A 144,179-nucleotide genomic window follows, 5' to 3' on the forward strand; every position below is an offset into this window, starting at 1 on the left:
CGTTGGAAGGAAACTTATGACCAACCTAGATAGCATATCAAAAGCAGAGACATTACTTTGCAACAAAGGTCCATCTAGTCAAGGTTATGGTTTTTCCAGTAGTCATGTATGCATGTGAGAGGGGCTGTGAAGAAAGCTTAGCTCCGAAGAATTGATGCTTTTGAACTGTGGTGCTGGAGAAGACTCTTGAGAGTCCCATGGACTGCAAGGAGATCCAACCAGTCCATTCTAAAGGAGATCAGTCATGGGTGTTCTTTGGAAGGATAATGCTAAAGCTGAAACTCCAGTACTTTGGCTACCTCATGGGAAGAGTTGACTCATTGGAAAAGACTGTGATGCTGGGAGGGATTGGGGGCAGGAGGAGAAGGGGACGACAGGATGAGATGGCTGGATGGCATCACCGACTCGATGGATATGAATTTGTGTGAACTCCGGGAGTTGGTGATGGACAGGGAGGCCTGGCGTGCTACAGTTCATGGATTCACAAAAGTCGGATATAACTGAGTGACTGAACTGAGTACATTTCCAAAGGAAGAATCTGATTAGTTTGTTAGATAAATGGACATATGAGTCTGACACTAATGGGAGATAACAAGACTATAACAATAAATCTGGCAATCATTGAAATATAGATTATTTTAAAACCTTGAGGGTAAATGACATTATGTGTTATGCAATTCATGGAGAAAAGGGCCCAAGGTGAAGATCAAATACCCTAGAGTTTTGAGACCCCTTTAAGAGAAGCCTTAGCAGTGGGGCTAGGGTACAAAGATAATCAGGATACTCTATTGTCACTAATTCCTGACAATGGAGTTTTTTGTTTAAGAAATTGGGAATGATGTTCAATCATATCCTGCTGAGAACAAAATTTAAGTGAATATATATGATTGACATTTTGCAAGATATAAAATGCTGGTATTTTTATGTTTAATTTTTTATTTTTTAATTAAATTTATTTATTTTAATTGGAGGCTAATTACTTTACAATATTGCATTGGTTTTGCCATACATCAACATGAATCTGCTTCAGGTATACACCTGTTTCCCAACCTGAACCTCCCTTCTTCCTCCCTCCGTGTACCATCACTGGTTCGTCTCAGTGCACCAGCCCCAAGCATCCAGTATCATGCATTGAACCTGGACTGGAGATTCGTTTCATATATGATATTATACATGTTTCAATGCCATTCTCCCAAATCATCCCAACCTCTCCCTCTCCCAGAGTCCAAAAGATTATTCTATACATCTGTGTCTCTTTTGCTGTCTCACATACAGGGTTAACATTACCATCTTTCTAAATTCCATATATATGCATTAGTATACTGTATTCGTGTTTTTCTTTCTGGCTTACTTCACTCTGTATAATAGGCTCTGATTTCATCCACCTCATTAGAACTGATTTAAATGTATTCTTTTTAATGGCTGAGTAATACTCCATTGTGTATATGCACCACAGCTTTCTTATCCATTCATCTGCTGATGGATATCTAGGTTGCTTCCATATCCTAGCTATTATAAACTGTGCTGCGATGAACATTGGGGTACACATGTCTCTTTCAATTCTGGTTTCCTTGGTGTGTATGCCAAGCAGTGGGATTGCTGGGTCATAAGGCAGTTCTATTTGCAGTTTTTTAAGGAATCTCCACACTGTTCTCCATAGTGGCTGTACTAGTTTGCATTCCCACCAATAGTGTAAGATGGTTCCCTTTTCTCCAAACCCTCTCCAGCATTTATTGCTTGTAGAGTTTTGGATCGCAGTCGTTCTGACTGGTGTGAAATGGTACCTCATTGTTTTAAAAAGGAGTCTTATTGGCATGTTAATGAAGAAAGCTATTGTTATGTAAACCTAAGAAAAAATAAAGATAAAAAAATGATAGTATTTACACACATTTGTTGTATTAACTGTACAGCCTTATGGAAAATAATGGACTTTAGATTAAGTTGCAGCACTTCAGGTTTTTTTAAAAGTAACAACTTAGTGATTAATGGAAAATAATTCTATTTATTCTGTTGATGAAAATATAGAAGTGGCAATGATTTATTACTTTTTTCTAATATTAATAAAATAGTGTTCAAATTTTTAAACATCAATCAAATCCCCATTTAAAAATCTAATTGTAATAAAGCTTATATTTGAGCCACTTAAATAGTATAAAACAGAAATATAATTTAGAAGACTTTTTAAAATATTTAATTTCATTTTCATAAATATTTATTGATTGATAATATGTTTGTCAAGACTCAGTAGTTCAGAAATATTATTAATATTTTAGCACAATCTTTTTTGTAATAAAAATATATGCATGTGAGTATCTTTGTTTGGAGACAGACAGACTTACACAGAATAGACAAAGAAGAGGAAATGAGCTTTGCAGAGGGATGAAAAATTTTAATAGCATAAATGTATCAGCTATATGAAGACATTGCTATTGAACTAAAATTTAAACAAGAAGATATTTTTATTTGTCCTTCCAGACTAACTTTCAAATGTGTTTTTGGACATGCTTTGTTATATCAAATGCCAGTTAGGAGTGTTGTAGACCATTTTATACACCATTTTTAGGAGGGATGAGCTTAAAGTACAAATGAATACTAAATATAAATGAATATAAGTATTTCTTAGATTAGTAAGAAAGATTAAATATTATCACATTCAACAGTTCAATGAAGGCACATGGAATTTTAAATATATAGTTTTTCAAATAGAATTATATGTTATAAAATTTGGTTTTGTATTACTCAAAAAGGTAGGCTTGTTGTTTGAAATTTCCTACTGCTAATTGGGTGTGAATCCAGATAAGTATATGCTCAGCAGTAGATTCTTAGAGTGAAGACTACTTAGAAAAGAAAATATTTCTCCTTGGTATTACTGAACACTTCTGTTAGCATAACATTTTGTATCACTATACTGAAAGATCCCCTTACTTCCAGGTACTAATAGTTGTGATAAATTAATGAAGAATAAAGAAAACTCCGTAACACCACACATTATCCCTCACTGAAATTTCATGATGACAGGATTAAATGAGCTTTTACACTGAGCCAGCGCTGAAGGAGAGAGGAAAGGGGAAAGTTATGTGAAATCCTTAAATTCACTAATAAAATTTTCTTTAAGCTTATGCATCAATGAAGAATTCAAACTTTATGTGAAAGGAAGGAGAATTCAATGTCTCCTTTCATGAAAACATCTGAACACAGAAACAGTTGGAGAAAACAAAGGATCAAAACAAAACTTTTCAAACTAAAAATATTGAGCTATATAGTTGAAAAATAGAATCCTCAAATTCCAGAGAACATAAATATTTAGCGTGTTATAATGAATAGAAAAATAATGATGCAAAATAAAACCAATGGTTACATTTACTTTATAAACATTGAATAGATAAGTAAAATATTAGAGATGTTTTCAGGAAAAATATTCAAAGTCTTTATACATTTTATATATGTCTCCAACAGTGTATTGAAAAGGATAAATCAAAATAAGAAATTAAAATCTGGACTTTACTATATTAATTATAGCTATCATTTGGTTAACTTTGCATAATCCCATTATATCTTTATAAGTATAATATTGTAAAGCCTTAGCCAGTTTTTAAAAGCAAGTTTTTGGCCCCCATTTAATAAAATGGAAAAAGACTGAAAACTGTTCGATAATGCCTTAAATATATTTTAGTCATTTCCACTTCAAGACATATTGTTTATCTTATCCCCAATCAAAATCTCTCATAGGCACACACTGACTTTTTAAAATTTATCAACTACTTGTTTGGAGTTTATATCTAAATTCAATACTGTCTGATTTAACTATGTAGACAAGATTTGCTTTTATTTCACAGAATATGCTGCATAAATAAAATCAATTCATTGTTTATTGAATGTTACAATGACAATGTTTTAAGTGCATAGTAAGTGCATTTGTTCTTGACTTTTAAAAATACATTAACAGGTCATAGTGAAGGTAAGACTCTCCTCAAGATGTGGCAAGTAGAATGTTCTCTTAGGTTTGGGAATTAGAATACTTTAATATTGAAGATTGTTTTTCTGTATATGTTACATTATGCTATATCAAATATATATTTTACATAGGAGAAATGTGATATCAAGTATATGACTAATGGGTACATTAAAAGAAAATGATAAGTACATTTTAAAAAATGTATTTTTCATTTAAATACTAGATATTTATATCTGTATGAAATATAGTTCAGTTATCAAAGTATGTTTCTGTTAAAGCTGGCCATATCAATCTATTTGCACAAAGTGCATTTTTCATTAAATTGAAAATAATAGCACATATTGTTTTAAAAGATGTGATTTATGTATAATATGTGAGTTATATAATTTATGTAACATAAAAATATTTATATAATTGGCCCCTTTTGACAGACATTTTCTGGACCAGATGAATAAATTCATAAATTATCCCCTTATTGCCATTAAACTTGTCATTTCTGCTCTCTTCTCCAAATGACAGAGGCACTGATATTTTATAAAAGCAAATTTATTCTTGTTGTTCTCTAGCTTAATTTCACTCACTCTATCCCTATTAAATTTAGAACGCATTTCAACATGCCTAGCAGACATAAGCTCTTGCTTCATCTTGACTTAATTTCATTGTACTCTCTGCTTCATTCATTAGTCTCTAGCTACCTCAGTCTCTTGTCTCTATGGGCCTTTATTGCTACAAGAATTTTGTATATCCTTTCTCTATAGTTTGAATACTCATTCACCTTTCCTTTACCTTGCAGGCATCAGATATAATATCACTTATTTCAAATTAGACTAGTGTTCTACTCTTCGGTGCTTCTATAGATTTATTTTCTTTGTTATAATTTGAACATATTTTTTTCAAAAAATATGTTTTATGTAAATGTCAGAATAGAAATGGTGGTTACCAGGACTTGGTGGGTGGGAGACCTGGCTATATGTTGTTTAAGAGCACAGAATTGCAACTAGTAGATAAATAAATGTAGTAATTATATACAACATTGCAGTATTATAAACTTCAAAGTTGCTAAGAGACTACACCTATATTGTTCACATCACAGAAAGGAAACAGTTATGTGAGATGATAGAGATATTAGCTAACCCTATGGTGGTAATTAGGCTTCCCTGGTAGCTCAGCTGGTGAAGAATCCAGCTGCAATGCAGGATGGTTCAATTCCTGGGTTGGGAAGATCCCCTGGAGAAGGGAGAGGCTACCCACTTCAGTATTCTCAGGCCTGCCTGGTGGCTCAGATGGTAAAGAATTCACCTTCAATGAGAGTGATCTGGGTTTAATTCCTGGGTTGGGAACATCTCCTGGAGGAGGACAACCCACTCCAGTATTCTTGCTTGGAGAATCCCATGGACAGAGGAGCCTGGTGGGCTACAGTCCCTAGGGTCACGAAGAGTTGGAAATGACTAAGCAACTAAGCACAGCACATGGTGGTAATCAAAGTGCAATATATAAATGTATCAAATCAGCATTTTGTAAATCTAAGCTTACACAATTTTCAATCTTATTTTTTTTTAATTTTTATTTTTACTTTATTTTGCTTTACAATACTGCATTGGTTTTGCCATACATTGACATGAATCAGCCATGGATGTACAAGAGTTCCCAATCTTATTTTTTAAAATCATGGTTTTCTTTGTTTTGTGTAGTCCTTTTATTTATATTATTATTTTTGGAATGCTCTAGCAGCTATTTCAATACTCAAAATGATAAAATGCAGTTCTCAAAGCCTGAAAAGCATGTGGGCAAGCATCAGTATAATTTTTTCTAGATTTCTCTCTCAAATACTGGTGCAAAGAATTACAGTGAGTATGTAATAAAAATAGCTTAAAATCCAATTAAAGATTTTCTCCATGATGAAGAAATTGATTAAATTGTATTTGCTTTTAAAACACTAAGATAAACTAAATTTTTATTTTTGGCATCTCTGTACAATGGGAAAAATTAGCACATGCAAAAAAGAGCATTATTTTCTAGGTCATTTTCTTTAATGATATAATTTATCAGGTAGTAAAACAGTACCTTGTAAGGAAAAGTAGAGTTGACATAGCAGTATTCTATAGGCATTACAGCCTTTGGAAAATTGTCTAATTTAAAAGTAAGATATTTTGGTTATGGTTGATTAAGCTATTTAAACTATCTTTCCTATTATATGCTGCCGTCTTTACATAATCTGAAACAAAATACATAAAACAAATATAAATTTTTATCTCCTGATATATTGTTGTGTATATTTTTATAGTTTAAAATGCACATTATTGTGGTTTTTAAGCTAATTCTACTCTGGATTGAAGATGAGTATTTTAAGAAGTTAGTTATTTCTAACTTTTGTAGTAGATTGATTCACATCACACACACACACACACGGCACTCCTTGGACTTATTGTTCTGATTACATTTTAGAATTAGATTTTATAATATATTTAATGTATATTTATTTGACTTATGGAGTGGATTATAAAGATTATAAAGGGTTTATACATAACCTTTTTTTACCTCATTGGCCCCACATTATTGTGAGTAATACAATGTTTATAGTTAGTATTTTCAATTCATGGATGGAAATTATGTTTCTGTGTTCATCAGTTCAAATAAACATGTTTGATAACCAGAATTGCCAGTTCCAAAAATCATATCTTCTTCATTCCAGTGACTTTATTAACATGGGGGAAAATCCTTAAGTCTATAGCAATAGATAAGATATGCCATATTCATTTTTGTGCACTCTTATTCAGAGGGTCTGTTGTTGTTGTGCCTTTCAATCACACAGTGCCTCCTGCTGTGCTTCCATCCTAATTAATATGGTCCATGGATCTGTAAATCTCTTAGGAATTTCCTAACCTCGAATACAACTTTAGGTCACTAAGAGAGAAATTTAAAAAACCTTAATGCAATTAATGTGGCTTTATTTTGCATTGTATGTTATGCTAAACTCTAATCTGGGTTCCCAAAGATTTGTAGTTGTTTATCTATATTTCGGGAGGCAAGCAAGGCAAAATGCCTTTCTGTGGGATGAGTCACTTCAAGGAGTATGACTAGAGACAGCATATTAGCATTGCTTGACAAAGCACCTTATTATTACAAGCACTGAAAGGGACAAGAAATTGTATTTGAGTGAAAGGGAAAGAGGAGGCAGAAGAGGAAAATCATCAGTGCAAACCATAACAACCAGAAAATTGGATGAAAAGAATGAAGTCAAAGTTGTAGGAGGAATACCAAATGCAAGCATAGCCTGCTGCTCTACTTATCAGCTGCATACAGGCCAAGCTCCTCTAGAAAATCCAATTTGTTTAGAGGAAGTGACCAAAAAGATAGAGCCAGGCAAATGATCCGATGTGCCCTGTAACAAAACATACCAGAGAAGCAGCTTTCCACAATTTGAACCATTTCCCACTAGGCTGTGTCATGAGAAACCACCCACTTCAAAAAGGCACAAAGAATCCTTAATTTGTTCAGAGTTATTATATATATATATATATATATATATATATATATATATATATATATTTATTCAAAATTTATGTAGTGGGAAAAAATATAGACCACTGAAACAGTGAATTCACATTCTTTTAAGTAGTAAAATTCTAAAACCTGTAGCATTCATTCTAAAGTATCTGAAAATATGTTCTTGATCATTTTAAGAAAGTAAAACCTAATTAAGGAAAATAAAAACAAAACAGTTTGGCAGCAATTACATCAGAAGAAGATTCAAAAGTGCAAGTAGACTATAGGGACCATCAGACACATACCAAGTCCCTTCAGTTGTGTTCAACTCTTTGTGACCCCAGCAACTATAACCTGCCAGGCTCCTCTGTCCATGGGATTCTCCAGGCAGGAATACTGGAGTGGGTTGCCATTCCCTTCTCCAGATCATCTTTCCCAGCCAGGGACAGAATGAAAGGTCTCATGTCTCTTGTATTGGCAGGCGGGTTTTTTACCACTAGCACCACCTGGGACACCCTTGGAATCATATGGACTGTAGGGTAGCATAATTCTGAAAGAAAAGTGCTATACTGATGGGAATGTGCTATAGCAACAATCCATAATGGAATTACCCAGGTTGAAGGACATGCAAGAAACTCGGTCCCTATCATCTTGAACATAAAAAATGAGGTACAACTAAACATGAAAAATCCAGGCTTAAAGAAATATAAGTTTGCATCAAGATAGTAATTAACATGGACTTCCCTGGTGTCTCAGATGGTAGAATATGCCTTCAATGTGGGAGACCGGGGTTTGATTCCTGGGTCAGAAAGATCTGCTGGAGAAGAGAATGGCTACACACTCCAGTATTCTTGGGGCTTCCCAGGTGGCTCAGCAGTAAAGAAGCAGCCTGTCAATACAGGAGAAATGGGTTCAAAACCTGGGTTGGGAAGATACCCTGGAGAAGGAAATGACAACCCAATCCAATATGTTGCCTGGGAAATCCCTTGGACAGAGGAGCCTAGTGGGCTCTAGTCCATGGGAACACAAAGAGTCAGCCGTGACTTAATGACTAAACAACAACAGTAGTTAACATAATACAGTAAGCTCCAAAATTGGTCATGGAATCATAGAATCACCAAATTGCCAAATTTCAAATTAAGTTTATCTAGAGATATGGTGCTGGGTTAGTATAACTCTTGGGATCTTGAAATAGACTGGTAAGTGTGTGTTGTATAAATTTTTTTATCTCTAATTTTGTTTGGAAACAAAGAATTTGTGTTGTGGAGTCACAGTTCAGTCTTTACATATTTACATGCAAACCAGAATGATTATCCTTTACCCCAGTTTCTTTCAATTCTAACTTTGTTCACACTTTCTGTATTTGGTTTATAACTACCTGAATATTGCTTCTATGGTTGTTGGTTGCCTATGTGCACAGTAGAAATTAATTGCATCACAGTTGTTTAAAAGTACTGCAGCATTAAGAATTTGTGAAAGTGTTTTCAGGTTTAATACTGTGAAAAATGATCTATTGGCTAAATCTATATTTAAGCCTTTGTTGTCTTTATGCTGAAATAGATCAATTTTTCAGATTGATGGAAAAATGCACTAACTATCCTCTAAGTATCATTTTCTAATGTGTACGAATTAATATTCTGACAATTTTCCTTTATAGCAATCATATATGGTTTTTATGGTTTCTTTCATCTATATTTTTACTTACAGTCTTATTTCACATGCGGGAACATGCAAAACCACTGAATTTCTTCCCATATAATCTTCCCAATCCAAGGATCAAACCCAGGTCTCCTGCATTGCAGATTTATTACTGTTTGAGCCACTAGGGAAGCTCTAATGGAAGTATAATTATTTATAATTTCTAGTGCAATACATTCCCAAAATACTTGAAGTGGTTAGATGGATAAAACACTTAGGTGTTAGTTTGTTGCTGTTGTTGTTGTTAAGTTGCCCATTTGTGCTTGACTGTGTGACCCCATGGACTGCAATATGCCAGGCCTCACAGTCCATCACCATCTCCCAGAGTTTGCCCAAGTTTATGTTCACTGCATCAGTGATGCCATCCAACCATCTCATCCTCTGACCCCCTCTTCTCCTTCTGCCCTTGGTCTTTCCCAGTATCAGGGACTTTCCCAATGAGTTAACTGTGAGCATCAGATGATCAAAATACTGAAGCTTCAGCTTCAGCATCAATCCTTCCAGTGAATATTCAGGGTTGATCTCTCTTAAGATTGACTGATTTGATCTCCTTGCTGTCCAAGGGACTGTAAGGAGTCTTCAGCACCACAGTGCGAAGGCATCAATTCTTTGGTGTTCTGCCTTCTTTATGGCCCAGTTCGCACAACTGTATGTGACCACTGGGAAGACCATACCTTGACTATACAGACCTATGTTGGCAGAATAATGTCTCTGCTTTTCAACACACTATCTAGGTTTGTCATCGCTTTCCTGCCAAGAAACAATCACCTGATTTCATGGCTTCGATCACTGTCTGCAGGTGTTAGTTTACATGGAGTCTTTTCAAGTTGTTTCAAAATATTTAGAAAAAATGATTTTATGTATATTATCTAACGTACTCTTATTTATTTGGTGCTATTCCATGATAATCACAGTTTGAAGGTCTGGAATGAATTTCTGAACAAGACAGACAGTTCTCTCCTCCTAGAATGCTGTCATCCTTCTTAAAAGAAGGGACAAAAAAATTAAGTAGCTGATCAAATACCCTATTGAAAGATTTCAGTTTGTGGTTCATATTCTGCATATAACATATGGAAAAATATGGTAAGACATAAATGACAAATGCAGGTTGCTCTGCAGTGGGAGAGGGCTCTTACAAGATCACACACATATCAAGGTATAAATAATAAAAAAAATAAAATATAGTCATAAAAATATAAGAGAGGGCATTTCAAGAAGAAATATCGGGTTGGCCAAAGAGTTCATTTGTGTTTTTCTGTAACCTCTTATCGAATGAACTTTTTGTCCAACCCAACAGTCAGCACATTTTGTGACCAATATGCCAAGTTCTCTCCAAATATCAAATCTACCTTTTTCCAAAGAATTCCTTACAAGGTATAAAGTGAAGTGGCTCAGTCATGTCCGACTCTTTTCGACCCCATGGACTGTAGCCTGCCAGGCTTCTCTGCCCATGGGATTTTTCAGGCCAGAATATTGGAGTGGGTTGCCATTTCCTTCTCCAGGGGATCTCCCCAACTCAGGGATAGAACCTAGGTCTCCTGAGCTGCAGGCAGGCTCTTTACCATCTGAGCCACCAGGGAAGCCCTTACAGGTATATTCCTGAGTGATATTTACATATCCACATTTCATTCTCTATCTCAATATGGGCCAAATATATGTAAACAGAAATGGTATGCAGTTGATACCTAGGAAAAGTCCTCATAAACAATCAGCTAGTGCCCTTGCCTTACATTTATCTCTTCCAGTTATCTTTATGACAAAAAGACAAGAGATATATGAAATTAAATTCTAACTACCAAGTTGTACCATGAAGTTGAGGGTCTATATCCAGGTGGAAGGAGTTGATCATTTTATCATGAGGACCATGAGAATTTCATGAAATACAAGGCATCTTGTCAGGTACAGCCTGGTCACCAACGGAGTATTGCAGGAAAAGAGAAGGGCCATGGTTATCTCAGGCTTTTTTTATCAGCAGATTCCTAGTTTATTGTTACATATAGGATTGTTCAAGTATAACAGAGAAAATAATTAAAATAATTTTGAAATGAAAAGAGTAAACTAAAAAATATATATTATTTGGAAAAATTACCAGACACTGTATTTCTGAATAAATCACAGACAATGCGTCATTGGACCTACTTTCCATGTGTCAACAGAGAACTCTTGCAGTTCAGAATAGATGGTACTCTCATTAAACCTTTTAAAATTACAGTTAATTTATAATATTACATTGGTTTCAGTTATACAACACAGTGGTTCAGTATTTTTATGGATCATACACCATTTGAAGTTATTTATAAACTATTGGCTATAATCCCACTGTTATACAATACATCCTTGTTTCTTAGTTTATATATAGGAGTAGGGATTTAAGAGGTAAATATTATTTTGTCCCCCATCCCTTCCCCACTGGTAACTATTAGTTTGTTCTCTGTATCTGTGAGTCTGCTTCTATTTTGTTATATTCATTTCTTTTACTTTTCAGATTCCACTTATAAGTGATAAAATGAAGTATTTGTCTTTGTCTTATTTCAATAATAAAACCCTCCATCCATATTGTTGCAAATGACAAGACTGAAATATTTTTATGGTTGAATAATATTCTATTGTCTATGTAGATCAACAATACTTTTTATTCATCTGTTGCTGGACACTTTAAGTTGCTTCTATTTCTTGGCTATTGTAAATAGTGCTGCAATAAACACTGGGGTGCATGAATCTTTTCAAATTAGTGTTTTTCATTTTCTCTTGATATACACCAAGAAGTTGAATTGCTGGAAAATATTATAGATCCATTTACATTCCCACCAACATTGTAAGAATGTTCCCTTTTCTTCATATCTTCATCAGTGTTTGCTGTCTGATCTCTTTGACAATAACCACTCTGACAGGTGGGAGGTGATAGTTCCTAAATTGGAGAGAGATGATCTATAAATAGAGTTTTATTAGATTTCAGAGTATAATTTTATGACTAGCTTGCAATGAAACTAGTCAGTTGTGGGAGTAGATGATAGTGATGACATAGTTAAGAGAGAAGGAACTGACATTTATTGATCACCGAAAATGTTATGAGAATATTCATATATTTTATGATGAATCAAACATTCTGATGTATATCTCATTTAACCCATGTGTAGCCAAAATAGTTTAAAACAATTTAAGCAAATTTCTGAAACTAAAAGATTAGGGTAACCTGAAAAGAAACTGGAACTGTTTCGCATGATTTATTATATACTACATATTGATTCCTGGGTCAGAAAATCCCCTGGAGGAGATCATGGCAATCCACTCCAGTCTTCTTGCCTGGAGACGCCCATGGACAAAGGAGGCTGGCGAGCTATACAATCCATGGAGTTGCAGAGTCAGATAGGACTGAAGTGACTGAGCACGCCAGCACACCTATCTATATAAGATTAACCACAAAATGGTAGTAACCCAGTTCTTTTTTGAGACAATCCAGCTGGTCTCAGTTTAAAAAAAAAAAAAATCACAGTAGTGAAGAATAATCACTAGTTAGAGGAAAAAAATCACTAGTTAGTCAAAGATATATGTGGATATTAAAGAATTATGCATATGTGCTTGGTCGTGGGTGACTTTTTGCAGCACCATGGAGTGTAGCCCACCAGGCTCCACTGTCCATGAGATTTTCCAGGCAAGAATAATGGAGTGGATTGCCTTTCTTCCTCCAGGGGATCTTCCCGACCCAGAGACTGAACTCACATCTCCTGCATTGGCATGTGAATTCCTGACCACTGAAAGAATTATAACATATAAAAAATTAAAATAAATTGCCTAACTGTGATACTAATCAACTACCATGAAAGAATATTCCAATGTGAAATATATATATTTTTAAATTTCAACAGCCCAAAATTTTATCTATAAAATTCAGAAGTAATATGTTTATTATTGTAAGATTAACATTAATTGTAAGATTAAATGAAATATTAAATATACATAAGATTCTGACAAATATTAAATATCAATCAATATTAACTTTATGCAAATAATAAATGATAGACACATACTATTTTAGTTTACTCAAATAATAAAGACATAATCATGAAATCAGAACAATTTTCCATTACTAAAATCACTAAGCTCATCATATATTTTATATTTATGCAAAAAATAAGTTCCATTACTTGTGGTTATGTTAAAAAATATTTACTGCAATGTTAAACACATGATCCAGCAACCCCAATTGGGCAAATATTCAGAAAAAAATATGATATATATCAAAGGATATATGCACCCCAACATTCATTGCAACACTGTTTATGATAGGCAAGACATGGAAGCAATCTAAATGCCTATCAATAGAGAAACGGATAAAGATGTTGTAGATATATACAATGAAATACTATTCAGCCATTAATAAAAGTGAAATAATGCCATCTGTAGCAATTTGGAGACAGGTGGGGAGGAGGAAAAAATTAGGAGTCTGGGATGGACATGTACACACTGCTGTATTTAAAATAGATTACCAACAAGGAAGGACTTGCTGCATAGCACAGGGGATTCTGCTCAATATTCTGTAATAAATAGAAAAAGAATTTTAAAAAAGAAGAGATACATGTATAACTGAATCATTTTGCTGTACACTTGAAACAAAACATTGCTAATCAACTATACTCCTATGTAAAATAAAATTTAAAATAATTAAAATATAAAATTTGATAACCTAAAAAAGGCAAAATGTGTGTAATAGATTGTATCTGATCTGGTTATACAAACAGGGTAAGATTTCTTTTGTTCTTTGTAATCTCTTTAGCAGATTACCTGTGATGCACTTTATAAGGGATAAAGCTGTTTTATGCTTTTTAAAAATTTATGGATAGGTGTACTGTCAGGATAGCAGTATATTTTTAATTATATTTCTCCAACAACTGAACTATGAGAACGGGATTAATTTGACAGTTTTTCAACTGAGTCGAAAACACAGTCGAGTCCACAGTTGAGGTTCTTGTGGTAGCACAAATATAAGGTAAAAGTCTTACTTCTGGCTCTCTTCTCTTTTAGTATGAAAGTGGAAGTGTTAGTCACTCAGCCACATCTGACTCTGGAGACTCTGTGGACTGCAGCCCATCAGGCTCTTCTGCCCATGGGATTCTACAGGCAAGAAGACTGGAGTGGGTTGCCATTTCCTTCTCCAGGGGATCTTCCCAACCCAGGGATTGAATCTGGGTCTCCCGCATTGTAGGCAGATTCTTTACCATCTGAGCCACCAGGAGGCCCTTTAGTATAGAACCAGACAAAACATCCTCTACAAGTTCAAAATAATATGATGGAGTAAGCATTGATAATACAAGTTCTTACATCTTGTAAAGATCACTGCTAGGTTTTTTTTTTTTTTTCTTTGATGGTATAAAAATATGGTAAGCCAGGAATGTATTCTGCAAGTCTTTTTCATAAGTGACTTATATCTCTCCATCATATTTGAAACAGGTTTACATATATGAATCCAATCTTGCAGTAAGCCAGAGGATGGTGCCTCAGATTTGGATAAATAAGGTATTTATAGGTAACCAGTCACAAGTAAATGGTTGTTATTTGTGGAGTGAGTATCATCTTAAGAGGAAAGTTAAAAAATAGCCAGAAGTAAATACTAAGAGAAACACTGAAGGGGAAAATGTGATCATTTATGTTACTTTCTTGCTCATAGAACCCTTTTTTTCTCTACTGTTCCCTCCCTCTTTCATCCTCCTGCATCTCTTAGTCCCTCCATTCCCCAAAATCAACTCCTGGGAAGAGGGAGACAATGATCTTTCAGATGTATGGCCCCTTCATGTGTACATTTCCATACCAAAAGAGACAGGTGCACCATATCTTTAGCTGGTAATGAACCACTTTCTCTGAGGACCCAAATTGTGAATCTCATGACCTCACTGGGATCTTTTCATGTATTACCCAGGATTTAACATTTATCATCCACATACCATGTGGCTAGGAAGCAGGAATCACAGAGATATGATTAGAGGATAACTGAGAGCTTGCGTAGGAGGCTGTGTCCCTACAATTTGACCAGTCATTGTGCTTGGCACTTGGAGAAGGCAAACAGAAATATTAGGTGGAAATACTAACCTGGGGGTGGGGGGGAAGCCTTAAATTCTACGTTTTTATCTCAATAGGAGGAAAATCAGCCCTTTTTATTCAGACTGCCAGTGGAGCTGATGCCAGTACCAAGCTACCCAGGCCTCCTACGTAATTCACCTGCCATCCACCTGCTGTTATCACTCATTTATTTTTTTCTTCTTCCCTGTGTTCTCTTGTCAACTATTCAAGCTTGCATGAGGAAAAAGAGAGTAAAATGGCAAAGATAGACTATTACTTAAAATCTTAGCAGCAGCTACTTAGTTTAGGGACAACATAGAGATAAGAAGAAATAAAATAAATTTTAAAATACAGTGTCAGCTTCTGAGCTTGAACTATTTATTCTCAATATAACCCTTTTCCTGCACATCCTTTGAAGGGAACTAAAGAAGAAAAAAACACTGTATTACCGCCAGATGCTGGGACAATGGAAAATGGATTGGAGAAAGAGACTTCAAGAAACACAGAAATGGCAGCAACAGGGATTCAGGAAATCCCAGAAGGACAAAATCTTCTTCTAGGGAATAACTAGCAAATGGCTTAACATTGGTGGATTGAAGGAAATCTCTGAGGCAGTGACTGGTGAAATATGTTTCAACATGTTTCCTTTATGCTATCTTACACCTTGCCATTCCTAGTACATACCTATGCTATTTATTCCATACACGTCTCTTACTTTTGATCTGATGATACATCAGTATCAGTTGTTGGTATTTTTAGTCAGCTTTTCACTTTTCTCTTTATTTTTTTTTCAGTATTTTTCATACAAATATTTCCGTTTAACTAAGGAACATAGTTTCCCCTCCCAATCACCTGTAAACTGATTTAGAAGACAACGGCTAGGCAAATTAGGCCTCAGTATTCTATATGCTGGATAGAGTAATTATGGAGACCCCTGGGGGAATAAAAGGCATCTTATCTGACTACTTTGTCGTTTGTGAAAGAAAAGGGGGTAAGGCAGTGGCATTCTCACAGTATGTTGGAAAAATACCCTCAATGGCAACAAATAAATGTATCAGTTTGGGCTCTGAAGATAATGATACTTGTTTAATTCGACATGTAAAACAAACATAGCTAACAAAACAACAAGCCACGGCCAAGTGTAAAACAATATCCTTTATCAGCACTCAATTACAATTAAAGCAGTTACACAAGAATTAGAAAAAGAGGGATAGGTAAAATGGGAAGTCACTCAATACGTCCATATGTTCAGTAAAGAGGAAGGTAAATTTGATCAAGGTGGTAACCCCTCTAGCAAACAAATTGCTGTTTAAGTAACCATATTGTAGTTCCTAACCCTGCAACTATTTTTATTTTGGTACCATCATCTACAAAACTTTTCTCTATAGTTGATCTACATTCTGCTTTTATCCTCTTATTCCTCTAGTGAATGACTATTGAAGTTTTGTTGATGTTTGCTTATAAATGAGTCCAGAATTTATGGCAAAGGTGTTTGCCAGATTCCAGGTTTCTTATTTTTTCTTGTTATTTACAGGAAAACTTGAGGAAAGCTGTCCCACCTGAGAGATTTATGAATTATTCACAATGTAGATGATTTGGTGGTACCCTTGGAAACTAAATAGCAATGCAAAACTGATACTTGGACTTGGCTAACTACCCTTGCCCCACAGGAGCAAAGGATGTCAGTAGACAAACTACAGTACTGCTGGAATGAAGTAAAGTATTTAGGGCATCTGTTGTCAGCTAAAGCCAACAAGTGCTACAATCTACAAGTCAGATATTCTGCAGTAGGTGTTTCTAAAAAGCCAAAGAAGTATGCAAACAAACCCCAAATAGACAATTTAGGGACAAGCAGGTATTATAGAGATTGGGTCCCAGCTTTAGTGAATGCTAGAAAACCACAACGGAGCAGTTACATGGCAATATTCTATTTGTCTGGGTTAGTTTCTAGAAGCTAAAGAGACTCTGAACCACTGAAGTGGGCTATAGTCTCTCTCTCAGTTTTAGAGATTCTAGATTTCGAGAAGCCTTTCCACTTGTTTTGTTATGAAGATAAAGTTGCTGCTAGTGAAATTATAACTTAAAACTTGTTAGCAGACTAGAGATAAATAACATATTTCTCCATTCGTCTGCAAGTGTGGGTACATGGAATGTCTGAACACCTCCAAGAAGATAAATGAAACCACACTTTTGAGTTACCATGGGCTACTGAGCTATTGTGGGTTACCTGACAGCTATCTTACAGGTACACAGGATCTAGCATTCAATGCACTATCAAGCTTATTATTATTGAGTGCTGTTTTCTACTTATGATATTTACTTAGGGAACATTCCCCAAATTCCCTAAATCTTACTTAAAAAAATCACATCCTGAGGAAATAGAAGATGATGATCATCACAGGGATAATAGAGGATATTAGACCCTGATTAGAATGTCTGATATTCCTGTTCCAAATACACATGTGATTATATGATGTTAGTATGAGAGAGTATTACACACATAAGTACATGTGTATGCATCTTTGGTCTAACGCAACAGGGGACATTTGGAAAAGTAGGGAATTCTTGATTTTGATGAGAACCAAAATGTCACTTGGAAAATTCAGGGTCAGTTTGTAGAGGTTTTACAACTAATTTCCTGCTTAGATATTAGTAATCTATTGTAGAGCTTAATAAAGGCAAAACAACAAAAAATTTTAAGGCAGTGATTTTTCTGACAAAGTTATAAGAAAAGAAAAACAACAACAACACACAGTTAAAACATGACAGACTCCAAACTCAGAAGACCCATTTTTAATAAGAAATTTTCAAAGAGTAGACACATGTATATCTATCACTTTGCTGTACACCTGAAACTAATACAACATTATTGCTCAACTTTACTCCAAAATGAAGTAAAAATTTGAAAAATCAAGTAGTCCTAACTCTCTGGAATTGGAAATGTAGATAGCTAATACAGTGTTGTCATCAACTCAAAAGTGATTTTTGAATTTGAATAAATCTTAATATCTTGTATAATTCTCTGCAATAAACCCTCAGTGTATGAAAAAAACAATTCTGAATGGCATAGAATAGTTTTATGAAAGTGCTGGAGGCAGAAGTTAAACTCAAAAGTATAAATGACAGAAAGTCTTATTGAAATTAAATCATTCATGTATATTGGAACTTGGTGATTTTTGTATTATGATTACCATTGTAAACTGCTCAAAAATTTTTCTAGGAAAAAAAATCTGAGCTGTGCCTGATGGAAAAAAAGAAAAAAAAGAAAGAAAGAAATGTTCATTCATTTTAAAAAGATACCACAAGGGAATTACCTGTATTTAGAAAAATAAAAGAAACTCAATGAGTAATGGAAATTATCTTATGAAGCAATTCCTATATCAGTCTTTATTTGCTTTGTTAAAATTGCTGTCACAATAAAGCCAGAGTAACTAGACTCTCCTGTACAAGATGAACTATGGAATGAAGATCATGACATTGTACAGGAGACAGGGATCAAGATCATCTCCATGGAAAAGAAATGCAAAAAAGCAAAATGGCTGTCTGGGGAGGCCTTCCAAAAAGCTGTGAAAAGAAGAGAGGAGAAAAGCAAAGGAGAAAAGGAAAGATATAAGCATCTGAATGCAGAGTTCCAAAGAATAGCAGAAAGAGATAAGAAAGCCTTCTTCAGGAATCAGTGCAAAGAAATAGAGGAAAAGAACAGAATGGGAAAGACTAGAGATCTCTTCAAGAAAATTAGAGATACCAAGGGAATATTTCATGCAAAGATGGGCTCGATAAAGGACAGAAATGGTATGGACCTAACAGAAGCAGAAGATATTAAGAAGAAGTGGCAAGAATAAATGGAAGAACTGTACAAAGAAGATCTTCACGACCCAGATAATCATGATGATGTGATCACTAATGTAGAGCCAGGCATCTTGGAAAGTGAAGTTAAGTTGGCCTTAGAAAGCATCACTAGGAACAAAGCTAGTGGAAGTGATGGAATTCCAGTTAAGCTGTTTCAAATCCTCAAAGATGATGCTGTGAAAGTGATGCACTCAATATGCCAGCAAATTTGGAAAACTCAGCAGTGGCCACTGGACTGGAAAAGGTCAGTTTTCATTCCAGTTCCAAAGAAAGGCAATGCCAAAGAATGCTCAAAGTATCGCACAATTGCACTCATCTCACATGTTAGTAAAGTCATGCTCAAACTTCTCCAGGCCAGGCTTCAGGAATACATGAACCGTAACCTCCCTGATGTTCAAGCTGGTTTTAGAAAAGGCAGAGGAACCAGAGATCAAATTGCCAACATTCACTGGATCATGGAAAAAACAAGGGAATTCCAGAAAAACATCTATTTCTGCTTTATTGACTATGCCAAAGCCTTTGATGTGTGGATCACAAATAAACTGTGGAAAATTCTGAGAGATGGGAATAACAGACCACCTAATCTGCCTCTTGAGAAATCTGTATGCAGGTGAGGAAGCAACAGTTAGAACTGGACATGGAACAACAGACTGGTTCCAAATAGGAAAAGGAGTCCATCAAGGCTGTATATTGTCACCCTGCTTATTTAACTTATATGCAGAGTACATCATGAGAAACGCTGGACTGGAAGAAACAGAAGCTGGAATCAAGATTGCCAGGAGAAATATCAATAACCTCAGATATGCAGATGACACCACCCTTATGGCAGAAAGTGAAGAGGAGCTAAAAAGCCTCTTGATGAAAGTGAAAGAGGAGAGCGAAAAAGTTGGCTTAAAGCTCAACATTCAGAAAATGAAGATCATGGCATCTGGTCCTATCACTTCATGGGAAATAGATGGGGAAACAGTAGAAACAGACTTTATTTTGGGGGGCTCCTAAAGCACTGTAGATGGTGACTGCAGCCATGAAATTAAAAGACACTTACTCCTTGGAAGAAAAGTTATGACCAACCTAGATAGCATATTCAAAAGCAGAGACATTACTTTGCCGACTAAGGTCCATCTAGTCAATGCTATGGTTTTTCCAGTAGTCATGTATGGATGTGAGAGTTGGACTGTGAAAAAGGCTTAGCGCCGAAGAATTGATGCTTTTGAACTGTGGTGTTGAAGACTCTTGAGAGTCCCTTGGACTGCAAGGAGATCCAACCAGTCCATTCTGAAGAATATCAACCCTGGAATTTCTTTGGAAAGACTGATGCTAAAGCTGAAACTCCATTACTTTGTCCACCTCATGTGAAGAGTTGACTCATTGGAAAGGACTCTGATTCTGGGAGGGATTGGGGGCAGGAGAAGAAGGGGACGACCGAGGATGAGATGGCTGGATGGCATCATGGACACGATGGACATGAGTCTGAGTGAACTCTGGGAGATGGTGATGGACAGGGAGGCCTGGCATGCTGTGATTCATGGGGTCACAAAGAGTCGGACACGACTGAGCGACTGAACTGAACTGAACTGAACTAGACTCTGGGTGTTTTCAGTCGTTTAGTCTTATCTGCCATTTTTGAGACCCTAAGGACTGTAGCCCGCCAGGCTTCTCTATCCATGGAATTTTCCAGGGAAGAATACTGGAGTTGGTTGCCATTTCCTATACCAAGGTATCTTCCCAACCCAGGTATTGAACCCAGATCTAGTGTTTCCTTCACTGGCAAGAGGATTCTTTACCACTGTGGCACCCAGGAAGCCCCTACCATAAAGACGAAATTATTCAAAACTTATTAAAGAGGAATACTTTTTTCAGAGTTCTTTATATGCCAATTCCAAGACACCTGCAGAAGATTCCTCATTAACTTTACAAGAAACCTGGCGGCAGTTTGTTTTTATAGAATCAACACCCGTGGGAGGTAAGAGATTTGGTCTAATTACATTATATACGATCCCTGAATTGCCTATTATCTTTTCCTTTTCAAAAGTTGATTATCAAACAGTAGTCCCAGCTCTCATAATACATAGAATTCCTTCTTCAAGGTATCAGAGCATAATGAATCAGAGAGGAATTAATTTTGTTTTCCCTGCTATGTAGAAGTTACATAAATGTTTGTTGGTACCTATTGGTTATTACATTTCTTTATCCTCAGGCCTTTGTATGAATAGAATGGATGAACCAAACTCTAAAGAAATCAAAACCCAACAAAATGATTCAATGATTTATTGGCTAAGCTTCTAGAATCTATTGGGTTAAAATGGTCTGGAGCTTTACTATTATACTAGCTTTTGTACAAAGTATAGAATTCCTGCAAGCAAGAATATACTTTTCCCTTTAAACTTATGCTTGACATGTCTACAAATTGAGTCTGAGTTGCTGCCCTGGGCCTGATTTAACTGAATGCTCCATAATTGTTTCCAATATTTAAAAAGGGCTTCTCCCTTCCCTGGAAACTACAGTCATAAGGACCTGGAGGATCAACATAGAGAAGTCTGTCATTTCTCTTGGGAGATTTCATCTACATAAAAGTGTTCCAGAGGAAAGATAGACTGTCCCCATGCTGAGAGGGATCCTTTCAAGTGTTACTTCTCATTCAGGAAGCTATTAATGTGAAATGAATACTTAGTAGGATTCATGTTTCCTATGTGAGCCAGCACCTCAGGAGGACTAAACTGTGGCTTCCACAAAACACCGGAAATCTAAGTTTTCCAGACTCACTGATACTGAACTCAATTGAACTGGTACTGAACTCAATTGAAAGGAGGTCTTCTAAAGAACTTACTACCAATATTTTACCTTACTATACTATTCTTATATTTTATTCTAATGCCCTATTCATAGTGAGAGTTGTTTCAGTGACTTAAAGGACCAAATTTACATTTAACTTGCTATACTACTTTTTTTCCTATACTTCCAATAATGCATACAGAGGGGAACAGCTACCCCTCTGAGGCTACCTCAGAAAAGACAGTGGCAATGAAGGTAATGGCAACCCACTCCAGTACTCTTGCCTGGAAAATCCCATAGACGGAGGAACCTGGTAGGCTGCAGTCCAAGGGGTCACTAAGAGTCGGACATGACTGGGTGACTCCAGTTTTACTTTTCACTTTCATGCATTGGAGAAGGAAATGGCAACCCACCCCAGTGTTTTTGCCTGGAGAATCCCAGGGACAGGAGAGCCTGGTGGGCTGCCATCTCTGGGATCGCACAGAGTCGGACACAACTGAAGCGACTTAACAGCAGCAGCAGCAGCAGAAAAGACAGAAAGATGTACAAAAGGAAAGCCTTTAACTAATAGACAGAAATCCGGCATTACAGACAGAGGTTACAAAAGACAGGTCTAATATTATTCAGTGAATGTTGGAAGGTAAACCCTTGTTGCTAAAATATAGACAGATAAACAAAGGTGAATGCCTATTATTCATGGAGACATAATTAACTTATCATAATAAGGCTATTGATTTTAACTTACGTGAAAAATGGCCCACTGTTTGTATTTGTTTTAATGAGTTAAAACAGTTAGAGCTATGTACATTACACTACAATTTCAATCTGAACACCTCAATGAGTGCCTCCTAATAAGACTTCACACCTGCCAACAGCCATGGGCATCGTTTTCTTTCACATCCAGGAAAAATTATCTGGAAAGACAGAATAATTACCACAGCACCTAGATTAGTGTGTAAGTGTAATGTTGCTTATGTGATTGATGAAAACAAGAAAAATGTACTGGCTTTACAAGAAAAACTCACAGAAAAGACAGACAGATGTAGAAAAGGAAAGCTTTTAACGAATAGAAATCCAGCACCTACAGACAAAGGGTGCAAAAGACAGGTCTAATATTATTCAGTTAATATTGGAAGGTAAATTCTTCCAATTTTAAAAATTTAAATATTTTATTTTATTTTTTATTAAATAAATATTTATTATTATAAATAAAATAAATAATATTAAATAGTTATTTTTAAAATATAAATTTATTTATTTTAATTGGAGGTCAATTACTTTACAATATTATATTGGTTTTGCCATACATTAACATGAATCTGCCACAGGTATACACGTGTTCCCCATCCTGAAGCCCCCTCCTTCCTCCCTCCCCGTACCATCCCTCTGGTAGTTATTTTTTAAATAAAATACTATTTTAAAATAAATTAAATATCAAGCTCAAGATTCAAGCAATAAAGATATAACAATTTGTGTAATTAATTTTATCCTGTTGTTAATCAAGAATCTGCCTTAATTATTCATTATTAGCATGATATATTTAAAGGTAATTCTCCAAGACAAACATTGATTTTTAGAAAATCCATCCCATTGTTATTCTGATAACTGCTTTGCTTTTTATTTTGATAGGGGCTTGCTAGATATTTAGACAGCTGGATTTTTCTGCAGCTACTCTGAGAAAGGTTGGACTAGAAGTACAGATAATGGAAAAGTCAAGATGTTACTAACGGTTATGAACAATAATAGGAGACAACATATAGGTAAACACACATCTAAAAATAATAAATTTTAGATTTTTCTGATGCAAAAGGGAGAGTGAACTAAACCTCTTTTTTAGCATTTTTTCTATTAAAAATATGTTTGTATGTTATTCCTCTGTATCTTTGAGATGTATACAATTTTTTCAAAAAGATAAATGAATTTCTTGCCAGTTTTGCATTCCAAGGGTGGTTTTCTTAAGAGTCTTGGAATATTAGCATCAAGGAGGTAGCGACCTGTAATCTATTCTCTGTGGGAGATTATCCAAGGCACTTGGCTCCAAGTTACATCTTCCACTTGTCATAAAAAGATACAAGAAGTGAATGCAGTAACAAAATTTCATCTTCTGAAAATGAAACCAATAAACAAGGGTAAGAATGCATTTTAGAACACCAACCATGCTTACAAGAATAAAATTCATAGTATAATATTTTCCTTCTTTACATATCCACCCTCATTTACTCATTACTGGACTCACTTCCACTACTTGATTTTTCATATAGCCATAAATACCAATAAAGTATGTACACCATGTTTTTCTGATCTTGGTAAGATACATCATCAGTGTTTGTATGTGAATAATCCTACTTTGAACATGGGAGAATTCCTATTTAAAAAATGAATTATCCATGTTTACACAGCTCTTACATTTTATAAACTATTGGTTGTTCATTGTTGTCAAACATCTTGGGAAAATTTAATTTTGGTGAGGTCCCCACCACTAGATGATTTCTCAAGACTCCAATTTTTTTTTTTTTATATATTTATTTTGTATTGCGGTATAGCCAATTTAAAATGTTATGATAGTTTTAGCTGAACAACAAAGCAACTCAGCTAGACATATACATGTATCCATTTCTCCTTCAGGCTCCTCTCCTCCCCCACCCCCCACCCCCCGCCCCCGCGCACCCAGGCTGCCACATAACATTGAGCAGAATTCTATGTGCTATACAATATGTCCTTGTTGATTATCCATTTTAAATATAGCAGTGTGTACGTGACCATCCCAAACTCTGTAACTATCCCTTCCCACCAGTCACCAGAAGTTTGCTTTCTAAGTCTGTGAGTCTCTTTCTTGGCTGTTGTAAACAGTGACACAATGAAGATTGGGCTGTATGTGTCCTTTTGGATCATGTTTTTCTCCGAACATTTGTCCAGGAATCGGATTGCAGGGTCACATGGTAGCTCTATATTTAATGTTTTGGGAGGAATGTCCATGCTGCTCTCAATGGTGGCTGCACTAATTTACATTCCCACTAACAGTGTAGGAAGATTCCCTTTTCTCCACACCTTCTCCAGCTTTTACGGCTTGTGGATTTTTTTGACCATAGTCATTCTGGCTGTTGTGAGGTGATATCTCATTGTAGTTTTGATTTGACTTTCTATAATAATTAGCAGTGTTGAACATCTTTCCATGTGCCCATTGGCTATCTGTATGTCTTCTCTGGGGGAATATGTGCTTTGATGCTGTTAAATGTCGTGAGCTATATGTAAATTTTGGAGATTAATCCTTTATTGGTCACATCATTTATAAATATTTTCTCCCAATCTTTGGGTTCTATTTATCATTTCCTTTGCTGTGCAAAAGCTTTTGAGTATGAGTAGGTCCCATTTGTTTATTTTTGTTTTTATTGCCGTTATTCTGGGAGATGGAACAAAAAAAGATGTTTTTATAATTTATGTCAGGGAGTATTCTGTCTGTTTTTCTCTAGGAGTTTTAGCGTCTCTGGTCTCACATTTAGGTCTTTAATCTATCTTAAGCTTATTTTTTTTATACGGAATTAAATAATGATCTATTTTCATCAAAACAGCAATGTTTAAAAATGTGGCTGCAAATGATTTAGGGTGCCTTCAGTAGTATTTTGTTTGCCCAATTCTTAATGAATTCCTGAAGTATCAGTTCAGTTCAGTTGCTAAATCATGTCTAACTCTTTGCGACCCCACAGACTGAAGCACATCAGGCTTCCCTATCCATCATCAACGGCTGGAACCTACTCAAACTCATGTCCACGACATCAGTGATTCCATCCAACCACCTCATCCTCTGCCATCCCCTTCTTCTTCTGCCTTCAATCTTTCCCCGCATCAGGGTCTTTTCCAATGAGTCAGCTCTTCGCATCAGGTGGTCAAAGTATTGGAGTTTCAGTTTCAGCATCAGTCTTTCCAATGAATATTCAGGACTATACTGAAATACAGCTTATAACAAAATATTAACGTACCAATGTTAATACAACAAACTATAGTTATTAAGAAAAAATAAATGTTTAATTTAGTTCCTGAACAGGTTTTCAAATTGCTATATATTTAAATTTTCTACATCTACTTCTAGATATCCCTAAGATAAAATATTTACAACTGTTGCATAGAGAAGTAACTACTGCTCTAATTGAGTCCATAACATGTAATGTGTACCTGTTCACGTTTTCTTTTGATAAAATTTACATGAATTTACATTCCAGAGTAGGAGAGTACATTTATCTTCACAGCCTCTACAGAATTTATTGTTCGTACTAATGAGAATGTACTGTATAGCAGAGGGGACTCTATTCAATACACTGTGGTGACCTAAATAGGAAGAAAATCCAAAAGTGAGGTTACACACACACACACACATACACACATAAGTGGTTCACTTTGTTGTACAGCAGATACACAATATTTTAAAGCAAATATACTGCAATGAAATTTTTTTAAGTATGCATTAAAACTTGGAAGAGAGTGTTTGCTATGACCAGTGCGTTCTCTTGGCAAAACTCTATTAGCCTTTGTCCTGTTTCATTCTGTACTCCAAGGCCAAATTTGCCTGTTCTCTAGGTGTTTCTTGACTTCCTACTTTTCCATTCCAATCACTTATAATGAAAAGGATATCTTTTGGGGGTGTTAGTTCTAGAAGGTCTTGTAGGTCGTCATAGAATTGTTCACCTTCAGCTTCTTCAGCATTACTGATTGGGGCATAGACTTGGATTACTGTGATACTGAATTGTTTGCATTGGAAACAAACAGAGATCATTCTGTCTTTTCTGAGATTGCATCCAAGTACTGCATTTCAGACTCTTTTGTTGACTATGATGGCTACTCCATTTTTTCTAAGGGATTCTTGCCCACAGTAATAAATATAATGGTCATCTGAGTAAATTCACCCATTCCAGTCCATTTTATTTTGCTGATTCCTAAAGTGTCAACATTCACTCTTGCCATCTCACTGTTTAACCACTTCTAATTTGCCTTGATTCATGGACCTAACATTCCAGGTTGCTATGCAATATTGCTCTTTGCACCATCAGAAATGCTTATATCACCAGTCACATCCACAACTAAATGTTGTTTTTGCTTCGCCTCTGTCTCTTAATTATTTTTGGAGCTATTTCTTCACTAATCTCCAGTAGCATGTTGGGCACCTACTGAAATGGGGAGTTCAACATTTAGTCTCCTATCTTTTTGCCTTTTCATACTGTTCATGGGATTCTCAAGCGAGAAAACTTGAAGTGGTTGGCCATTTCTTTCTCAAGTGGACCACATCTTGTCAGAACTCTCCAACATGACCCGCCATCTTGGGTGGCCCTACATGGCATGGCTTAGTTTCACTGAGTTAGACAAGGTTGTGGCCCATGTGATTAGATTGGTTAGTTTTCTATGATTGTGATTTTAGTCTGTCTGCCCTCTCAGTGCCTACAATCTTATTGGGGTTTCTCTGACCATTGACGAGTATCTCCTCTCAACCTTTCACTGATCCAGTGCTCCAGAGCCGCCGTTGCCATCACAGAAACACCCTTTTCCAACAACACAAGAGAAGACTCTACACATGGAGCTGTCCAGGTGGCCAACATTGATATCAGATTGATTATAGTCTTCTAAGCCAAAGATGGAGAAGCTCTATACAGTCAGCAAAAACGAGACTGGGAGCTGACTGTTGCTCAGATCATGAACTCCTTATTACCAAATTCAGACTTAAATTGAACAAAGTAGGGAAAACCATCAGACCATTCAGGTATGACCTAAATAAAATCCCTTCTGATTATACAGTGGACATGAGAAATAGATTAAGGACTAGATCTGATAGAGAGAGTGCCTGATGAACTATGGAATGAGGTTCGTGACATTGTACAGGAGACCATCACCAAGAAAAAGAAATGCAAAAAAGCAAAATGGCTGTCTGGGGAGGCCTTACAAATAGCTGTGAAAACAAGAGAAGTGCAAAACAAAGGAGAAAAGGAAAGATATAAGCATCTGAATGCAGAGTACCAAAGAATAGCAAGGAGAGAAAAGAACGCATTCCTCAGTGATCAGTGCAAAGAAATAGAGGGGGGAAAAAAAAAACACAATGGGAAAGACTAGACATTTCCTCAAGAAAATTAGAGATACCAAGGGAACATTTTATGAAAAGATGGAGTCAGTAAAGGACAGAAATTGTATGGACCTAACAGAAGCAGAAGATATTAAGAAGTTGCAAGAATACACAGAACTATACAAAAAAGATATTCACAACCCAAAGAGTCACGATGGTGTGATCACTCACCTAGAGCCAGACATTCTGGAATGTGAAGTCAAGTAGGCCTAAGAAAGCATCACTACAAACAAACCTAGTGGAGGTGATGGGATTCCAGTTGAGCTATTTCAAATCCTAAAAGATGATGCTGTGAAAGTGCTGCACTCAATATGCCAGCAAATTTGAAAAACTCAGCAGTGGCCACAGGACTGGAAAATGTCAGTTTTCATTCCAATCCCTAAGAAAGGCAATGTCAAAGAATGCACAAACTACCACACAATTGCACTCATTTCACATGCTAGTAAAGTAATGCTCAAAATTCTCCAAGCCAAGCTTCAATAATATGTGAACTCTGAACTTCCAAATGGTCAAGCTGGTTTTAGAAAAGGCAGAGGAACCAGAGATCAAATTGCCAACATCCCTTGGATCATCGAAAAAGAAAGAGAGTTCTAGAAAAACATCTATTTCTGCTTTATTGACTATGTCAAAGCCTTTGACTGTGTGGATCACAATAAACTGTGGAAATTCTGAGAGAGCTGGGAATACCAGACCACCTGACCTGCCTCTTGAGAATCCTATATGCAGGTCAGGAAGTAACAGTTAAAACTGGACATGGAATGAAACAACAGGACTGGTTTCAAATAGGAAAAGGAGTACGTCAAGGCTGTATATTGTCACCCTGCTTATTTAATTATATGCAAGGTCCTTCATGAGAAACACTGGGCTGGATTAAGCAAAGGCTGGAATCAAGATTTCTGGTAGAAAGATCAATAACCTCAGATATGCAGATGACACTGAAAGAAAGTGAAAGTGAAGTGGCTCAGTTGTGTCCAACTCCTTGCGACTCCATGGATGGTAGCCTACCAGTCTCCACAACCCATGGGACTTTCCAGGCAAAAACACTGAAGAGGGCTGCCATTTCCTTCTCCAGGGGATCTTCCCAACCCAGAGATCGAACCCAGTCTCCTGCATTACAGACAGACACTTTGCCATCTGAGCCATGACACTACCCTTATGCAGAAAGTGAAGAAGAATTAAAGAGCCTCTTGATGAAAATGAAAGAGGAGAGTGAAAAAATTGGCTTAAAGCTCAAGATTCAGAGAACTCAGATCACTGCATCTGATCCCATCACATCATGGGAAATAGATGGGGAAACAGTGGACACAGTGGCTGAATTTATTTTTGCAGGGCTCAAAAATCACTGCAGATTGTGATTGCAGCCATGAAATTAAAACACACTTACTTCTTGGAAGGAAAGTTATGACCAACCTCGGCAGCATATAAAAAGAAGAGACATTACTTTGCCAACATAGGTCCGTCTAGTCAAATCTATGGTTTTTTCCATAGACATGTATGGATGTGAGAGTTGGACTCTAAAGAAAGTTGAGCTCCAAAGAATTGATGTTTTTGAATTGTGGTGTTGGAGAAGATTCTTGAGAGTCACTTGGACTGCAAGGAGATACAACCAGTTCATTCTAAGGGAGATCAGTTTTGAGTGTTCACTGGAAGGACTGAATCTGAAGCTGAAACTCCCATACTTTGGCCACCTGATGGGAAGAACTGAATCATTTTGAAAGACCCTGATGCAGGGAAATATTGAAGGTAGGATGAGAAAGGGATGATAGAGGATGAGATGGTTAGATGGAATCACTGACATAATGGACATGAGCTTGAGTAAACTCTGGGAGTTGGTAATGGACAGTGAGGCCTGGCGTGCTACTCTCCATGGGGTCACAAAGAGGCAAACATGACTGAGGAACTGAACTGAACTGAGACCTTGGAAGATCTTATTTTTTTTAATGCCACTGAATAGTGGCATAAATGGAAAATAATTGTCCATGAATTAGAGTATAAAAAATGTAATGGATCTGATAAAGTAAGAGGAGAGAGGAAGCAACTATTGGGCTCTGCAAGAATGACTGGTTCATAGTATGTTAAGTCAGTTCAGAGTATAGTCAGTTCTTAGTCAGTTCATAGTTCAGACTAGTTCATAGTATAGTCAGTCAGTTCAACTTTCTTTGTATGTCCAACACACATCCATATATGACCACTGGAAAACCATAGCCTTGACTAGATGGATCTTTGCTGGCAAAGTAATGACTCTGCTTTTTAATATGCTGTCTACGTTGGTCATAACTTTCCTTTCAAGGAGTTCAGTTCAGTCGCTCAGTTGTCCGACTGTTTGCAACCCCATGAATTGCGACATGCCAGGTCTCCCTGTCCATCACCATCTCCCGGAGTTCACTCAGACTCACGTCCATCGAGTCCATGATGCCATCCAGCCATCTCATCCTCGGTTGTCCCCTTCTCCTCCTGCCCCCAGTCTCTCCCAGCATCAGAGTCTTTTCCAATGAGTCAACTCTTCTCATGAGGTGGCCAAAGTACTGGAGTTGCAGCTTTAGCATCAGTCCTTCCAAAGAAATCCAAGGGCTGGTCTCCTTCAGAATGGACTGGTTGGATCTCCTTGCAGTCCAAGGGACTCTCAAGAGTCTTCTCCAACACCACAGTTCAAAAGCATCAATTCTTTGGTGCTTAGCCTTCTTCACAGTCCAACTCTCACATCCATACATGACCACAGGAAAAACCATAGCCTTGACTAGACGGACCTTAGTCGGCAAAGTAATGTCTCTGCTTTTGAATATGCTGTCTAGTTTGGTCATAACTTTTCTTCCAAGGAATAAGCGTCTTTTAATTTTGTGGCTGCAGTCACTTTCTGTGGTGATTTTGGAGCCCCAAAAATAAAGTCTGACACTGTTTCCACTGTTTCCCCATCTATTTCCCATGAAGTGATGGGACCAGATGGCCTGATCTTCGTTTTCTGAATGTTGAGCTTTAAGTCAACTTTTTCACTCTCCTCTTTCACTTTCATTAAGAGGCTTTTGAGTTCCTTTTCACTTTCTGCCATAAGAGTGGTGTCATCTGCATATCTGAGGTTATTGATATTTCTCCCGGCAATCTTGATTCCAGCTTGTGTTTCTTCCAGCTCAGTGTTTCTCATGATGTACTCTGCATATAAGTTAAATAAGCAGGGTGACAATACACAGCCTTGACACACTCCTTTTCATATTTGGAAACAGTCTGTTTTTCCATGTCCAATTCTAACTTTTGCTTCCTGACCTGCATCCAGATTTCTCAAGAGGCAGGTTAGGTGGTCTGGTATTCCCAGCTCTCTCAGAATTTTCCACAGTTTATTGTGATCCACACAGTTAAAGGCTATGGAATAGTCAATAAAGCAGAAATAGATGTTTTTCTGGAATACTCTTGCTTTTTCCATGATCCAGCAGATGTTGGCAATTTGATCTCTGGTTCCTCTGCCTTTTCTAAAACCAGCTTGAACATCAGGAAGTTCACAGTTCACATATTGTTGAAGCCTGGCTTGGAGAAATTTGAGCTTACTTTACTAGCGTGTGAAATGAGTCCAATTGTGTGGTAGTTTGAGCATTCTTTGACATTGCCTTTTTTTTGGATTGAAATGAAAACTGACCTTTCCCAGTCCTGTGGCTACTGATGAGTTTTCCAAATTTGCTGGCATATTGACTGCAGCACTTTCACAGCATCATCTTTCAGGATTTGAAATAGCACAACTGGAATCCCATCACCTCCACTAGCTTTGTTCATAGTGATGCTTTCTAAGGTCCACTTGACTTCACATTCCAGGATGTCTGGCTCTAGATGAGTGGTCACACCATCGTGATTATCTGGGTCATGAAGATCTTTTTTGTACAGTTCTTCTAAGTATTCTTGTCACCTCTTCTTAATATCTTCTGCTCTGTTAGGTCCAGACCATTTCTGTCCTTTATCGAGCCCATCTTTGCATGAAATGTTCCCTTGGTATCTCTAATTTTCTTGAAGAGATCTCTAGTCTTTCCCATTCTGTTGTTTTCCTCTATTTCTTTGCATTGATCATTGAGGAAGGCTTTCTTATCTGTTCTTGCTATTCTTTGGAACTCTGCATTCAGATGCTTGTATCTTTCCTTTTCTCCTTTGCTTTTCACTCCTCTTCTTTTCACCGCTATTTGTAAGGCCTCCCCAGACAGCCATTTTGCTTTTATGCATTTCTTTTCCATGGGGATGGTCTTGACCCCTGTCTCCTGTACAATGTCATGAACCTCATTCCATAGTTCATCAGGCACTCTATCTATCAGATCTAGACCCTTAAATCTATTTCTCACTTCTAATCTATAATCATAAGGGATTTGATTTAGGTCATACCTGAATGGTCTAGCAGTTTTCCCTACTTTCTTCAATTTAAGTCTGAATTTGGCAATAAGGATTTCATGATCTGAGCCACAGTCAGCTCCCAGTCTTATTTTTGCTGACTGTATACAGCTTCTCCATCTTTGGCTGCAAAGAATATAATCAATCTGATTTCGGTGTTGACCATCTGGTGATGTCCATGTAGAGAGTCTTCTCTTGTGTTGTTGGAAGAGTGTTTGCTGTGCCCAGTGCATTTTCTTGGCAAAACTCTATTAGTCTTTTCCCTGCTTCATTCCACATACCAAGGCCAAATTTGCCTGTTACTCCAGGTGTTTCTTGACTTCCTACTTTTGCATTCCAGTCCCCTATAATGAAAAGGACATCTTTTTTGGGTGTTAGTTCTAAAAGGTCTTGTAGGTCTTCATAAAACCGTTCAACTTCAGCTTCTTCAGCATTACTGTTTGGGGCATAGACTTGGATTACGGTGATATTTAATGGTTTGCCTTGGAAATGAAGAGAGATCATTCTGTCGTTCTTGAGATTGCATCCAAGTACTGCATTTTGGACTCTTTTTCTGACCATGATGACTACTCCATTTCTTCTGAGGGATTCCTGCCCACGTTAATAGACATAATGGTCATCTGAGTTAAATTCACCCATTCCAACCATTTTATTTCACTGATTCCTAGAATGTCGACGTTCACTCTTGCCATCTCTTGTTAGACCACTTCCAATTTGCCTTGATTCATGGACCTGACATTCCAGGTTTCTACGCAATATTGCTCTTTACAGCATCAGACTTTCTTTCTATTACCCGTCTTTTAATTTCATGGCTGCAATCACAATCTTCAGTGATTTTAGAGCCCCCCAAAATAAAGTCTGACACTGTTTCCACTGTTTCCCCATCTATTTTCATGAAGCGATGGGAACGAATGCCATGATCTTAGTTTTCTGAATGTTGAACTTTAAGCCAACATTTTCGTTCTCTTCTTTCATTTTCCTCAAGGGGCTCTTTAGTTCTTCTTCATTTTCTGCCATAAGGGTGGTGTCATCTGTATTTCTGAGGTTATTGATATTTCTCCCTGCAATCTTGATTCCAGCTTGTGCTTCATCCAGCCCAGCATTTCTCATGATGTTCTGCATATAAGTTAAATAAGCAGGGCTACAATATACAGCCTTGATGTACTCATTTTCCTATTTGGAACCAGTCTGTTGTTTCATGTCCAGTTCTAACTGTTGCTTCCTGACCTGCATACAGATTTCTCAAGAGGCAGATCAGGTAGTCTTGTATTCCTATCTCTCTCAGAATTTTCAACAGTTTATTGTGATCCACACAGTCAAAAACTTTGGCATAGTATAGGTAGAGAAACTTTCATTTCATCAGCATCTTTCAGAATTACTATGCAGTCTAGGAGTTTTGTGTATTGCCATTTTTCAAAGTGTTATATATGAGTGTCTTGAGATAATATAGTTGAAAGTAGTTCATTGGTAATTTCAGATAACTTGATTTACATATAATTTATGTAATGACATTTTCATATGCTAAATTTTGATGAATCAAAAAACTGACTTCCTCTCAAAACAATAATGTTTCATTTCCTTAATTCATTAAGTCAAAACAATAAATTGTTTTAACATGATGATATTCTTTGTCAAGGAATAGATTTTCTATTTTGAACTAACTAGAAAGAGTCAATGTAGAGGGGAGATAAAGAGTACATATATTACAATAAGATACTCAGTTATACAGATATATAATGTCAATTTGAAAAAAAAAAGAGAACATGTGACATTTTCACTACAGATAAGATTTTACTTTTCATTGAAACATTTTACATAGTTTCACATTTTATTCAAATCTCAGCATAACCTGAATAAAGATGGACAGTATATTATTTTAAAGGTATACCTAATTCTAGACAGGAAAAAAAAATGATGTATTTAGTAACACATGCCAACTATCAAGTTTACAGTACTGTTTTCTTAGATATGAGCATCTGGAGATTTTTCATGACAAATAGGCCCAGCCTGTTTTAGAGAATTTTATGAACCTCACCCCATCAGTTGCTATAACACCATACATTCCAGAATATGAACAGATAATTCCTTCAATGGAGCTTTGAGTTTCACTTTCACATAATCACCTAATTTGTAATTCCACCTACATCTGTCAAGACATTTCAATGGGCTTTCCTTGTGGCTCAGCTGGTAAAGAATCTGCCTGCAATGTAGGAGACCTGGGTTCAATCCCTGGGTTGGGAAGATTCCCCTGGAGAAGGGAAAGGCTACTCACTCCAGTATTCTTGCCTGGAGAATTCCACGGACTGTATAGTTCATGGATGGCAAAGAATGGGACACAACAGAGCAACCTTCATTTTCACTTTTTTTTTTTTTAAATTTTATTTTTACTTTATTTTACTTTACAATACTGTATTGGTTTTGCCATACATTGACATGAATCCACCACGGGTGTACATGCGTTCCCAAACATGAACCCCCCTCTAACCTCCCTCCCCATAACATCCCTCTGGGTCATCCCCGTGAACCAGCCGCAAGCATGCTGTATCCTGCATCGGACATAGACTGGCGATTCGATTCTTACATGATAGTATACATATTTCAATGCCATTCTCCCAAGTCATCCCACCCTCTCCCTCTCCCTCTGAGTCCAAAAGTCCGCTATACACATCTGTGTCTCTTTTGCTGTCTTGCGTACAGGGTCATCATTGCCATCTTTCTAAATTCCATATATATGTGTTAGCATACAGTATTCGTGTTTTTCTTTCTGGCTTGCTTCCCTCTGTATAATTGGCTCCAGTTTCAATTTTCAATATTTCAGTGACTTTCTATGATGTGATGAAGAACTGGAATGGTAGAAAGCAAATAATCCATTGCTTGGTGGTAGAAACATAGTGAATGATATGGCTAGGAGTAAAGTGGACAGAAATTTTTGTCACAAAATTAGGAAAGGCTGCAGAGCTATGTCTAGATTTCTCTGAGGCCACAGATATAGGAAAAATACATTCTCTCTCACAGTCAGTGAGCACTGAGAGAAGATAATCAAAGATATGACCTTTAGGAATGCATTCAACGGCCAAGCATTCTCTACAGTTAGAAACAATTTTAAATATATATATAGTTAGGGAATCAGACTTCCTCGTCATAGAAGAGAAGAAACAAAAGAGAGTGCAGTATGCCAAGATCTCCCTGGAGAAAACTCTCAGCCAACAGAAGAGTATTATTAGAGATTGGGTGTTCAAATGCACCTTTGACATTGCTTTCTGTAAAGAGACTTCTTTAACTTCTGTACAGGTATTTCTCTTTGGGTCATCTATCCTTTTTTATATATTCATTATTTGGAAAAATTTAGAAAACACATAGGAATAAATTGCTTGTTAATCCTCCACTCAATGTCAATTGCTGCTAATATATATACATATACCTTCACACTAATATATATTTACACACCTTTTTAATTGATATGTATTTACAGGTTATATACATTTTATTCATAATGTTATTATTCTACATACTTAATACAGATTGAATACTGTGCCATTCAGCATTATTTTTTAAATGACTTTCATGGTTATATGATATCTTATAAAATTTGTTATATAATCTGTTATAAGTTTTCTTATTGAACTTGGGGACCATTTCTAATATTTACTATTAAATACAGTTGTACAAGAAACACATTTTTAAAATGTCAATATGCATTTAAAAATCAGTGATCTTGGGAAAATTTGTAACTGCATTTTAAATTGTGTCTATATATATCCAGAAAATATATCAAATGTATCAAAATTATATACCATAATTTTGTATATCTTTCAAAAATATACAGAAATACATTATGTGTATATATTTCAAATTTTCAGAAATATAATACCAAATAGTCAACAAGCTAGTTGAGTGATTGTTCTGTACCTATTTCAAAGCAAAACATAGGTAATTTAGAAGTTTTTCTCCAATTCCTACTAAGGCAATTTTCTCCTAAAGCTATCAGTACTTTCGGATTTTTTTTAAGCTATCAATAATTTATACTGGCAAGCTGTAGCATTTTTATTACTAAAACTTTGACGTATATAAACCAGGAAGGGATACATATAAAGACTGATTGTTGCAGGTGAAGTTCTCATCAGCATGCAGTGAGGTGGGTATTAGCATGTTGAAGGTTGAATAGGGAATGCTTTGGTATCAAGCACTGTGGGGCTGAGGAGACGATAGGAAAGGAAGCTAAATTTCCTTTAAAGAAAATTAGGATTTAGACATCAAAGTAGTCACAACAAAGCCCTAACTAACCCTGTGGGAGCTTTGAAGCTAGAAAAGCCATCAATCTGTTCCTGAGTTGGAGCAGGAATGTTGAGCTATTAAATTAGCTAGGGCTAACATAACAGTTAGAACTGGACATGGAACAACAGACTGGTTACAAATAGGAAAAGAAGTGTGTCAAGGCTGTATATTGTCACCCTGCTTATTTAATTACATGCAAAGTCCTTCATGAGAAATGCTGGGCTGCATGAAGCACAAGCTGGAATCAAGATTGCCAGGAGAAATATCAATAACCTCAGATACGCAGATGACAACACCCTTATTGCAGAAAGTGAAGAGGAACTAAAGAGCCTCTTGATGAAAGTGAAAGAGGAGAGTGAATATCTTGGCTTAAAGCTCAACATTCAGAAAATGAAGATCATGGCATCTGGTCCCATCACTTCCTGGCAAATAGATGGGGAAACAGTATAAACAGTGTCAGAGTTTATTTTTTGGGGCTCCAAAATTACTGCAGATGGTGAATGCAGCCATGTAATTAAAAGACACTTACTCCTTGGAAGGAAAGTTATGACCAACCTAGACAGCATGTTGAAAAGCAGAGACATTACTTTGCCAACAAAGGTCGATCTAGTCAAGGCTATGGTTTTTCCAGTGGTCATGTATGGATGTGCGAGTTGGACTGGGAAGAAAGCTGAGCACTAAAGAATTGATGCTTTTGAACTGTGGTGTTGGAGAAGACTCTTGAGAGTCCCTTGGACTGCAAGGAGATCCAACCAGTCCATTCTGGTTGATTAGCCCTGGGTGTTCATTAGAAGGACTGATGCTAAAACTGAAACTCCAATACTTTGGCCACCTCATGCAAAGAGTTGACTCATTGGAAAAGACTCTGATGCTGGAAGGGATTGGGGGCAGGAGGAGAAGGGGATGACAGAGGATGAGATGGCTGGATGGCATCACCAACTCAATGGACATGAGTTTGAGTGAACTCTGGGAGTTGATGATGGACAGGGAGGCCCAATGTGCTGTGAGTCATGGGGTGGCAAAGAGTCGGACACGACTGAGCGAGTGAACTGTACTGAACTGAACCTAACAAAAATCAAAAACTGAGCGGCCTAACAAAAGAAATTTGTTCTCTCATAGATCTGTTGGCTCAAAAACCTATATCAATTTAGTGGAAGTTTTGATTTCTCCTGAGGCCTCGCTGGCTCAGATTACTACCTCACTCACCTCATGTGGCCTTTCCTCTGTGCATGTTTATTCCTGACATTTCTCACTTCTTCTGAAGGTACTAATTCTATTGGATTAGGTGGATGTTTGTGATCATGTACACTCAATCATGTCCAACTCTCTGCCACCCCATGGACTGTAGCCTAACAGTCTCCTCTGTCCATGGAATTCTTCAGGCAAAAAATACTGGAGTGGGTTGCCATGCTTTTCTCCAGGGGATCTTCCCTGGACCCAAGGATAGAAATGTCATCTCAACCCAAATTATGAAGAAGATACAAAATGACCAAAAAAAAAAGAAGCAAAAATAGAGTGCTTGGAACAAAAGCAAGGTACTACACATGCACCTTGCAGACAGCATCGATAAGAGGTTTGGTAAGCCAACCCTAAGCCACCCCTCCAACCCAATCTCTGAGCCCAACTCTACCCTCACCCTCAATAAAAACAAGCACACTCACTCCCACAGGAGAAAGGGAACCTGTTCCTTATTTTTACTCACTTGTGCTATAGCACAAGTTTTATAAAAACCTTGCCTGAATTTCTTGTCTGATCACTTATCAATTTCTGTTGATTAAGGAGTTCAAGAACCCTGGTCAGTAATGCTTGCAAAATCACTTCCTTCTCCAGAATGAAAAATATCAATAACCTCAGATATGCACATGACACCACCCTTATGGCAGAAAGTGAAGAGGAACTAAAAAGCCTCTTGATGAAAGTGAAAGCGGAGAGTGAAAAAGTTGGCTTAAAGCTCAACATTCAGAAAACGAAGATCATGGCATCCAGTTCCATCACTTCATGGGAAATAGATGGGGAAACAGTGGAAACAGTGTCAGACTTTATTTCTTGGGCTCCAAAATAACTGCAGATGGTGACTGCAGCCATTAAATTAAAAGACGCTTATTCCTTGGAAGAAAAGTTATGACCAAACTAGACAGCATATTCAAAAGCAGAGACATTACTTTGCCGACTAAGGTCCCTCTAGTCAAGGCTTTAGTTTTTCCTGTGGTAATATATGGATGTGAGAGTTGGACTGTGAAGAAGGCCGAGCGCTGAAGAATTGATGCTTTTGAACTGTGGTGTTGGAGAAGACTCTTGAGAGTCCCTTGGACTGCAAGGAGATCCAACCAGTCCATTCTGAAGGAGATCAGCCCTAAGATTTCTTTGGAATGACTGATGCTAAAGCTGAAACTCCAGTACTTTGGCCACCTCATGTGAAGTGTTGACTCATTGGAAAAAACTCTGATGCTAGGAGGGATTGGGGGCAGGAGGAGAAGGGGACAACCGAGGATGAGATGGCTGGATGGCATCATGGACTCGATGGACGTGAGTCTGAGTGAACTCCGGGAGTTGGTGATGGACAGGGAGGCCTGGCGTGCTGCGATTCCTAGGGTTGCAAAGAGTCGGACACGACTGAACGACTGAACTGAACTAAATCATGCTACTACATAAAGTCATTAGAAATTTCCTGGGACATACTAAGTATTCAATACTTTCTCTTCTACACCATTATCATTGAATATAGAAAGGTGAAATAAATTATTAGGACAATCACCAAATTCATTAACCATGACTTTACTCACTTTGAAGGACATACTTCATTGGGTTTCGCAGATGGGCTTCCAGGCAAAGCCTTCATTGAACACACTTTTTTATAATTGCCTGAGAATATTAGTTATCAAACTGCTTTTATCTAAAAAACTGAATTATTTAAAATATAACCTATTAAAAGGACCTAAGGACTATCACTACAAATAGCATAATGGTTTGCAATTTAAAAATTGCTGTCATTTAGATTTACCACATATACTAATGGTAGATTGGCCAAGGCCAAAAGATATTATAAAAATGCAAATCAAGTTTATGTATTAATGGAGATTTTATATACTCAGGAAAATACTATTAGTATTAGAATTGAAGAAATAATTAACTAGAATCTCTAGAGTTTCAGGAATAAAATGAGATTTAAGGGTCAAATTGACTTTAGTTTCCTCCTGAGAAAATTTTACATATTTTGACTTTATAGAGTGTAAATATCAAACTCAGAATTTATAGAAAAACAATATTAAGGCTACTATTACAAAATGTTAAATTATGAAAGCACTAAATTGGGTCATTCATGTGAACAGAGGAAGCATTATTATGTAAATATTTTGTGAGGTTATAAACTTAAAATTTGTATCTTATCCATAATGAAAAAATTATACATTGTAATATTTAAAATATAAAATTTATTTTGTGAATGTAAAATTATTTGCATATATAACAATATGATTTTTAAAATTTTGAAAACAATTTTGTAAACAAAAAGGAGCATAAAATGAATGAATCAAATACAAAGATTAGTTTAGTTCATATATATTAAAATTAAAACACTATATATTTCGAGATTCCTAACATATCTCTGCTATTTTAAACTATTTGAAATACTTATTGAGTATATTAGTACATTCAAATAAATATCATTGAGTTTGTGATTTGGATAATATGAGATGTACATTCACCATAATAAGGTGGATAAACTTAAATTCAATGTCAAGTATATTAGAAATAGTGCATTAGGTGTTTGAATGGAGAAAGTTATAAAAGTTAATTCCAAGATGCAATGAAGAATAAAGACTCTTATTCTGCTAAACATCAGGATTACTAGAATGTTCAATCATCCTTCATCCAACAAGTATTTGTTGAACTGTTATATGTGCCAATCATGTAGTTATATGAGTGGAGCAGTGGCTGCACTTCGCTGGAGCAGCCGTGAAGAGATACCCCATGCCCAAAGTAAGAGAAACCCAAGTAAGATGGTAGGTGTTGCAAGAGGGCATCAGAGGGCAGACACACTGAAACCATACTCACAGAAAGCTAGGCAATCTAATCACACTAGGACTACAGCCTTGTCTAACTCAATGAAACTAAGCCACGCCCGTGGGGCAACCCAAGACAGGCGGGTCATGCTGGAGGGGTCTGATAGAATGTGCTCCACTGAAGAAGGGAATGGCAAACTACTTCAGTATTCTTGTCTTGAGAACTCCATGAACAGTATGAAAAGGCAAAATGATAGGATACTGAAAGAGGAACTCCACAGGTCAGTAAGTGCCCAATATGCTACTGGAGATGAGTGCAGAAATAACTCCAGAAAGAATGAAGGGATGAGCCAAAGAAAAAACAATACCCAGCTGTGGATGTGACTGGTGATAGAAGTAAGGTCCGATACTGTAAAGAGCAATATTGCATAGAAACCTGGAATGTCAGGTCTATGAATCAAGGCAAATTGGAAGTGGTCAAACAAGAGATGGTAAGAGGAATGTTGACATTCTAGGAATAAGCCGACTAAAATGGACTGGAATGGGTGAATTTAACTCAGATGACCATTATATCTACTACTGTGGGTAGGAATCCCTTAGAAGAAATGGAGTAGCCATCATGGTCAACAAAACATTCCAAAATGCAGTACTTGGATGCAATCTCAAAAATGACTGAATGATCTCTGTTCATCTCCAAGGCAAACCATTCAATATCATGATAATCCAAGTCTATGCCCCATCAGTAACGCTGAAGAAGCTGAAGTTGAACGGTTCTATGAAGAACTACAAGACCTTTAAGAACTAACACCCAAAAAAGATGTCCTTTTCATTATAGGGGACTGGAATGCAAAAGTAGGAAGTCAAGAAACACCTGGAGTAACAGGCAAATTTGGCCTTGGTATTCGGAATGAAGCAGGGAAAAGACTAATAGAGTTTTGCCAAGAAAATGCACTGGTCATAGCAAACATCCTCTTCCAACAATACAAAAGACTGTACACATGAACATCACCTGATGGTCAACACCGAAATCAGATTGATTATATTCTTTGCAGCCAAAGATGGAGAAGCTCTATACAGTCAGCAAAAACAAGACTGGGAGCTGACTATGCCTCAGATCATGAAATCCTACTACCAATTCAGACTTAAATTGAAGAAAGTAGGGAAAACCACTAGACCATTCAGGTATGCCCTAAATCAAATCCCTTATGATTATACAGTGGAAGTGAGAAATAGATTTAAGGGCCTAGATCTGATAGCTAGAGTGCCTGATAAACTATGGTTGAGGTTAATGACATTGTACAGGAGACAGGGATCAAGAATATCCCCATGGAAAAGAAATGCATAAAAGCAAATGGCTGTCTGGGGAGGCCTTACAAATAGCTGTGAAAACAAGAGAAGCAAAAACAAAAGGAGAAAAGGAAAGATATAAGCATCTGAATGCAGAGTTCCAAAGAACAGCAAGAAGAGATAAGAAAGCCTTCTTCAGCAATCAGTGCAAAGAAATAGAGGAAAAGAACAGAATGGGAAAGACTAGAGATCTCTTCAAGAAAATTAGAGATACCAAGGGAATATTTCACACAAAGATGGGCTTGATAAATGACAGAAATTTTGTGGACCTAACAGAAGCAGAAGATATTAAGAAGAGGTGGCAAGAATACACAGACGAACTGTACAAAAAAGATCTTCATGACCCAGATAATGACGATGGTGTGATCACTCATCTAGAGCCAGACATCCTCAAATGTGAAGTCAAGTGGACCTTAGAAAGCATCACTATGAACAAAGCTAGTGGAGGTCAAATCCTGAAAGATGATGCTGTGAAAGTGCTGCACTCAATATGCCAGCAAATTTGGAAAACTCAGCAGTGGCCACAGGACTGAAAGAGGTCAATTTCATACCAATCATAAAGAAAGGCAATGCCAAAAAATGCTCAAACTACCGCACAATTGCACTCATCTCACATGCTAGTAAAGGAATGATCAAAATTCTCCAAGCCAGGCTTCAGCAATACATGAACCGTGAACTTCCTTATGTTCAAGCTGGTTTTAGAAAAGGCAGAGGAACCAGAGATCACATTACCAACATCCACTCGGTCATGGAAAAAGCAAGGTAGTTCCAGAAAAAACATCTATTTTTGCTTTATTGACTATGCCAAAGCCTTTGACTGTGTGGATCACAATAAACTATGGAAAATTCTGAGAGAGATAGGAATACAAGACTACCTGATCTGCCTCTTGAGAAATCTGTATGCAGGTCAGGAAGCATCAGTTAGAACTGGACATGGAACAACAGACTGGTTCCAAATAGGAAAAGGAGTCCGTCAAGGCTGTATATTGTCACCCTGCTTATTTAACTTATATGCAGAGTACATCATGAGAATCACTGGACTGGAAGAAACACAAGCTGGAATCAAGATTGCTGGGAGAAATATTAATAACCTCAGATATGCAGATGACACCATCCTTATGGCAAAAAGTGAAGAGGAATTGAAAAGCCTCTTGATGAATGTGAAAGAGGAGAGTGAATATCTTGGCTTAAAGCTCAACATTCAGAAAACGAAGATCATGGCATCCAGTCCCATCACTTCATGGAAAATAGATGGGGAAACAGTGGAAACAGTGTTAGACTTTATTTTTGGAGCTTCAAAATCACTGCAGATAATGACTGCAGCCATGAAATTAAAAGATGCTTACTCCTTGGTAGAAAAGTTATGATCAACCTAGACAGCATATTCAAAAGTAGAGACATTACTCTACTGAATAAGTTCCGTCTAGTCAAGGCTATGTTTTTTCCAGTAGCCATGTATGGATGTGAGAGTTGGACTGTGAAGAAGGCTGAGGGCTGAAAAATTGATGTTTTTGAACTGTGGTGTTGGAGAAGACTCTTGAGAGTCCCTTGGACTGCAAAGAAATCCAACCAGTCCATTCTGAAGGAGATCAACCCTGGGATTTCTTTGGAAGGACTGATGCTAAAGCTGAAGCTCCAGTACTTTGGCCACCTCATGCAAAGAGTTGACTCTTTGGAAATGACTCTGATGCTAGGAGGGATTGGGGGCAGGAGGAATAGGGGACGACAAAGGATGATGGCTGATGGCATCACTGACTTGATGGACATGAATCTGAGTGAACTCCGGGAGTTGGTGATGGACAGGAAGGCCTGGCATGCTGCAATTCATGGGGTCGCAAAGAGTCAGACACGACTGAGCGACTAAATTGAACTGATTAACCACTACCCCACTATCCTCCCACTAGTGCTCTTCTCCAACATGCTGAGCTTTATAGCAGAACCCCTAAACTCCCTACAATTAAAGGCTCAAATTCAAGTAGAACTAGTGGTCACCTGGACACTACTTCAATTTTGATTCCAATCTACAGTAAATAGGCAGTAATAGTATTATATGGTTTCCAACATTCTGGGTACTATTGCAGGATTTATATTCAATCAACTACATTTCCCAGAATTCTCTTCACTGTAGAGAAGGGAACAGAGATAGCTTGAAATGTTGAAGATGGAGGAGAAACAGTAGCTATGTTTCTCTTTTAATCCCAAAATGTCAGTGCAGAGTATGAGAATTTACAGCTGGTCACATTATTGTCTCTTCTGCCATTGATGCGAGGCAGCAACCAGGCTGTTCTACCTCCTGATGGATTTCTTAAATCATCCAATACTGGGGCCAGGTGTATGTTTTGCTTCATGATAAAGGGCATTATCTTTTCCTGTGGAATATCTCTATCTAGGTGACACCCAGGTATTGAGAGACTAAGGAGGGTTTAGACGTAATGCTCAAAATTCTCCAAGCGAGGCTACGGCAATATGTGAACCATGAACTTCCAGATTTTCAAACTGGTTTTACAAAAGACAGAGGAACCAGAGATCAAATAGCCAACATTTTCTGGATCAAGGAAAAAGCAAAAGAGTTCCAGAAAAACATCTATTTCTGCTTTATTGACTATGCCAAAGCCTTTGACTGTGTTGATCACAATAAACTGTGGAAAATTCTGAGAGAGATGGGAATACCAGACCACCTGACGTGCCTCTTGAGAAACCTAAATGCAGGTCAGGAAGCATCAGTTAGAACTGGACATGGAACAACAGACTGTTTCCAAATAGGAAAAGGAGTCCGTCAAGGCTGTATATTGTCACCCTGCTTATTTAACTTATATGCAGAGTACATCATGAGAAACACTGGACTGGAAGAAACACAAGCTGGAATCAAGATTGCTGGGAGAAATATCAATAACCTCACATATGCAGATGATACCACCCTTATGGGAGAAAGTGAAGAGCAACTGAAAAGCCTCTTGATGAAAGTGAAAGAGGAGAGTGAAAAAGTAGGCTTAAAGCTCAACATTCGGAAAATGCAGATCATGGCATCTAGTTCCATCACTTCATGGGAAATAGATGGGGAAACAGGGGAAACAGTGTCAGACTTTATTTTTTGGGGCTCCAAAATCACTGCAGATGGTGACTGCAGCCATGAAATTAAAAGACGCTTACTCTTTGAAAGAAAAGTTATGATCAACCTAGATAGCATGTTGAAAAGCAGAGACATTACTTTGCCAACAAAGGTCCGTCTAGTCAAGGCTATGGTTTTTCCTGTGGTCATGTATGGATGTGAGAGTTGGACTGTGAAGAAAGCTGAGCGCCATAGAATTGATGCTGTGTGGTTGGAAAAGAGTCTTGAGAGTCCCTTGGAGTGCAAGGAGAGCCAACCAGTCCATTCTGAAGCAGATCAGCCCTGGGATTTCTTTGGAAGGAATGATGCTGAAGCTAAAACTCCAGTACTTTGACCACGTCATGGGAAGTGTTGACTCATTGGAAAAGATTCTGATTCTGGGATGGATTGGGGACAGGAGGAGAAGGGGACGGCAGAGGATGAGATGGCTGGATAGCATCACTGACTCGATGGACATGAGTCTGAGTGAACTCTGGATGTTGGTGATGGACAAGGAAGCCTGGCTTGCTGCAATTCTTGGGGTCACAAAGAGTCAGACACGACTGAGAGACTGAATTGAACTGAACTGTGGGTTCCAGCAAATCCTCAGATATTCAAGAATTTCCTTGCTTCCCCTAGTTTGTGCCTATATTTCTTTCCTGATGGCCCTACTGATTTCCGGGTGTAATTGCAGATGGAAAAAAAAAAAAAAAATCAGCCTTACCTAGATTTTTAATGATCCACAATAATGTCGCAGGGATTAGATAGTACCTCAAATGGTAAAAAGTCTGCCTGCAATGCAGGAGACCGGAGTTCAATCCCTGGGTTGGGAAGATCCTTGGAGAAGGAAATGGCAATCCATTCCAGTACTCTTGCCTGAAAAACCCCGTGGATGGAGACTGGCAGATTACAGTCCATGATGTCACAAAAAGTCAGACATGACTGAGTGACTTCACTTTCAATGATGCCTCTAACAAATGCTTTTATATATATTCTTTAATGGCAATCCACTCCAGTACTCTTGCCTGGAAAATCCCATGGAGAGAGGAGCTTGGTAGGCTACAGTCCATGGGGTTGCAAAGAGTCGGACAAGACTGAGCAACTTCACTCTTCACTCAAGTTCTGCTTCTCTTGTTTTCAGATATAAAATTTAGTACAGCAAATGTTTCTAGTGGAATAAAACATTAAAATGGGTAATTTGAATTGTGTACAGTTTATCCAGTGATCTTATATGATTGCAGATACTATGACAGTATTTCCAATGGTAAAGACAGTGTTCATACATCATATTTTGTGGTAAAACATGGAAACTCACAAAACAATAACTTAAAACATCGCTTGTAATCAAGGGATTAGACAATAAAAGGTATTAGGTAACAAATTATTTGGTACCATAAGAAATGTTGTCAAAATAAACAGTATAATAAGGTTAGGTGTTTGTTTTAAAATATACTGGAGAATTTAGGGATTAAAAGAGGAACTCATAATATTAACTGCCAATCCCAAGCTTTTGCTTCTTTGAATATCCTAAACTCTTATAGCTTCACGGTTAAAATTGCTGAAAATAAAGCCCTACATTTAATCCTGCTAGGGATCAAGTTATACCACAAAATAAATTCCAAAATATTCAAGGTCCATTATTTTGAAGTAGGGAATCAATTTTGTAGGAGTGGAATTTTGAAAATTGGGATGCACCTATAGTTAAATCCCATTGAACTTAAACTTCTAAATTGTTCTGATCCTCCTTCAACTATGAAAATATCTCTTGACACCTTCTACAGGGAGGTTAATCTTCCCTTGCCTCAAAATCTATAGCTTCCTCTGAAATAATTGCTTTATTAGACACTGATGAACTTCAGGATTTATCCCCTTAGTTTCATATTGTTTTTATAAACAAACTGTAACAATTTATGCTGAGTACTAGGAGAGAATTTGTTTCCTTATCTTTTTCACCTTCTAGTGTGTGTGTGTACTTAGTCGTTCAGTTGAGTCCAACTCTTAGTGACCCCACCGATGTAGTCTGCCAGGCTCCTCTGTCTATGGGGATTCTCCAAACAAGAATATTAGAGTGGGTTGCCATGTCCTCCACCAGGGGATCTTTCCAACCCAGAGATTGAACCCAAGTCTCTGACATTGCAGATGGATTTTTACCAACTAAGGCACCAGGAAAGATCAAGAATACTAGAATGGATAGACTATTCCTTCTCCAGGGATCTTTCTGACCCAGGAGTCAAATTGGGGTCTTCTGCATTGCAGGCAGATTCTTTACCAGCTGAGTTACCAGGGAAGCCTGCCTTCTAGAGGGCTCTCATATTTATTGGCTTGGAGATTCTTTTTCCATTTTCAGAGACAGCAGTGTGGCATCTTCCAAACTCTTACTCCATTTTCATCATCACCACGTTTCCTTATCTGATTTTGGCCCTTCTATCTTACTCTTAGATTCACCCAGATAACCCAGAATAAAATTTCATCTTGTTTCTTAACTTAGTCATAACTTACAAAGTTGCTTTTGCCATAAACAGGTGACATATTCCCAGGTTGCAAGGATAAAGACGGGAACATTTTAGTGCATCTATTGTTTGGTTTATTATGTCTCCCACTTTCTGTTGTCTGCATCTATCATTAGACTCAGGTTAAAAATAAGTGAGTGTGTGTGTGACAAAGTATGACCCATAAGATGTGATACATAGCAAATAGTAACAGAAACTTGGGAACACACAGGGATGCAATTTTAAACTGAGGAAAACTGTGGAAAGGACATTAGCTGGATTAGGTTGAGTTTATTGCAATGAGCTCACTAAACAGATTTACAAGAGGCTACAACAATGTTATCCAATTCAGAATTGAGGATTTTAATAGGTGTAAGAATTTATAAAAACTTAGTTTGAGATAATTTCTACATAATATTATTTCTCTTCTCCTGTTTGTTATCACATCCATAATAGTTTAAGATTAGTTAACCATGTATTTCAGTATTAAGTTAGAGGATATTAAAGGAGGAATTCCACAGCTTGAAGAGGAAAAACTCAAGATGGTAAAAATACTTCCCATTCAATTTGGAAATGATTGGTATGTTCTCAGGTATAAGAGTAGATATTTCATTGATGAAAACTTGATTTTGTGAATATGTTTACTTGCAATATATATTAAATCTGATTAAAAGTAGTATGTGTGAATACTAACCTGATATTTATTTGTAGTGGGTTCATATGGTATCAGCCTAATTAAACTAGAATTCTATTTTTTTATTGTTTAAAATTATTGTGGGCCATAAGATGCTTTGTGAGACTTGAAAGACAGAAATGAGGGAAATAGTCATTTTTTAAAACTTAGAGGGATTATTTGCATTTTAAAAGAGGACTAAAATGATTATTAATACAAGGAATAAAGAAATAAAGTGTTCACTTAAAAAGACAGCATAAGAGCTAAGAGGTAAGTGTCCAACAGTGGAAGCAGAGACTAAGGAAACATGTTATCCTGTGCTAGCAGTGATGGCATTTTCCTTAGATTTAGAAGAGCAAAATTATACAGCACCTTGAAAAAAGAATGAGTAAAACATTGTTACTTATAGATAATACAAGAAATACAGCAATTATAGAACTGAACGTATTCAATCTCTGCTTGATTTTAGATTTTGTTGGAGTTTTCTCAAGTGCAAATATAAATGTACAGTAACAGAGTCAATCACAATTTTGAACTTCACACATTGTAATCTATTTATTTCCCATTTGCTGAGAGGGTTAAATCTTTAGGATTCAGAAACATGGAATCAGAATCCCTAAGAATTCTAGAGCCATGAGTCATTTAAAAAATATTTTTAATATTTTTGTACATTTTACTCACCAGTATAGACGTATCTAAAAATTAAAGCCTAAGAAATACAAGTTTAGCACTGCTTACAATAGAGAAGGAAATGGCAACCCACTCCAGTGTTCTTGCCTGGAGAATCTCAGGGATGGCGGAGCCTGGTGGGCTGCTGTCTATGGGGTCGGACAGAGTCGGACACGACTGAAGCGATTTAGCTGCAGCAGCAGCAGCAGCACAATGGATTGCAGCCCGTGTTAAACAAGGATGAACTGAGAAATTCCAGCAAATGTTATCAGGTAATGTTTAAGTAAACATAACCTTCAAGTTTCCTTGTAAAATACCAAGGTTAGGGCATAATTTGCTCCAAAAGTGTGTTACTTTTTTTGTTATTACCAATCATAGGGTTTGTATAACATGTACTTTGTGTATAAACAATATATTCTTTATACAATGGCTCACTTTTCACAAAGACAGGGCCACAAACATTACAAACATTCACTTTTAACATTGTGATGACAGGGAACAGGGCTTGCTGACTAGATCATGACCACTTCCTGTCCTGTCTGGTCCTTGACGGAGACTCAGAAATGTTCAACTTATCCCTTGATGGAACAGCAGCCTGTTCTGACCTTGCTTTTGATTTGATGTCAGTGGATCCCTTTGTACCAGTAACATACATTGACTACTAAAAACCTAATTCATATGGCTGAAAGTTACTAACCAATTTTTATCAGATTATGTGAGTGAAATTCGCTCAGTCATATCAAACTCTTCGAGACCCTGTGAACTATACAGTCCATGGAATTCTCTAGGCCAGGATACTGGAGTGGGTAGCCTTTCCCTTCTCCAGGATATCTTCCCAACCAAGGGATCGAACCCAGGTCTATTACAAGGCAGAGTCTTTACCAACTGAGCCACAAGGGAAGCCCTCCACAGACTATAAGAGTCAGAAAAACAAAACAAGCAAACAGACATAAAACTTCCTAAGACTGTCAAGAAAATTCTTACCTGGAAACTATTCCAACTAGATTTCCTAAGGTTTTTACATCAGTTCCCCAGGATCAAGGTAGATAAGCTATGTCACTCTTGTCTATATCCAAGAACCAGAAAACTTTTAAACTCTTATCTTTCATTTGACTTCCCTGATGTATGTAGGCATTCTACCTTTCCTCTTTCTACCCCACCCTACCTTGTGGTTTCCTTGTCTATTAAGCAAAGTATTAAAAACAAACAAACAGCTTACCTAAATGTTCTGCTGTATAACCTATTTTTCTTGTGGATGATATTTTATAATACTCTCAGCTCGATTTCTTATTTAAACTAAAGCCAATTGTACTTTATCTTTTCAGAAGATAAAGGTATGAATATATGTATATTGAGATCTTTATGAACATATTGACTTTTATGAAAGTTAATTTGATCTTTCTAGAAAATACAGTGCTTTGGCACAAATATCAGCTGAAAAAAATAGACATAAAGTGATTTTATACATAATAAATGAATTGTATATCTCATATGAGAAGTATAAAAGGAAATAACACACAGAAAAAGTCTCTCTTTCTGGAGAAAGAAGGTTAAAGAGATCATTCTGTGGATTTTAAGAAGTAAAATATATTAGGTTGGTGCAAAAATTGTGGTTTTGCATTTTTAATATTGCCATCTGATATTAGAATACATTCTTAAATAAATATGGTTATGTTATACATCATCTTAATGCAAATTTCTTGCTTTATAATTTTTTACTAATGACTTATTATTTTCTATTTGTATACATATGTATATGTATATGTATATGTATATATATATATGACTACAGAAATGATGTTAGACAAACAGAAAATCTAAGTGATTTTTCTGAGCTCAAAATGGGTTGTAAAGCAGCAGAGAAATCTCACAACATTAACAATGCACTTGGCCCAGGAACTGCTAATGAATGTACAGTGCAGTGGTGATTCAAGTGTTTTGCAAAAGAGATGAGAACCTTGAAGATGAAAAGTGCAGTGGCCAATCATCTGAAGTTGACAATGACCAACTGAGAGCCATCATCAAATCTGATTCTCTTACAACTACTAGTTGCCAAAGAACTCAACGTTGACCATCTTACAGTCATTTGGCCTTTGAAGTAAATTGGAAAGATGAAAGAGCTCAACAAGTGGGGACCTCAGGAGCTGATTTTAAAAAAATCGTCATTTTGAATTGTCATCTTCTTTTTTGCTATGCAACAACAGTGAACCATGTCTTGATCAGATTGGGATGTGCAATGAAAAGTGGACTTTATCCAATAACCAGTCATGACCAGCTCAATGGCTGGACTGAGAAGAAGTTCCAAAGCATTTCCTAAAGCCAAACTTACACCAAGGAAGATCATGGTCACTGTTTGGTGGTCTGCTGTCCATCTGATCCACTACAGCTGTCTGAATCCTGGTTTACATTTGAGAAGTATGCTCAGCAAGTCAATGAGATGCACCAAAAGCTATAAGGCCTGTGGCTAGCATTGGTGGACAGATGGGCCCAATACTTCTCCATGATGATGACCAGCCACATAATGCACAATCAATGCTTCAAAACTTGAACAAATTGGGTTATGAAATTTTGCCTCATCTGCAATCTTCACATGACCTCTTGCCAACTGACTACTACTTCATCAAGCATCTTGACAATTTTTTTTTTCAGGGAAAACTCTTCCACAACCAGCAGGAGGCAGAAAGTGCTTTCCAAGAGTTCGTTAAATGCTGACACATGGATTTTTACACTTCAGGAATAAACAAACTTATTTCTTGTTGGCAAAACTTTGTTGATTGTAATGGTTCCTATTTTGATTCATAAAGATGTGTCTGAGTCTAGTTACAATGATTTAAAATTCACAGCCTAATGGTAGAGGTAGGGTATAAAATACATTCAATTTTATGTATGTTGTTTTGAGAGGTTGTGACATCCAAGTAGTCATGTCTTACCTTAGCCAAGAAATGTTGAGTCAAATTTAAAAAGGAGACCTGCTTTATTTAGAGAAATAAAGGCACATTTATGATAAGGAAAATTTCTCAGGTATTTAGTGAATGCAAATAACTGATGAGAGTAAAGGAAATACAAAAAAGTAACAGTGATAGAGAAATTAAAGATGTTATTAACATGGAGGATGGCAAAAGATAAACTGTGATGATTAATGAGCATCATTGAACATTGAAAACAAGTTTAAAGAAGTGAGACCTGGGGAAGGAAATTATATTTGTACTTGAAGATAGCACAGATGATATTATGGTGGTGCTTTAGTCACTAAGTTGTGTCTGACTCTTGCAATCCCATGGACTATAGCCTGCCAGGCTCCTCTATCCATGGAATAGTATAGGGTAATACTACATGATGAGTTAAAAAATATACCCAGTTTACTAAGATAAGAGCACAACTGTGCTTTGAGGATATTCACTATAGAGGAACAAAGTGAACCCCAAATGCCTACTAAACATTTTGGATATATTAATCAATAATTCTTGTGTACCAACCAGAAGGAAATAGATATTATATTTGGTAAATGGTCATACCATTTATTTCTCTACAATAAAAAGTAAATTGTTAATATTAGCAAAGAAAAAATACATCCAATTAGGTCCATCAGGTATTTCTAAATGTACTGACCTAGGAATCACCTGAATATTCTGTTCTTAAATTTTTTTTCAGTAAAAAAAGCCTTTCTATTAAGAACCCATAAATGCTTAACAAATACATACCAATTCCTTTAAAGAAAAAAAATCATAAAATATACTTCTCAAATCCATCTATCATTGCCTTTATTTTTTTCCTATTTTACTCAATCCCAGGGAGGCAAAGAATCTCACCAGATGCTTTTATTTTCTTCTATTGCAAAAATTGCTGCAAAGAAATAAAGAATATGAGAACTGCTTTGATTCTCAAAATCTGCAAAAGGCTGAAAAATAAGGAAAAGCTATTTTTCAGTTTTCTTTCCCCTAAGAATAATCACTGAAACTACAGTTTTAGTATAAAAGTTGTTACTTCTAATGCTAAAATAATATTTATTTATTTGATTTTTGTGACATGTATTCATAAAATAATCTGGAACTGGACAAAGAGCGATAAATCAACTGGAGCAATTTTTCCATGAATGATGCTTGAATCAACAAAGATTGAGACCTCTGAACACCTCCATGACTCACAGCTGCAGGATGCTACACTTATTCAGGAAGTTCAGTCATGCATGCACCAAGCACTGCTTGCTCAGCAGGAAAGAAGCCCTCTTAGAACTATGGACTCAGCAGAATCCCTGGATATAAGTTCCATAACAGCCTCAAAATGCTATAAACACTCCTTTCTTGTCTCCATATATAGCAGTTTTCACTCTACATTTACATTGACATTTGTATCATAAGTATAAATATATGTTATGTATATAAATGTAATATATGTATGTACACACATATATGTATGTAATCCATGATGATAAAACACTGGAGAAGCAGAAACTTTTCTCCAATTGAATATGTCATGTGCCAAGTATTCATTAAATCACCTTGCTGCTGTTCTATAATTGAATTTATAAGCCACTTCATTAACACATATTTATATTGAACACTAAAAACTGAACTCCGTGCTAAATGCTCTAAGATTTGAAGAATAAGTGTACACTGTTTTAACACTGTAGGTGCTCAAAACTTTTAGAGCATTTGGACAAGAAAATGAATAATTAATATCTAGCAGCAGAATGTGGTTCCACAGTATTATAAAGATTTTTGATTAAAGTATACATGTGAATTTAAACCAGGCACCCACCACTACCATTAGAATATTATAGTTCCTCTTTCAAATTTTAACTCTTCTGAATGCTATACTAATTCTTATTTGTCCAGAAAATAAAATCATTTTCTATTACTTTCTAATAATAAAGTATTGGGAAATAAACCTGGAAAATAATGAAAAAAAATTCTAAGCCTCAGATTGTTTTCTCTAAATAAGATTTTAATATACAAAACTTTGACTTTCAAAAATATAATTGCTTAATTAGGTCCTATTTAATTTTGGTTTAATTTCCATTACTCTAGGAGGTTAGATATTGGAGAAGAAAAGGGCAAGCCACTCCAGTATTCTTGGCTGGAGAATCCCAGGGACAGGGGAGCCTGATGGCTGCTGTCTATGGGGTCGCACAGAGTTGGACATGACTGAAGCGACTTAGCAGGAGGTTAGATAAAGCAGATTTTGCTGCAATTTATGTCAGAGTGTTCTGCTTATGTTTTCCTCTAAAAGTTTTATAGTTTCTGGACTTGCATCTAGGTTATTAATCCATTTTGAGTTTTCTTTTGAGTATGCTGTTAGGAAGTGTTCTAATTCAACAAATAAATAAAGTTGTGGTGCCTATATACAGTGGAATATTACTCAGCCATTTTGCATCAGTTATAGTGAGGCAGATGAAACTAGAGTCTGTGATACAAGAGTGAAGTAAGTCAGAGAAAGGAAAACACATATCCTATTAAAATATATATATATGGAATCTAAAAAAAATAATGGTACTGATGAACCTATTTGTAGGGCAGGAATAAAGAATCAGATGTAGAGACCAGAATTGTGGACACTGGAGGAAGGAGAGGGTGGGACAAATTGAGAGTAGCATTGACATACATACACTACTACGTGTAAAACTGGACTTCCCTGGTAGCTCAAATGGTAAAGCATCTGCCTACAATGCAGGAGACCCGGGTTCGATCCCTGGGTCGGGAAGATCCCCTGGAGAAGGAAATGGCAACCCACTCCAGCATTCTTGCCTGGAGAATTCCATGGACTGAGGAGCCTGATAGGCTACAGTCCATGGGGTTGCGAAGAGTCGGACATGACTGAGCGATTTCACTTCACTTTTATGTGCAATATTGATAGGTAGTGGGAAGCTGCTGTATAGCCCAGGGAGCTCAGCCTGGTGCTCTGTGACTACCTAGAAGGGTGGTAAGGGGAAAGAGGGAAGTGGTTCAAGAGGGAAGAAATATTGAAGGAGCAAGATACTATATTCACTGCCTAAAAAATGGGAAGAAAGAAATGTGAACTAAACTTGACTACCAATTTAATGCTTCTATAAAAACCTCAAGTCTTCTAGGTACAAAGTAAGGGAATGAGACAATTGAAAATTATAATTCATGTGTAGCAATTGAAACTCTCATTTATCATTGTGTGTTAGTCAGTTGTGGCAGACTCTTTGCAACCCCATGGACTGTAGCCCACCAGGCTTCCCTGTCCATGAGATTTTCCTGGCAAGGATATCAGAGTCTGTTGCCATTTCCTTCTCCAGGGGATCTTCCTGACCCAGGGATTGAACCTGGGTCTCCTGCACTGCAGGCAGATTCTTTACCAATTGAGCTACAAGGAAAACCCACCATTCATTATTGGTAGGAATGCAAAATGTTACCAACACCTTAAAAGTTTGGCAGTTTCACAAAACTAGATATACCAATCCAGAAATTGTGCTCCCTGCTGTTTGCCCAAATGTGCTTAAAGTTTATGTCTACACAAAAGCCTATAAATGAATGTTTATAACAGCTTTATAAATAATTACCAAAACTTAGAAGAAATCAACATATCCTTTAGTAGGTGAATGGAGAAATTTTCTTACATCCAGAATATAAAATATTACCCAGCATTAAAAAGAAATGAACTATCAAGCTGTGGAAAGACATAGAGGTACTTTAGACACATACTACTAAGTAAAGCAAGCCAATCTAAGGATAGACACTACTTGATTCCAACTATATAATGCTGCAAAAAAGGAAAGACTGCAGAGATAGTTAAAAGATTTTCTCTCATTGCTTTTCTAAGGAGTATAAAGTGGAATGTGGTGGTTTGGAGAAATTTACATTTCTCTAATGACTGGTGATACACATCTTTTTCTTTGCTACAGGCCATATATATGTCATAGTCAGAGAAATTTTTAGTCAAATACTTTGACTATTTTTGATTTTTATTGTTGCTGCTATTGAATTTTAGGAGTTCTTTACATATTCCTGATATGAACCCTTCATTGAATATGATTTGCAAACATTTTCTACTACTTCGTTTGCTGCCCTTTCACTATTAATAGTGTTATCAGTTCAGTTCAGAGTGCTATAAGAGGCAAAAATATTTTTAATTTTTATGTAGTTCAACATATCTAATTGAAGAAGCGTGTTGGAGAAGACTCTTGAGAGTCCCTTGGACTGCAAGGAGATCCAACCAATCCATTTTGAAGGAGATCACCCCTGGGATTTCTTTGGAAGGAATGATGCTAAAGCTGCAACTCCAGTACTTTGGCCATCTCATGTGAAGAATTGACTTATTGGAAAAGACTCTGATGCTGGGAGGGATTGGGGGCAGGAGGAGAAGGGGACGACAGAGGATGAGATGGCTGGATGACATCACTGACTCGATGGACGTGAGTCTGAATGAACTCCGGGAGTTGGTGATGGACAGGGAGGCCTGGCGTGCTGTGATTCATGGGGTCGCAAAGAGTCGGACACATCTGAGTGACTGAACTGAATTGAAACACTGTTCTTTCCACTTTCAGTGGCTACCTGGCTGCTGGTTTTCAAAGCCATTAGAGTAGTTAGTCTTGAAGAAAAGAAACAGGGCAAACAAACTCATCACACAAAACACTGTTAATATTGGAATTACTTTGTTTTCAGAGTAAAGATTTTCTGCTTTATGAAAGACTTCAGCTGATTTCCAGAGTTCTGGACTAGCTGACTGTTTTTGCCAGTTTTTCCTGTCATTGTTACAGAATTTTCAGATATCTTCACCATTTTCACAGACATCACTCTCAGCATGTATACTAGTGATGTTATTTGTCAAAAAATTGAGAAATAAGAACTCATGGGAAAGATTGGAGTAAAATAACATTAATTTACAGGCTGAAAATGTCATCACCTTCTAAAACACAGCCTGAAACTTAAAGAGCATGTTGAAAAATTACTACTATTCTAATGTTCTTTAAATTCAGCTTTACATAGTATTTCAAAACATTCTCCAATATTTTTGATAAATTATTAGGCTTAAAATAGGGTTGAGCCTATTTATGAAAGCATGAAATTTATCTATACTTAAATGAGATACAGTAATTATCCTATTTATTCTAGCCCTAGTTTCTTTTTTAAAAAAAGTTTATTTACTTTTTAATTGAAAGGTAATTACTTTACAGATTTTTTTTTTGTTTTCTGTCAAACTCAGTTGAATCAGCCATAGGTATATGTATGTCCCCTCCCTCTTGAACCTCCCTCCCCATTCCACCCATCTAGTTTGATACAGAGCCCCTGTTTGAGTTTCTGAGTCATTTAGCAGATTCCCTTCAGCTATCTATTTTACATATGGTAATGTAAGTTTCCATGTTACTCTCTCCATACATCTCACCCTCTCCTCCCCTCTTCTCTGTGTCAATAAGTCTGTTCTCTTCATTTGTTTCTCCATTGCTGCCTTGCAAATAAATTCATCACTACCATCCTTCTAGATTCCATATATATGCATTAGTATACAATATTTATCTTTCTCTTTCTGACTTACTTCACTCTGTATAAGAGGCTCTAGGTTCATCGACCTCATTGGAACAGACTCAAATGTGTTCCTTTTTATGGCTGAATAATATTCCATTGTGTATGTGTATCACAGCTTTTTTTTTTTTCAGATTTTATTTATTTATTTTTTACTTTACAATATTGTATTGGTTTTGCCATACATCAACATGAACCTGCCATTCATCTGTTGATGGACATCTAGGTTGCTTCCATGTTCTAGCTATTGTAAATAGTGCTGCAGTGAACATTGAGGGTACATTGTTTTCTTCAACTTTGGTTTTCTCAGGGTATGTGCCCAGGAGTGGGATTGCTGAGTCATATATTCACTTTATTCCTAGTTTTTAAAGTAATCTCCATACCATCTTCCACAGTGGCTGTATCAATTTACATTCCCACCAACAGTGCAAGAGGGTTACCTTTTCTCCACACCCTCTCCAGCATTTATTGTAGCCCTTTGATGATGGCCATTCTGACCAGTGTGATGTAATTTCTCATTGTGGTTTTGATTTACATTTCTCTAATAATGAGCAATGTTGAGCATCTTTTCATGTGTTTGTTAGCCATCTGTATGTCTTCTTTGGAGAAATGTCTCTTTAGGTCTTTTCCCCACTTTTTTATTGTGTTGTTTGTTTTTCTGGTATTGACTTGTATGAGCTGCTTGTATATTTTTGAAACTAATCCTTTGTCAGTTGTTTCATTTGCTATTAATTTCTCCCATTTTGAGGGCTGTCATTTCACCTTGTTTATAGTTTCCTTAGCTGTGTAAAAGCTTTTAAGCTTAACTAGCTTATAATTTTCTGTATACAGTTCTTTTGTCTCCTTAGGTAGATTTATTCCTAGATATTTTATTGTTTTTGTTGCAATGGTGAGTGGGATTGATTCCTTATTTCTCTTTCTGATTTTTCATTGTTACTATATAGGAATGCACGTGATTTCTGTGTATTGATTTTGTATCCTGCAACTTTGATAAATTCACTGATTAGCTCTTGTAATTTTCTGATAGTATCTTTAGGGTTTTCCAGGTATAGTGTCATGCCATCTGCAAATACTGAGAGCTTTATTTCTTCTTTTCTGATTTGGATTCCTTTCAATTCTTTTTCTTCTCTGATTGCTGTAGCTAGGAATTTCAAAACTATGTTGAATAATAGTGGTGAGAGTGGATACCCATGTCTTGTTCCTGATCTTAGAGGCAATGATTTCAGTTTTTCACCACTGAGAATAATGTTTGCTGTGGGCTTATCATATATGGCCCATGAGAAGAGTTGTCTCATTGGAAAAGACCCCGATGCTGGGAGGGACTGTGGGCAGGAGGAGAAGGGGATGACAGAGGATGAGATGGCCAGATGGTATCACCAACTCAATGGACATGAGCCTGAGTAGATTCCAGGAGTTGATGATAGACAGGGAGGCCTGGCATGTTGTGATTCATGGGGTCGTGGAGAGTTGGGCACGAATGAGTGACTGAACTGAGTGTTGAGGTAAGTTCCTTCTAGGCCCATTTTTTGAAGAGTTTTAATCATAAATGGGTGCTGAATTTTGTCAAAGGCTTTTTCTTCATCTATTGAGATTATCATATGGTTTTTATCATTCAGTTTGTTAATATGGTGTATCACATTGATTGATTTGCATATATTGAAGAATCCTTGCATCTCTGGAGTAAACCCAACTTGATTATGGTATATGAACTTTTTGATGTGTTGTTGAATTGTTTGCTAGAATTTTGTTGAGGATTTTTGCATCTTTGTTCATCAGTGATATTGGCCTGTAGTTTTCTTTTCTTGTCTTTGTCTGGTTTTGGTTATCAGAATGATGGTGGCATTGGGGAATGAATTTGGAAGTGTTCCTTTCTCTGCAATTTTTCTTAATTTTTTCATTCAGTTCAGTTCAGGCACTCAGTCGTGTCTGACTCTTTGCGACCCCATGAATTGCAGCACGTCAGGCCTCCCTGTTCTTTCTCTACTATTCCTTGTATTCTTGATTCAGTAAATTATTTCATTCCTTTAAAATTTTAAAAAATTTCATTAAAGCTATATTAAATTAATGCTAATTGTCTTTTTCCTCCTGTTGATTCTGTTTTTCTCTCAAGTCACTTTTTCCCCACTGTGCTAGGTATGAGTCTGTGGGAAATAATGTCTTTTTATTAATTTTTTTTATCCTTGTAGTGTGGACATATTCAGTTCGTTTCAGTCGCTCAGTCATGTCCAACTCTTTGCATCCCCATGAATCGCAGCACACCAGGCCTCCCTGTCCATCACTAACTCCCAGAGTTCACCCAAACTCATGTGCATCAAGTCGGTGATGCCATCCAGCCATCTCATTCTCTGTCATCCCCTTCTCCTCCTGCCCCCAGTCCCTCCCGTCATCAGAGTCTTTTCTAATGAGTCAACTCTTCACATGAGGTGGCCAAAGTATTTTATTATATATTAGTATCTTAAATTGTATGTCCCTTAAGATAGTCTACCTCTTTTTTTGAAGTCCTGCTTAATGTTAATATATTGTCTAAATTAACCATAGAAACTAATGATTTTATTTCTTCAGGATGTACTTACATGGAACATAGCATTGTGATGTTTCTATTTCTTATTTACAACACATTATAGCCAATAGAACAGAATGTGCATATAATTTTTGTCCTAAATATTCTCTTCATATTGGTATATAACAATGTCATTATTTGGAATTAAACCTCAGGAAACGTGATTTACTGGTAGAAATCAAATTTCATTACTCACCTGCCTGATTGTTTCATTCATTTCTACACATTTAATATTAAATTAAAAAGTAGCTTTGTGCTATTGGAGATTTATCCAAATAGTTTTTATAGATAAATTATGTTACCTTTGTTTTTCACATCTGATTTTTGACCCTGTGGTACATATTTTGGGCTTCCCAAGTAGTTCCGTGATAAAGAATCCACCTGCCAATGCAGGAGTCAAGAGAGGAGGATTCGATCCCTGGGTCAGGAAGATCCTTTGGACTAGGAAAGGGCAACACACTCCAGTATTCTTGCCTAGAAAATTTCATGACAGAGCAGCCTGGCAGGCTGCAGTTCATGGAGTCACAAAGAGTCATATATGACTGAGTGGGCACACACATATCTTTAATGTTAAACAGAACAAAGCAAATACTAAAATTAATACTTTAAAAACTCTGGGATTGTGTGTGTGTGTGTGTGTGTGTGAGTACACATGTGCATGTGTGTGCACACATGTGTATTTTTGCTTTCATGCAATGGGGGCAGGAAGAAGAGAGAGACCCATTCAATTAGATTCATTCCTTCCCTTACTCCCAGCTCACAGTTACCTCTTTTTGGCTGTTGCCATTTGATTTTTAAGATATTAGTGTGTAAACTATTTATGTTTGTACTAAAAGAGTCCAATAACATTCAAGAATTTATCCCATGGTATCACAGAAAAATTGATTATAAATTCTGGTTAAACCATTTAGTAGCTTTGTGGACTTAAGGGAATAAAATATCTTCTCTAAGCATCTAGCCCATAATCTAACAAAGTATTATATTTTTATACATATTTTTTAAAAGACTCAGCAAGCTAAATAAATATTTATTTTTAATACTTACTGGAAATAATTTTAAATTTTATTATTTTTTTCTCCATATTGATATAAAAGTGAGAAAATGAGTTGTATATCCCCAGAGTATTTATAAAAGCAACCTCCAGGAAATTTACATTAATCTACATTGTATACATTGATATGTATGCTGATCAAACATAGCAGTACACTACTGAATATCTAGTTGTTGCATTTAATATCTTCAATTAAAAGATGAAGTCTGTCAAGTTTTATCTTTGTCACTTGGTCCTTCTGTAACACATTTGGCAATTTGAGTGTGATACGATGGCCCCTGATCAAACATCAAAGATTGATCAAACATTAAAGATTCTAAACTTCATAGTAAAGAGCCATTTTATTCTAGAAATTCAATGCATCAATTTATGTAATGTATAAGAAAATGCAAGTTTATCTAGGCAAGTCTGGAACCAAGTTAATAGAGTCAAAATGTTGCTGACACTGGAGACTGTGAGAATGCAGTTCATAATAGACCCAAAAATAATCTGTACATAAATATATATACATGAATGAAAAATAATCTATTTTTACCATTTGTTTCTTTAAAATCAGGTGAATCAGAATGCTTCACATATGACAGGGAAGATGAATCACATGATATTAAATAATTTTGGAAACAAAAAAGTCAATTAATCATTCAAATGAAATAGAGACACTTAAACAATAAAGAAGTAACTGCATCTATACACTTTTACACATTTTTCTTAGTAATGAATAACATGAGAGCCTATCTGCCAATGCTTTTTTTTTTCTTCAGAAAAGTTAAGTAAATCCATACAGAATATACATGGTGAAAATTTATTTTTTGATTTATTCTGCAAAATTATTGGTAGATTTCTTTCTTTACTTAGGGTGAGGCGATGTATCAAAATACTCTCTTCCCTTAATAAAGATGTGTTAAATAATATATAAACATCTATATATATTCCTACCAGAGTTTGTGGTTCATTATCATGTCTATAACTAAAGAGAAATGATATGAATCCACGATATTTATTACAGTTTAACATTTTCCATCAGTTTCAAAAGGTTTAACATATTAAAAGCCTGTTTCTAAATTTTTCATAAGTTTTATGTCATTTAAATATTAATATACAACTAGGTAAAATTCAGAGTGCATTATAAAACACGAAAATTTGAATTATAAAGATCTCATTAACTCGCTTAAGGGATCAAACACATACATGCACAAGGGGAAATTTTCCTTTGAAAACAGAAATAGTCTGACTCATTTAACACAGAAAATAATCAGCAATATATTTTCTATTCCTTTTGCCTGTTAGAAATTGCAGATTATGTTTTATCTAATGTCTTTAAGGAATTCATTTTAATATGTTGTTTCAGATTTCAATATGCAACAGGAAATCATCCTTCAAATTGCCATTTTATGTTTCTATTTAGTCTATGTGCTTATACATAATTATTGGTTACTTTCCTTCTATACTTGGCTGTATTTAGCTAGTATACCACTTTTGGTCGCTGAATATGTATCACCCATGGACCAACCAGAGAAAGAAAACCAGTAGGAGATAATCATATATTATGAATGGTCTCACACAATTGTTGTAACTGGTACTAGTCAGATTTGTCAGGAATGTCAGGAAATGTAAACTGGAACTCTCTGGCATCACCTAAAGCTACAATCTACAATCAGAATTCATTCTTCAGTGAAGCCTCAATTTACTTCTTACGGCCTTTCAGTGATGGAATCAGGCCCATCCAGATTATTTAGAATAATAATCTCACTTGGAGTTAGTTGATTTGGACTTTAATTATCTTTGCAAAATGCCTTCACAGTATCACCTAGACTAGTATTTGGAAAACTGGAGACCTCAGCCTTGCCAACATGACACATAAAACATCATGGACTACCTCTTCTCACATTAGAGACCATACACATTTCCTTGACCTATAAGGAATCTCCAGATAAAGAGGAATGACAATGTAATACAACTGAGAATATAATAATCCCTTCCTCAGAGAAGCATGCAAAATCTTCAGGTAATGTTTACTCTTCTCCTTTGACATTTATAACTTAAATATCATGACAAAACAAACTATGAAGAATATATCTTGTGGTAGATAAAACATATATTTTTTAAAATTTATTTATATATACTTATAGGGCTTCCTTCATGGTTCAGATAGTAAAGAATCCATTTGCCAATACAAGAGATGCAGGAGATACAGGTTCAATCCATGGGTCAGGGAGATCTCCTGTAATAGAAAATGGCAACCCACTCTAGTATTCTTGCCTGGAATATTCCATGGACAGAGAAGCCTGGTGCGGTGCAATCCATAGGGTCACAAAGAGTCAGACACAACTGAGTGACAGAGCAGCATGCACACATACATTCATAAGAAAAAAATTCTCATAATTTTTCATTCTTTACTTCAGCAACTGATCATGAGGTTACACCTAGTGTTTATAACTACCTTCATTTACTACCATTCCATACTCCCTTTGCTGTCATTAATCACTTCAGCTGATCCTGGATGTTTGCCTGCTGAGGTGAACTAAACCTTAATCTTACGGGCCTCCATCATTAGCTATCCTGTATAAATTGGATTTTTGAAGTTTTTCATTTATTTTAATCCCAGGACATGGTAAGGGATATGTAAGGGATCTCTTATATTCCAGATATGTTTTTTTTCTTCCTTATCTCCATTTTATAAGACCACAGTTTCCCCTTGGTAATAATTTAAAAAAAAGAAAAATCACCCCATGCAGTATACTAACATGTTGAATAGGATCATTCTCTTCTTTGACAATCTGGAAGGTTAGGGTGGGGAGGGAGGTGGGAGAGGGTTTCAGGATGGAAGGAACACATGTATACCTATAGCGGATTCACATTCATGCATGGCAAAAATCCATCCCAATATTATAAAGTAATTATCCTCCAATTAAAATGTAAAAACATAAAAGTTTAAGATACAATTCTAAATAATACAAGATAATTCATAAAATAAGGAAACAAGTATGATAGTTCAAAAAAGTATACAAGTCTAAAAGCTGAGAGGAAATTTCATGCGTAGATATATGGAAGGAAAGGAATAGGCTTCCCAGGTGGCTCAGTGATAAAGTATCCACCTGACAATGCAGGAGCCAGGGGGTTCAATCCATGGGTTGGGAAGATCCCCTGGAGGGAAAAATGACAACCTACTCCAGTATTTTTATCTGGGAAAAAAAATGCAAAAAAGATCACAAAAGAGTCAGACACAGCCAAGTATGGATGTGCAGTATGCAACAAGGGATAAGTCTGACTATGTGATATATTCTTCATATCAACATTTAGGGGAAAATACCAATCAAAAGGAAAGAAAATGTGAGGAATTAAATAAGGGCAACAGCAGCATATTAAAGAACTATTATATAGTGGAGAAAGAAAATAAGTGGGTGTTAGGAACAGTTTTACTCCACAGGAAAAAAAAAATCAGATAAAATAAAATTAATTTTTCAAAAGCACAACTAAATATGACTCAATGAATAAAGATTACAAACTTTGTCTGGTTCACAGTAATTGTTAAAAATCACTCACACCCCATAAAACCTATACTACTTTATATCTTCTCCGTTGCAACATTTGAAACATTTAATGAATAACATCAAAATTACATAAACTCTTAATAGGAATAAAGGAAATGTTATCATGCCTTTCATGATTTCAGAGTAGCCTGCTACTGCTGCTGCTAAGTCGCTTCAGTCATGTCCGACTCTGTGCGACCCCATAGACGGCAGCCCACCAGGCTCCCCTGTCCCTGGGATTCTCCAGGTAAGAACACTGGAGTGGGTTGCCATTTCCTTCTCCAATGCATGAAAGTGAAAATTCAAAATGAAGTCGCTCAGTAATGTCTGACTCTTAGCGAGCCCATGGACTGCAGCCTACCAGGCTCCTCCATCCATGGGATTTTCCAGGCAAGAGTACTGGAGTGGGGTGCCATTGCCTTCTCCCAGAGTAGCCTACATTAATACAAACCACTAACAAAGACAGCACCAGAAAGTTATCTCCTGAAAAAAAAAATATATATATATATATATATACACAGAGAGAGAGAGAGAGAGAGAGAAAGAGAGACAGAGACAGAGAAAGGACAAATCCAACAATACATAAAAAAGATAAATCAAAAGAAAGTAAGTTGTTTTCATAACAAGAATGTTTATTAGAAGAATATTCAAAACTCAACCAATATAACATGATAGAAGTAGAAAAATCATGATAAAAGGCAGCATCTTACCTGGATGTGTTATAGTAAAAATGCTGAGAGTCAAAGACAATGACATTTTGAAATCAGCAAAGTTACTCATAACATTAAAAAAAACCCAGTGTAATTAAAGACTGACTATTCAACAAAACAATTGAGTTTAGAGGGCAATGCAGAGACAGAGGCATGGGCTTACAACATTAGTCAACCAAGAATCTTATAAACAGCTCAACTTTCTTTCAAAAATTGAAAGCAACAAGATTCCAATTTCAGCCCTGACTTGGAAGTTCTCAATCCCATTCTTACAAGAAAAATTCTGAACGAATTGAGAAAATATATTTTCCTTGAATCCATCAGAGAAAAGATCACACACCAAACTGACAGTAAAATCCAGAGAGACAGGCAACCACAAAATATTGCAGATAAAGCTTAACTGGAGCAGAAGCTGCTAGAATCATAAACTAGTCAGAATACATAAACACTAATTTTGACAAATTGCTGGAGTTTGTGTACTAAATAGTGTGAATCTCATGAGATTTGCAGTTTGGGGTGAACCCAGTATTTTCGTGGGTTTCTTCTATAAGAACACCACAAGGTTATGAATTTAAACAAATCAAGACACAAGAAAAAATGCACCTCATATCTCTAGCAGGAAGAGAGGAAGATAACCATTGTGAAATATGTTGGAAGTGTTCTCCATAACAAAGGTCTACTTTCCAGAAACCAAACTTCCTGAGCTTTAGTTCCCTGGTAGAAGGGTATTTCTCTGATTCCAGCTTTTCCTGGCCTTCCTTTCTCACCTACAGAAGAAGAGACGATAAAGAAATACTGTGAAGGTTGTAGTTCAGAGGCACAGACTCACTAAAATGCTGAAACTTAATCATAGTATCACAGAAGGTTGTTTCCTCTCCTGCTACTTACCACTGTACCACCAGGGCTCCACAAAGGAGGAGAGTTGAAAGAGTTGCACGGTTCAGTCTTTATTGAAGAGGCTGCCTTGGGGAAAACAAGGTACACCTGGGAAGGCAAGAAAGCACACCTGAGAATGTGAAGCCTTTCGCATTTAAAGTTACAGGACACATTAAAAACATCCCAATGTCACCATATTAACATAAAGTCTCATACAAAAGGTTTATTTACATCAATTTCTGTCACCCAGTGTTGTGAATTAAGTTGTATCTCCCAAATAGATGTTGAATTCCTAATCCGTGGTAACTGTGAATCTGACCTTATTTGAGGTGTAATCAAGTCAATAGGACATCATATTGGATTATGGTGATCCCTAATCCAAAGACTAGTGTCTTCATAAGAACAGAGAAATATTGTTTCATACAGAAATAATATTGTGTGAGAACAAAGGCAGATATTGGAGAGAGACATCTGCAGACCAAGGAATACCAATGGTTTCTGGCAACCTCTGCTGTTGCTGCTAAGGCGCTTCAGTTGTGTCCATCACTATGCGACCCCGAGATGGCAGCCCACCAGGCTCCCCCGTCCCTGGGATTCTCCAGCCAAGAACACTGGAGTGGGTTGCCATTTCCTTCCCCACTTGCAACCTCAAGAAGCTAGAAAAAGGCAAAGAAAGATAGTCCCCTAGAACCTTCAGAGAAAATGGCCATTTCAACAATTTTATTTTGGACTTCTAGGTTCCAAAACTATGAAAGAACAAACAATTTTTTTTTTCTCTTTTGTTTAAAGCCACTCAAATTGTGGTGCATTATGGAATACGTAGTATACTAATACAGACTTTTTAATTACAGTGAAGTCCTAGTGAAATAAATACTTGAAAACTTTGAAGTTGATTTGGAATTGGGTAATCAGCAGAATCTGGAGGTGTCTTAAGTTTCGTCATAGAAACAGTCTAAAGTTTATATAGAAAGAAAAAAAAAAAACACTAGAATAGTGACAAAACAGTGAAAAAAAGAGCAAACAAGACTGAGACTACCCAAAATCAAAATTTACTATAAAGCAACAATAATAAGGAAAGTGTGGTATTGGCAAAAAATGGACATCTAGATTAAAGGAGAAAAGAGAGCCCAGAAATAGGTCTATACGAATATATTCTACTAATTTTTGTGACTAAGGTATAAAGACAATAGGAAAAAAAATAGCCTATTCATAAAACGGTGCTGGAACAACTGGACATCAAAATGCAAGAAAAAGTTAATCTTGACAAGTAACATATAAATCTCACAAAATTATCTCAAGATTAATCATAAACTTAAAATGCAAAAATATAAATAGTCTAGAATAAAACATAGTAGAAAATCTGGTTCACCTAGGTTTGCAAATAAGCTTTTAGACACAACACCAAAATCATGATCTATTAAAAAAATAATAATAAAGAAATTAGACTTTAGTAATTTAAAATCATTTACTCTGTGAAAATCACTATTAAAAGAAAGAAAATCAAGCCTCAGGAAAGACAAATGTTACAAAACCATTATCTGATAAAGAACTTTATCCAAAGCTCTGAACGACTTTTCAATTGCAAGATAAGAAAACAAAACACCCTAATTTAAAAATCGCAGGAGGGTGGTGTGCCGATAATCTGAACAAATACTTTACATCAAAGAAAATATACATATAAAAAGATACCCAAAATAATTTGTCGTGGAAAAATTACAAAGTGAGAAAAAGGAGATGCCATGCTACACCTATTATTGATAGAATATTAGCGATAATAAAAATAAATGAAACTGACATTATGAAATGTTGGCAAGGATAGGGAATTGCATGAAAATTCTGTGCTGTGGGAATGCTAAATTTGTAGCCACTTTAGAACATAGTGTGACAGTTTGTTTTGAAAATAAACAAGTCTTAACCATACTTCAGCAGTTGTGCTTCTAGATATTTGCACAAGTGGTTTGAAAATTTATTTCCACATAAAACCCTGGACATGTTTTTAGCAGTTTTACTTATAATCAAAGCAACCAAGATGTTGCTTTGTTAATGAATAAACATGTTAATGATTGTTTATTCATTATGTTAATGAATAAATAAACTGAGGCACATCTATAAAATTGGATCTTTTCAGTAATAACAGTAAATGGAATATTAAGCCATGGAAGGTGTGGACAAACCTTAATCATCTACTTCTAAGTAAAAGAAGTTGGTTTAAAAAGGCTACCTGCTGTATGATGCCAATTATATGTCTTTAGAAAAGGCAAAACTATCAAGTGAGTAAAAGGTTCACAGATTGCCAGTGGTTTGTGATTTAAACAGGAATGTTTGAGATTTAAACATAGAATTTTGATGGTAGTGAACTTTGTGTAATGGTTAATATATGACATTTTGGATATGTTTAAATACATAAAACTTTATAGCGCAAAGAGTGAAACTTAATGAACCCGGGTTTTCTTAAAAAAAAAAAAAAAATAGGAAGTTTAAAAGTATCAAGAAGAAAATGTCATCAACAAAGCCCACTGGCGTCCCCCAGAAAAATAAGATGAAATCTAGGTAATGATGTACCATCTAATCTATTATTTTGTGCTTAGTCTAGTTTTCCTAGCATATAGGGGTCTGTGTGCCAAGGCCTTATACATAATATGTAAGATTACAGATACCCACACAGAACCACTGGGCCCACCTAGTGCTTCTCATTCCAACTTGGTGGGACTTTGTGCAAAAGGACTGCTCAAAACACTGCAATTCAAGATGGCAACAGCATACTGTGTGGAGAGGTGCTAAAATGAAGTGAATGTTGCTTAATCATGTCTGACTCTTTGCAACCCCATGGACTGTAGCCTGCCAGGCTCCTCTGTCTGTAGAATTCTCCAGGCCAGAATACTGGAGTGGGTTGCCATTTCCTTCTCCAGGGGATCTTCCTAACCCAGGGATCAAACTCAGGACTCCTGCTTTGAAGGCAAATTTTTTATCCTCTCAGCCATCCACACCGGGTATTTTAGACTGAAGCAACAGGACGGAGGGAAATCTGCCCCTCCCTCTGCAGAGGAGAGGAAGAATCACAAAGGTCAGCAAAAATTTATAAGGGAAATTTACACAAGCAAGGGGAAATGATCAGTGTAGTCTGACGCAAACAGCATCTCCCTCAATTAGCCAGACATCAAGATGAGTTTTCAGCTGTTGCTCAGACTTCAGTTCAGTTCAGTTCAGTTCAATTCAGTTCAGTTCAGTTCAGTCGCTCAGTCATGCCCAACTCTTTGTGACCTCATGAATCGCAGCACGCCAGGCCTCCCTGTCCATACCAACTCCCGGAGTTCACTCAGACTCATGTCCATCGAGTCCGTGATGCCATCCAGCCATCTCATCCTCTGTCGTCCCCTTCTCCTCCTGCCCCCAATCCCTCCCACATCAGAGTCTTTTCCAATGACTCAACTCTTTGCATGACATGGCCAAAGTACTGGAGTTTCAGCTTCAGCATCATTCCTTCCAAAGAAATCCCAGGGCTGATCTCCTTCAGAATGGACTGGTTGGATCTCCTTGCAGTCCAAGGAACTCTCAAGAGTCTTCTCCAATGCCACAGTTCAAAAGCATCAATTCTTCAGCGCTCAGCCTTCTTCACAGTCCAACTCTCACATCCATACATGACTACTGGAAAAATCATAGCCTTGACTAGACATGGGGGAAGTTAAAATTCAGAACTTGCAGGCAGGAGAGAAGCCTGACTAATGTTTAGTGAAGATACAATGTTTGGTCTTTTGAGGAATGTATTAGCAGTTTGCTGCTGATTTGCTATTCCACTGTAAAGCTCCTCCTGTGTTTACCTGCACTTCCTAGAACTTTCTTGTTGAACATATACTTTTTCATGTGATATTACTAACTCCTATGTTATTGAAAGATTGTACTTTTCTGTTTTTTCTATCTCTCTCACATTCTTACTTAGACCTCATATATTTTATTAGATACTACATATTTTCTATTTTTCCATAGAATAAAACAAACAGTAAAAAACTGAACTATTGTGCATCTTACACATCAGTTATGTGTCTCTACTAACCAACTTCTTTCACCAGTTGGTAAAAAGTTGCTGCAAGTATTTTTATCACTCATTATTCACCTCACCATAATTTGGACTTCCTCCATTGCATTCCCTAAAATATAGTTTGCTATGATCAATAGTGATTTCACTACAGTCACTCAGTCATGTCCAACTAATTGCACCCCCATTGACTGCAGCATGCCAGGCATCCCTGTCCATCAACAACTCTCAGAGCTTGCTCAAAGTCATGTCCACTGAGCCAGTGACATCATCCAACTATCTCATCCTCTGTCATCCCACTCTCCTCTTGCCTTCTATGTTTCCCAGCATCAGTCTTCTTTAATGAGTCAGATCTTCACATCAGGCAGCCAAAGTACTGGAGCTTCAGTTTCTTCATCAGTCCTTCCAATGAATATTCAGGATTGGTTTCTTTAGGATTTACTGGTTTGATCTCCTTGCAGTCGAAGGGGATCTCAAAAGTCTTCTCCAATACCACAGTTCAAAAGCATCAATTCTTCAGTGCTCAGCTTTCTTTGTGGTCCAATTCTCACATCCATACATGGCTATTGCAAAAACTATAGCTTTGACTAGATGGACCTTTGTCAGCAAAGTAATGTCACTCCTATTTAATACTCTGGGTTTGTAATAGCTTTTCTTAAAAGGAGCAAGCACCTTATAATTTCATGGCTGCAGTCACCATCTGCGATGACTTTGGAGCCCAAGAAAATAAAGTCTGTCATTATTTCCATTGTTTCCGCATCTATTTGCCATAAGCTGATGTGGCCAGATGCCATGATCTTCATTTTTTGAAATTTAAGTTTTAAGTCAGCTTTTTCACTCTCCTCTTTCATGTTCATCAAATGGCTCTTTAGTTCCTCTTCACTTTCTGCCATAAGGGTGGTGTCATCTGCATATCACAGGTTATTGATATTTCTGCTGACAATCTATTCCAGCTTGTGCTTCATTCAGTCTGGCATTTTTCATGATGTACTCTGCATAGAAGTTAAATAAGCAGTGTGACAATAGACAGCCTTGGCGTACTCCTTTCTCAATATGGAACCAGCCCATTGTTCCCTGTCTGGTTCTAACTGTTGTTTCTTGATGTGCATACAGATTTCCCAGAAGGCAGGAAAGGTGGTCTGGTATTCCCATCTCTTCAAGAATTCCCCACAGTTTGTTGTGATCCCCACAGTGAAAGGCTTTGGCATAGCCAATAAAGCAAAAGTAGATGTTTTTACTGGAAATCTTGTGCTTTCTCGATGGTCCAACAGATGTTGGGAATTTGATATCTGATTCTTCTGCCTTTTCTAAATCCAGCTTGAACATCTGGAAGTCCTTGGTTCATGTACTGTTGAAGCCTCTCTTGGAGAATTTTGAGCATTACTTTGCTAGCATGTAAGACAAGTGCAAGTGTGCAATAATTTGAATGTTATTTGGCATTGCTTTTCTTTGGGATTGGAATGAAAACTAACATTTTCCAGTCCTGTGGCTACTGCTGAGTTTTCCAAATTTGCTGGCATATAGAGTGTAGCACTTTCACAGCATCATTTTTTAGGATTTGAAATAGCTCAACAGGAATTCCATAACATCCTCTAGCTTTGTAGTGTTGCTTCCTAAGGCCCACTGACTTCACACTGCAGGATGCCTAGCTCTAGCTGAATGATCACACTGTTGTAGTTATCTGGATCATGAACATCTTTTTGGTATAGTTTTCCTGTGTATTCTTGCCACCTGTTCTTAATATCTTCTGCTTCTGTCAGGTCCATATCATTTCTGTCCTTTATTGTGCTATCTTTACATGAAATGTTCCCTTGGTATCTCTAATTTTCTTGACGAGATTTCTAGTCTTTACCATTCTATTGTTTTCCTCTATTTCTTTGCATCTATCAGTTAGTAAGGACTTATATGGCTCTAAATCCTATAGTAGTTTATATTGCTGACCATTCTCTTCTTGAATCCCTCACCTTTCTTGGTTTCTTTGATTTCATTTTGTGTGTGTGTGTGTGTGTGTGTGTGTGTGTTTTGTTTGTTTGTTTTTTAATGTCACTGGCCTCATCTTCTTGATCTTCATTTTTTCCCCTCTATCCTCTTTGGGTTCTGTCAAATCTTGTTTGTATAACATGAGTCTCCTTATTTCACTTTTTAACACAATAAAAATATTCCTGTTAGTCAGTTGTTACATTTATCAGATTTATCTCACATTAATACTTCTACCTATGTACTTATATTCCTTTATGACAACTTTCTCTGAAGTCTCTATTCACCTTAAAAAGAACAACTTTGAAATAAAACCTAAGAACTCTCCTTCCTTTTTTACACTTTATCAGGATTCCTTATTTTAATACATGACACTCTCTTAAATATTTAAACTTTACAACCTAGAAATAAAATTCAACATTTTTTAATATTTTTGGCCATTGTGTTACTTAGATACACCTTGAATCTATCAGTTTTTCTTCTTTACTCTGATGATTTCCAACTACCATAATTCTTACTTTGAAATCTTGCACAAACCCAATAGGATAATTCATATTATCCTGGTATATACAGAGCTGACCATAACAAAATCATTTCCTATGTGAGAAGTAGAGTCCTCTTGTCAAAATTCAGATCTGATTATATTGCCCTCTCCTTAAAGTATCTTAATTATTTTCATTTTTCTCTTAAATAAATGTCAAAATGTATCAAAATAGAAAACAAGACTACATGTTCTACTTACATTTGTCTACTTACCTGTCTACTTACATCTAAATATATTTGCATCTTGATTGAGGTGCTGCAGATGCACTACAGTTACTTTATTTTATTACATTGTTTTACTTTTTAAAGGTCCTTTGTTTGCAGAGGGCCTTCGCCCATGCTCTCTTCTTTCAGTTTAGAACATTCCATTCATTCCTCCATTTGCCATATTAATTTTGATTCTACAATTTCAGTTCTATCACTTGTTAGATTATCCTTTGCTAACCTCTCTAACAATAAATTTTCTTTACACTGCATTTTCATAACACCAAGGATCTATCTAGCACTTGATAAATAACTTCATTTTATGTTTGTTTGTGTGATTCATTGATAAATATCAGTCCCTTAGTAGGTTCTGTGCTAAGGAAACTGTTTTCCCTTTTTCCTTTATTTTATTCCCAGTGTCTCAAACACACCTGACAAATGGAAGGTATCCCTCAAGTATTTATAAAGTGGATTAATAAATTAAAAAAAAATAAATAAAGCTAGTTCCATGATTTTAATAAATACATTTTAGTGTATATACATACACACATATTTGAGAAAAATAATCTTATTTGTACACATATACATATATATATGATAAAAATATGATATTTTGTAAAAATCATGGAACTTGTTTTATTTCTTCATTTGTTCACTTATTAATCCATTTCACAAATATTTATGGGGCACCTCCCATCTATATATAATAGGAGATACAAGTTTGTTTTCTGGGTCAGAAAGATCCCATAGAGAAGAAAATGGCAACCCACACTAGTATTCTTCAATGGGAAATCCTATGGACAGAGCAGCCTGGTGGGCTACAGTCCATGGAGTTGGAAAGAGTTGGAAATAACTTAGTAGCCACTAAACAACAATAGCTATACACACACACGTGTGTGTTTGTTAGTTGCTCAGTCATGTTCAACTCTCTGCGACCGTATGGACTGTAGCCTCCTAGGCTCTTCTGTCCATGGAATTCTCCAGGCAAGAATATTGGATTGAGAGGCCATTTCCTTCTCTTCTTGGGGATCTTCCTGACCCAGAAATCGAACCTGGGTCTCCCGCACTTCAGGCACATTCTTTACCATCTGAGTCAATATATATTTGTTTTTATAGCATGTGCTTTTTTGGTATTCTTATACAGTGTAAAGTGGTTTTGTGTTCAGTTCAGTTCAGTTCAGTTCAGTAGCCCAGTCGTGTCCGACTCTTTGTGACCCCATGAATCACAGCACGCCAGGCCTTCTTGTCCATCACCAACTCCTGGAGTTCACTCAAACTCATGTCCATCGAGTTGGTGATGCCATCCAGCCATCTCATCCTCGGTTGTCCCTTTCTCCTCCTGCCCCCAATCCCTTCCAGCACCAAAGCTGTTTCCAATGAGTCAACCTTTCTCATGAGGTAGCCAAAGTATTGGAGTTTCAGCTTCAGCATCAGTCCTTCCAATGAACACCCAGGACTGATCTCCTTTAGGATGGGCTGGTTGGATCTCCTTGCAATCCAAGGGACTCTCAAGATCTTCTCCAACACCACAGTTCAAAAGCATCAATTCTTCAGCATGCAGCTTTCCTCAGAGTCCAACTCTCACATCCATACATGACCACTGGGAGGACCATAGCCTTGACTAGATGGACCTTTGTTGGCAAAGTAATATCTCTGCTTTTGAATATGCTATTTGAGTTGGTTATAACTTTCCTTCCAAGGAGTAAGCATCTTTTAATTTTATGGCTGCGATCAGCATCTGCAGTGATTTTGGAGCCCCAAAAAATAAAGTCTGACACTGTTTCCACTGTTTCCCCATCTATTTCCCATGAAGTGATGGGACCAGATGCCATGATCTTCGTTTTCGGAATGTTGAGCTTTAAGCCAACTTTTTCGCTCTCCTCTTTTACTTTCATTAAGAGGATTTTTAGTTCCTCTTCACTTTCTGCCATAAAAGTGGTTTTGTATTAGGTTGGTGCAAAATCAATTGTGATTTTGCATCATTGAACTTTGCTGTTTGATATTTGAATACATTCTAAAATAACTATGGTTATGCACATTTCTTGCTTTACTCACTTCCCATGTAGCTCAGTCGGTAAAGCATCTGCCTGCAATGTGGGAGACCTGGATTCAATTCCTGGGTCAGGAAGTCCCCCTGGAAAGGGAAATGCCAACCCACTCCAGGATTCTTGCCTGGGGAATCTCATGGACAGAGGAACCTGGCAGACTACGCTTCATGGGATCGCAAGAGTTGGACACATCTTAGCGATATCTTTCTTTCTTGCTTGCTTTATTTTTTTTAACTAATGATATTACTTGCTGTTTATTTTGTTTATTTTGAACTTTTATATTCATTTTAATAAATACAGCTATATTTATTTATTAGAAAATAATTATTGATATAGTGATTTTCATTAGACAAAAGCAAATTCAAATGATTTTCTCATTCAAGTTCAAAATGGGTAATATATTGGCAGAGACAACTCATCACATTAACAATACATTTGGCCCAGAAACTTCTAACAAGCATATAGTGCAGTGGTGACTCAATAATTTCTGTACAGAAGACAAAAGCCTTGAAGATAAGGATAGTAGTGGCTGGCCACAGGAGGTTGACAACAACAAATTGAGAACCATCTTTGAAGTTGATCTTCTTACAACTATAGATGAAGTTGCTGAAGAACTCAGCATCGACTGTTCTATGGTCATTCGGCATTTGGAGCAAATTGGAAAGGTGAAAAACCTCAGTGGGTGGGTGCCTCGTGAGCTGTCTGACAATTAAAAAGAAAATGTTGTTTTGAAGTGTCATCTTCTCTTAATTCTGTGCAGCAACAACAAACCATTTCTAGATCAGATTATGACAAGCAATGGAAAGTAGATTTTATTCAATAACCAGTCATGAGCAGCTCAGTAGTAGGACCAAGAAGAAGCTCCAAAGCGCTTCCCAAAGCCAAACTTACACCAAGGAACATCATGGTCACTGTTTGATCTTCTCTGCCCATCTGATCCACTATAGCTTCCCGAATCCGGGTAAAATCATTACGTCTGAGAAGTATGTTCAGCAAATCTATAAGGTGCACTGCAAATAGCAATGATGGCAGCTGACTTTGGTCAACAGAATGGACCCAATTCTTCACAACAATGCTGGACTGATTGTTGCACAATCAACACTTCAAAAGTCGAATGAACCGGGTCACAAAGTTTTACCTCATCTGCCAAATTCACCTGACCTCTCACCAAATAACTACCACTTCTTCAAGCATCTTGACAACTTTTTGCAGGGAAAGCATTTCCACAACCAGCAGGAGGCAGAAAATGCTGTCCAAGAATTTGTCAAATCCCAAAGTGTGGGTTTTTATGCTATAGGAATAAACATTTCTTATTGGCAAAATGTGTTGATTTTTAATGTTCTTATTCTGATTAATAAAAATATGTTTAAGCTTAGTTATAATGATTTAAAATTCATATTCTAAAACCTCAATTACTTTTACACCAGCTTTAATATTTTGGAAAATAAAACATCTGTCAGAATTTTCTATTTATTCATAACATTTTATCCCACGCCTTGCATTATCCATGGCAACTCTATAGGAATTTGTTGGGGGTGGTGGTGTTCATAGATCTGAAAGCTCTATACTTGTTTAATAGTTAGATACCCATATGAATAGAATATTCCAGAATTTTCCAGAAAAAAAAAAACCCTTGATGGAACCACACAATCATTATTGGTTTAGTATAGAAATTGTTGCTTTTACTTTAACAAATGCCTAATTTTTCACTCAGTTAAAATGCTATCTACATAACGTATACACTTTCAATGTTAATATTCAGCATAGGTAAAAAAAAAAAAATAGGAATGTCAAAAGGTAAAGAGAAATTCTGTAACTGGCTGTATTTCTACTCAGTTAAAAGACGTCTGGGGACATGAGTCAGTAGGACCAGCCTCAAAATAAATTAGTGGATTAACAAGGGATATGGTTATCCAGGGAATTGCATGAGATGATGATAAAATACCTGGGAAAGTTTAATGATGAAATTTCCCCCAAGGAAAATTGCTGAACAGTCATTAAAGTATACTCTTACATCTCCTAGATTAATTTATTTATTTTTTATCATTCCTCCTGGTGATTCAAATGTGAATAATCACATTTCTAAAAAGGCATGTAACAGTATCTTTAAGCAAAACTATAAAAGTAGTTATGCCTGAAAAGACATAGGTGGTATTTTAAGGTTCTTACAAAGAGCAACCATTCGTGAATTAAAATTCATGTTGCATGTCATCTTATATTCTAATATTGGTTAAAACTAACATTTAATGAATGCATGTTATGCTCTAGACATTCTTTTAGGAGCTATCTTGTTTAACCTTCATAATAACACTCTTTTAACTTATTCATACGTTGCAGAAAGGAAACTGAGGCTCAGTGGAATAGAATGTGTGTGTGAGCTTCTTGTGCACCCAAGACAAGGATGAGCCAACATATATTTAATTGACTCTAAACTCTAGGTATGTTTCATTATGCCATATGATCCCTAGAATGAAAAGGCATTTTTCCACTTAGAGAAAGATAAAATGTTAATATCCACAAGATTGTATCTCTCTTCTACACTGTGCATAATAACTAATAAAACTGCTTACATTTTAAATTATTCTCTGTCACAGTGTTACCACTTAACCTGAGAAGAACACAATCATTTACTTTCCAAGGGCAGTTTGCAATTTGAATTAAACATAAGTGTACATAAGAAAAGCATCCCATGATGTTTTCCAGGAAGTTAGCTTCTAAGCACTTATTAGCTAATATGTTTCCTTGGCAGATAAATGGTAAACTAAAATATACTGCATATCAGTGGAAAGAAACTGAACTGAGGGCTATTCTGCATCCTAATCTGACACAATAATTTTCATGACCTAGGAGAAATCATTATTTCATATTTCTGGGTCACATTTTTTCTATTGAATATGAGGGAATTGATGAGACAATTTATATAGCTATTTTGAGACTTAAATTTTTTTTTAAATAAAATGATTATTGTAAGAGTCCTTCTTTCAAAGATGGCAATCCTCCTAGTTTCCACCTTAGTTAATCAACCCACTTGGACTGTCTTCAAACCAGAAAACATTTTTGCTTCATTCCTTTTCCTTATCTCCAGTGGAATAATGAGACATAAGCACAAAGAACGTTCTTATCACATGGGCACACTGCAGATTGTTCTTCCATAAAGCCTTCTTATCCCATGGATACCCAGCATTTTTCATAACAGATATGTGAAGTCGGTGGATTTTGTTAGCATTTCAATGATCTGGCACACAGAATGGGAGCACTCAGAACCCTGGGTGCCAGTTGCTCAGGGAGCTACACACAGCTCTGGATAAAGCAGCTACCCAGCAGGGTTGCCTCTTAGTGCCTGTATCTCTACAGCACCTGGGAGAGGTGAAGCTACCGGGGTATCTAGGAAGTACATTGACTGTATAGCTTTTTTGTGCCATAACACTGCGTATTTACACTTACCAAAAGTTTTGTTTTGTTTTATAGTTTCAAAATTTGGCCTACATTTGATCACTTCTCTTCCTATCTACAACTGTCACTCCAATCAAAGCCTACCTGATCATGAGCAAAATTTTGTTAACTGCTCCTTGGTATCATTCCTGATCTGACAAGATGCATTTTTTTATAAGGCAAACATACTGATACCAGTTCATCCTTTCTGACCCAGACCATCCATATACTCCATGGCAATGCTAAATCCACCTTTAATCCCAGCTCCTTTGCTCACTCTGAATTAGCCATACTAACTCCTGTATGTCTCAGAGTAAGTTAAACCAGTTCTCACCTTAGAATTTTGACTCTGCTCATATTCTTTCACCCCAGATTTTACATGGATATTCCTGCCCTTATGCATGTCTCAGCTCTCAGAAAAATCCTTCTCAAATACCTATTTAAAGAGTCCCAAATCTCTGTCCCTCCCTAGTGCTTACCATTTTTTATTAATATTACTAGTCACCATCTTATATTCTTATTTTTTAACATTAATATTGTTTCCTATTAGGTTGTATCCTCCAAGAGAACACAAGATTCTCTTAATTGGGAATTCTTAGCAAAATAATTTGGGTATATATTAGATTATATAATAGAGAAAAAGAGACAAAGAGTTTGAGGGGTGAATGAGTATAGGAGTACAGACATATCAAAGTAGAGCGGGAGTTTTCTGTGGCACTTGGGACACTGCCTTTTTCTTGCATGTGTTTATTGCATGTTTTTCTTAATGCATGTGTTCATACTCATGTGTGATGCATATCTAATGTGAAATTATATGAGCACTTTCCACTATCATAACTTTATATATATATATGTCCATATATAGGCTTCCCAGATGGTGCTGGTGGTAAAGAACCCACCTGACAATGCAGGAGACATAAGAGATAGGGTTTGATCCCTGGGTCAGGAAGATCCCCTGGAGGAAGGCATGGCAACCCAATCTAGTATTTTTGCCTGGGAAATCCAATGGACATGGGAGACAGGTTGGCTACAGTCCATAGGGTTGCAAAGAGTTGGACATAACTGAAGCAACTTAGCATACATGCATACACATATCCATATATAGTTAAAAATCTTACATTCAGAAAAAAGTAAAGTATTACATATATATATATATATTTATATATGTATGTATGTATGTATATGCATATATATTCCTGGAGAAGGAAATGACAACCCACTCCAGTACTCTTGCCTGGAAAATTCCATGGATGGAAGAGCCTGGTAGGCTACAGTTGATGGGGTCACAAAGAGTCGGACACAACAGAGGGACTTCAATGTCAATGTCAATGTCAGTACATATATATATATATATATATATATATATATATATATATATCAGAATGCTGAATTTGTTCCTTCTAGATTAATATTTGTTTAATAAAGAAAAATCATGTTTCTCAAAATGCTATAATTGTTTCTATGCTTAGAAAAAAATATTCAGATACTTAAATATGGATTTACTTTACTATTAAACGGAAAGTTTTGGATAAGAAACTGTCTGGTTTGCTGTGTTTTACACAACACAGTAGTTTGTTTGCTGATGCAAGTTGATTTGGGCTTTTTGTAGCCTTATTTCTTGCTAAAAAATAAAATATTGGAACAATAGCAGAAATTTTTTTAGAATTGCTCCCTCAAGAGAATGAGTTCTCATAGAATGTTGTTTTGAAAAGATGAATACTATTGCTGGACTATAGAAATCTTTATCGAGATATATTTTTGCTTTGTTGTGTTGTAGTGTAGTACTGTAATATTATTCTTTTTCTCCAAGCATTATTTGGAATATAAGTTCAAAAACAATTCTAAAACTTAGTTGAAATCAAGACAAAAAGAAAAATAGTGAGGTAACAATGATAAAGTTCCAAAGACAGAAGCTAAAAGTAGTCAGGGGGGAAATATTAACTAAAATTGCTAAAGGAAAAGAAAGTAAATGGATAAAAGAAATGTCACTTTAAGACATCAGAATAAAATGAAAAACAGATAGGCTTCAATTTAATGACTACTTGATGGCTTATATGAAATGGATTGATTATCTCAGTCTAACATCTAGTAAAAAATCATCTATATTCCAAGACAAGGTTAAAATGTGAGTTAAAGAAACCTTTACACAATAAAGATTTCACATGATGTTTTCCACTGAAACAGTTATGAAGACTTCTTGGAAAATATTTTACAAAGCTAGAATAAAATTCTAGACTTTATTTGATAATTTTCATCGTTCTCAGCTCTAGGTTAAACTACATACATCAAAACCTATTAATGAAATTTACCATGTTTGACCACAGTTTTTAAATATTTTTGACTTATTTTATGGTTGTGATCATTGTTAAGTCACAGGCAATTATATAACTATTCATTACAAGAGAAACTTAACCTAATTTCACCTTATTTAAAAAAAAATATTCTTAGTAATGGTATTATTTTGTGAGCCATAGTTTTAGAAAAGTAGATAGAAGATCCCCAAATTTAAAGTACTGTTAGGATAACCTTTTTAAAAATGATAATGAAATCTATTTAGAAATAGCTTGCTTTCTTGACCAGTATTTACAACTTTCCCACCAGTAATCAAATTTAACATTCTCATATATACTTCCACATATTATATGCTCATGTTTACCAAACACATTAGATTTATAAAAATGAACTTTGAGCAGGGGTTAAATTTTGTCTAAGCTATATGTCTTAAATGTTAAACAACATAAAGAACCACTGTTCTTATAATAAGGCAATATTTTAAGTTAAAAGAAAGATATTTTATTAACTTAAATAATCTTAATTTTGTGAAAACCATGAAGTTTTATTTTAGAAACTAATTTAGCTATAACTCCAATACTTTGGCCATCTGATGTGAAGAGCTGACTCATTTGAAAGGACCCTGATGCTGGGAAAGACTGAGGGCAGGAGGAGAAGGGGACGACAGAGGGTGAGATGGCTGGATGGCATCATTGACACAATGGACGTGGGTTTGGGTGGACTCCGGGAGTTGGTGATGGACAGAGACATGCGTGCTGCAGTTCATGAGGTTGCAAAGATTCAGACATGACTGAGTGACTGAACTGAACTGAACTTTCCAGAGAGTATTTAATTAATTTGGTTATAGCATTTTTCTAATATTGTATCCCATAAAACTAATGCTTTTAAACTGATATTGCAAGGACATCAATGACGTTGAATTTAGAACCACACTGACTCAATATATCTCAACAAGTTACATTTTCAGAATACTCTATTTCCAAACAAAAACATTTTCTGAGGTCCCATTGAACATATACGTTTTGGGGTACATTCCTTACCCACTGCACATGGCTTAAGGAAAAAGAAAAGATTTACAAAACTGTATTAAGTCCAACAATTCTACAGTCCTGTTTTAATAATCTTCAAGAAACAGATACTGTCTTACAGAAACTGGTCAAGAGTCTAGAGCAGGAAATCTATTCACCTTATATGAGGTCCTTGTAACATGGCTACCAAACTGGCTGAGAACACCACTGCAAAGAAGGATATTCATGTAAGCATATTGGACTTCCCTGGTAGCTCAGCTGGTAAAGAATGTGTGGGCAGTGCAGGAGACCCTGGTTTGATTCCTCAGTCAGGAAGATCATACCGCATATATGTAAATATTAGGTCAATGATATAGCAATGTATTAAATACAGATCTATCAAGATCAGGGAGAGTTATTCATAGAAGACGGCTTGCTTACATAACTGAACACATTAACAGAGTAAAGGAGAAAAAACATATGCTTTTCTAAAAATTGAATTAAATAAATTCTAACTTAATAAGTCCTAGAGAAGGGCCTGGCAACCCACTCCAATATTCTTGCCTGGAAAGCCTCCTGGACAGAAAAGCCTGAAGAGCTACAGTCTATGCAGTCACAAAAGAGTTGGATATGACTGAAGGAACTTAGCAAGCATGTTTGCAATTTTATAAGTACTCATTATCTATTCATAATAAATTTTATCCAACCAACCAACGATAGAGGAGATATTTCTCAATATGATGCTGGGTATATAAGGAAATAAAATTTTTTTAATTGAGAGTATAAACCTAGCCAGCATTCATTTATTATTATTATTCTTTTAACTTGCAAGAGGCACTTAAGCCAGTGTCTAAATGTTTTCTGTCTAGAAAGAGATGTGTCTTTTTTATTGTGATAAAATAATCAATGTAAGTTTATGTTTAATAAGTTATCCATCAAAAGCAAAGATGTCTTATGAATGATTCACATAAATTTTCCCTAATAAGCACCCTTGCAAACACTATTGACTGTGGCAAATTTGAAATTAAACATAGAAATAATTTTACCCTTGCATGTGATGGCTGTTTTGTATGGGATCTTTCTGCATATTTCTGTAGCTAATTGCAGAATATCACATGGAAATTTTTTTTTTCTTGTTTCCCGGAAAGAAACAACTTAAATGCAATTTAATTACCACAATTATAGAACATATATAAATTTAATTCAAGAAATTCATCTCATTTGCAGTTACCCTATGTAATCACCCTTTTACATTCTCCTCTACTTTGAAACCAAGCACAATAATTAGTCTGATATAGTTTTTACACAATATAGTGTAAACAATTTTACTTCCGAGTTTTACCATTAAACACTAAGGAGATTTGTGGCCTCTGGTTTCTTTCAATTTTAATCAAGAATGAACCAGGATATTTGTATTTGATCATTATCTGATTGCATATTCCCATTCCAGTGCTTCCTTTGAACCAATTTGCTTTACAATCTAATGTTTTTGAGTAGAAACATTCTCTGTCTCTAATCTGATGCGCTAATGCTCTTCCTTCTCTAACAAAACTAGTAAAAAATTTTGGATGATTTCTGAATTATCAGGAATGTATGTTAAATTGTCTTTTAAAAAGTGAGGGCTTACTCCTTCATTATTCAACTGAATAATACCAAGAGATCAATTAAGAGTTATCAGCTACATATTTAATTATGTCTTGATAATTAGATTTATCTACTAAATTCCTTTAAATTTTTGCCCTTTATTCCCTCCAAAGAGATCACACAATCCATATATTGGGAGTACCAGTATTTTTTAAAAGTTACATGAGCCACAAAATCTCATGATATCCACAGATAGTTAGATATTATATCTTGGGAAACAAATAAATCACCTTGTGAGTTGCTATACCTTTATTTTGGTGCACATGATCTTAGGTAAGTTCATCCAAGAGGGAAAAGGGCTTATTATCATAATGGTGGCTATATGATGGAGGTATGAATATATAAAATTAGAGGAAAACACCTTTCTCCTTATTTATGGCAAAGATAAGCATTCTGGAAATGTTAGTACTAGTCACATGGAAATTCAATATGTAATAATTAAGAGAATAGGAGAGACAATTAGTAAAGCACTTCCACAAGACATCAACTGCATAAATATCTTGAACAAAATAATAGAAAATATGACCTACAGCATTATTTGATACAAAACTAGCAGTTAGATACAGTGTTTAAGGCTTTCAATAAATGAAACACTTCCAAAAATACTAGCTTTCCTGACAGATGGTTTGTTCAATCTATTTTGGAAAATCAAAAAGAAGACAAAGCAAAACCAAAACAAAAGGCTAATATTTAAGAACAAGTGGAAAACAACACCTTTAATTCTCAGAATATAACAGAAATTGCTAATAAAAAGCAAAAATAATGGTAAGTTATATGGAAATATGATCATTTCTTTGAAGTTTTGAGAATATGGGAAAAAACATAAAGATATATCTGATTGAGAACATTCTTGCTGCCTTTGATAATAAATAATCTTTAAAAGAAGGAGTCTCTCTAGGATTGAGAAAATTCTCATGTGATGATTCTCATAGATGATTTCTAATCAAGCAGTAGAAAATTCTCCTATCAAAATGCCTTCTAAAACTTTATCAAAAGTATAACAAAGTTATGGAAAGGAAATCAAAGTGGAAAATATGAAATCTATAGCTTTCATTTTTACAGATCAGATTAAAATGTACTGACTCAAATAATCAGCTTTCTATAAAATAAAATAAATATATTTACAATAGAAAATTAGATGCTGCTGTAGTACATTTATGTTTCTTAATGTCAACCCTAACTGACTCGATGGATGTGAATCTGAGTGAACTCCGGGAACTGGTGATGGACAGGGAGACCTGGTGTGCTGCGATTCATGGGGTCACAAAGAGTCAGACATGCCTGAGAGACTGAACTGAACTGAACTGAAAAAGTAGAATGCATTTTAAGATAATTTAAATGTACAACTGGATTCATGTATTTCCAGAAGAATACTATCACATATTCAATAAATTTTCTGTCAAATTTGCAATAAGGTATTGAGGATATTACTATTATTTGACGTGAATGCCTCAGTTCAGTTCAGGTGCTCAGTCGTGTCCTACTTTTTGCGACCCCATGAACCGCAGAAAACCAGGCCTCCCTGTACACCACCAACTGCTGGAGTCTACCAAAACCCATGTTCACTGAGTCAAGGATGCCATCCAACCATCTCATCTGCTGTTGTTCCCTTCTCCTCCTGTCCTCAATCTTTTCCAGCATCAGGGTTTTTGAAATGAATCAGCTCTTTGCCTCAAATGGCCAAAGTATTGGAGTTTCAGCTTCAACATCAGTCCTTCCAAATGAACACCCAATACTGATCTCCTTTAGGATGGACTGGTTGGATCTCCTTGCAGTCCAAGGGACTCTCAAGAGTCTTTTCCAACACTACAATTCAAAAACATCAATTCTTCTGCACTCAGCTTTCTTTATAGTCCGACTCTCACATCCATACATGACTACTGGGAAAACCATAGCCTTGACTAGATGGACTTTGTTGGCAAAGTAATGTCTTTGCTTTTTAATATGCTATCTAGGTTGGTCATAACTTTCCTTCCAAGGAGTAAGCATCTTTTAATGTCATGGCTGCAATCACCATCTGCAGTGATTTTGGAGCCCCCCAAAGCAAAATCAACCACTGTTTCCACTGTTTCCCCAACTATTCGCCATGAAGTGATGGGACTGGATGCCACAATCTTATTTTTTTCTGAATGTTGAGCTTTAAGCCAACTTTTTCACTCTCTTCTTTCACTTTCAACAAGAGGCTCTTTAGTTCTTTTCACTTTCTGGCATAAGAGTAATGTCATCTGCATATCTGAGGTTATTGATATTTCTCCTGGCAATCTTGATTCCAGCTTGTGCTTCCTCCAGCCCAGCATTTCTCATGATGTACTCTACATATAAGTTAAATAAGCAGGGTGACAATACACAGCCTTAACGTACTCCTTTTCCTATTTGGAACCAGTCTTTTGTCCTATGTCCAGTTGTAGTTGTTGCTTCCTGACCTGCATACAAGCTTCTCAATAGGCAGGTCAGGTGGTCTGGTATTCCCATCTCTTTCAGAATTTACCACAGTTTATTAAATGCCCAGTGAGGTGTAAAATATACTGGCTCTTTAAAAGCAATTTAATTTTTAGCCAATTTGGCCATACAAAAGTAAATTCTAAATGAAAAGAAGAAAAGAGAGATACTGACTCTAATTAGCAAAGCATCTCTGCGTGTTGTTTACTCAAGGAAAACCTTGTAAGAGCCTGGCATTAACTTTTCAAAGTTTGTTCCTATTGCAAACAAAACACAGAAACTTCAGAATGGCTTATTATCTTAGGAAAGTACTGAAGTGAAGTGAAAATCACTCAGTCATGCCTGACTCTTTGAGACCCCATAGACTATAGCCTGCCAAGCTCCTCTGTCCATGGAATTCTCCAGGCAAGAATAATGGAGTATGTAGCCTTTCCCTTCTCCAGGGGATCTTCCCAACCCAAGGATCGAACCCAGATCTCCTGCATTGCAGGCAGATTCTTTACCAGCTGAGCCACAAGGACAGAACAAGCACAGAAGATTCAGAATGGTTTACTGTCTTAGGAAAGTATTCAGTTCAGTTCAGTCACTCAGCCATGTCCGACTCTTTGTGACCCCATGAATTGCAGCACACCAGGCCTCCCTGTCCATCATCAACTCCCAGAGTTCACTCAGATTCATGTCCATTGAGTCAGTGATGCCATCCAGCCATGTCATCCTCTGTCGTCCCCTTCTCCTCCTGCCCCCAATCCCTCCCAGCATCAGAGTCTTTTCCAATGAGTCAACTCTTCGCATGAGTTGGCCAAAGTACTGGAGCTTCAGCTTTAGCATCATTCCTTCCAAAGAAATCCCAGGGCTGATCTCCTTTAGAAAGGACTGGTTGGATTTCCTTGCAGTCCAAGGGACTCTCGAGAGTTTTCTCCAACACCACAGTTCAATGGCATCAATTCTTTGGTGCTCAGCTTTCTTCACAGTCCAACTCTCACATCCATACATGACAGCTGGAAAAACCATAGCCTTGACTAGACAGACCTTTGTTGGCAAAGTATTAATTACCCTTATCTAGTTTACACCAGGTGGTCAAAGGATAATTCACATTTTTGTAAACAAAACAAAACAAATTGTACCCTATCATATAGCCTGAGACCAGACATCTCATCCGAATTTGATTCTGCATATGACATTTTTCATAAATCAAATAAGCCCTAAATAAAAATATGTGCCTTTATATTTAAATCTAGATCTTCTCTGCACCACCACTATCTGCCCCACCACACCTCACTAGACCTCTGAATGCTTGAAGCCCATCTGTGTGAGTTCACCATTTATCACGTCTTTGGGTCATAATGCCCATTCACATCAGTACTCATGGTATTCATTGTGGAACATAAATCACTTAGAGTGTTCATCTAAGTCCATCCACTGAAAATGTTGTAGAAACTTTGAAATATAAAACCATTTGTTTTCAATAAAATCTAACTTGCTAGATAAAACACTTTTTCTAATGTGAGGTTTGGTATCATCATTTTTAAAAATCCAAAGAAATGCAAAAGAGACTTGATAGAGTTCTCCTACCAAAATGCCTTCTAAAACTTTATCAAAAGTATAGCAGTTATGGAAAGTAAATCAAAGGGGAAATATATCAAGTCTAGAGCTTTCATTCACTAAAAACAATTGTTTGTCCAAGGAAACAATTTTGTGATTAAACTTTGGTTCTGATTCTTATTAGGTTATTTTATGTACTATAGTTACAAAAAGCTTGCTATTTAAGTACTTGGCATAATATTATGGTCAATTGAGCTCATAGGGAATTCCTGGCAATGCCCAGGTTTTACATGTTGTTATAAATATTTCTTGGGACCTGGTAACCTTGGGTTGTTCAATCTTCTTACAACTAAAAATATATAAAGTTTATTTTATATTTAAATTAAAATGTAATTGGTCATAATCATTCAAAATGCAAGTTACTTATAGATATCTTGCTGTCTGACTCTGTGCGACCCCATAGATGGCAGCCCACCAGGCTCCTCTGTTCCTGGGATTCTCCAGGCAAGAATACTGGAGGGGGTTGCCATTTCCTTCTCCAATGCATGAAAGAGAAAAGTGAAAGTGAAGTCACTCAGTTGTGTCTGACTCTTAGCGACCCCATGGACTGCAGCCTACCAGGCTTCTCCGTCCATGGGATTTTCCAGGCAACAGTACTGGAGTGGAGTATCTTGATAAATGTTGTTAAAAAATAAAAACACAACTATGTTTATTCCAGTACCCTAAGGTAGAGAGGCCCTCTAAACATTTTAAATTAAAATTCCTCACCCTTTTAAATCTCATATTCTTTCATATGTTTAGTGATTCATATCACACTCAGTTCATGAATGAAGAATTAATGCAAAGATGCATGCATGTTTGCTGTGCTCTTTAGTCAGTCAGTTGTGTCCAACTCGTTGTGACCCCTTCGACTGTAGCCAGCCAGACTTCACTGTCCATGTGATTCTTCAGGTAGGAATAGTGAAGTGGGTTGCCATTTTTTTCTCCAGGGGATCTTTCCCACCCAGGGATTGAACCCAAGTCTCCTATGGCTCCTGCGTTGGCAGGGAGATTCTTTACCACTGAGCCATCTGGGAAGCCTGCATGTTCAGTGTCACTTTAAATAATGCTTTTTGAAGAAAATAGCAATCTTATCCATGATGAAGCCAATTAAGGACAGAATTCATCATGAATACATCTTACATTTAAATTTTATTACAATGTTACTGATCACATAATTTACATTTATGTTATGTTTGATGATCTTAGTATATGCTCTGTGATTTTATGAATTTTTAATACAATATATATAAAGAGACATCAAAAACTTTCAGATCAAAGTCCTCTAACAAATATTACTAGCAGTATAATCTACCTGCCAAAGAAGGACATGCAAGAGACATGGGCTCGATCTCTGGGTCAGGAAAGTATCTGAAGAAGGACACGCCAATATTCTTGCCTGGGAAATTACATGAACAGAGGAGTCTGGTGGCCTATAGTCCTTGGGGTTGCAAAGAGTTAAACACGACTGAGCGAGCACACACACACATGCACAGCAGTATAATAGAAGTATTCCTTTATGGAAACAGCACATGAAGATGAGATAAAAGTAAGAAGTCACATATGCACATAGGCACATATGCACATAGTAAGAAGGCACATAGGCACATATGTGAATATCACTTGGTGAACAAATTTGAAACAACCGTGAAGTACCCTGCGAGACCTTCAGTATAAAATAACCAAATCTTACAAAAGCCACACTCTGCGAGCTGTTGGTGTTTACTCAAATGGTAGGGAAGTGCAAAGAACTGCCTCTTCATGAGAATGTTAAATACGATAGTTGGAGCTGTCAGCACCAAGAAGCAAGCAGCAGGCAGACTTGTGGGTAAGGGATATGTGGGTCTCCTTGAGGGCAAACATTAACAGAATTAAGAGAAGCAGTGACATCTACAAACAAGTAGCAAATTGAGATCCCTGAGCCTGGATCTCTGGTTCCCTTCTTTGTCTCTCTGATTCTCTGTCTTTTTCTCCCTTACCCACAATGCTCACTTAGCCAGGTCAGCCATTGCATCAGAGAAAACCCCACTTTGATGATTCTCCTGGTTGCAGTCAAAAGCAGAGGCACATTTTCAGTGGAGAAAAGTGTTCCCATTTGAAGCTCATGGGACAAATACTAAAGGAATGAGTTCATGTGCAGAAATTATCAACTAGAAGAGAACAAACTATAAATTTAGGTTATCAGAAATGTACAAAGCAAAACAACAATAAAACAAATCTAAATCCTTAAAGACTACAGACAAGTATCTACATTAGTCAGGGTTTTCCAGATAAACACAACCAATAAGAGATTTTATACATATATAAAATAAGATATGGCTCACGCAATTATGGATGCCAAGTCCCACAGTCTGCCATTTGCAAGCTGAAGGGTGTGTTGTGGCTTGAAGACCTCAAAGCTAGAAAGGAAATGGTTAAAGATTCCAGTGAGTCTGACATCCTGAGAATCAGTAGCATAGAAAACAGAAGACAATTGGTCAGTGTTCCAGTTCACAAAATCAGGTAAGAGTGCCACTGGAACTTCCTCTACCTTTTTGTTCTATTTAGGACCACATAAGACTAAATAGGACAGATTTATAGAACATGATGCCCACTCACATTGGGAAAAGCCATCAGCTTTATGCAGATCCCCAATTCAAATTCTAACACCTTCTCAAAGCAGGCAGCCACACAGAGAAATTTATTTTTTTTAAATTTTATAAATAAAGCATAATTGCTTTACAATGTTGTCTTTTTTTTTTAATTTTTATTTTTACTTTATTTTACTTTACAATACTGTATTGGTTTTGCCATACATTGACATGAATCCACCACGGGTGTACATGAGATCCCAAACATGAACCCCCCTCCTTTCTGCTGTACAACAAAATGAACCAGCCGTATGTATACATATATCCCCTGCCTCCCACTCCACTCCTCCCATCCCACCCCTTCAGGTCATTGCAGAATATTGAGCTGAGCTCCCTGTGCCATAGAACAAATTCCTCCTGCTAGCTATGTAGTTTACACATGGTAGTCTGTATACATCAATGCTACTCTCTCAATTTGTCCCAAGCTCCCCTTTCTCTCAACTTCCCTCATAGCTCAGTCAGTAAAGAATCTGCCTGCAATGCAGGAGATCTGAGTTCAATTCCTGGGTTGGGAAGATCTCCTGGAGAAAGAAAGGGCAACCCCCTTCCCCTCTGTGTCCACATGTCTGAAGAAAGTTTTTAACCAGCTATCTGGGCATCGTGTGTTTCTGTCAAGTTAACACAAAAAATTAATGTATCATACATGCCAGCATATATGTTCACACATAAATTATCCCACAAACTCCATAAGACACAGAGCTTGCATTTAGACATTTGTCATTCAGAAAGCACAGAGAGTCGTGTAAAATGCTTTTACCCCTGTACAGGCAGATTCACATAAAAAAGATGGGAGAACGAGTGAGAGTCAGGTGGAGATGGTGGGGAAGACCTGAGAAGTACCCCATCTTCCTTCCCACTGAATGCTTGAGTGGCTCAGCCATGGCAATGCTGAGATATTCTCCAACACTCTTGCCTTCATATTAAATTCTGTGTAGTTTCAGGCAAGTTAAATCCATATCTCAGCTAGTTAAGTTAGTCCCAATCCACTCACCCTTTCTCTTTGAATGATCAGTGCAGAGATGAGCATGAGATTTAGGTTGTACAGTCGAATATGTACAGCATTCATGAACTGGACCAGCTGCTAGGATGAAAGCCAACACACAAGAAAGGACAGAGTCAGGACAACCACAAAGAAACTGTAGTGGAATATCCTTAAGACTTGATGCAGTTTGATTCATAAATGTCCTTTGTTGTTTAACACAGTTTGAAGAAGTTTTCATATCTTTGATATAAAGATTTCTAATGAACAGACATGAAATTGGCTCTAGTGTACAAATTATATTCCAATAACTAAAACTAATACCTTATTTGTATCAGACTAAAGACTATGTGCTATATTATCTACTCATCCCTTGAGAATTATATGAATATAGCAGCGAAATATTCTTTCTTTACTTTGAGAATTTATAAAAGGACAATATAAGATGAATTTTAATCAATTATTTTTATATGCTCATGAGGCAAGAAAACATTCAGAAAGCCATGATAGATACCTCCTATCTTAGTTTATCTAAGGAAGAGTTGTAGTCCAATGGGTCAAGGACCTCATCATAAGCCCTTTAGATATTAGTAACTAGGAAATTCTAGAAAAATGATAGCTATTCTTTATAAGTTCACACAGATGGAGATTAGGGAAGGTTTTGCTGAATCAGTATAGTGTTATGAACTGACAATCAGCCTGAAGAAGACAGCTCATTAGCAACCTAAACCAGGAAAACACCATAGAGAACTAAAGATCTCCATGGGTGACGTGGAGCTGAAAGCTGTCAGTGAATATTGCTTCTTCTTCAGCATGATTGCCTTTAAAAGGAAAGTTAATGGGAAAAAACAGCAAACCAGATCAATAAAATCAGCATGACCTTCAAGACGGCAGGAGGCAGAGCATGTTATCCAACCACGTTAATGGTTTCTCAAGCAGTCAGAGACTCCAGTTGTTTTGAGGTTTTTGTTATTTGTATCTGACATGGCCATTACACACATGACTGCGAAATATAATTATTAAAAACTGACCAAACATGTTCTACATTTAACAGGAAATCACAAGGAACCATCATTAAGGCCATATAAAGATTAAAAAAGCAGAGAGTATTTGAAGAAGCTTTGCAGAAGTACGAAATGGAAAAAATATTTTTTAATGAAAGAAAGGTATAGGTAGGATATTTGTATAGATTTTGTTAGAAAAATAAAGAAATGAGAGTATTTATTCAAAAGTATAGGTATAACTGGCAAGTTCACAAAGAAGAAAATGTCAAATAACTGACAATTATTGATGATTTATAATGAAGATATCTATATAAAATTAATGAGTAATTTCAGACTCTACTAATCTCTATGATATAATTCTTCATTTTCTCTGAATTTGTAAAATTTAAACACAAGTCAAGAGCACAGATATAATAAGTTAAATAAATGTATAGAATATATATATATATCTTTCTGTTATGCAGATATAAAAATCTAAGTTTTATAAACAAAATTAACACATATATACATACATTTGTGCATGCTGAGTTGCTTCAGTTTTGTCTGACTCTTTGAGACCCCATGTGTGGACTGTAGCCTGCCAGGCTCCTCTGTCCATGGCATTCTCTAAGCAATAGTACTAGAGTGGGTTGTCTTGCCCTCTTCCATGGAATCTGCCTGACCCAGGGATTGAGCCTTTGTATACTACAGCTCCTGCGATGGCAAGTGGATTCTTTTCCACTAGAGCAACCTGGAAAGCCCCATATGCTCACATACATATAGGTCAAAGAAACATTATATGTAGATATGTGCATATAAAACATACCTGTCTCTATCTCTCTCTCTCTCTCCGTCTCTCTCTCCCTCTCTCTCTATATATATACATACATATGCTTTTATGTATATATATCACAAAAGTTCAAAAAAAAAGTTCCAAATGCCACAAATAAACTTGAAATAACACTTTGACACAGAAGCTTTGTGACCTTTGTAGTTAAAAATTAAAAATATTGCAGTTTAAACAATGTTTCGTTTTATAGAAAATAAAATGGAACAAAATGAATTATACATTAATATTCTAAATATGGATAAATGCATTTCATGCATTAGCTTTTCAAAGTAATGGTTTTCAAATTTAAAGAATAAAATTTAATATGACCACTTACATTCTTAAAAATATTTTACTTATTAAAAATTACCATGTTTCCAAACTCTAGCTAAAATTAGAGAGAACTTTTTTTGTTGCATCCTATTGCAGATCTTAAGTCTTTTTGTTTTTGAATGCAGAATCAGAGATTATAGGCAAATGACGAGTATTCACTTGAATTGAGATTAGTTTGAAACAAATGACCACAGATAATTCACGTTTGTAGAACACAATCTGTCATATGGCTCTAAGTGAAATGAAAGACTGAATTGTTTAAAGACGTGATTCAAGTCAGTTGACTACAAGTCAGTTGGCTAGAGAGAAGTAATGACTATATCTTCTTTTTTTAATGTTTTTGGCTGTGCTGGATCTTCATAGCTACACAGTCTTTTCTGTAACTGTGGTAAGCAGGGGCTACTCTCCAGTTGCAGTGAATGGTCTTCTCATCGCAGTGGCTTCTCTTGTTGCAGAGCACAGGCTCTAGGGGATGTGGGCTTCCAGTCCCTAGAGAACAGGTTCAGTAGATGTAACACACTTGCTTAGTTGCCCTGTGGCATGAGGGATTGTTCCGGATCAGGGATCAAACCCATGTCTTCTGCATTGGCAGGCAGGTTCTTTATCGCTGAAGCACCAGGGAAGCTGACAAAATTTTTAAAATAAGGAAGCTCTCAACTAGGAATATTGCTCTAGTCTCTCTACAACACAAATTTCCCTCAAATAGTTGGTCCAATAAAAAGAAACTTACCTCCTATAAATCTTTAGTTCAGTTCAGTCACTCAGTTGTGTCCGACTCTTTGCGACCCCATGAACCACAGCACGCCAGGCCTCCCTATAATAGCCAAATCCTAGAGTCCACCCAAACCCATGTCCATCGAGTCAGTGATGCCATCCAACCATCTCATTCTCTGTCATCCCCTTCTCTTCCTGCCCTCAATCTTTCCCAGCATCAGGATCTTTTCAAATGAGTCAGCTCTTTGCATCAGGTGGCCAAAGTATTGGAGTGTCAACATCAGTCCTTCCAGTGAATACCCAGGACTGGTCTCCTTTAGGATGGACTGGTTGGATCTCCTTGCAGTCCAAGGGACTCTCAAGAGTCTTCTCCAACACCACAGTTCAAAAGCATCAATTCTTCGGCGCTCAGCTTTCTTTATAGTCCAACTCTCACATCCATACATGACCACTGGAAAAACCATAGCCTTGACTAAATGGAACTTTGTTGGCAAAGTAATGTCTCTGCTTTTTAATATGCTATCTAGGTTGGTCATAAATGTCCTTCCAAGGAGTAAGCATATTTTAATTTCATGGTTGCAATCACCATCTGCAGTGATTTTGGAGCCCAGAAAACTAAAGTCAGCTACTGTTTCCACTGTTTCCCCATCTATTAACTTAAAAATGAGGCATATAAATTTAAAAATAAAAAGGAAATGAAAGGAGTGAAATATGAAGTGCTCTTACTAGGAAAAAACAATATTGTTAGGGGTGCATTAGTTTTGTAAATGCACATTGCCATTAGCCAAAAACAATAAATCTGCATCCTACATAAAGATTTTAAAAATGGAAGCTACAGTATGTCAGAAAGGAGAGAATGATATATCAGAGAAGGTGAAGTTTGCATTGGCAGAATTAAGATAAGAGGAAAAGAATAACTGATTGTCCAAAAAAAAGATACGAGCCTCAAAAGATTAAATGGAAGAAGAGATTCTAAAAGAAAATCCAGCTAAGACCTTTCTATAATTTTAGGCTGTGTTAGTAAAGCAGATGCTATCTTTGGCTTCCAGATCTAAAGATTTTACTTATAAGACAGTGTTTCTCAAACTTCTTCATCTCAGATAATTTTATCATTCTTAAAAATGGTTGAGAACCCCAAAGAGCTTTTGGTTGTGTAGGGTATATTTAATAATATTTACCATATTTGAAATTGAAACAGATATATTTATTGAAAGTGAAAGTCTCTCAGTCATGTTGGACTCTTTGTGACCCCATGGACTATATAATTGCACTCCAGGCCTCCCTGTCCATCACCAACTGGACTATACCATCCATGGCATTCTCCAGGACAGAATACTGGAGTGGGTAGCCTTGCCCTTTTCCAGGGGATCCTCCCAACCAAGGGATAGAACCCAGGTCTCCAGCATTGAAGGTGGATTCTTTACCAACTGAGCTATCAGGGAAGTAATATTAAAATACTAATAATAAGATCAATTTATGTTAACATAAATTTCATATTTTTTATTTGAAACACATATCATTATAAAAATTGTGAAAAGAATAGCATTGTTTACATTTCTTTTTTCTTGTCTCCCTTAATTGAAGACAGATTTATTTTCACATCTGCTTCTACATTCAGTATGTTATACCTTGTTATTTTGGTTGAATGGCATTTAAAAAAAATCTATCTTCAGAAAAATATGTAGTTGGAAAAGGGAAAGAATTTTTTAAAGGCTTTTCAGGTAATTGTGGATATTCTTCTTTTAGACTACAGCAAACATGGTGTGGAGTCTAATCAATGATAAAATCGATGATCTATCTTGTACTTTGAATGCAATCTTTAATCAAATGTGATTTTGTTTTTGTTATTGTGTTTTCTTATTACCCATCTTTCCTAATCCTTAAGACTGTCATTATATACCTGTGGTGTGACTGAGTATATATAATGACTAGTCACTGTCACATGAGTGGGTAATGTAGTGATACAACATTGATGGCATAGGAATTATTTCTCCCCAGAACTGAAATGCTGGGTCTAGGTAAAATAGCTCATCAAACAGAGACTTCTGAAAATATGTATATAGGAAAATTATGCTGTAATTACTTGGATACTTGGCTAGCCTTCAAGTCTGAAAAGTCCAGCCCCAATCTGAGATTGTGGACTCTTGCTGGTGACCACTGACAAATAGAGTGACTACTCATAAAAGCAAGATGTAGGGAGACAATGTGTTCATGAATATTCCCCAGGCTGAAACCTATGAGCAACAAAAGTAACATTTATTTTGTGCATATTTATTGTGTGTTGGAATGCCTATTTTTGCCAATCTTTAAATTCACTTCCCTGTGAAAATGATTCAAATAGTAAGGAACAGCACAGTGTAATTACAAACCAAGGAGAAAAGGCACTTAAGGTGTAAAACCTAAGTGTGTACCTCTCTTAAATTTCTTTTATGCATTTATATACAACAGTTGGAATATTTTTTGAAATAGCATAAAATCTTTTATGAAATCTATCAGGATGCATACTTGGGAAGAGTTATCACTATCATTCTATAATGTAACAGTTTTTTAAAATTATTTAGAAAAGTAAATCAAAAGATACTTAATCTTTAAAAAACCCACTCACAGAGACCTGCCTGGTGGTCCAGTGGTTAAGACATGACATTTCCATTGCAAGGCGTGAGGGTTCAGTCCCTGATCAGGGAACTAAGATCCCACATGCTGTGAGGCACAGCCAAAAAGTAGAACAATAAAATTAAAAAGAACGTTTGTTATTTCTCTAAAAAAGGCCCACTCATAGCTTACTAATAGTAAACACTACTACTACTTTTCTTCCTCAGATGTGATTTTATCTGTTTAAAAATACATATAAACTACATGCAGTGTATGAGAAATGTAGTTTCTTCTAGGGAAAATTCTAAAACTTGTTTCTTGCATTGGAACTTTAAATGGGTACCAAGTGATATTCAATATTCTGTGATATTATTATAAATGATAATCTAAAAGATAGAGTAAAATTGAATTTTGACCTCTTATTCACCCTGGATAAAAATGATAAAAGACTATGGGGACCAGGGAATTTAAACTGAAGGAAAAATCAATAAAATTAAGTAGATTTTCCTCCATAGCCTGGAGTGTATCTTTATGCTTGTGTTAACTGCATTTAAGATCTTTTTCTTTTCTTTATGCTTTCATGAAAAGCTCTTAACCTTATTATAGAAATTAAAATCTTTCCATAATCATTACAGATTAATATCTTTAAAAGAAATTATTTAGCTTTCCAGAGTTTTTGCTCTTTTTAAATTTTAAGTTACTTTGATAATTCTTTGAATAGCTAAAGAAATATTACACTTTTAGTATGTCTGTATGTTATATATTAATAGCATCAATGAGCATGATATCACCCTCCAAGTCAGGTTTAACTATAGAGTAATCAAGAGAATGAGAAGTAGCAAGTCAGAGTTCACTAAGTGCAGAACCACAAAAGTGAGAATAAGGAAAATGGCCACCCTAAATTGATTGATTTACAATTCCCACATCTTTCTAAGATAATATGAACTCTAATCCCTCTCAACAAGCAACCTTGAAATAAACATCATATTGCGATATTATTCCAAAGTTCCACTGCTCCTAAACTTGGAGGAAATCATGGAATCTGCTCTTCCTATAATTTATCAATCTGTTCTTTGGAGAGAAAGCTGGTATGGAGTGCAGCCAAAATGAAGGAACACGTTTACACCCGTGGTGGATTCATGTTGATGTATGGCAAAACCAATACCATATTGTAAAGTAAAATAAAAATACATAAATAAATAAAAATGTAAAAAAAATAAGATGTCTTCACACTTGCCCACCTTACTTCCTCTCCCCTGAGAACGCAGAATGAGAATTCTCATAAAATCTCATCACATTATGGCGAGCCTACACATTGCTGTTAGTGTAAAGATCATATTTTTCTGCTGACCCTACCAACACTCTATAGATTCTCATTGTATGTCTCATGTTATAAGTAACTTGACAATACTCCAGAAATCACATGTATCAAGAAGCAGAATCAAGAGGGACAATCTGTAAATAAATGCACATAGTTAAATTGATTTTTGGAAAGTCACTCTCATTTGCTGAAATTACATTTAAAACTCTTTTGCCTAGAGCAGAGACTATGCTTCTGAGAAATAGCCGTGGGGTAAATTCCTGTGACTTTACCACATGTCACATTCTAGAAGGTAGGATTACAGGAGCAGCAATAAATAATGTAAACAATTGAAAAACATTTTATATGAACAATCTGATTTAAAATTCTCAACCAATTTGTAAATTGAAAATTATGATTCTCCTTATACAGGGTTGAAAACAGACTCTATGGGTGTGCAAGTAACTTAAACAGGCATAAAAATCTAGTGAGGGCTAAGAATCTGGTTTTATTTCATTTCAAATGCATATTCTTAGTTACATTCTTCTTCTTTTTTCTAGAAAAGTCCTAGTATATGATGCAGAATCATATTTGTAATTATTCACAAACCCCTTTCATTTCTCCCCAGTGGTCTATCTTAGAGAAAAAACAAAACAAAACATACACACAGAAATATCTATATGTGTGTGTATACACACACACACACATGCACGCACATGCACACCTTAAAATCTCTCTACTTCATATCACTTTATTAAATTAGTGACTTCCCAGGTTGCGCTAGTGGTAAAGAACCCAGCTGCCAATGCAGGAGACATAAAATATGCTGGTTCAATCCCTGAGTCAGGAAGATCCCCTGGAGGAGGGCAGGGCAACCCACTCCAGTATTCTTAACTGAAGAACTGCAGGGACAGAGAAGCTTGGCGGGCTACAATCTATAGGGTCTCAAAGAGTCAGACACGACTGAAGCAACTTGCAAACATGCTATTAAATTAGAATCAGAATAAGAATCAGAAATCTACCTATACTTCTCTTAATCTTCAGGATTAAAGATTTATTTAATTTACCTCATATATAGTATTTTATATATAATAGCAGAAATTTATCATTTTAAATCACAATTTATCATTTCAAACTTTGAATCTTAACCAGCATTTTAAGGAGCTGCTAAAACATTATTTTTCATGAACAAAGTATTTCATTTCTAGATGAATTAGTTCAGAACATTTTTATATTTCTGGGACAATCACAATGTGCAGTCAAAATACAGAACCACTGATACTTCAAGTGACCAGAAAGTACAATTTATCTGAAGCTTTATTCCTAAGTGCCAGGTATCTTTCTTTGATAACAGAGAAGTACCTAGGTTTTCTTGTACTCATTTCCTTCAAGCTATGCCATTCATATAAAAAACAAAAGTCTCATTTAGGCCAAATCTATACCATTACACGTCTATAAAAAGGAAGGAAATTGAGAGCTCAACCCAAACATCTCCCTCCACAAAGATATAAGGTTTTTCTCAAATTGTACTACAAAAATTAGTTTAGTAAAGGCAATTCATATGAACATACTTCTCACGTTTCACTAGCTTATTTCCTTTCTAGCTCTGAGTCTTCAAAATGAAATTCATCTGGAGATGCAGCAGTTTTGAAAATATTGCCTAGATATAGGGATTTGGGGGCTTCTGCCATGGCTCAGCAATAAAGCATCCACCTGCAGTGCAGGAGATTCGAGTTTGATTCTTGGGTCAGGGAGATCCCTTGAAGGAGGAAATGGAACCCATTCCAGTATTCTTGCCTGGAAAAAAAAAAAAAAAAATCCCATGAACAGAAGATCCCGACAGGGTACAGTCCATGGGATCCCAAAAAGTCAGACATGACTGAGCAACTATGCAAACATAGGGAATTTGGCTTCAGTTTAGTTTAGTTCAGTCACACAGTCATGTCCAGCGCTTTGCGAACCCATGGACTGCAGCATGCCAGGCTTCTCTGTCCATCACATACTCCCAGAGCTTGCTCAAACTCATGTCCATTAAGTCAGTGATGCCATTCAACCATCTCATCCTCTGCCATCCCCTCTCATCTTGCCTTCAGTCTTTCTCAGCAGCAGGGTTTTTTCAAATGAGTCAGTTCTGCGCATCAATTGACCAAAGTATTAGAGCTTCAGCTTCAGCATCAATCATTCCAATTAATACTCAGGACTGATTTCCTTTAGGATTGACTGGCTTGATCACCTTGCAGTCCAAGGGATTCTCAAGAGCCTTCTCCAACACCAAAGTTCAAAAGCATCAGTTCTTCAGCACTCAGTTTTCTTTATGCTCCAACTCTAACATCTTAACATGACTACTCGAAAAACCATAGCTTTGAGTAGATGGACCTTTGAAAACAAAGAAATGTCTCTGCTTTTTAATATGCTATCTAGGTTGGTCATAACTTTTCTTAATTTCATGGCTACAGTCACCATCTGCAGTGAGTTTGGATCCCAAGAAAATAAAATCTGGCACTGTTTCCATGATTCGCCCATCTATTTGCCATGAAGTGATGGAACAAATGCCATGATGTTCATTTTTTGAAAGCTGAGTTTTAAGAATGCTGAGTTTTAAGCCAGCTTTTTCACTCTCCTCTTTTGTCAAGAGGCTCGGAAGTTCCTCTTCGCTTTCTGCCATAATGTTGGTGTCATCTGCATATCTGAGGTTATTGATATTTCTCCCAGCAATCTTGATTCCAGCTTGTGCTTCAGCCAGCCCGCCATTTCCATGATGTACTCTGCATATAAGTTAAATAAGAAGGGTGACAGTATATAGGCTTGACATGCTCCTTTCCCAATTTGGAACCGGTCTGTTGTTCCATGTTTGGTTCTAATAGTTGCTTCTTGACTTGCATACAGATTTCTCAGGAGGCAGATAAGGTGGCCTGGTATTCCCATCTCTTTCAGAATATTCCACAGTTTATTGTAATCCACAGAGTCAAAGGCTTTGGCATAGTCTATCAAGCAGAAGTCGATGTTTTTCTGGAACTCTCTTGCTTTTTCTACGATCCAACACATGTTGGCAATTTGATCTCTGGTTCCTCTGCATTTTCTAAATCCAGCTTGAACATCTGAAATTCTTGGTTCATGTACTGTTGAAGCCTGTCTTGGAGAATTTTGAGCATTGCTTTGCTAGCATATGAGATGAGTGCAAGTGTGCAGTAATTTAAATATACTTTAGCATTGCCTTTCTTTGGGATTGAAATGAAAACTCACCTTTTCCAGTCCTGTGGTCACTGCTGAGCTTTCCAATTTGCTGGCATATTGAGTGCAGCACCTTCACAGCATCATCTTTTAGGACTTGAAAGAGCTCAACTGGAATTCCATCACCTCCACTAGTTTTGCCCATAGTGATGCTTCCTAAGGCCCACTTGACTTCAGGGTATTAATTAGCAATTTATCTGTATTAAATGTGAGGTGAATATACTGTGACCATGGCTAAGTCCCTCTCATTACCTGTTTTCTGTTCCCCAACTATGTTACCTATGGTTACCTGGGTGAGATATAGTTGGCCTGACTAGATACTTAAGTAAAAGCATGAAATTATTTTATAATCCTGTTGGGGCATAGAACTAATACTTTAAAATCCAATATCCAGAGGTTTGTACTCAGCCTCCTGCAAAATTTTGTGCATCAGTACATTTTTATTATTGCTAATTTATCACTAGAATCTCATCAAAAACAGAGCATCTAGAACTCTACATAAGTTCATTCTTTTTTAATAAATTTAATTTTAATTAAAATTTCTAATAATTTTAACATGCATTCAATCAAAATTCCAAATAGCTTCATGTAAATTTTATCTTGCCTTATAACAAAATAGCTGTGATTATCTAATGTGTAATTATTATTATGACAAACAGCTAGCATTAATAAAGTTTTAATAACAAAAAGCCTTCAGTAACAAGCTTTAAATAAATATTAAAAATCATTGACTCATGAAAACAGAATATAATGTGACAGCCTAAATTAAACCATGAAACAGAAGAGTTCAGTGGAAAAAGCAGGTGACTTCCAATAAATTATTTAGTTTACTTTATAGTGTTATATCAGTATTGTTTAATTATTTTTACTTTAGGTCATATACTGAGTTATATAAGATATTAACGGGAAGTTTGAGTGAAGAATGTGTGCAACTCTGTACATTTTTGCAATTTCTTTTGTAAATCTAAAATTATTTCAAATTAACAAGTTAAAAAAGCCATTGTAGTTTGATTCTTTTTTTGGACAGTTCCAATAATAAAGAAAAAAATTTTTTTGGTTGTTTTTTCTTTTTTTAATATAAATTTATTTATTTTAATTGGAGGTTAATTACTTTACAATATTGTATTGGTTTTGCCATACATCATCATGAAAGAAAAATATTTTTTATACTGAGCCATTATTTGTCTTCCTGAAACTTTCACCCAGGCATTCTATCCTTATCTCTGGAGGAACTGTAGAACACAGTTAAGACCATATCTGTGACAGGTTATTTCAGATATTTGAATGGACTTACCACATCACTGAACTGCTAACTTTTCCAAGTTAAACACTCTCTAGTTCGTCAGGTTTACATCATGTAATAGGTTTTTAATACCTTCACTATCCAGTTACTTTCTCTGTAAATGTGAAGGTACAGGATCTGTTATGCCCTAAGGTCTGTGCTGACAGCAGTGACTCTTGGCAGATGCAGACACACTTGACAGAAACATTTCCTGCTGCAGACCCTCAATTGCTAGTCCTACCAGCAGTGTCTCTCGGCTGTCAAACCCTCCTGGAGACAGGAGTTCCTGGCAGCTTGTGAAACTAACACTGACAGCTCTTGTTAATGTTACCTAGTAATGTAAGTAGCAATTTCCAGTAGTACTCAGGGCTTTTCAAAATTTCCTTGGGGTGATTGAGTGATTGGTATTTTTGAGGAGTCTTTCTGTTCCTCACCATTGCTATATTATTCCTTGTCAAAGGCTTCTTGGATATCAGGGGAGGGAATTCTCATCGATATAAAACACATTGTTTTACTACTCGGGCTGACTTAACAAAATACTATAGACTGGGTGATTTAACAGAATTTAATTTCTCACAGAACTGGAAACTAGGAAGTCCATAGTCAAGGTGCCAGGCAGCTGAGTCTGGATGATGACTTGTAAATATGACCACCTTCTTTCCTGTGTCCTGACATGGCTTTTCCTTGGTCCTTGAACAAAGAGAGAGGACTCAGGTTTCTCTTTGTCTTAGTAAAAGGCAAAGTTCGCTCAGATTAGAGCTCCAACATTATGACATCACCTTAATCTCCTCTTCAGAGACCTTATCTCCCGTAAAGTTGCATGGGAAACTGGGAGGAGGTAGGGCTACAGTGTTCGAATTGGGGTGGGGGGCGGGTGGAGAGGGCATGACTCAGTGCATAGCATTCTTACCCTGAACCACCAAAATTCATGTCTTTCTGATACGCAACACACATTCATTTCATTCTAACATCTCCAAAAGTTTTAGCACCTTCCAGTATCAACTTAGGGCTTCCCTGGTAGCTCAGTTGGTAAAGAATTTGCCTGCAAAGCTGGAGACCCCAGTTTGACTCCTGGATTGGGAAGATCCCCTGGAGAAGGGAATAGTACACATTGCAGTATTCTTGGGTTTCCCTTGTGGCTCAGCTGGTAAAGTGTCAACTTTAAAGGTATCATCTATTATAAACAGTGCTGCGATGCACTGTTTATAATAGCCAGGACATGGAAACAACCTAGATGTCCATCAGCAGATGAATGGATAAGAAAGCTGTGGTACATATACACAATGGAGTATTACTCAGCCATCAAAAAGAATACATTTGAATCAATTCTGTTGAGATGGATGAAACTGGAGCCAATTATACAGAGTGAAGTAAGCCAGAAAGAAAAACATCAATACAGTATACTAACACATATATATGGAATTTAGAAAAATGGCAATGATGACCCTGTATGCAAGACAGCAAAAAAAGACACAGATGTGTATAGCGGACTTTTGGACTCAGAGGGAGAGGGAGAGGGAGAGGGTGGGATGATTTGGGAGAATGGCATTGAAACATGTATACTATCATGTAAGAATCAAATCACCAGTCTATGTCCGATGCAGGATACAGCATGCTTGGGGCTGGTGCATGGGGATGACCCAGAGGGATGTTGTGGGGAGGGAGGTGGGAGGGGGGTTCATGTTTGGGATCGCATGTACACCCATGGTGGATTCATGTCAATGTATGGCAAAAACAATACAGTATTGTAAAGTAAAATAAAGTAAAAATAAAAATTAAAAAAAAATAAAAAATAAAGGTATCATCTAAATCAAAGTATGATTGTCCTGAGGAAAAGCTCCTCTCCAGCTCTGTGAAACTAGACAAGTTATGTGTTTCCAAAATATAATGATGGACATGTTTAAGATAAAACTCATTCCAAAAGTCCTAAGCAATTCTAGATCCCAGCAAGGCAAATTCCATTAGATCTTAGGACTTGAAAATAATCCTCTTCAGATGAAAAATTTTTCCTCCAGGCTCAGGACAGGGACAGAGTCATCCCTAAGCTCTGTGGATGGTGCTGCCCCTTCAGCTCTTACAGGAACAGTCCTACTGCTGAGGCATCCTGGCTCCTTGAAATCACAGAGGCAGCCCTATATTCAGAAGCAAGCAAGGAAACAACTCTGCCCCCTAGGCCCATGGGGAGAGTGAAGATCTGATGGTCTCTGAATCACCTTCTGGATTATTCTTCCTTTGAAGAATAACACACATTTATAGCAAAATTGCTCTATGATCTGCTGCTGCTGCTGCTGCTGCTAAGTCACTTCAATCTAATCCGACTCTGTCCAACCCCATAGACCACAGCCCACCAGGCTCCACAGTCCCTGGGATTCTCCAGACGAGAACACTGGAGTTGGTTGCTTTTTTCTTCTCCAACACATGAAAGTGAAAAGTGAAAGTGAAGTCACTCTATGGTCTGGTCCTGCAGAATTAGAAAAGTTGACAGCCTTCCTTCATTTCATCCTCCTTTTTCTGTCTTCTTTAGTTCAAACTGGCTGTATCCCTATTGGTATAAACTCATCTTTATTACTTGTCTCTGCAGAGATTGCTGATTAACTCCATAATTCATACCCATAATGTCTTAATCAAATGGTCATTTAGCCTCAACCTTGGTAAAGAACACATTTCTCATGTTTCCAATATGGATTGGATGAGAATTTTCCAGATCTTCAAGCTATGCTTACTTTTTGCTTTACAATCCCTTATTATATTTTTCTTTTTCCTGTATTTTAGTATACACAGTTAGGAAGAACCAAGCCATTCCTTCATCATTTTGCTTGCAAATTTCCTTCGCTAAATATCAAATTACATCACTCACATCACTAAAACACTAGAACACAGTGCAGCTAAGTTCTTTGCCACTTAATAACAAGAATTAGCTTTACCCTCCATTTCCAATAAGATGTTCCTCATTTCTGTCTAAGACCTCAACAGAATTGTCTTTAGTGTCTATATATATAACATGCATCTCAAAATTTTTCTAGCCACCACCTATCACCCAGTTCCAAAGCTCCTCCCACAAGTTTTGGTAGTGTTACAAATTCCCCACTTCTTAGCTCCAAAATTAATGTTAGGAATCTCCTGAGAAATAATCCGAACAGAATATACTTATTTTTACACACACACATGCCACATTTATTTGTTTATTATAAATTGGCTTATGTGAGTATGGTGAAATCTCATTTGGAAAACTAGAGACCCAAAAAGCTAATGATACCAATTCAAGAGTGAAAGCTGTCAGTCTTAAAATCTAAAAGCCAATTTTCTGGTTTGAATTCAAAAGCAAAAAAAAAAAAAAAAAAAATCTAAAACCTAATATCCCATCTCAAGCAGTCAGGCAGGAGAAATTCCCTCTTATTTTCAGGAAGTCCAGCCTTTTTATCCTATTTAGACCTTCATTTGATTCCATGAAGGCCAGCCATATTGTGCAGGGAAATCTGCTTTACTTAATCTGTAAATTCAAATGTTAACCTCATCCAAAAACACTTTCACAGACACACCCAGAATAATGCTTCACCAAAATCTGGGTATCTCATGGCCAGTCAAGTTTACACACAAAATTAACCATCACATCCATGTGGTCAAACTTCTGTTTGTAAGACATATGTTTCTCTAGATCTAGTGGCCATGGCTTACCATTAGCTCTCAGGGAAAAACAAACAAACAGACAAACAAATTATAAACAATTTGTAAATGGCTCCAATTTAAAATGTTCCTTCCAGTAGAGTTCCTGCTATGTTTTCTAGAAGTTTCAAAGAAGTTGCATTAGAAGAGCAATGTTCTCTGTATAGCCACATCTTAGCTGCCATATTGTTTGAAAGGGATCATTTAATCGCACTGGGTTCAGTTGAACAAGAGTTCCCACATTGGTGCCCCTCCAAAGTCTGTAGCAAATTACATCTAAAACAATCATGGGGAGTTTGAACTCAAGTGACTAAACAGATTAGTCAGAGTCCCATTTTCTTTCTATACAACTGCTTCTAAATAAAAAGAATTACATATAAGCATTAAATTGTATTCTAAATAACATTCCTGGGCATATTATAGTTCTCCAATTTAGACACACAGACTATCTCAATCCTATAGCATAGGTAATAGAATATTTTCTAATTTTGTTACATTTCAAGATAACTTTTATTATTATTTTATAATCAACACGTATATATTATAGAATATTTCAAAATGAAAAAATAGGAAATTTCATACTACCAGACATAACAGGTACTAATAACATTTTGTATTATATACTTATGTGTACACATTACATACAGATATAATTCTTTTAAAAAACATTTAACCATTTATTCTTTCAGTTGAGTAGTTTGCTTTCCTTCAGGTGTATTTCTCATGTCATTTAATGATTCCTTCTCATTTTCGTTGCTTCACTAATTTTCTTTAAATACTTTAAGAAGCATTTTATGCTTACAAACCTAGTAAAGAAGGTAATACATATTTCTCCAATACTGATTATTAGTGTAAAATTTATTTAAAATATCAAATAATTGATTATTGCTCTTTAATTGTAACACTTTTCCCTAATCTGAGATGTAACCCCTATCCTTAATCATCATCAATAACCCCAATCCAAGGATTGAACCTGGGTCTCCTACACTGAAGGCAGATTCTTGAGCGACAATGGAAGCCCATTAGAATTGCCTACATAGTCCTGAATGTTGTAACTCAACTGATCTTATATCCCAAATTTTCCTTCTAAGCTAATTAACATCCTTCATTAAGCACAATTATTTTTGTTTGAGGCCTCAAATCCTGAACTATGAAGACGTAGGCCATTTTGGTGACTGTCCCAGAAAACAGGCCAGGAGCCAAGAAAATTAGAAAACGGTCAAGATGATAGAGGGCCTCTCAGAATCATCTGGTTTTTCGTCCACCAGCTACTATTCCTCTTATTTGAGAGTGGACTCTGGAACTGTTGTTCTCTTGGTTTGTTTGCCTGTACATCCAGAAAGCACATAGAGAATGCCTGGAGAAAGGAAACGGAAACCAGCAAAGCTGGTATTAATACTGGCAGTTGTTACAGAGAGTGTGAGGGTACAGGGAACAGTCTATAAGTGTGAGTCTGGCTGAAATCAGAGGTGGGCTAATGTTCTGTTAATAGTTCACAACATAATTTATAAGTTATTCTTGTCAGTGTTAAAAGTGCCACAATTAAATTTTTGTTTTTCTGAATATGTCTATATTCATGACTAAAAGTAACTTTGCTGAAAATTCAATTCTGGGTACAATTTGCATGCCTTACAGACCATATAGCCTGCCAGGCTCCTCTGTCCATGGGATTCTCCAGGAAAGTATACTGGAGTGGGTTGCCATGCCCTCCTCCAAGGGATCTTCCCAACCCAGGGATCAAATCCACATTTGTTATGTCTCCTGCATTGGTAGGCAGGTTATTAACCACTTAGGGCCATCTTGGACGCTAATCTCAAAACTGCAAAGGTAAAGAGTAGTCCTTTATCATTCACTGTTGAGCTGAGGAATCTATCAGTAGTCTTCCTGGTGTTCCATTTGACGTGATCTCTCTTTCTCTTTGCTGTTTTAATAATCTAATATTATTAGGCTAGCTAATATTTTAAGATATTTCTTTTATATGATGATTTTGATAATCATTTCCATGAATCTGTCTTCATTTCTTGTATGTGCTTGTCTGAAATTCATTGTGATTCTGAAGTCTGAAAATGCATGACTTTAACATGTTTTGAATTTAAGCATATATAATTTCTTTGGAAGATAACATCCCATATTGTTATTATTCATTTTCTCTGTATCACAAGTTAGGTGCATTTTAGACTTTTTCATTTTAATCTTTGTAACTTTTTTTCTTCCCTGGTGGCTCAGAGGTTAAAGTGTCTGCCTGCAATGTGGGAAACCTGGGTTCGATCCTGGGTAGGAAGATACCCTGGAGAAGGAAATGGCAACCCACTCTAGTATTCTTGCCTGGAGAATCCCATGGAGGGAGGAGCCTGGTAGGCTACATTCCCGGGGTCATAAAGAGTCGGATACGACTAAGCAAATTCACTTTCATTTTCACTTTGCATCAAATAATACTATGCAATTTCTTAAGTTATGCATTTCAGTCAAGTAATCTCATCTTCAGTACATCATGAGAAACACTGGTCTGGAAGAAACACAAGCTGGAATCAAGATTGCCAGGACAAATATCAATAACCTCAGATATGCAGATGACATCACCCTTATGGCAGAAAGTGAAGAGGAACTAAAAAGCCTCTTGATGAAAGTTAAAGAGGAGAGTGAAAAAGTTGGCTTAGAGCTCAACATTCAGAAAACGAAGATCATGGCATCCGGTCCCATCGCTTCATGGGAAATAGATGGGGAAACAGTAGAAACAGTGTCAGACTTTATTCTTTTGGGCTCCAGAATCACTGCAGATGATAACTGCAGCCATAAAATTAAAAGACACTTACTCCTTGGAAGAAAAGTTATGACCAACCTAGATAGCATATTCAAAAGCAGAGACATTACTTTGCTGACTAAGGTCGGTCTAGTCAAGGCTATGGTTTTTCCTGTGGTCATGTATGGATGTGAGATTTGGACTGTGAGGAAGGCTGAGCGCTGAAGAATTGATGCTTTTGAACTGTGGTGTTGGAGAAGACTCTTGAGAGTCTCTTGGACTGCAAGGAGATCCAACCAGTCCATTCTGAAGGAGATCAGCCCTGGGATTTCTTTGGAAGGAATGATGCTATAGCTGAAACTCCAGTACTTTGGCCACCTAATGTGAAGAGTTGACTCATTGGAAAAAACTCTGATGCTGAGAGGGATTGGGGGCAGGAGGAAAGGGGATGACAGAGGATGAGATGGCTGGATTGCATCACTGACTTGATGGACGTTAGTCTGAGTGAACTCCACGAGTTGGTGATGGACAGGGAGGCCTGGCGTGCTGCGATTCATGGGGTCGCAAAGAATCGGACATGACTGAGTGACTAAACTGAATTGAACTGAACCTCATCTTCATCAATGTTCAAATTTTAATTTAATTTAAATTTCATTTTCCATTTTTGTTTTTAAGATGTATTATTTAGTTTTACACCAATATACTCACCGGAAGGACTGTTGTTGAAGCTGAAGTACCAATACTTGGGCCCTCCGATTTGAAGACCCGACTCACGAGAAAAGATTCTGAGGCTGTGAAAGACTGAGGGGAGAAGGATAAGGAGGAAACAGAATGAAATGTTTGGATAGCACCACTGACTCAATGGACATGAGTTTGAGCAAAATCTAGCAGATGGTGAAGGTCAGGGAAGCCTGGCACGCTGCAGTCCATGGGGTCACAAAGAGTCAGACACAATTTAGTGACTAAACAACAACAAATATTATTATTGTCTTGCCTTTTGTTCACGTTTTTATTTTATCCTAAGAAACAAACATTTCTATATTATTATACAGATAATTCCATTACTGCAGTTCTTGGATTGTATCAATATTCTACTATCATTTGATATTAGTCTCTGATGTATAGATTTATCAACTATATGTGTTATTGATATGTGATTATTATTATTTTATGTGCATCTATGTGTTTGTTTTATATGACACAGTCACTTAAAGAGCAAAGCTAAGGCTTTAAACTACTAGTAAAAATTTGCATTTATTTTTGCTATATTCCCTGAAATTACTCAGACCATATTAGAGGTTATTCCTCAAAGTGAAGAGAAATTCAAATGTGTTGACATGGCTGTGATCCCAAATTTTCGAGGGGAAGTTTTTATTTGTTCAAATTTTGTGTGTTTCTTTTATTTTTGTTTTGGATTTTTTTTTTTTTTCACAAGAAGCTTAGAAGAAGCTAGGCATAGTATGTTGTATTGTTTTATTTTTTTTACTTTATTTTACTTTACAATACTGTATTGGTTTTGCCATACATTGACATGAATCCACCACAGGTGTATACAAGCTCTCAATCCTGAATCCCCCTCCCACCTTCCACCCCATATCATCTCTCTGGATCATAAATGAATTAAGTAGTCCAGGTTTACAGTTTTTGAATGTTCAGTAGAATTCCCTCTGAAGAGAGCTAAATCATTGTATTTCTGTGGGCTGACTCTTTAAAAATAGTCTCTATTTCTCCCTTGGAAATTTGCTGTTTAAAATATTATCATTGGGCCTGTTTTTAGGAAGTGCATTGTTTTGGAAATTTTACACTTAAAATAATTTGAAAATATTTGCATACTAAATATTTTCATTCCAATACTTAGTTCTCCCTTGCAATTGCTTATATTTTTAATTATTGTTTTTTTTATTACATTGGTGAATAGTTTGTCAAACTTATATAAATATATTAGACATGTTTCTCATTTTAATTTATTTAAAAGCTTCATTTTATGTATTTTTAAGTAATTAATTTGACTTTTTATATTATTCCTCATGTTTGCTTCATTTTGGTTTACTTCATTAAAGTTTTATATTGTTTTAAAGTTGTTACTTAACCCATTTATTTTTCATTCTTTCTAATTTTATTTTGTCTCATGAGTTCAGACATATTTTATATTCATTAACTTTAAAAATATTTTCCATCTATTTTTATTTTTGCTCCCATCTGAAGCGCCTAATTGAGTGGGAAATCCGTTATTATTATTTTTAAAATAAATATCTCATATTTTGTATTTTACTCATACAGTGTGTTTATTAGATTTACTTTATCGTACCTATGTGGCTTTTTAATAAATGCTTTGATATGGGTAATATGGTTTTTGTAAATGTTTGTATATTTCTCTCTCACACACACATAGACACATAGACACACACACATGCACACACACGTACTACAGAAGGCTTTTGCGAGAAAATAGAGAGAAGGTGCTCATTTACAAGTCACAAAGTGAGTTCTTGGTAGGAACTAAATCAGCCACCACCTTGAACTTGAACTTCATAGACTTCAAAACTGTGAAAAATCAATTTATGTTACTTACACCACCTAGTTTGTGGCATTTTGTTACTGCAGCCTTTGTAGATTAATACATCCCATAATAAACACATTTTGTCCTTGGTTTATAATGAATATTAAAACCCAATGGAAAATAATAGAAACAGAAATCCAGAATAGAATAAAATAGAAATTCAGAAATAGAATCGACCAATTACAATGATTTGTTACATATTAAAGAAAATATCTAAAATCAGTGGAATTAAGAAAAATTTTTATTGGTGAAGTAGAGAGTCATTTGAAACAAGATAAAATTAGATCCATACCACAACATACACTGGAATAAATGCAAATGGAACTGAATGTTAAAATAAATAAAATTAAGTAAAAGTTAAAGAATGGAGATGAAAATGATCAAAAAACCCAGGTGGATATTTTGTGAAAATAATTTTATGTGAAGCTTTTAAAAAATGTATTTATACTTGGTTTTACATTGCTTACATCATACATGGAAGATATATTTTGGAGTTTAGGTTTCTTGGATAAAACTCACTTCCCATCAAGTTTCTGGCATCATTACCTGTTAATATGGACTTTAGAATTACAGAAAACACTAAAACCATCCTGGGTTGTAGAAGTTAAGCAGCTGGCCTGAAATCCACATATCTCTAAGTTACAAAAGAATGCTGTTGGGGGAAAAAAAGAAAAGTTATTTAGAGGGGATTTGTGTCTTGGTCTTATTTTCTTGTCAATATACTTACATCTTTATCTATTGGTAAATAAACTTCTGATATTTGCTAGGAAGAGAGAACTTCCTCTGGATTAGTCTCAGCAGAATGGCCATATTTTAGGATAGCCTAAACAAACCTAGAATGCATGGATTTATGAAGCATGACTCCTTGGAAAATGTCATACAAGTCCTGAAATAATCCAGGTATAAAACAAAGATGCTTCATAACTTAAACTCTCTTTGTTGGGGGAGGCAGCCCACCTGTTGCATTCAGTGACCTCATCTATCACACTGAGCCAGAGGGAATGTGTCCAGTGTGAGATGGGAATGCCAAGGAGCCCTGTAGAATGTGCCAGACCTCTCCCACCTTTGCCTTTGCTTCTTGCATGATTGCCTCTTTCAGATTATTAGTAGAATTTTATGCTGGATAATGTCACTGATTTGTGTGAGTCAGATCTGACAATTCTATTTTTGTGTTAGCTTTCAGTGGCACTCTAAACAGGATTACTTTACAGACTCATAAATCATAATGGTTAGAGCACTTCTTAAAAGATAAAGGTGGGGGTGAGAAAATGTATGGAGGCTCTGACGACAGAATTACTACCTGCTTATCTTTTGTATGAGGGAAATATTATCAGCATAAATAAAGGTAAATTCACATGGGAAATCTCATCAGTGGAATTTGGAGAAAATCCGTGTAACTGGATAAATAGATTGTTAGGCATTATAAAACTTAAAAAAAAAAAAAAAAGGTAGCAAAATCTCTATTCCTTGGTTTTTGCTAACAGCTCTAATCCAGTTTAGATATCTGAAAGACGAGTAGATGGAAGTGGGAGAAAAATCTATGTATAGGACAGATTCTTTCTATCACCAGAAAGCTTTCTTAAGCCTTTGGCATAAGCAGCCTTGTAGCTGTGGGTAAATATGGTGTTCATTCACAAAGTAACCCAATAAAGATCATCTATTACCTAAAAGAATATATGGATATCGGGGTGTCAGGGAGAGTGTTCTTTTCAACAGTTTGATTGTTCCATAGAACAATACCAGCAGAAACCTGGTGAGTTATATCACTTATATTCTTGGAAGTAAAATTCAAAAGACACATCGTTTTAGCTATTTATTTTTAAAACATGTTTATTTGAAATAAAGGAGCTTTGTTCACATCTCATCTCTTCTGTTCCTTTTTTGGTAAAGGTTGTCATCACTCTTTCGTTTACATTCTGTCCTGTTTTTTTTTTTTTCATGATAGGTATTTTAGAGTCATTTTTCTCCCTACTCACTGCCAGAAATCCCCACATCCACCTCACACAAATGCAGATGATCAAATTCTAACAAATGGATTTCCAACCTCTAAGTAGTAGAGACAGCGCAGTCTGAAAAAGAGGATGTGACAGTGAAACGTTTCCAAAGATGAAGAAGGGCACTTTTGGTCTCCAGAACAGAACAGAACAGAACAGAGTAGACTTGTTCAAGAAGCCCACAGGCCTTCGTCAATCACCAGGATCCACTTGATCTTTCTGCTTGGGAGGGCTGTTGCTCTGCCTAAGATTTTACTGGCAACCCTGGTTCATCAGATTATTAGTTTGTGATTCTACTTAATGGAGTGTAGTATTTGAGCTGATCCACCCTTGACAGATAGCAAGCTTTTTTGGTAAGAGCTTCCAGGAATACACCAGCTAATCTGCTGTTGTTTACTAAGTTCTGTCCAACTGTTTTGCAACCACATGGACTGTAACCCTCAAGGCTCCTCTGTCCATCGGATTCTCCAGGCAAGAATACTAGAGCAGATTGCCATTTCCTTCTCCAGGGGATCTTCCCGACCAGGGATAGAACCCACGTCTCCTGCACTGGCAGGCAGATTCTTTACCACTGAGCCACCAGGGAAGTGCACAAAAACAACACAGAAATGCAAAAAGCAGATTTAGCAATGCAATATTTTATAACAATAGACAGCAACTGGAGATACTACCTGCTAACAGACAATCTGATATACAACCCCTGGGGAGGAGTCAGCAGGGAGTGTGGCAGAGGCTACTTGTTTGGATTAAAAGCCTTTCAATGGACTGATGGATGGATTGGATTTGCTGTTTCAGCTTTGAGCCTTCTTTGATGTGACAGGACAGGGGATGACAGACCTGGAGACCCCACAGGCTGGCTCCGGGGCCTGCCTGGAGCTCACAAACAGATAGGGTACATTCTTGTCCTCAGACAACAGCTGGAGGTTCAAGATCATCTCCAGGGGTTCAGCTAGTCTGCAGCAGTAGATAAATGAAGCTATTGGTCACAACTACCCTGAGAGGGGTCACTGCCTTATTCTTTCCCATACGAAAATAGAATCCTTCAGAAGTGGTTGAAATGTTAGCAATATAAGTGACTTTATACTTTCTTTATAATGATCATAGAGGAAAACTTAGTTTAATGCCATTGACAGGGGTATTGATTGGGCATTTTGATCTTGTATGCCTCTTAGAAACCTGCTTTTGGGAAACCACAGTGATATTCATCAGGCAGGATTTTACATGTCCCAGTACTGTTCAAATGGACTGCCTAATTCAGAGAAAAAATCCACACCTCACAAAAACAGAAAGCATGAGGAGACTTGAAAAGGCATGCGAGGAATGACAGCCAGAACAGCTGTGTGGACTTGTTTATTTGGCTTATAAAAATGGCGTGATCAAAATAAATATATGGAACTTTTCTATTAAGAGTTTGACAATTTATTATCAAAGTTTGATTGGTGAAGGGAGCAGCTCCAGCTCCCCTTCCTATTCCTTAAACACCTTGGCAAATTCAATCTCTATATCCTACTCTGAAAAAATTCAAATCCAATTGTGAGCATCAAGATTCATAACAGAGGATTCTCAAATAAGGTATAGAACTTATTGCTTTAGTTAAGCCCACAGAATCTGAAAGAAGACTGAATGAAGGCCAAGATCTTGCCCTACCACTGAGAGTGAATGAAGGCGGAGTATTAGGCTGTATTCAATAGTTTGGGGAAAATGGCCTTTGGTTAATAAACAAGGAAGAGAGCAGCATATCAGAGCCCACTCACAAGATAGGTTCTATTCAAGGACATAATCAAAGGAGCAGAACTCAAGGGGTGGTTATTGCCTTCAGAAGGAGGTTGATTAACTCCCTAAAAGATCAAGGATGGAAGCTTCCAAAGACCATTTCCTCCCATCACTCTGTGATAAGAACCTTATGGTTCTGTTTCAGCCAAGACAAACCTGAACACCTGGTTCACTGATGAGAATTTCTGGATATAGGAATACTTCACTGTTGAGAAATCAATAGCAATACACCGTAGAGATGACACAGCCTTGGAAGAAGAGGAAAGACCAAGTTTTTACAGTGGTCAAAGTTAAGAAACTTTTTTTTTTTTTAAGCAGCGGAGGCAACACCAAGTTCCCATTCTTAGTGCCTCATTTGAATATTCATAGGATCTTAGGATAGAGACAAGCACACTTATGTATAATTAAGTAAATAGGCTCAGAATGAATGGAAATCTTTGGGGAAATTTGAAAAAGTAAAGTGGATAATGTAGATGACCTCCAAATAAGAGTTGCAGACTCAGAAAGATTTAAGACCTAATCAGATGCTTCAGTCCTATCCCAAAACATAGCTGCCTGTTTCTATGAATGCCTGAAATTAAACTTTGCATTTGTGGACTAAAAGGTGACACAAAAATATGAACCAACTCACCAAACTATGAGGTTATTGATCCATCCAAGGAACTTTCTCCCATGGATATATGAAAAACATCATTTTTTCTTGTCTTGCAGATCACGTGGTCCTAAGCCTGAGACTAAGTAAGCATCCCTCCAAAAGTTAATGCTCCAAACATTGTATCAATAACATTATTTTTGACAGTATTTATTCCAGAGACATATTAGGTCGGGACATAAATTTACCTCATCTAACTTCATTAAGTTGTTGTTGTTCAGCCACTATGTCTGACTGTTTGCAATCCCATGGACTGCAACATGCCAGGCTTCCCTGTCTTTCATTATCTCCTAGAGTTTGCTCAAACTCATGTCTATCAAGTCTGTGAAACAATCTAACCATCTCCTTCTCTGCTTCCCTCTTCTCCTCTTGCCTTCAATCTTCCCAAGCATCAGGGTCTTCTAATAAGTCTTATTAATTCCTCTATTACGAAGTGGCAGAGACAGCTCTGCGATTCTTTATTTTCCAAAAACCATGCTATGTGCCTGGGATCAGGGGCCAAGTATAATTTCTAGTGAATGACATTATTATTAGTTTTGTAGTAAATCTTATATTTTCTGAGCTGGAAAGTCTGCTTTAAGAGAAAGGTAGAAGGCATATAGGCAAAATTGCCCTGTTTGTAGGAAGAATCATTATTTCCCTTTGAAATGTTCAAATCCTGGGCATCTTTTGGTTGTTATCTTATTATTTTGTAAAAGATTTTGGAGAAAATTTTGTAAGGTAAATGTCAACAACAACCAGAAAAATATATCACAAAGTCAAAGAGGCTGCAGAATATGAGACTGTTAGATAGCATCAGTGACTCAGTGGACATGAATTTGAGCAAACTCTGGGAGATAATGAAGGAAGGGGAGCCTGATGTGCTACTGTCTATGGGGTCACAAAGAGTCAGATACTACTTAACGACTGAACAACAACAAAATTGAACTGGAAAGGATATACTTGAGAGGAAAGAGTTAAAGCATCTGGATTGTTGTTTGTCTCTCCTGGATACTGGTGAAATATTCCTGGAAAAATAATTAGGTGACCTGGTTTAAACAACTTTAAAAGTGTAACTAAGACTCCTCCTAAATAAGACTGCTAATGTTGTTTAGAAGGAAGGAGGGGTCTTATCTATTGCATCTCTTAGCTAGATATTTTTGGCTTAGAATTCCTTAGAGTAACAAAGCTAAAATACAAAAACATGGCTAAAATCCAAAGATTTAGGTAACTATGACCCCCTGAAAATATTTTTAAAACATATTCAGCAATCTTGTCTTTTAAATTTTTTTTCTTAATATAAGTTTATTAATTTTAATTGGAGGTTAATTACTTTACAATATTGTATTGGTTTTGCCATATATCAACATGAATCTGCCACAGGTATACACGTGTTCCCCATCCTGAACCCTCCACCCTCCTCCCTCCCTGTACCATAGATGGCAGAGGAATAGGATGGGGAGACCACTTTCTCTCCCACAAATTCATCAAAAGAACATTTAAATGCTGAGTAAATTCCACAAAACAACTTCTGAATGCTGGCAGAGGACATCAGACACCCAGAAAAGCAGCCCGTTGTCTTGGAAAGGAGGTAGGAAAAAATCTAAAAGACAAAATAAAGAGACAAAAGAGGTAGGGACAGAGCTCCATCCTGGGAACGGAGTCTTAAAAAGAGAGAAGTTTCCAAACACCAGGAAACACTCTCACTGCTGAGTCTGTGGTGAGCCTTGGAAGCACGGAGGACAACATAACAGGGAGGAAAAATAATAAATAATTCTTTTAATTAATTTTTTTTTAAATTTTAATTTGAGGCTACTTACAGTATTGTGGTGGCTTTTGCCATACACTGACATGAATCAACCATGGGTGTACATATGTTCCCCTCATCCTGAATCTTGTCTGAAATGTTTATAATGCAAATAAACTGTTATAGAAAATGAATAACTTGTTTAAGTGTACATACCAACAGGTAGCAAAATAGATGTTGAATTCAGATCAATTTCTCCATTCATTGGTTTCAATATTTTTAAATAGTGTTAGGTAGAAAATTACAACTCTTGAAAAGAGAAGCAAAATAATATAACTGATTTATTTATTTATATTTTAATTTATATCTTCATGAGCCCTATTTGTACAAGGTACTTATTGTAGTATCCATTTCACTGACTGAACTGTAATATAAATACTTCTGGAATTCCAAAGATTTCCTTGCACATTTCTTATAAAAGATTACTCATCTACTTGGTTTTCAGATTGGTTTCTTACCTCTCATGCTCGTCTCACATGCTAGTAAAGTAATGCCCAAAATTCTCCAAGCCAGGCTTCAGTAATACGTGAACCATGAACTTCCAGATGTTCAAGCTGGTTTTAGAAAAGGCAGAGGAACCAGAGATCAAATTGCCAACATCTGTTGGATCATCGAAAAAGCAAGAGAGTCCCAGACAAACATCTATTTCTGCTTTATTGACTATGCCAAGGCCTTTGACTGTGTGGATCACAATAAACTGTAGAAAATTCTGAAAGACATGGGAATACCAGACCACCTGACCTGCCTCTTGAGAAACCAGTATGCAGGTCAGGAAGTAACAGTTAGAACTGGACATGGAACAACAGACTGGTTCCAAATAGGAAAAGGAGTACATCAAGGTTGTATATTGTCACCTTGCTTATTTAACTTATATGCAGAGTACATCATGAGAAACGCTGGGCTGGAAGAAGCACAAGCTGGATTCAAGATCGCCAGGAGAAATATCAGTAACCTCATCTATGCAGATGACACCACCTTTATGGCAGAAAGTGAAGAGGAACTAAAAAGCCTCTTGATGAAAGTGAAACAGGAGAGTGAAAAAGTTGGCTTAAAGCTCAACATTCAGAAAATGAAGATCATGGCATCCGGTCCCATCACTTCATGGGAAATAGATGGGGAAACAGTGGAAACAGAGTCAGATTTTATGTTTTGGGGATCCAAAATCACTGCAGATGGTGACTGCAGCCATGAAATTAAAAGACACTTACTCCTTGGAAGGAAAGTTATGATCAACCTAGATAGTTTATTCAAAAGCAGAGATATTACTTTGCCAATAAAGGTCCGTCTAGTCAAGGCTATATATTTCCAGTGGTCATGTATGGATGTGAAAGCTGGACTGTGAAGAAAGCTGAGGGCTGAAGAATTGATGCTTTTGAATTGTGGTGTTGGAGAAGAGTTTTGAGAGTCCCTGGGACTGCAAGGAGATCCAACCAGTCCATTCTAAAGGAGATCAGCCTTGGGTGTTCTTTGGAAGGAATGATGCTAAAACTGAAATTCCAGTACTTTAGCCACCTCATGCGAAGAGCTGACTCATTGGAAAAGACTCTGATGCTGGGAGAGATTGGGGGCAAAAGGGATCAAAAGGGGACGACAGTGGATGAGATGGCTGAATGGCATCACCGACTCAATGGCCGTGAGTCTGAGTGAACTCTAGGGGATGGTGATGGACAGGGAAGCCTGGTGTGCTGCGATTCATGGGGTTGCTAAGAGTCAGACACGACTGAGCAACTGAACTGAACTGTCTCACATTCTGCCATTGCATACTAAGTTTGGTGATTGTTATCATGTTTCCTGGTTTCTCTACCAGCCCATTTGATGCTCTATCACACAAGTGCAGAAAATGTCCCTTTTACCTGTATAAGAGTCTGTTTGGAATCTCATGTCTCATAAGCTTTCTGAAGTCAATGTGACATCCCTCAAAATTATAAGAGATACACTCAATTTCATTCATATATACAATCAATAATGACATGTTTCCTATGTAATCCTGTTTTAATTTTATGTACAAAAAAAAATTTCTCTTATTCTTTCAACAAATTCTCACACAAACTGACTCCTTAAGTACCCTTCAGAAAATTTGTCAGACACCTGGACAAGAGAGTGATTCATTTTGGAACCCTTGCTATATAATAAAAGAGGAAAACATTTTTGTGTCATGTATCCAAGAAATTTGAAATCTTGAGATAAGAAATATTATCCTCTAAAACAGCCATTGTATCAATACACAGCACTAAAAGAATTGGTTGACATAGGCAGCTTTTGTTGAAAATATACACTACTGAAATGTCTTAGCAAAATTAACATCTGCTACAGTTTACATATAAATAAAGCAAGCTATACTATTAGCAAAGTGATGCTTCCCAATTAAGTAGATTAAAGTAAGTTTTAAACTTTCAACCTTAGCAATGCCCTAAGATTTTATGAATATGTTTAACAGTAAGGAATCACAATATGCATTAATGGAATAAGGGCTAACAGTAGGACCATAGGGTCTTTCAAAAATTGCAATTTATGGCTACAAAATGAGCAGATATTGAGAATACCCAGAATAGACATGTTTTTAAAAGCAGCAGACCATAAAGGGAATGTTGCAGAAAATAAAAGAGGCATATGAAAGGAGAGTGTTCTCACCTATTCACCTGTAAATGAAGATAATGCTGAATAAATATGTACTGTCATTAGTGCACATAAAAGTGAAATAGGAACGTGAATGTCTTTACGGTGTTATGCAACATAAACAATGGTTTGTGCTGTTAACCATTTCTATAGCTCCATAGTTACAACTGTGTGGTAATATGAGTTAGGCCAAAGCTGATGGGAGAACTGCAAGATCACGTTCCAATTCTTGCATTAAAAAATACTCATATGGCTTATATAAATAGCAATTGTGAGCCTTAGTGCCCTTATTTTTTTTTAAAAAATTATTTACATGGTTATATAATCCATATTGGAGAAGGCAATGGCACCCCACTCCAGTACTCTTGCCTGGAAAATCCCATGGATGGAGGAGCCTGGTGGGCTACAGTCCATGGGGTCGCTAAGAGTCGGACACAACTGAGCGACTTCACTTTCACTTTTCACTTTCATGCACTGGAGAAGGAAATGGCACCCCATTCTAGTACTCTTGCTTGGAAAATCCCATGGATGGAGGAGCCTGGTGGGCTACAGTCCATGGGGTCTCACAGAATCAGACACGACTGAAACTTAGCAGCAGCAGAAGCATAATCCATATGCTGTCTGTTTCATGTCTAATTTGAAAAAGAAAATAATTCCTGTGAAAATGCATTTTCAATCACAGAGTGCTGCATTTTTAGGAACTGTTGTTTCAAGGTACTAAAACAGAACATGAGTCAGATTGGAGGCGTCTTTGCCATGATAATTTACTGAAGAACTTTGGGTATGTTGGCAAGGAATTATTATGAATGCTAATTTCATATTTGCACAAAATCACCATCAATTTTACAGTGTGATGTGAACAGGACTTGAGTGAAAACTAGACACCAAAGCACAGGGCGTTCTCTAGAAACACTTTTATGATTATAAGTTAAACCAACTCATTGACCCGATAGTAATATAAGGGATATTCGGAAGTGCTTGACTTGTCAAAACATACTAATTATAATTTAAAATACTGTACACAAATATTTTATCATTTATTATTTTATTTATATGTTCACAGATATGCATTATTTAGCATTTTAATCCATTTATTTAATAGCAAAGCAACAATACAGAACAACTAGAAGTACAGGTTAGAACTGATAAGACACAGACAGAATTCTTAGTGTTTGGACTCAGTGTCATACCTCAGAGCTAAAGCTTCTCTCCTCACACAACTTTCCATTTACTGAAAGCTTTTTCCATGATCTTCCAATGATAAATTATTTTTAGTGGTACCTGAAACCCTATCACCAACACCAATATTGCTTTTACTGGCAGGAGATGAGCTATTCTAAGTAACAAATCATCTCACTTCTGAGAGACACTTGGATTCATAAACCAATCCTAAAATGGATTTCTGAGGATGAAGGCTGCATAAGGGGAATTTTGTCAAAATTAGGCTTCAGCTAATTTTATTAAAAACAAATCCTGGCAACAGCAATATTCAGATTTCTGTAAGTCTTGCTGGTTCTTCCTACTGGTGGCATCAGTCTTCTGATTGAATTAAGTTAAGGATAGTCTAAGTTTCTTTGGAAGTTAGGAAACACTTAATGAGTGATTTTGTTATTTTTTACTCTTTATTTTGTTGGCCTTGTTTGTGAATATATGATTTCATTGTATTATTTGGTAACCATTGTGGATTACCCAAAGACTGACAATTTAAATAGGATTGTAGGAGCCAGATTTCTTCTCAAATAGGACACACTTCATTCATTTTTTCTTGGATATTTATACTTTTCCAAAATAACAAAACATTTTCAATAAAATGAATAAAATAGCAGTTTCCTTGTTATTGAGAAATGGGTTATGGGAAAATAATGCTTTAGGCACAGAGCCTTTATCTAGTTTACAGGTACCCTTTGAAAATCTATGGAACTGCGGAAGCCTCTATTCTTTATATAAGTAAAATATCATTCTCTCAGACTTTGAACCCAATCAGCTTTTTTCATGCCATCTCCCAGGACAGACATGTGAATAAGTAGGGTCACTTTGGACTCCTGGCTTCTGACTCACACTCTTTCCTGGACTCCAGCAAGCCTTTATTTTAAGGATGAACAGATAATTAATCAGGTACCTATAGTAAAATGGCTTACTTGAAGCTACGGAGTTACTGCAAGCAACCAGCATTCCCTAGCAGATGGATGAAGTTATCTGTCACAAGATGACTTATTTGAGTAAGTAGAAAATGTAGCATATAAAGCATTTAACATGGGTTAATAATTAATTACACTTAAAGATTCACTTTAGAAAATGCTAACAGCACTCTGTGATCCTAAGGATTTAAAGAGTCCACTTATAAACTTGATCATTTTTCTTTTTATGATCACATTATGTGGGTAGTCATGAATTTTGACAACAAGGGACACATAATGAGCTTCCTTTTTGCAGGCTTACTGCACCACGTGTATATTATTCTTCTTTCACTCTGCAGCTTAGATTTGGGCTGTGCAGCCTGAACAGGTGCAGAGTGATGAGCTCTCTAAGCAGTTCTATGCACATTCCAGGGCTGGTTGAAAATCACTGAACAGATACGGTCCTACCTTGCCAAGAGGAAAATCTCCCCAAACAGGAACAGATGTTAATATGTGCAAAATGTTCTGTAACAATAAATATTTTATTCCAACATTTATAGAAATTCTTTTATTCCACAAAATGTTTCAGTATTCCATTTTATACAAGGATCATTTTGTTGTAGAGTTTCTGTTATTTCAATAAACTGCTACATAATAGAGAACAGTAACAATTTAGAAAGTAAATAATTTCTTTTAATTCTTGAATACAGATCTCATGGACTCCTACAGGTTGATTTTTTATTTTATTTTATTTTATTTTTTACTTTACAATATTGTATTGGTTTTGCCATACTTCAACATAAATCTGCAATGGGTATACACATGTTCCCCATCCTGAATCCCCCCTCCCACCTCCCTCATCATAGCATACCGCTGGTCACCTCAGAGCACCAGCCCCAAGCATCCTGTATCCTGCATCGAACCTGGACTGGCGATTTGTTTCTTATATGATACTATACATGTTTCAATGCCGTTCTCCGAAATCATCTCACCCTCTCCCTCTCCCACAGAGTCCAAAAGACTGTTCTATACATCTGTGTCTCTTTTGCTGTCTCACATACAGGGTTATCGTTACCATCTTTCTAAATCCTATATATATGCGTTAGTATACAGTATTGGTGGAGAAAGCAATGGCACCCCACTCCAGAACTTTTGCAGAAAAAATCCCATGGACAGAGGAGCCTGGTAGGATGCTGTGCATGGAGTCGCTACTGTTGGACACGACTGAGTGACTTCACTTTCACTTTTCACTTTCATGCATTGGAAAAGGAAATGGCAACCCACTCCAGTGTTTTTCCCTGGAGAATCACAGGGACGGGGGAGCCTGGTGGGCTGCCATCTATGGAGTCGCACAAAGTCAGATATGACTGAAGCCACTTAGCAGCAGCAGCAGGAGCAAACTGCATTAGTGTTTATCTTTCTGGCTTATTTCACTCTGTACAGTAGGCTCCAGTTTCATTCACCTTATTAGAACTGATTCAAATGTATTCCTTTTAATGGCTGAGTAATATTCCATTGTATATATGTAGCACAGCTTTCTTATCCATTCATCTGCTGATGGACATCTAGGTTGCTGCCATGTCCTGGCTATTATAAACAGTGCTGTGATGAACATTGGGATACATGTGTCTCTTTCAGTTCTGGTTTCCTCAGTGTGTATGCCCAGCAGTGGGATTGCTGGGTCATACAGCAGTTCAATTTCCAGTTTTTTAAGGAATCTCCACACTGTTCTCCATAGTGGCTGTACTCGTTTGCATTCCCACCAACAGTGTAAGGGGATTCCCTTTTCTCCACACCCTCTCCAGCATTTATTGTTTGCAGACATTTGGATCGCAGCCATTCTGACTGGCATGAAATGGTACCTCACTGTGCTCTTGATTTGCATTTCTCTGATAATGAGTGATGTTGAGCATTTTTCATGTGTTTGTTAGCCTTCTGTATGTCTTCTTTGGAGAAATGTCTGCTTAGTTATTTGGCCCATTTTTTGTTTGGGTCATTTATTTTTCTGGAATTGAGCTGCATAAGTTGCTTGTATATTTTTGAGATGAGTTGTTTGTCAGTTGCTTTATTTGCTATTATTTTGTCCCATTCTGAAGGCTGTCTTTTCACCTTGCTTATAGTTTCCTTTGTTGTGCAGAAGCTTTTAAGTTTAATTAGATCCCATTTGTTTATTTTTGCTTTTATTTCCAGTATTCTGGTAGGTGGGTCATAGAGGATCCTGCTGTGATTTATGTCGGAGAGTGTTTTGCCTATGTTCCCCTCTAGGAGTTTTATAGTTTCTGGTCTTACGTTTAGATCTTTAATCCATTTTGAGTTTATTTTTGTGTGTGGTGTTAGAAAGTGTTCTAGTTTCATTCTTTTACAAGTGGTTGACCAGTTTCCCAGCACCACTTGTTAAAGAGATTGTCTTTTATCCATTTTATATTCTTGCCTCCTTTGTCAAAGATAATGTGTCCATAGGTGCGTGGATTTATCTCTGGGCTTTCCAATTTGTCCCATTGATCTATATTTCTGCCTTTGTGTTAGTACCATACTGTCTTGATGACTGTGGCTTTGTAGTAGAGCCTGAAGTCAAGCAGGTTGATTCCTCCAGTTCCATTCTTCTTTCTCAAGATTTCTTTGGCTATTTGAGGTTTTTTATATTTCCATACAATTTGTGAAATTATTTGCTCTAGCTCTTTGAAAAATACCTCTGGTAGCTTGATAGGGATTGCACTGAATCTATAGATTGCTTTGGGTAATATACTCATTTTCACTATATTGATTCTGCTGATCAATGAACATGGTATATTTCTCCATCTATTAGTGTCCTCTTTGATTTCTTTCACCAGTGTTTTATAGTTTTCTATATATAGGTCTTTACTTTCTTTAGGTAGATATATTGCTAAGTATTTTATTCTTTTCACTGCAATTGTGAATGGAATTGCTTCCTTAATTTCTCTTTCTATTTTATCATTAATAGTGTATAGGAATCCTATAATAAGAAATTATTTGAAACTTAGTTGGAGAGTTAGATCTATGTTCAATTAATATCTAACATAGTTTTTATATATAAATTGATCATTTAAAAAATCATACTCAGGTGAACTGTCAATAAATTTTCAACTTTTAAAAAATATCCAATGTTACTTTATAAATATATTTAAATGCATATTTGAGAGTGAAAAATAACCTTAAAATATTTTTTTCTGATCAACTATAAGTTAAATAAACAATTTTCAGGGCATGATGTTAATATTCAGTTGTCACTAGCTGTCACTAGTTTTGAAATACTTCTTAGTTATTTTAGATGATCCTTTCCATTTAATAAGTAAGCATATTTAAAAAAAGTGTTCCACAAATAAAAATCACCATTTGATGTTTTTGAACAGTGGTGTTGGAGAAGACTCTTGAGAGTCTCTTGAATTGTAAGGAGATCAAACTAGTCAATCTTAAAGAAAATCAGTCCTGAATAGTCACTGGAAGGATGCATGCTGTAGCTGAAACTCCAATATTTTCGCCACCTGATGCGAATAATTAACTCATTTGAAAAGACCCTGATGCTGGGAAAGATTGAAGGCAGGAGAAGAAGGGGATGGCAGAGGAGGAGATGGTTGGATGGCATCACCAAATCGATGGACATGAGTTTGAGCAAGCTCCAGGAGTTGGTGATGAACAGGGAAGCCTGGCATCCTGCAAGTCAATGGGGTTGCAAAGAGTTGGACATGGCTGAGCAACTGAAATGAACTGAACATTTTTATATTTACCATATTTTTCTTTCATTTGGAAAAGATTCAAATCATTGGAATAAATTTTTTATAATTTCAAAGGTGAAAAATATGGTTTCAAAATGTACACTATTATTTTTTTCTGAAAATAACTATGCACTGTATTATTTATGAGCTTAAATATACATTCACAGGAAATATTTAAATTCAGTACATTGTGTATGGCATCAAAAGTGTTGAATTAGAAAATAAAATACAGAAACTTAAAATATTTTCTCATTTAGTATGTAATAGACATTTTACTAATTGAAAGTTTCAATTATTTACTTAGTGTCATTGTCATATAAGCTCAAATACACATCTCTAGACCAACAAATATTAAAATGATAATATTTCAAGTGTCAGACATTTTCCAAATTATGCTAAGCATTTAATTTCACATTGAGTAAAGACAATCTGAATAATTGAATTCAACCTCTGGATATGCTAAATACTGCTTTACTACAAACATGTTAGGGCCCAAAGATTGTCTCAATGAGATTCCTTTAAAAAACAGATCATAAAATTTCTTAATGAAATCCACTTTACCTTAATCTGTTCAGAAGTTCTAAGCAGGTGAAGTTCAGAAGACATAAAAAGACAGATTTCCAGGCTACTACAATTAGTCTCTGTGGGTTAATTTAAGTAACTGTGGGGCAAATGGACACATAATTCCCAGTAGCCAGCAGCTGAGTTAGTGGTTTTTGTGTCAGATTGATATCAAAGAACAATCACCAGATCCAGCTTTATTTTTCATTGAATGCAAAAAAATGCATATTGACTAGAAGGTAATGAACACTTTTGGCTACCAAAGTTTATCAATTCAGCATAATATTTAGAGTGTGAACTCTCTATAAATGAGGACAGATTAGTACACTGTGTAATTGGTTGGTAAGTGCCCAATATGCTACTGGAGACCAGTGGAGAAACAACTCCAGATAGAATGAAGGGATGGAGCCAAAGCAAAAGCAATACACAGTTGTGGATGTGACTGGTGATAGAAGAAAGGTCTGATGCTGTAAAGAGCAACATTGCATAGGAACCTGGAATGTTAGGTTCATGAATCAAGGCAAATTGGAAGTGGTCACACAGGAGATGGCAAGAGTGAATGTTGGCATTCTAGGAATCAGCAAACTAAAATAGACTGGAAAGGGTGAATTTAAATCAGATGACCATTATATCTACTACTGTGGGCAGGAATCCCTCAGAAGAAATGGAGTAGCCATCATGGTCAACAAAAGAGTTTGAAATGCAATACTTGGATGCAATCTCAAAAACAAAAGAATGATCTGTGTTCGTTTCAAGGCAAACCATTCAATATAATGGTAATCCAAGCCTATGCCCCAACCAGTAACACTGAAGAAGCTGAAGTTGAACGGTTCTATGAAAACCTACAAGACCTTTTAGGACTAACACCCCAAAAAGATATCCTTTTCATTATAGGGCACCAGAATGCAAAAGTAGGAAGTCAAGAAAAACCTGAAATAAAAGCCAAATTTGGCCTTGGAGTATGAAATGAAGCAAGGCAAAGTTAATAGAGTTTTGCCAAGAGAACGCACTGGTCATAGCAAACACCCTCTTCCAACAATGCAAGAGAAGACTCTACACATGGACATCACCAGATGGTCATAACTGAAATCAGATTGATTATATTTATTGTCACTAAAAATGGAGAAGCTTTATGCAGATGGCTCAGATCATGAACTCCTTATTGCCAAATTCAGACTTAAATTAAAGAAAGTAGGGAAAACCACTAGACTATTCAGGTATGACCTAAATCAAATCACTTATGATTATACAGTGGAAGTGAGAAATAGATTTAAGGGACTAGATCTGATAGAGTCCCTGATGGACAATGGAAGGAGGTTCGTGACATTGTACAGGAGACAGGGAACAAGACCATTCCCATGGAAAAGAAATGCAAAAAAGCAAAATGGCTGTCTGAGGAGGGCTTACAAATAGCTGTGTAAAGAAGAGAAGTGAAAAGCAATGAAGAAAAGGAAAGATATAAGCATCTGAATGCAAAGTTCCAAAGAACAGCAAGAAGAGATAAGAAAGCCTTCTTCAACGATCATTGCAAAAAAATAGAGGAAAACAACCAAATGGGGAAGACTAGAGATCTCTTCAAGAAAATTAGAGATACCAAGGGAACATTTTATGCAAAGATGGGCTCGATAAAGGACAGAAATGGTCTGGACCTAACAGAAGCAGAAGGTATTAAGAAGAGGTAGCAAGAATACACAGAAGAACTGTACAAAAAAGATTTTCTTGACCCAAATAATCACAGTGATGTGATCACTCAACTAGGAGCAGATATCCTGGAATGTGAAGTCAAGTTGGCCTTACAAAGCATCACTATGAACAAAGCTAGTGAAGGTGATGGAATTCCAGTTGAGCTATTTCAAATCCTGAAAGAGGATGCTGTGAAAGTGCTGCACTCAATATGCCAGCAAATTTGGAAAACTCAGCAGTGGCTACAGGACCGGAAAAGATCAGTTTCCATTTCAATCCCAAAGAAAGGCAATGCCAAAGAATGCTCAAAGTACCACACAATTGCACTCCTATCACATGCTAGTAAAGTAATGCTCAAAATTCTCCAAGCCAGGCTTCAGTAATACGTGAACTGTGAACTTCCAGATGTTCAAGTTAGTTTTAGAAAAGGCAGAGGAACCAGAGATCAAACTGCCAACATCCGTTGTATCATCAAAAAAGCAAGAGAGTTCCAGAAAAGCATCTATTTCTGTTTTATTGACTATGCCAAAGCCTTTGACTGTGTGGATCACAAGAAACTGTGAAAAATTTTAAAAGACATGGGAATACCAGACCACCTAACCTGCCTCTTGAGAAACCTGTGTGCAGCTCAGGAAGCAACAGTTAGAACTGGACATAGAACAACAGACTGGTTTCAAATAGGAAAAGGAGTAATTCAAGGCTCTATATTGTCACCCAGCTTATTTAACTTATATGCTGAGTACATCATGAGAAATGCTGGGCTGGAAGAAGCACAAGCTGGAATCAAGATTGCCGGGAGAAATATCAATAACCTCAGATATGTAGATGACACCATCTTATGGCAGAAACTGAAGAGGAACTAAGAAGCCTGTTGATTAAAGGGAAAGAGGAGAGTGAAAAAGTTGTCTTAAAGCTCAACATTCAGAAAACTAAGATCATGGCATCTGGTCCCATCACTTCATTGCAAATAGATGGGGAAAGAGTGGAAACAGTGACTGACTTTATTTTGGGGTGCTCCAAAATCACTGCAGATAATGATTGCAGCCATAAAATTAAAAGACACTTACTCCTTGGGAGGAAACTTGTGACCAATCTAGATAACATATTAAAAGGCAGAGACATTACTTTGTCAACAAAGTTCCATCTAGTCAAGGCTATGGTTTTTCCAGTGGTCATGTATGGATGTGAGAGTTGAACTGTGAAGAAAGCTGAGTGCTGAAGAATTAATGCTTTTGAACTATGGTGCTGGAGAAGACTCTTGAGAATCACTTGGACTGCAAGGAGATCCAACCAGTCCATACTACAAGAGATCAGTCTTGGGTATCCATTGTAAGTACTGATGCTAAAGCTGAAGCTCCAATACTTTGGCCACCTCATACAAAGAGTTGACTAGCTGGAAAAGGCCCTTATGCTGGGAGGGATTGGGGGCAGGAGAAGTGGACGACAGACGATGAGATGGCTAGAAGGCATCACCAACTCGATGGACATGCATCTGGATAAGCTCCTGGGGTAGGTGATGGACAGGGGGGCCTGGTGTGCTGTGATTCATGGGGTCACAGTAAGTCAGACACAACTGAGTGACTGCCCTGAACTGAACTGAATGGAAAAAAATAACAAATTTGAATCAATATGTGATTTGAACACAAAGGGTTTTAAAGATCAGTGAATACACTGCAACTCAGAGCAACAAGTGTTAATGTCTACCCTTACTGAAGAGTTTTCAGAACTTCACTAGTGTTTAAGGGTGATATGTTATTAATAAAACTGCACATATATAAAATTATAATTTGACATTTATTAATTTGGGTCTTTGTTAGTCACTAGTAAATTGTATATAATTTGTTCACTAATCACAATTGTCATTGTTAACAAATTCTTTATTGCCTTTCTAAATCCCGAATTATTGAGCCTGCTCAGATATTTTTTGATAATTATTTAAAGTGGGTTGATTAAGATGAATGACTAAGGAGAAGCAAATTGAATTTAAAAGAAATGCATGGCTAATAACTATTACTCCCTGAACACATAATTTATTATAATGACATTAATAGTTTTCTTTTATTTCATATGCTTCCAGATCCATTCAGAACTTTATCATTAAATACAGGAATTGGGCACTGTAACCTACCACAGTAAGAAAAAAAGAATGCATTATCAGAGCCTAATAATCTCGAGGTGAGGAAATTTCAAGTGAAAATTTGACACTTATTTGGAGAATCTTGATAAAATAGTGAATTTGGGTGGGTTTTAAAAATATAATTAGTTGAAGTATATTTTTCTTCTTCTTGCTCTGCCTTAAGCTTGAAAGAGTTGATTTCTTTCCTTTTTAAAACCTTTTTATTTTGCATTGGAGTATTCCTAATTAACAATATTGGGATATTTTCAGGTGGTTTGCAAAGGGACTCAGCCATAAATATACACATAACCATTCAGCCCAAACTCCCTTCCCATCCAGGCTGACACATGTCATTGAGCAGTGTTTACTGTGCTATACAGTAGAAGCCCATTGGTTATTCATTTTAAATATAGCAATGTGCAATTGTTGATCCCAAATTACCTAAATTTCCTTTTCCCCTATCCTCCCCCCTCCCACACCCAGCAAACATAAGTTTGTTCTCTGAGAGTCTGTTTCTGTTTTGTAAATAAGCTCATTTGAATAATTTCTTCTTAGATTCTTTCTGTAAGGAATATCATGTGATATTTTTCCTTCTCTCCCTGACTCACTTTACTAAGAACAACAATCTCTAGGTCTATCTATGTTACTGCAAATAGCATTATTTCTTTCTTTATAATGGGTGGTTAATATTTCATTGTGCCTAGGGTCTAGGATTGGGGGCAGGAGGAGAAGGGGATGACAGGGGATGAGATGGCTGGATGGCATCACCGACTCAATGGACATGGGTTTGTGTGAACTCTGGGAGTTGGTGATGGACAGGGAGGCCTGGGGTGCTGTGATTCATGGGGTCACAAACAGTTGAACACGACTGAGCAACTGAACTGAACTGATATATATATATATATATATATATATATATATATATATATATATATATATAAATAATCAGTTTCTCTGTCAGTGGATATTTAGGTTGTTTCCATACCTTGGCTATTGTAAACAGTGCTACAATTAATATTGGAGTGCTTGGAGTGCATATATCCTTTTGGACCATGTTTTCCTCCAGATACATGGCCAAGAGTTGAAGTTTAGCTCTATTTTTAGTTTTCTATGATAGTTTTATATGATAGCTCTATTTTTAGTGTTTTAAGGAACCTCCATACTGTTCTTCATAGTGGATATACCAATTTATATTTCTACCAACATTGTTAGAGTCAGCTGATTTCTGTGTCATACTAAGACGTAGGGTAGGAGAAAAAGAGACTATAATGTAGACAATATTTTCACTAGGTGAAGCAAAAAAAAAAAAAAAAGTTACTGCTATGGCAGGGTGGAGAGACTATGAAAGGAAAACAAATAAGATGAGTATAGCACTAATAGGCATCCAGATAGTGAGGGGAAAAACAAAACAAAACATGGGAATATATAAGTTGAGACTCTTCATCCTAACCAGATCCAGAAGAGTGTTGGAGGAATAGAAAAGCCAAGCTTAAGGTGGTAACTAGATCAGTAAGTACCAAATGGTATCTTGATCTCCCATAGCCTTGATTCAGTGCACAAGAAACCAGTATGCCACAAGACGGACACATGTCTTCTGAGAGAATTAATATACTGCTCAATACTGTGAGGTCATCCAAAGAGGACACAAGGAAGACCTAACATTTGAAGGAAAAAAGTAAGAACCTGAACTTCTGAAGTGACAGTTAGCATGACATCCAAAAGGGCCTGGTATTAATGGACAAGCAATGAGACTCCTCACTGCATGATCACAGGGATGCAATTGTGACCTCTCACTGTGCCACATATTCCAACAAAGACATAGAAGAAGCCATTTGGATCAAGGTCTTTACTCCTACCATCATGAGGGTACTGTCCTTGGTAAGAAAGATTAATAAGGTACACATACCCCTGATAGGGCTTCCCTGGTGGCTCAGCTGGTAAAGAACCCACCTTCTAACGCAGGATATACAAGAAATGTAGGTTCAATTCCTGGATCAGAAAGACTATCTGGAGAAGGAAATGAGAATCCACTCTAGTATTCTTGCCTGGAAAATTCCATGGACAAAGGAGCCTGGTGGGCCACAGTCCATGGGGTCACAAAGAGCTGGGCATGACTGAGTGTACCTGCAACTCGTTTATTTGCACACACACACACGCACACATCCCTGATAGAGAAAAGGGATATAAATTAACTGTATTTTGCTACTAGGAACTGAGATAATGTGAAAGACATTTGATCTCTTACAGTAAAATATTTCAGCTTGAAAAACACTGACTGATGAAGTAGTCAACTCAATAACAGTGATCAACTGACAATTTGAGAAGTCAACTCAGATAACTATGTTATTATGTGCATAGTCAAGTCCGGGTAGAAGATGTATCATAAGTTGAAACTACATTTGAAGTTTTATCACAGGAAACTAAATAAAGAAAAAAAAATCATTAACTTGTTTCTACTAAGAATTATTGGCACTGATTTCTAAACATGGAAACAAAATTTAACAAGTTGTACCCAAGTAACAGCATAAAAAGCGTTCATTTATTTTCTAAAAGTGACCAATTATAGATAATGAGTGGCTTACTTTTATCTTAATCCCCCAATATTGTAGGTTTTAGAGTCCAACGTTTAACTACTATATCCTGCTAAATTTGTTCCAGATCTTAACCCCTTATTATGTAATTACTTTGTGCTGCCCCTTAGAAAAGCAATTTAATTCAGTCTTCTGTTTCTTCTTTCAATAGGCCAGTAATTTTCTCCTTGCTTTTGGAGTCAGAGAACTATTCAGGTATTTTTAGAAGACTTATAAAGTGTTTAAGAAACTGTAAACAAGACTGTTAAATTGGGGGAATAAACACATGAGAACTTTTAGCATGGTTGCAATTCACTGTAGAATCTTGAAAAGGGAATTTTGTGATTCTAATCAAACTTGCAAATTTATTTACTGCTAAACATTTTAGTTATAAATGTTTTTTTCTGGTTTCTAACAAAGAGCATCTTTGGAAGAAAAGTCTCCATATTTTAAAAATATTTTGTGGGGGGAGGGTCAATTTACACTTTGTATTTTTTTCTCATCAATTCAATCTCCATGTTGCTCTAACTGTACAGAAGATATGTTGTTGCTGTTTAGTTGCTAAGTTAGGTCTGACTCTGTAGTCCACCAGGCCCCTGTGTCCATGGAATTTTCCTTGCAAGAATACAGGAGTGGGTAGCCATTCCCTTCTCAAGGGGGTCTTCCTCCTAGAGATCAAACTCACGTTTTATGCATTGGCAGGCAAATTTTTTACTACTGAGCCACCTGGAAAGCCCTAGAGAAGGTATACTCTATTTTTTCAACTCATATATGAATGAATCAAATATTCCTGAACTATTCCAAGAGGTTGCTCAGGATGGGGTGAAGGTAGGGAGAAAGCATTTAAGCTTTGCCTCTCAATGACTCCCTCCTCTATCATAATAGTAGAGACTGCCACTTCAGAGTATGACTCTTTGGGCAGCTGCAGTGCCTCTGACATGAAGAACCAACCTGGGGCAGGAGAGTTTGTTCAGTTCCAGGCCTCCCCTCTTTTCTTCTCAGACTGTCTTACTACCCTTATTACCAAGAGACATAGCCCTTAGTTTCCAAGGTGATGCCTGAATTTATTTTCATAAATTTTGTTTCACTAGAGCTCTCTGACACTGAGATATTTAAGTCACTTGAAATAAACATCATGCCTCCTCTATTGGCTTTCACTAGCATTGGAACCCTGTTTGATCTCTATCCTGGATTTAGCAGGTTCCTTTTGGGTGAGATTCCCCTCCTTTGTGGAGTGACTATTCCACTAAGACTAGATCCTTTTTATCTCCCAGTTTTTCCCAAACATAGTTCAAGGACTCGTGAGGACATGTGGGGCTCCAATTTGGATACATTTTCTGAAATATCTTAGATTACCATTGTCTCATACTTACTCTCCAGAAGGAGATTTTTAAGTATGTTGTGCTTTTGGGAAAGTTCCAAAATTCAGAACCAAACTGTTTCCATGTCTTACAGATACCAAAAATCTTTATAGGCATGACTTTATATCAGTTTATACAGGGAAAATAATTTTCCAAAGATCCATGGGATGTTGCAGGGATCTCAGATTTTACAGGTTGAATTCTTATTTAAAATTTGGTAATATTTCCTACAGGACCATGTGGAATCTTCAATTTAAATCATAAAGTCTCAGAAGAACTGAAGGGTACTTCCAGGTCATTTAGTTAAAATGCCTAGCAAACTAACAAGGCATTGATAGTTGCTAACTAAAATATAGTTTGCACATATTCTAGGAATTTTGAGAGTCTACTTCTGGCATCCTGTTTATTTGATTATACCCTGTACTTTATTGTAAGCTGTCACACATCATAAATGATTCAAATAAAGTTTGATAAACTGTATGTCAATTTCACAGAATAATATACTTTTGAGAGTAAAAAAAATGTGTTCTCTTTACCATTATTGGTCTAGCACATAGAAAATCATGTGGAATGAAGTACATGGACATGAATCAGTCCTCCTCCACCCAGCACACATCTTAAATCTTGCATTTTCTCAATAATTTCATCATATGTTTTCCCTTATATGTCTTATGAACATTTACATTTTATATATTTTAATTATCATCGCATGCATACAGCTGCTGGAATACTTGGGGTTTTTGCACATTATTTCTTGTGTAGTGTCCATCTGTTGTGTAGCAGGTGCTCAATACGTATTTATTTTATGAACAAATGTATGTAGAGAAAAAAAAGTAAGTGAGATAGAAGGTAGAAAAGCTTACATATGCACAAGCATTTATAAAGATATCTGAAAAAAGGAGAGTTTAAGCAAATTTATTTCTTCTTGAACTTTATGCCGCTGGTTACAAAATGATTCCCTATTGACTTCTTTTGTTTGGCTCAAACACTGTTTTTTTTTTTTTTTTTTTTTTAAGGAGGAGGGATATGTTGCTGCCAACTGACTCCAGGATAAAACAAGCAAACAAATGAATAAACCAGCTTTTTGGTTGGTTTAAAAAAATACAATATCTGGCTACATTCAGCATTATTGAATCACCGGATTAGAGCTGACCCTTCAACTTGCCACATATCTTACAGCATTCTGCTCTCTTTGCTTAGTTGTCTTTCTTTGCTTAACATTATAGAAACTTAAATTAGTCATCTGGACTGTACTGGGAGATTGAGTAGTTGCAATTACACATTATTTTTAGAACACTAGTTATTATTTTGTAAGACATTATTGTATTAATCTTCTATTGCTGTATGATTAATTACTACACATTTAGCAGCTGAAAATATTATCTTTATTAGTTCATGGTTTTTATGGATCAGAAGTCTTAGCATGGGTTATCAGAGTTCCCAATTCAGATTCTCAAAAGGCTAAAATCAAGGCACCTGCTGGAATTGAGGTCCCATCTAAGAGAGTTCTATTCTGAGCCTTTTCAGATTGTTGGCAGATGTCATCTCCTTGTAGATGCAGAAGCTGTAGAACTCAGGCCCTACATATACAGTTCTCTGTGGAGTTCAGTGACCTGGCCATTTCCGCCCCGCCCCCCCCCTCTGGATTTCAACAGGAGAATCTTTCGAAAATTCATCTTTTTTCCAACATTACATGACTAGGTCAGGCCCACCCAGAATAATCTTCTATTTGATGAACAAAAGTTAACTGATAAGTACCCTAATCATGGGAGTCCATCATATATATTCATAGGTTCTCCCCACCCTCAGTGTGAAAGTGAAAGTGTGAAAAGTGAAAGTCGTTTAGTCATGCCCAACTCTTTGCAACCCCATGGACTATAAAGTCTATGGAATTCTCCGGGCCAGAATATCGGAGTGAGTAGTCTTTCCCTTCTCCAGGGGATCTTCCCAACCCAGGGATTTAACCCAGGTTTCCCACATTGCAGGTGGATTCTTTATCAGCTGAGCCACAGGGGAAAGGGAGTTATAAAAAGGTTATAGGAGATCATCTCAGAATTCTCCCTATCTTATAAAACAAGGCCTGGGACTGAATGTAATTAAAAAGTTTCCAGAGTCATAAAACTTAAAGCTTATAAAAAATGTGATGCTAGTATTTCTTAGAATAAGATTTGGCAAAAGCATATTGTCATGGGGTAATCACTCACTTGAAACTACCAACATCATTGCTTCTACTTTACTGAAATTAAGTAAGCTTATGAAGCTCTGTCATTGTACCCCGCACAGGGATATGTTAAACATAAGAGGATTACACCTAAAGAAAGTTTTGAGTGTAACATTTGAAAGTTGTGCAGGATATGTATAAAATCAGTGACTTTGCATTCATCAATTGCCCTGACAGAGATGATTTTGTTATTTGTGATACCCCTCACATTCTTTAGATTACTCATGTCATTTTCATCAGGTTAAGTTTACACATATCGCCTGCTAATTTAATTTACAGTGTACATTTTTGTTTGCTTCTCACCAGGTGCAAAGATAGTTATCACTCTCTTTTCCAGACTACACACCTTTTTAAGATTTTTGAAAACTGCTTTATTGCTTTTTAGAGATTCTGTCCCATCTCTTTGCAAGTCAAGCAACAATCCTACAAGTTCACATAATCACTCAGATTCACTCATACAAATTATCATTTGTCTTTCTTGTTTTAAATATCCTTGAACCACAGAAGACACATTATCACTGCTCTATTCCCAGAGAGAGTAAAAGATGAAAGACTTCTGTACTTCTAAATTAGCAACCACTTAATAATTTATTCCCTTGGAAATTTTACTTTGCCTTTAGATGTTTCCATTATTATTATTATTAATACATTATTTATAGGTATGAACAAAGTATTTCACTTCTCAAGTGAATCTACAGGCAAAATCCATGGTTAGGAATTATGGTTCTGAAAACCATGCACTAAATTATGCTAAGAAGCAAAATGTGGAATGATCATAATTCAACTCTTGTTATAAGAAGCTGTGCTAGAATTTCAAAAGAAGGAATAAAAATCATTTGAAACAAATATTCTGCAGATCTGAAAGATTTTTTTTTTTTCTGTATAGAGATCTAAAACATATAGCCACTTGTATTCATTACTTTAGCCTTGTGACAGGGAGTCTGAGTTTCATAAAATTATGGTGTTAGTTAATATTATAATTGGGCTTCCAGGTGGTGCAATGATAAAGAATGCCTGCTAGTGCAGGAGACAGAGGAGACACGGATTAGGTCCCTGGGTCAGGAAGATTTCGCTGGTATAGGGAATGACAACCCTCTCTTGTATCCTGGTCTGGAAAATTCCATGGACAAAGGAGCCTGGTGGGCTTCTGTTCATGGAGTCACAAAGAGGTGGACATGACTGAGCATGCTTGTCCAATATTATAATTAGGTACTATAATTTATCTAAAGCTAACCACTATATCTGAAATTTAAGATCATTTTTAAAACTTTATTATATATATCATTCACATTTTACTGGTAGGAAAGTATGTTTACACAAATGGAATCTTGTATATTTTTTCTGATTCTGTTTGGTTTGGAGTATTCTGGAATGTCACATTAAAAAGAAGGTGCACCACCATGATAGAAAATGAAGAAATTAAGATTTACTTAATAGAATAAAGCAAAATGTTATGAAATACATTTCACTATATTTTTGACATTTAACAGTAACTCCTAATCTAACTATTGTTATATGGAAATGTTAGAATATGATGTTCTTTTTTTAAAACTTGTTAAGCCCTACATGTATTTGTACTCTTTCCTATATGGTAACTGAAAGTGAAAGTGTTAGTCACTCAGTTGTGTCCAACTCTCTGCAATCCCATCAACTGTATGGACTGTAGCCTGCCAGGCTCCTCTGTCCATGGAATTCTTCAGACAAGAATACTGGAGTGGGTTGCCATTTCAACTTCCAGGGGATCTTCCTGACCCAGGGATTGAACTCAGGTTTCCTGCATTGTAGGAAGATTCTTTACCATCTGAGTCATCAGGGGAGTCCCTTCTGTGATGGCTATTGTTTTCCTAAGATATATATCCAAGCTGATTCTTATAGGTTCCTTTGATGACAGGCCTTAGATACTGTCAAATATCCCACTGATATATAAAAAACATATTTACTGGAGATATTGGCCAATAATTATAATAATTGGTATGAACTGAAAAAAAAAAAAAAAACTATAGTGTTGATGAGCAACACAATTTTGGGCAACAAATTTGATACTGTTGTTAATAATGCCCAGTGTGTTGATCTTGCTATGCATTAATATAACATTAGCTCTCTAGTTCTTCAGGATACTCTGAAATTCCTAATATATTTAAAAATATTTACAAATTACCTTTTCTGCTTGATCTAGGCACAGTAAATCCTGTTGTAGGTAATTGAGAACCTAAACAAATGGGAGTGTTTATTAAACAAGGTATGTGTCTATAAATAATTTTAAATGTATCCATCTCTGAATGTGATTCTATCTCTTCCATTACAATAGACAAATATATATATAATTTATATTGTCTATTGTATTCAGAACATTTTGCCGTGAAACTAGCATGTAAAAACAACATAAATTAATATCTCACTGTCCTATAGCTCAGAAGACCATGGAGCAGAGGTTCACTTGGGTCTGCTGCTTAGGATCCCACAAGGCTGCAGTCAAGATATTGGTGGAGCTTTGATCCTGTCTGCAGGTGTAGCCTCCAATTTACCCAATTACCATGGGCTCCAAGCCTCACTTGGTTTTTGGTGACTTGTTGTTGGATAAGTAAGTGAGGAGCTTCCCAGGTGGCTCAGTGGTAAAGAATCTGCCTGCCAATGCAGGAGACCCTAGAGATGTGGGTTCGTTCCTCGGGTTGGGAAAATTCCCTGGAGGAGGAAATGGCAACCCACTGCATTATTCTTGCTGAAAATTCCATGGACAGAGGAGGCTGGCAGATTATAATCCATAGGGTCACAAAGAGTCGAACAAGACTGAGCACACACACACATATACAGGTAAGTAAGCGAGGTCTTTGGGATGTAAGGCTTGTATGAACTAAACACGATGACATTTGGCCACAGTATTTGCCATATTTGGTTGAAACAATGGCTTTCTTGGAGAGTTGAAACCTCTGGATCCCAAAGTGAAAGCACTCAGACCAGTAGTAATAAGACCAGTAGTTAACAGCATGCTGTGCAGATAGACTTGATATACTTTTGTTTTCTGATGTTGATGTCTCTCCAGCACATATTATAACCAATGAAAGTAATATATCAATGTGTGGTTTATAATTATGAATATAAATGGCTGTGTTTATTATAACTATAATTATGTATTTTATAATAATAATAAAATAAAATTAATATAAATGTTGAGTTTATTACTATTTATGAATGTGATTTTTCCTTATAAAGCAGAATTTTTAAATCCCCCTTTTTGGTAGCTTATACTGTCTGTAGATATGGTTCTGGAGGACTCACTGTAGTTTCTTGGAGAGAATTTGAAGGAGAGCCGGGATTAATTAAGTACTCATTTAAACCCCAATACTAAGGAGGTTTTTTAATTGGTTGAAGTTTAGATTCATACATGTTCCATAGCAGATGGACAGGGGATGTGTAACAGGTCCCAGGAGTGTATGCACCCTTGATTTGTCCTCTAGCCTGTGATATGGGAGCACGAAGAAAAATTCACATAGATAAAAGGAAATTTTACTTAAGGACCCCGTGTAGAACTAGTCTTTATTTACATGGCAGTGAGACATATTCCTCTTTAAAAAGAGGAAAGGGCAATGAGAATATATTTTTGTAGTTGGTGTGAGGTATGAGTCAGCCAAGGGGTCTTGCATTCAGACAGTTTAAGGCCTTGGGTCAAATAGAGACCATTTGTCAGACTGGAGTTTAAATGAGAGTTGTTCGAGGAAATTTTTATGTCTGTTAATTAAACCAACTGCCTGGGACCTAGAGGGGAGATGAAAGTTTCGTTCCCTTTGTAAAGAGCATGACATTGTGTATCCAGAGAAGTAAAATGTGCCTTGGTTACTATTAGCAACATCTGAGCCTACAGAGGCATAAGGCATGTACTGTGACACTTCACATTGTGGCCTTAGTTTACATAGAGATCTTTGACCTTGGTTTATGTTTAACATGTCTGTGGGACAAGAGATTCCCAGACATTTTTATCCTGAAGGGAACAACTGTCTGTAATGGGACAAGAGTTTGTATTAATGCACAAGATGGAGCCATTTGCTGATGTCCAGTACTAAAATGACTGCTGCTTGTCATCATCTTGGGTCCCAGTGTTTATTTGGACATCCTTGTTAAATGATGGAAAGCAGCTATGTTTCACTTAGCTCCATCATGTTTATGATGACAGCAATGCTCTTCAGACAGTCTATGAACTTTCCCCACTGTTGACTCAGTTAATCTCAAGGGATTCTCCAGGTAGTCAAGGGATTTGGGGAGGAATGATCCCTTCCAGAACGTGGTATCTGGCCAGAAACTTAGAACAGAAGAGACCACCCCATTCTGCAGGTGGAACATGCCTCAGTTCCCAGGTTTGGTTTCATACTAAATCAAGAAGGACTTGGCAGCCTGGAAGAGTTTGTGGGGTGCTGCTTCCATGGATCAAAGCATAATGGACATATGGGTACAGAGGGTCATAGGCTCAGCATCTATGAAAGACTCTGTTTTCAATAGAGCCCAGTATGTGACCAGTAACTTTCACTCCAGTGATGTACAGCATTGGGTTAATAATGACAGTTTCTTGTGATAGAAGCCCATCAAAGCTGTATGTCCATATAGCTGGTCCAGAGGCTCCAGAAAACTCAACAAGAGGTTGTTAAAGTCCCTATGATGAAGGAGCCTCTGGAAGCACAAATGAGACTGTATGCTGATTTTAGAGCCTTTGTTGGAGAGATTGTTTTTTATAGTGGACTGATTTTAAGTAGTGACATCTATGAGGCTAAGTAAAATTTTAAAATGAGGACTATATTGCCTCCAGAAGTCAAAAAGGACTAAAAGTTATTAGACATGTAGATTCAAAATAGTGTGTGAAATCAAACTCCTTGGAGGAAGTCATCAATTCAATTTTGTACCTGTGCTCCTAGACAAAATTGGGTGCAGTTAAATCTTGCAAAAATTGTGTGCAAAGGCAAGGCTGCTAAGGCAACACACGGATAGTTTGAAAAAGGTGTATTGTGTCCTGTTGAAGGTGAAGGCGAACTGCAACCAAGAAGCTATTGAAATAATCACTGAACAGAATGTATTAGTTAATTACAGTAGCAAAATATTTCCAGTAGCTGATTGGATTGATGTTATTAACTTTAATAACATTGGTATTGGGTTTAGGGAACTTTTTATTTCTTTTTCTTTAATTATTTTTTTGTGTTGTGTCTTACTTGAGGCTTGTGGGCTTTCCCTAGTTGTGGTATGTGGGCTTCTCTTGTGCCACATGGGTTTAGTTGTCCCTCAGAAAGTAGAATCCTGTTCCCTGACCAAGACTTGAACCCACATCCCCTACAATGGAAAGCAGATTCTTAATCACTCGACCACTAGGGAACTCCTGGGTTTAGGGAACTTAATGAATAAGATCACAGCATTATGCTTGCAGAAATACATCATGGGGCTCCCCTGGTGGCTCATACAGTAAAGAATCCACCTGCAATGCAGGAGACCTGGGTTCAGTTCCACTCCAGTATTCTTGCCTGAAAAATCCCATGGACAGAGGAACCTGGCACACTATAGTACATGGAGTCGCAAAGAATTGGACATGACTGAGTGACTAAGCACACACACACACTCCACCATGAAGGACCATTCATATATATATATTTTTTTTAGGTCTAAGATCAGGCAAAATTGGATTTTGATATTGAGAAGCAGTGAGGATAATCTCCATTAATTCATTATTAGATCTTATATAATATGTTTTAATACTTGAAGGCCCTATTATAACTTACATTGTACCATTTAAATTATGGTGTCCATAGAATCTAATTTTGGCAAACCAATCTGTGCTTGTCAAGATCTTAATTCAATTTTAACTTAGTATTCATTGTGTCATACTGTTTATGCTCAAGATAAACTATTATAGGACAATGAGAGATTTAGCCAAAGCCATAGTTAAGTGAGGTATTCTTAGTTTTCTCTGACATAGTTAATCATCCTCCACAAATTATAGGAGACATTATGCTTAAATTCAGTGAGATCCCAAGATAGAACTTGAACTTGAACCCTAGGATTAATTAATCTATGAAACCTTATCAGTTGGTGTATTTTGTGTGTTAGTCACTGAGTTATGTCTGGCTATTTGCAACCCCATAGGCTGTAACTTGCCAAGCTTCTCTGTCCGTGGAATTTTCCAGGCAAGAACACTGAAGTGGATTGCCATTCTCTTCTCAAGGGATTGAACTTGGGTCTCTTGCATTGCAGGCAGATTCTCTATCATCTGAGCTACCAGGAAAGCCCTCTTTTGGCATATGTTAAATGTAATTTAGAATCTCTATTGTAGATGCACAGCAGCTAATCAGTGCCCTTGTTATCTTTATATTTTATAAATTCTTCTAGTAAATATTTTCAATTGTTCCAAATTATACACATACACACATAATTTATTTTTAATGTTTAAAATTTCCTCTCCTGTATCTAGGCTTGATTTTGGTGATAGTTTCTTGTGCAAAACTTCTAGGTGTACCCTAGGGATTTGTAGAAAATGGGAGAAGGAGAAGGAGTCTGGTTATCTCTCTTATTCTAAAGGGAATGGGACTAAGCATTTGTACTTAGGCTAAGTACAGGAACTAACGTTTGTACTTAGACAACTATAGCATGCTCTCCTTGGGACAGCATAGGTAGTTCCTTTGCTGGAAGAATCAGTCCCTCGGTGTAACTTGAAGGTACTCACTAAGGCCAGGCACCCTGGCTAGGTTCTTGCATTGTCTAGCAGTTCAGTTCAGTTCAGTTCAGTCGCTCAGTCCTGTCCGACTCTTTGCGACCCCATGAATCGCAGCACGCCAGGCCTCCCTGTTCATCACCAACTCCCGGAGTTCACTCAAACTCACATCCATCGAGTCCGTGATGCCACCCAGCCATCTCATCCTCAGTCATCCCCTTCTCCTCCTGCCCCCAATCCCTCCCAGCATCAGAGTCTTTTCCAATGAGTCAACTCTTCGCATGAGGTAGCCAAAGTACTGGAGTTTCAGCTATAGCATCATTCCTTCCAAAGAAATCCCAGGGTTGATCTCCTTCAGAATGGACTGGTTGGATCTCCTTGCAGTCCCAAGGGACTCTCAAGAGTCTTCTCAAAAGCCACAGTTCAAAAGCATCAATTCTTCGGCGCTCAGTCTTCTTCACAGTCCAACTCTCACATCCATACATGACCATAGGAAAAACCATAGCCTTGACTAGACGGACCTTAGTCGGCAAAGTAATGTCTCTGCTTTTGAATAAACTATCTAGGTTGGTCATAACTTTCCTTCCAAGGAGTAAGCGTCTTTTAATTTCATGGCTGCAATCAACATCTGCAGTGATTTTGGAGCCCCCCAAAATAAAGTCTGACACTGTTTCTACTGTTTCCCCATCTATTTCCCATGAAGTGTTGGGACCAGATGCCATAATCTTCATTTTCTGAATGTTGAGCTTTAAGCCAACTTTTTCACTCTCCTCTTTCTCTTTCATCAAGAGGCTTTTAGCTCCTCTTCACTTTCTGCCATAAGGGTGGTGTCATCTGCATATCTGAGGTTATTGATAGTTCTCTTGGCAATCTTGATTCCAGCTTGTGTTTCTTCCAGCCCACCATTTATCATGATGTACTCTGCATAAGTTAAATAAGCAGGGTGACGATATACAGCCTTGACATACTCCTTTTCCTATTTGGAACCAGTCTGTTGTTCCATGTCCAGTTCTAACTGTTGCTTCCTGACCTGCATACAGATTTCTCAAGAGGCAGGTCAGGTGGTCTGGTATTCCCATCTATCTCAGAATTTTCCACAGTTTCTTGTGATCCACACAGTCAAAGGCTTTGGCATAGTCAATAAAGCAGAAATAGATGTTTTTCTGGAACTCTCTTGTTTTTTCCATGATCCAGTGGATGTTGGCAATTTGATCTCTGGTTCCTCTGCCTTTTTGAAAACCAGCTTGAA

Source organism: Budorcas taxicolor, chromosome 20 (genome assembly GCF_023091745.1).
Source record: "Budorcas taxicolor isolate Tak-1 chromosome 20, Takin1.1, whole genome shotgun sequence".
Taxonomy (NCBI): domain Eukaryota; kingdom Metazoa; phylum Chordata; class Mammalia; order Artiodactyla; family Bovidae; genus Budorcas; species Budorcas taxicolor.